The sequence below is a fragment of the Bombus affinis genome, chromosome 15 (genome assembly GCF_024516045.1).
Source record: "Bombus affinis isolate iyBomAffi1 chromosome 15, iyBomAffi1.2, whole genome shotgun sequence".
Lineage (NCBI taxonomy): Eukaryota > Metazoa > Arthropoda > Insecta > Hymenoptera > Apidae > Bombus > Bombus affinis.
In genome coordinates this window covers 6,357,016-6,474,403 of record NC_066358.1, presented here as the reverse complement: position 1 = coordinate 6,474,403, position 117,388 = coordinate 6,357,016, and the positions used below count along the sequence as shown (strand labels likewise).

The 117,388-nt window shown below is 37.7% G+C and overlaps 3 protein-coding genes and 2 long non-coding RNA genes across 10 annotated transcripts; 3 read left to right on the top strand and 2 right to left on the bottom strand.

Annotated features, from left to right (window-relative positions):
* Window positions 1-4,400: 4,400 nt before the first annotated feature.
* LOC126924731 (protein kinase C-binding protein NELL1-like) lies at window positions 4,401-89,976 on the bottom strand. Of its 4 annotated transcripts, none has more exons than XM_050739520.1 (14): window positions 87,510-89,976; window positions 29,709-29,927; window positions 23,509-23,659; window positions 21,509-21,791; window positions 21,070-21,225; window positions 20,547-20,769; window positions 20,121-20,312; window positions 19,294-19,413; window positions 18,203-18,463; window positions 17,587-17,964; window positions 17,145-17,404; window positions 16,677-16,919; window positions 13,782-13,831; window positions 4,401-11,058 (listed from the first exon to the last, which is right to left on the bottom strand). In XM_050739520.1, the coding sequence occupies exons 1-14, from the start codon at window positions 87,832-87,834 to the stop codon at window positions 10,206-10,208; spliced, it is 3,714 nt and encodes a 1,237-aa protein (XP_050595477.1). In that variant the 5' UTR covers window positions 87,835-89,976; the 3' UTR covers window positions 4,401-10,205. The 4 variants fall into 4 exon arrangements, with proteins under 4 accessions (XP_050595477.1, XP_050595478.1, XP_050595481.1 ...); XM_050739521.1 differs by having other exon boundaries at window positions 13,811-13,831; window positions 87,510-89,975; XM_050739524.1 differs by lacking the exon at window positions 19,294-19,413.
* LOC126924754 (uncharacterized) lies at window positions 10,920-82,885 on the top strand. Of its 3 annotated transcripts, XR_007713645.1 has the most exons (4): window positions 11,108-11,662; window positions 11,753-13,862; window positions 82,340-82,454; window positions 82,555-82,885. It is a non-coding gene; the product is annotated as an uncharacterized LOC126924754 (long non-coding RNA). The 3 variants fall into 3 exon arrangements; XR_007713646.1 differs by lacking the exons at window positions 11,108-11,662; window positions 82,340-82,454; window positions 82,555-82,885 and adding exons at window positions 10,920-11,068; window positions 50,453-50,764; XR_007713644.1 differs by lacking the exons at window positions 82,340-82,454; window positions 82,555-82,885 and adding an exon at window positions 50,453-50,764.
* LOC126924757 (uncharacterized) lies at window positions 59,690-61,902 on the top strand. The gene is made up of 2 exons (XR_007713649.1): window positions 59,690-60,288; window positions 60,584-61,902. It is a non-coding gene; the product is annotated as an uncharacterized LOC126924757 (long non-coding RNA).
* An 8,975-nt stretch (window positions 89,977-98,951) lies between the features above and the next one.
* Window positions 98,952-101,806, bottom strand: LOC126924744 (uncharacterized). The gene is made up of 6 exons (XM_050739553.1): window positions 101,525-101,806; window positions 101,277-101,442; window positions 100,981-101,198; window positions 100,744-100,908; window positions 100,479-100,657; window positions 98,952-100,186 (listed from the first exon to the last, which is right to left on the bottom strand). Exons 1-6 carry the CDS (start codon window positions 101,632-101,634, stop codon window positions 100,047-100,049), a joined length of 978 nt encoding a protein of 325 aa, XP_050595510.1. The 5' UTR covers window positions 101,635-101,806; the 3' UTR covers window positions 98,952-100,046.
* A 256-nt stretch (window positions 101,807-102,062) lies between these two features.
* LOC126924742 (WD repeat-containing protein 18) lies at window positions 102,063-103,789 on the top strand. Its single transcript, XM_050739551.1, has one exon. The coding sequence runs from the start codon at window positions 102,391-102,393 to the stop codon at window positions 103,675-103,677; it is 1,287 nt and encodes a 428-aa protein (XP_050595508.1). The 5' UTR covers window positions 102,063-102,390; the 3' UTR covers window positions 103,678-103,789.
* The last annotated feature ends 13,599 nt before the right edge of the window (window positions 103,790-117,388 follow it).

The window sequence follows — 117,388 nt, the reverse complement described above, 5'->3', positions numbered from 1 at the left end:
TAAAAGGTCTTCTATTGTTAATTTACTGTCATTTCTCAGTATTTTAAATGTATTTATTATTTATAATAATGATTATTAAAATATTAACTGTCGATTTAACTTTTATAACTTTATTTAAATACTATGACCTTTAAATACGGATTTATCTTGTTTTTCAATTGTTATTGATCCGAGTTATCGTCTAGTTTACGTTCTTGACCGTTGCTCAACAGTCAAAAGACGCGAATTCGCAAATTCAATATGACCATGACACATGTTACCTAATCATAGTCACAAAGGTACTAAGATTTATTAATATATTCCAGTTAGAGATAATGTGAAGCTCGATATTTATCTTAAAGCAATGAATTTTTTCGTGTTAAATTATTCACGTACTGACGTAAACAAAGTGCAGTGTCGTTCGTTGTAAAGGAGAAGATTCTTCCATCTTTAAATCTATGGTGATTTGGGTGATTTGAATTCGTCATGGTGCTTGGTCCAACTTCCAAAGTCTAAAGAAAATCTAGAGATTTTCCAATTCGCATTGTCAGTTTAAACGTGTGATAGAACAACGACATTAAATATTTAAACACAAAATTTTGTATGCTTATGTCAATACATGAATGGAACTAGGTGAACTTCTATAAGTACATTCCATAGTTTCATATGGCTTCTATATGTACGCATACTTTCTGGTTGTCATCATATATGTATTTTTTGCTTTGTTTGTATGAACTTTTATAAAACATTAATTATATATCCTTATTACTAATCTTTCAAGGTAATTGTATAAATGTTGCTAAATTAAAAAATTTATTTAGTCTTGGACAAATACTAGAAAATCTTTCGAGGGACAGAATTTAAGCATCTCGTTTTATTATCGCTAACTGTAAAGAAAACGAACGAAATTGAAAGGTAAGTAAATTTATGTACTTGAATAGAAGGAGAAACACCCACAAGAGGAGAATTGGAATAACAATGGAACACGTTTGGGTTAATAGAATTTCAATTTATTAAGTTTTTTTCCCTAGCCGTCGGTGTCTTGATTCTCATTTACAAAGGTATTATATGACTGTAGTGGTATTTTTACTAATAAATCGACGATGGTAGCAATCAATTCAATAACCGTAATCATAATAATAAGAAGAATAATCATAAGAATTACAATAATAATAATTAATATATTAATTCGAAATCGTATCTTATAATCGTCGTCTTTGTCATTGCTTGACATGTTGTTAATGATTAGATGTTTATCGCTCGATGACGAGCCGCGCTCGACTCGAAAAGCCAAAACTAAAGACAGGAAGAATGGATCGAAACAAAGGTAGAGATAGATACGATGCAGAGAAGAGAAAAAACATTTTACATATTCACAACGATGAAATATGATATCTGTCAACATAAAATTGTGTATAATCATAACCTGACTAGAAAACCAACTTCCTTGCGCTCTTAACACGGCGTTACCGTACAATAATTCGTAGGCGAGGGCGGATCCATTCGATGGTGGGGAGAAATGGCGGGAAACGCTGGCGTGTTCAAAATGATAATAAGATTTATTGGCTATAACTGATTAAATTTAATTACTCTGTATAATCGGGACTGTATCGCGTTATTAGCGATTCAGCGATGGTATAACGGTAGAAATTGAAAATTTAAGTTACCATTCCCTCCAGCCTTTGTCATCACGAAACTGGATCCGTCCCTATTTCGTAGGCTATCAAGTTAAAGTTGTACACGTACATAGAAACATTCGTCGCACAACAAGCATGGGAACACGTGATGGACGTCGCCATGGAATATTTCCAACGATTTTGATAAGCTAATGCAGGTTGTTTCGTATTTCTTCGCCCTCATATTTCTTCTTTTGATTAAACGTGGCTTGGATGACCCACTAATCAAATTTTTATTAAACGATCTTTTGGAAATGAAAATGTTCAACGTTTAGACTGATACATAATGATTTTCGAGAGGATAAATGAATTTGGTAAACCATCGATAAGATAAAAAGAAAACAAAGCTGTGGTTATAGTAACTGCTTTTTATTTGTCCGGGCGACGCTCGAAACACGTTTTTTCTTTTTTTTTTTTTTCTTTTTCTTTTTACCATATAGCTTTCTAGATTCCAAGAATCCGAGATTTACACATAATGTTCGTTTACACTTCCTTTCTGCACCAAGCCTCAGTCCACGACCGACGTAAAACGTTCGAGATAATCGTTACACGCTGTTACAAGCGATTTCACGACCAACAGGAAACGAATCGGGCCCAAGAATCGTTGTTCCGTTAACCCTTGATCGTATTTTCTGTAATCCTTTATAGGTTTAATTTACAGTCGTTAAATGTTAGATTAACGCTATAATAATCGGGACTAAAGCTAGGCCCTGTACTAGCACAGGACCGTTTAATACGTCACCGAGGTCAACACTTTCGTTTAATATTAAGGTTATGTTATATACCGAACTATAAGTGAAATTTCATCTGAACTCTATGGTGAATTAAGTTTCATTTCTCTCTTTTAGGCTATGTATATATCGCGATAGGATTAAGTTTAGGCCTGAGTTAAGTCTTCGTTTACCTTTTTCGTTTCAAGTCTGAATGACAAACTTAGACTAAGTGTGGTGTCTTTAAGTTTGGGATTAAGTTGAGCTAGGAACTATGGTCTATAGAGGGCCAACAAGAATTTTCAGTCAGTCGATCACCTTGGACGACACGATCGGTTTCGCATTGGTCACAGCAGTCTCATGATTATACGTGGGTTAATCGTGAGCAATGGGTAGAAACGAATGTTCTTCAGTTCGGCCAGAGAACGTTTCGTCGAGGAGACTCGATACTGGCGACTGAAGGAAGAATAGGGGGAAGGAGGAGGAACAAGACAAGGAGGACAAGATAGGTAGAGATGATGAGCCTAATGTTAGTGACATGACTTCGTGAAGTCGGTAGAATGTCAGACATCTTTGAGACTATCGTCTTAAGATAAACCTCTCTGATCCTTTATACTCGTCTATAAACTTACATCGATCTAATCTATATTTCACACAGATTTCATCCACAACGATTCCTATAATTATTCCACCAAATGAAATATACATATGTAGATCAATCAATGGAGTATAAAGGATCGTGCCATTGTGACGTACACATTCACAATTCCATATAGCCAAGTAAAGCCAAAGTAACGTCAAAGTAACGTTCAGAAAGTAACAGAAATTATGTCCACCCGTAACACGTTTGTCTAAGTCGACTCGATGAAAACAGCGGGCTCGAATGTACGGCAGTCGAAGGGTGATCGGTACACACTGGAAGAACGAGGTTCTACGTTTCCCATTCGTATAGTTCGACTTCGTTTACCGACGTCATATCACCAGGTAGCGTACACCTATATGCAAAGGGCGGCGTAGGCGCAAGCTCTCGATTTCGTTCCCTTTCGATGCCTTATCGGTTCGATGCCTGTCTCTCGATCCGCGATCCACGATCTCGATCGATGTGTACGATGAAAAGAAATGTCAACTAAAATAACCAGACCCCATTCGATATCGCATTGTGCCCGTCTAAACGACAGCAACAAGATTTTTTTGTAGTAAATAGACGAGTTACAATGTTAGTTAGTAGAGAGCTCGTAGTTAATAATTAGAAACTTGACGTCCACTCGACGTGTCGGTCGCCTGTTTCCTGATCGGATGATCGAATGAACGAAGATGACGATGATAGTCCCGGCAGTGACAATTGCGCCAGCCACTAGCATGTGTATCGAGAAAGGTAACACTAGCAGCCGTTCGCTTGGCTCATCTGATTCGGTGTCGCGTGTGGTTGCACTCGACTGGCGCTCGGCAGCGCTGCGATCGCTCCAATGGCCGCGAAACGCCGCAATTATAAATCTGTGCGATTATACGAAAGGCAAAAGTTACAAAAAAAAAAAGAAGATGTTTCATTCTATAGAGAGAATACTTTGAAAGATGTGAAGTTTAAAAAAATGCTGCCTCGACGTAATCAGCTTCTTGTTTGAAACTTTTTTTGGCAAGTATCCAGGTGGACACTTCTAGTAAGTCACGTTTCACTTACTTTTACATAGGTTTTATACAGGCCACGGGAGGCGATGCAGATGCTACCGATCGCACACGACGAAATCGAACGAAATAGTGACGATGACGGTAACAATTAGTGCCAGTAGGTAGTAACGGTAGAGTAACATTCTACGTGTTAGCACAGATTAAAACTGGGACTAGGCTGGCTGTAGTTTAGATCCTCGTTAATTCTCCTTTAATTTAAAAGCGCTTACTAGTTAGTCGTTGTGTAGTTAGTTACTTCGGTAATAAGTAATTAGGCGTTAACTAACGATAGTCAGGAGTAACATGGTAAACTGTTATTAATAATTAGGTAACACTATAAAAGAAGTCCACTGGCTGATTTCTCTCGCTGTTTTCTTTTTTTTTTTTTTTTTTTTTTTTTTAACTACTTTTTTCCTCTTCTTCTTTCCACGAGGATATCCGTAGTTCATTTTAGAGCTTCTTTTTTCTTCTTTATTTCCCTTTATATCTTGTCCATTGAAGGTAGGTCTAACTACATACCATCGTTACCGGTTGCCGATCTTTTGCTTCAATTCTTTTTTTTGTGTTTTTCTTTTTTTGTGTGGGGTGGGGGTCGAGTTCATCCAAAGTACGAAGAGCAACGATTGAACACTATACAATTAGATTCATAATGGCACGCGATATTAACGCTGCTTATCGCCGCCCTGCTTTCGGATATCTACCTACCTACCGACTTATATCTTCTACTTATCCTATCTACCTCATTACGAGACCTGACTTGTCTTTCTTGGCTATCTTGCCTATACGAACGAAGGACAACGCGCGGATAATGGTGTACGAATACCACGTTGCCAGATTTAATGTCAATTCCTCAGGAGATACTTATGATTACGTTATGGCGTTCAGTGATTTAAAAAATACTCTTTCTTAGAACTTGGATACCTCAGAAAACTTTTGTAAAATAGATACTATTTCGTGAATTAGGCCAAACTGACTGTTTTTGTTCTCCTCCATCATATGAAGGTGAGATATAAAAGACGAAGTGAGCTAACCTGTCACTTAACCCTGAAATACTATAGTGAAATACTGCATTCCCACTCGTTTTTATTTCAGCTATTCCTAAAGAGATTCTAACCGCTTTGTTACTTACGTCATGCGTATAATTTTTTAAAATAGGAGGACTAAAACTATTTTGTAATAGATTTGTTTGAAACGATTGCTGTAATCTCGTAAACCTAATCTCTATTCTTATTGAGTTCCATAATCTGAACTTAGTTTGAAACGTTGCCCGTAATATTTCAAGTCTAACCTCTAATTTTATTGATTCTCAAGATCGAGATATTGGTTTCTAGTCATGCCATATTTAACGTTAGAGCGGTTATGTAGCATTGCAGGGTTAAAGAAGAAATTCCCAAGACTCTGAAACTTAAAGTTTGCGATCTATCGGGCCAAGCAGACTTTCTCGAACGATCTTAAACTACGATACACCAGGATACGAAAATATTATTGGAACAAATACTGGCAACGAGGCATCCTACTCGTCTTCTCTTCTCCTCTTCTCCTCTTCCGGCCACGCGGGATTACATCTAACGAAGTTACACCTTTAATAACTAGTATCGCCTGTAATAATCGACGATCCCCTTCAGATATTTTTCATCATCTTTTGTGCCAAACGCATTTCCATCTTATATATAATATTTAGGCTCGTCCTTCCCCGTGTTCTCCCCGCTCCTCGATATTAACTTGTCGTTAAATGCTTAACACAATTATTTATCGATAATACAATAGGTAATACGATTCTATTTATTTATCAATTAATTGTATGCTAGTTTACGATACGACGCGGCGATCTCTTCGTCCCGTTCTCGCCTCGAAACTCTGAGGAACGTTGCAAAGCAAGCGGGAGAGAGAGAGAGAGAGAGAGAGAGAGAGAGAAAGAGAGAGAGAGTGTGTGTGTGTGTGTTTGTGTGTATATAATAATTTCTAGATCGATTCAGAGAGAAAGAAAGAGAGAGACTATTTTCTGAGACAGAAAATACAATTTTGGTATAGATTTTGGAAAAGTTGATAATAGTTATTAATTTCGACTGAAATAATTGGAGACCAATGCTTCGAATCTCTCTCTCTCGTCGTCGTTCATCATCCTTCATCATCCTTTCGTCGTCCATTAATAGATCCATGTCAAAAATGTTAGTACTGGTGTCGTTAAGATGTTAATTCATAGTAATCGAAATCGCACGGCGAATAGCCTCGGTTGTATAATACTTGTTTGTGTATATTGTGTATGCATGTATGTATAATACGTCTCACTAATAGGTTTGTCACTCTAACAATACACATCCTATATACAATGAGAGCAACGCAGTGTGTTCATCGATCAGTTGCTCGACAATGACGATTAATTTACGATTTGCTCGACCCAATGCACGCTTCTCCGTTCATTTATCGTTTATGCAAGTGTATAGTATTATGTACCCCTCTATATAACACGCGACGAAGCGCACGAAGCTCGTTGCCCAGTTCTTTTTATCTCGAGGAACTAATAGCGATCTTCTCATTTTCATTTCGGCACCACGATGGAAAAACTATACATTCTTGTGTACAAAATGTTGGAACGAATCGTCGCCACTTCGTACACGTGCTCGGAGCTTTGACGTCGCGTGGCTGGCCACCATGTTGTGTCGACGAATTCGTTGTGTCACGTGATCAATGAGATACAAAACGGCAACCTTAACCAATTAAATTTCACTGTTATGATTGAAAATATTCTTTCAAATTTTCGCTGAAGGTATCTACCCTAAAAGGAAAATCAGAGGAAATCTGTATTAATGAATGACGGATAAATAGAATGATAGAGGGCAGCAGCCACGCGACTCGTGTAAGTTTTACGTTAATGAGAATCCTCCTTCAAACGTGGAGCAGCACTGATACCGCACGACTAATAGGAGCCTTCTTCACAAATTAAGCCATATGTTATTGCACATTGAACAAACGATTACGAATGCATGTTATATGAGTCCCTCTCAGCACGCTTTATACTTCGCCAGGAGTTTATTTATTAATTGATTAATTTACCCGAGTGCTTCACTTTTTTTCTCTCGTTTCCATATGTATACGTACATGTGTATATATGTATATTCCTGCCTCCTCTTCATACTGTACCATACAGCAGTTTTAGACCATCTATGTTATTGACCTCAAGTAATTCCTATATATGTTGTTACATAAAAATGCATTTTTAGATATTTATTTCATGACATTGCTAGTTAATGATTCTGTCTTAATTTTAGGACATTACAGAACATACATTTTACACAATTTCGCACAATTTCGAAGCACCAAAGATGACATTATGTATATATAAAAGTGAGAATTAATTTTTTAAAAATAACTATTATTGTTATGGAAATAATCTGAAACTTAATTACCAATAATTACTATTACTAATTCTTAATTTACAAGATTTAAAAAAGAATTAAAATAATAGCAAATATTCTTGTATTCGTTCACAGAAACAAAACACTTCTAATTGATAGATGATCTAAGACTTTTGCACAATACTGTATATATATTTGTATGTATATATATATATATTCATTTATTTTAATTATTTACTTTTTCATCCGTTTCTTGCTTCTTTAATTAATTATTTATCCACATCTTTCTTTGTTCGTTTATTTATATATATTTATATATTTATATATATATTTGTGTTTCTCTCATTTTAGTGCCTACTTATTGTTAATCAAGGAGGAATGTAGTCGTAGTGGTCGCGTTGGATTGAGCGAGCTAAAGAATCGTTCGAGGGAGCCGGCACGTTCATCGTCCGGTGTAAAACTAATAATTGAACAAGAAACCCAACTGCATCAATGAAAAATTAGACATGTATTCTCCATTTTAATTCCAAAATATGTGCGAAAATGCCTACATATATTGGACTATTTGAAATAAATTTAAATCGACCTGATTTCGATTTGTCACTAGTAACCTAACCCCGAACGTTTCTAACCTGTTAACCGGATCATGCCTCAATCAGAGAGTCCTGTAGTCATGAAACTAGCAGTTGATATAGAGGAAGTATTCAATTTCTAATTTTAATTCTTCGAAACAGAAATGTGTTGTAATTTATTTTCAGTGCAAATGAAACGACATATTAAAATAATGAATCCGTAAAAAATTTAATAATGAAATATTGGAGCTGAAGATAATTTAATCCGCCTTTCGTTTCATTTAAGTAGTCTATGAACTTATCTAATTTGACTGAAAATTATTAAAAATTATTGAATAACACAGATGTAGCATGAAAAATGTTTCATACGAAATTTAATCATCAAGTATTAAGTGAGAGAATTTAAAACTGGAAGAAGCAGATAAACACGTCTAACCTTTCATCGCGTAAATAGAGCCAAAGTTGAATGGCTAGTGAATCCGCGGAGGCACAGGTTGCGCTCTGTATGAATCGACGCGTGTGGATCAGGCATAAACCAATCAGCGTTTTAGAACCAGAGAAACTGAACCGGCCTGTAATGCTTGTTTAGAAAAAAATGACATCGCTATCTCTCTCTCTCAAAGTCTCCGCGAGAATCGGAATCTCAGAATTACCCTAATACATAACGATGACTCTTAAATGATAACGTTTCAAGCGTAAAGACTATACGACGTTTCTTATGTCCATTTCTTTTACCTTTAATTAATCGTCTTCATCCACGCGAAGAAAACAGGAGCTCTATAATATCCATGCGATAGCTTTACAACAACCCACGGTTGTATATCGCGTCACGAGATATGATCCATAGAATATTCTTTTTTTCTTTATTACGTGTATACGTACGTGAATTTTTATAATCGACAAGATCGATCTCGATTCACATCACTTTATAAATAGAATCGTCAATATTTCACGCGTAATTCCGTATATCGAATATACATCACGTATATATATATATTTATATATTTGTATATATCATTAGTAATATATAGTATATATACATACATATACATATATATTCGTATATCTTAATAAGTATATTACGGAGCTCTTCTATATTTAGTTCAATTATTATTTCCTTGCTCTTCTCATTGGGATAATTCAATTCCTTACGATAAAGTACTAATTTCTATCATTTTACATTTTCCTTGTCTTTCGCTTCGCCGTGGAAGCAGAAACACGATATTTAAATTACATTAATTACGTAATTACAGATTAGATTTCCCGCTGGCGAAACGATGACAAGATCTCTCCGTTTTTCCCTTTTTTTCCTTTTTCCTGTTTATAACTTTTATAAGGCCCAAATATTGTGCGCTACCTGTTCAACATGGAAATTACACCAAAAAAAAGAAAAAGGAGAAAAGAAAAGGAATCGCGAAAGCGTGTGATTCGGTGCTGCTTTGTGTTGAGAGAACGCCCCGGAGGACACCGCGCGTCATGGGTTCAGTTTCTCGATTCTCTCTCACTTATGTGTTATGCTTGACCCATTTAGTCAGATGCGAGGAAAGACGCTTCGTCCGATCTACGATCAACGACAACGACGGACTCACCCTATGTTGTCGTTCGATCTCTTTCGAGGACAAACGAAAAGAAACCAAGCAGAGGGAGCGCGAGTCAGGTCCGCGTATGTCATTACTAACAGAAGATCTCTGGTGTTGGCAAGCTCATGATTTTGGCACACCTAATATTCCCCAAAAATGCAATCGGTCGATCGTTTTCCTCGCTGAACACCGTGTCCTCGAAGCGTCGAGCTTGGCAGACCTAACCTAGACCTATCGAAGCTCGAGTATAGCCTCTTTCTGTCGTGACTCAAGTCAGCCAACCACAGACCACGGATGATGGGAAATGTCCATTAATAGACGATCCAATGATACGCGGCGATCCCTGGAAGCTGGGCGAGGATCGATCTCGTCGAGGAAACTGGACGTTCTTCCCTAATATCGTCATCTTCGTTGTCTACGATCGTCGACAAATCAAACGGATTTAGAACTAGAATCCGTTTGTTATGCTTCTCTGTGTTGCTTCGTCTCGTAGTCGGTTTTCTCTTGTCCCGTTTAGTGCGCTCGTTTCCCTCGACGACACCCTCAATCAGGCGATCAGGTGACCATAGAGAACGCTTCTCCGAACTCGCTCCTACGTCGGGCCACAGCCCACAGTTGCCGTGCTACACCCCCTGGAATGCGTTGCCAGTGTTCATTTCTTTCTCTTCTAGCTGTCCACAGAAGCGTCAGCCTCAGGTGGCGTCACTGTCGCGTGCCACAGACTCCCTGGCCTCGCTGCGCCGGTGGCGACCTCCCGTCGGCGGGGGTTGACGGTAACCGCTATTCGCGACCACGCTCTCGCTGGTGGCGCTGCTGCTAGTCGAGACGTTGTCCGCTTGTGGGTCGAGGCTGGCGCTAGAAGGCGCCAGCATCGCGAGGGATGGCGAGGACGACGAAGGCGACGACAACGAGGGTGAGGAGGAGGAGGTGGAAGTGGAGGACGCATTGGTACGTTGACGCAAGCTCCCGAGACCTTTGGATGACTTGGTACGTTGACGTCGCGACGTAGACGTCTGTGGCTTGGCCTCGTGCTTGACCGAAGCCTTAATCGTCGTCGTCGACGACGTCGACGTGGGTGTAACGCGTTCAGATGTCGACGACGTCGTCGCTGCTCCAGAGGCCAGCTGGTACCTGGCTGTCGGTAGAACTTGTTGCTGTACTTGCGCTCTGGCGCGATGGTCGTCCCTGTGTTGTTGGGATGGACTTGGCAGGCTGTTCTGCAAAGTCCAGTGATCTTTTCTGACGGTAGACCCACCAGTGGCGACGTTGTTGACGGACGAGGAAGAAGACGAGGCCGACAGAAGGTAAGTGCTGGTGACTGATGTTGCACCAGCGGAGGTGGAAGCGGTAACCGCTGATAGAGCTGCTTCCGGTGTACCGTCAGCCATCGGTGACCCCGCAGGGCTCGGTAGACCGCGTATGACAGGCTCAGGAACAACGACTGGAGGACGTTGCTGCTGCCCGTTGCTGCCCAGATCGCCAGCGCAGCCGTAATCGTAGCTGCAGCATAGCTGCCCGTCCTACGGAGAGGTTCGTTGGATACTGGGTTAGCCAACGGCGGAACGAACCAAGCGACTCTATCATGTTCGCCTGACTTTCGCCCTCTTCCGTTTCTTTTTCATTTTTTTTTTTTTTTTTTTTTTTTTTTTAATTTATTTTTCCTTTTTTTCTCATTTTTACGCAGTATCCGTACGCGGGTATTCCCCCGTCCGCGTGAAAAGTCTTGGGACGCGCATGCGTGCTGCCATCTGTCAGGTGCGCGGTGCGGTATAAAGGATGACCAGAAGCGGGAAATTCGAATTGGGCAGGGGGATTCTGCTATCTGCGTTGTGGTTGCGTTTTCATCTGATTAGCAAGTGTCTTTTGCAGATTTTGAAAGACGGTGCACTGTTTTCGGCGTGAATCTGAGTTTGTGAACGTGTGCACAGCTACGTCATGATGTTAAAATGTTACACAACTAGAAGTAACTTTATAGATCGATAAGAAAATATTCGTCATCAATTTCTCATGAAAGAAGCGTGTAACGAATGAATCCGCGAGCTGAGAGGAGTCGTTACAGATGTCACCCTGGTCGAATTACGACGTTGATCCAAGACTTTTCGCGTCGCTTGGGGGGATACTCAGGTAATCCTCCACATAATATGTAATTCATTGTTTAATTGAAACCGCATACGTCGTTCTGTTGTGGTGATAATCCACGTCCTCCATTCGCAGATGACCCAGGTTCGACGGCCCTTTCCTCTCAACCGTGCACGATCGGTAAAAATGTTGGATTTTACGAGCACAAATTACAAGGACTCGACTCATGACAATCATGCTCTGACATTCGGGGGTCAAAACAATGAATTTCCATAGTATGTATCTGACACCTTGACGACATCGTGTCTAGGTTACCACTACTTCCATCTACGATTCTGACAGAAATCAATTTTATTGTCAAATTTTACGTTTTATCATTTTTCGTATACTGTAAAAAGTTTCAAGGCAAATCTGCAATTTGTTAAAATGTGCTTATCAAGAAAAATAGTTTCGAAGATGTCATTTGAAAATTATAGGTTCGGTCATATGAAACTTATAAATTTGGTTTGTCCCAAACCATCATGTATGATCTTTTTCATTCTTATATCATCTTTTTAATTTCATAATTTTTTATTTAATTTTCTTTTTTGTCAGAATCGTTACAGGACAACACTCGATAGACAGAGAGAAAGAGACTCTTGGTGCTTCTATCGAATTTCGAATGCAGATCAGAGAAGGGTGCAAAAGAGGCTCAAGTGTAACGAAACCATAATAATAATAATAAATAATAGTAGTAATAATAATAATAATAATAATATAATAATAATAATAATAACAGAAAGACAAAAATGAATCAAAATGCAATCTGTGTGTATATGTGTGTATGTGTGTGTCTGCATGTGTGTGCGTGCGTGTGTCTGTTGTGTGTGTGTGCGTGTCTGTCACCACGTGCGTCGTGCGCCCGACCGATACCAAATATGTAGGAAATTTTAATTTCTTTCTCTTCAATTTAACGACAATGCATCTTCAAATGTGCGCTCTTTGAATCTAGTGATTTTGACGTTAACTGAATTATAATTAGTTAGAAAATAACATGGGGTGAGTCGGTGCATGCGTATCCATTGTAAACGTGCATTTGACTACCTTAATTGACCTCAAGGATCGTACATTTCTTGATCGACCGATCGACGCAACAATAAATTTTTTAATTACGACAATTGTGACATAATAGCTTGAGTATTCTTCTTTCCTCGTAAAATATGCAGTTGAATAATACTAAAGTTAACTCAAAAGTAGCTAAAACTCTGTATATCTATTCTTGTATATTTTTATCATTCAGAGTAACTAATTTTTTTTATAATAAATAAATTTTACTTTGGTTGAGTTCGTAATCTTACAATATTTAGCATTGATGTTTGAAAACATTACGAGATAATAACATAGTATTTTTATTCATGTCAAAGGCAATTTCATATTTATAAAAAATTGTCCTCAGATCGATCAAGAGTAATTCTGATTACAATTTTTAATACAAAACATGCGTACGTGCTCGCGATTCACCCTGAGAATTAGATCTTCTTGCCACACGTCTATGCCACACGCTGTCATATAGATCATCCACATATACTCACTAATGCGTCATCTGCAAGTGCTTTGTCAGCTGTACCAACCTTGCCCAGAAAATTACTTACTAATGCAAAGTTATCGAATAACCAATAGAAACATCGTCACACAATTATTCCGATTTCAACTTGATTCACATCTAAAGACTTGCAAGTCTACACGTGGCATAGACGACCAGAGTAGATGTAACCGAAGGCAAGAAAAAGTTGAGAAATTTGAAGCCTGGTGACCAGCGTGCGGCGATCAACGAACGCAAGAGACCTCTATGAACGAATGAACCAGATTACTCTCTCTAGTGGATTCTAAACGAACGTTACAACACAGAGAAATGTAAAGTTTCAAACGAAGATACAAATAAGAAGCGAGTGGGGTTGGGGCAGCGATAGCTAGAGTGGAAGAGAAATAAAGTTACCAATGTGCTATTCGATGAAGCAGGCAGAAGGAAAACGAAAGCATTTGAGAGCTCGTGGGCGCTTAAATAAGTGACAAGTAAGAAATAGAAAAAAGAAGATAGAGAGAAAAAGACATTAATAATAAATAAAAAAGAAGAAGAAGAGGCGGGTAGAGAAGATTATAGGTGAGGTAGAAGTGACGTGATTACCGATGCACACAACACGCGCTATTGCTCACCAATTGGGCGCAGTACGGCACCTGCAAGGATACCCATCGTTAGGCTAGTCAGGTTAGTCATTCACGGCCGATGTGTGTATTTACGTATGTCATGAAATGGCATGGGTTATTAAGAATTTTCACAGCATGATTACACAGCATACGTTTTCGTTCTTTCTATGTTAATTAACAGATATCCGCTCAACACATCAGCTCATCTCTCCTCGCCGATTCATTTTAAACATATGATCAACTTAACCACTTTTTCTCTTTGAAAGGCTCCACATATCACTCTAATTACTTTTACTGATTCTTCTTCTTTCTTCTTTTTTTTTCGTAATTATAGGTTATCAAGCTATATTAAATATTACGTTGAATATATTTTATATTAAGGACTGTGGTATTATAATGTTGTTAGTTTTGTTTTTTTAATAAGATAGATTCTAATGAATCGACGAGGTCGAGGTCATGCTACACTCGGTCGCAATGAGATATAGGATCCACTCTCGATTAGTCGTTGTCAGGCGAATATGTATTGAATACGATCCATGCAGGGCCGACCCGAAGCAGTGAAAGTTTTCAGTTCGAATCTCACGAGAATCGGACGAAAGTTGGATCAGAGCTTAACATCTTGCGCGCGCGATTTGAATTATTTCTCGCGGCAGTGTTCAATTTGTGTGAGACCTAAAACACCATCGCTAAAGTTCAACGCAAGCTAACTGTTTATTTACCGAAAATTATTCCATAGATTTCTTAAACAATTTTTAAGCTATACATATTTGTATATATTTATAATAATTCAAGCTATTTAGCATCTGGTTTATACAGTGAGCGAGGGTTAAACGAAAAAAAAAGAATAATTATACAATTGATCAAATCAACTGTTACTACAAAAATAAATATATAGATATATATAGATATATATCAGTATATAACAACGATAACATTAACATTAATAATGATCCTCGTTTCTACGTTACGTACAGCACGTGATTACTCTGATCATTAAATAAACATGCATAGTAAATACATATATGTATATACGGTGCCGAATTAGGAATCTCGTCTTTCTTATTTAAAGTGAAGGACTAGTAATAATAATAATAATGAACACTGCCGCGTGCAAGGCAGCCAACGAAAAAACATTACACATAAGAATAGTCTAGGCTAACTTAGGGACGCCCCTGAACGTGTCTCGTACGCTGGTATTGCCAGAACAGACAGATCCAATTGAAGTAATTTACATATGGTGAACACAGCTTTAGACAATTAACATAATGGCAAGAACTATAGCACGACGCAATAGTTAGCTCACGCCGAGAGAACTTATATTTAAAGAATTAAAATTTTGTTTAAGAGACTTCGTTCAGCCTTTGAAGTCAGGGTGTCGATAATCCATACTTTTATCTACTCTAGATTAGGTTAGCCTTAGACCTAAGATACGTTACATTAAGATCGAATCTTTCTCCTTTTAAATTCTAGATTAGACTAATTGCTAGCTTCAAACAAATTTTAAACTCAGTTAAGTATTCTAAATCCAGCTTACATCTAGACTAATTCCAAGTTAGATCTAAATATAACAGTTAATTTACGTTTTAACTAAGCTGTAATTGAATATTAGTTGGATTTAGTCTAAGTGTGTGGCTAAGCTGGATTAATCTAAGTTCTGTGTAAGCTAGGACTGTACTATATCTATGACAAAGTGAGGTTATGGGACTCATGAACTCGTAGATTATACTTATACTTCAAAGACTTTAACGAAAATGAGTGAAATATTTTGATGAAATTTTTTTCTCTCAGCGTACGAAAGAGCAAGATTTTATTAGCGCAGATAGCCTTGCAAGAAGTTGATTCGCGTTATACACACCGCAAAAATAAATGGCATACTGGAAATAAATGACAGTCAGTATATAGGTACCTTGTATTATAGGGTTACCTACTGACACTGTAAATAAATGACAGCGAGACGAAAACAGAGAAACAAAAGTGTGAGAGAAAAATAAATATATTTATATGCTGACACGTGTGACTCTAAACACGTGGCGGATGTTACATTACGAAGCTCGAATCTCTGAATCAATTAAAATGATCAGCTACGATTATTCTTTTATATACTTTGCACACAAAGTTAATAAAATACTTTTTAGTTAATTAAAAAATATTAGTAAATATATTTACAATTATTTCATGGTTTACATGTATCTTAAATTAATCACATCAATACTGATGACCGTCCATGCAAAATGCAAGCGATGTTAGTTCAGCGTTTGAGTTTACTGCAACTGAAGCAGAAATAGACATAAGAAAAACAGAAGAATATTATATTAAAGAAAATGTTAATCCGCCACGTGTGTTATGTACATCAATGTTTTTGGAATGATCGCCTGCCGCACAGCAACTGGTCGCGCCTCGTCGGAACATAGTGAATGTAATTGATTAGACGCATGACAGAACCACGGCTAAATGAAGGCGACATTTAGTTTTTTGGTTATTTACTGACCTTGAGCTCTTGATTTCGCGGGAAAAGAGAGCGCGGTAAATAGAAACTTCTGGCCACGATGCTTATTTACGTTAATTAAAGCGCCATATTTAAAACGTCCTCTATATATTACCAGAAGAGAATTTACTGAACAGCATCTTATTATAAACTAACAATTTTTATTGAATATAGGAGACATTAGTGTATAAAAAAAGTAAAAGCAGAAAGAATATTCCTACGAAAATTTAATATAAATCAACAGTTTCATCGCTATATCATCTAGGCCATAGTTCCTCCACTATAATTCGCGAATCTCTTTCCTCACGGACCCCCCTATTCTATCCGTATCCTGCGATACTGATGATTCTTCGTTCCCCCGATGTGACCGAGGCCAAACGTCCTCCTTACCTTGCACTCGCACGTGGTGCACTTGTCATTGGGATCCTGCCAGGAGCTGCCACTGTCGTGGATAATCCCGGAGTAGCTACAGGGTCGTGGTCTGGTCAGTACAGAGAGGGAAGTGCCATTTCCAGGCAATTCTCTCGCGCAGGGATCATCTTCGCAACGAGGACAACAATCCCCATCCTCTGTCACAGGGTTCGAGCAGGTCACTGGTGGACACTCCATCTGCCAGCAGTCTATTTCGCCATACTGTAACGTATCAGATAGTGAATTTGTCAAAATCTATGTTCATTTGAGATGATCGTCAGCGAAAAAAATGACACTGAATTTAATGACACTACGAAAGATGGAATTTCGTGATCATTTGGGATACTTTTTTGTCTATTATTTGAGCAATATGTATTGTATTTGATAATAATTGTTCTATAAAGAATAAGGGGTCAGCTTAGCAATTTTTGAGGTTAGCGCTGTTACCAGGCATTCGCAAGTCTGACACTGGTATATCCATCGTTCGCCACTTCTGAAGACTAGGTGATGAAGCTCTTGATGTCTGCAAGAGGCTGCAGGATCACATTGCGGACAACATTTGTCCCTATGACTTCCAGGGGCGCTGCAGTCGCATATAGGGTCTTTGCATGTGATAACGCCATCTTTACAAGTGCATCTTCTGCAGGGATTCCCAGCTGGCGCTAGAGTCTCTCCGTTTCTCACCTCTCGATTCTCGAACCAGCAACCTGTTAAAGATACAAGCATTTTTATTCTATTTTAAATATTTCTCGAGCTCTTCTCATTGAAATTCAATGAACAACGAGTATTTTGTATACTTGACAAAAAGTAAACTATTCTTAAAAGAAGACGGTAAAATAAATTAAGATATAATATTATAAAATATTTCTGTACGAAAATATACACTTACTCAGCCTACATTCCTCCATAGTGCGATTGTCCTCCTGAAGTGGACATACACATTCATAACCTCCTTCGGTATTGACACATTTAGCACTAGGATGACAGGTGTGCCTCCTTTCGATCGTTTGATCGTTGCACTCGTCGATATCGACACACTGCGTACCCTGAGTACTATCGTGGAGGGCGCTTCTGTAACCTGGCTTGCAACGACAGTAGTACCAACCGGGCATATTGAAACAAGTCGACGACTGATGGCATCGATGCAAATCACTCGCACACTCGTCAAGATCTAGTTCACAACTGTTGCCGATATAACCTCGTCGACAGGAACACCTTCCTGGCGCCACGCACTCACCGCCATTTTGACAGGTCTGATTGCAGACAGCTGAAAAGAACAAAGAAGGTATTCTTATAATGACGTATAGGAATTATTTCGCCTTTCTGTAAGATTCTCTAGTTTTGAGCCATTCTAAAAGAGTATAATTCTTTTTTAAACTGAATATTTTATCTCCTTTTCTTTACTTAATCATATTTGACCAAAATCAGATGCAGTAAAAACTGGGAAAATCTTTATGATAACTTAACACAGGAAAATGAAAAGAAGGTTAAAGAAACAAACATACGTTTGCACGTGTAACCATCGCCAGTGTAGCCATCCTTGCAGATGCAATAGTAACTTCCCGCAGTGTTGACGCAGGTGGCGTGTTCGTCGCACGCATGATGACCAGTCGCACATTCATCTAACTCGGCACAGTTGAACTTGTCTACTCTGTGATAACCCGGAAGACACTCGCACGTATAAGAACCGATCACGTTCACGCATTTTGTGTTCGCGTTACAGTGATGCCCCTCAGAACCACCTTGCTGCTTGCATTCATCTATATCTGTGGTGCCAAAGTATTTATTTAATTATTCCAAATTAATTTCCTCTGTTAGGTGGACTTTCAGATGACCTTGAGCAAATATAGCTTATAAACGAATTTAGTGGTAACTTTGTAACTTAATGAACCATCTGAGTTATGAGCTCTTACAAACAACTCTAATTTAGTAATTTTGTGAACATTTTCTTCAAGATCACTTAAAGTTCAAAGCGATGGTGATAACCTTCCAAGGACTAAAAAAAATAGCTTTGAGAGATGAATATATTTATTTTCATTATAGAATTGCGAAGACGTTTGCGTGTATTTTATTTTAATGCGTACGTAAACTATGAATACACGTTATTGCATGATGCTCCTTTGAAACTCATTAAACCGCCTATCAATACGAATTTCGAGTAGTTATCTACAGATAATAAGGCGAAAGCCGATTCTAATTTGACTGTAACAGAGACATGAACGCAACCATGTTACCGCAATTCTGTAACCGCAATCGTCGACGACCTGGCTGTTCGACGTGACCATCGACAAAGCCACGAGTAAGCAAACATGTTGGGATTGGCCACGTGTGCACCAACATCGATCCTCTACATATTTTACGGCAGAGGATCGATCGACGCGAAGCATCGCGATCAACCTGCCATCTCGGTAAGTTCGATCGAACTGAAGGTTGTTAAGCACCATTCAGATTAATCAAGTTACTCGAATCAAGTAGCTTGAATTCGAGCAACTTAACTAATTTGAACAAAGCTTCAAACGTCGACATAAAGAAAAGGAGCATGACAAATAGAAACATGAAGAGGGAGAGAGAGAGAAGTTAGAGAAGCATTAGGTACCGTGACAGTTATGACCATCCCCTTGGAAACCGATATCGCAGTGGCAGGCGTACGTTGTCTGCAGGTTCAGGCAGGACGCGTTAGCGTGACACTTGTGGCCCTTCGCGCAGTAGTCCACCCCTGGTTAAATTGGGTTAGCCAGGCGGATGCAAAGACAGTTAGAACATTCGATTATTGGCATTGGATCAGGTTCTTTTCGACCTCAGGCTCAGTTTAGTTTGCTCGTCTTACATGACATTCGACATGCTTTTATATGATAGCAGAATATAGCGGAATTTTCTTCCAGGGACATTTTCGTATATAATGTGAATACCATGGAATGACATGCAGCGTTTTGTTTACTAGTAGTTATGGGGTTTTAATGTTGAATTATGGCTGAATTATAGCATTGAGTACAATCCTTGGCAAAATTTTAATTGATTTATGATTACGTAAAGAATTAAAATTAAGGAAACGTGAAAAGTAAGAAATTGGAAATTTCTGGCATTAATTAATTTATTATCTCTTTTAATTCCATTATGTTACTAGAACTAGTACCTTTCAATATTTTTAATACTATCAATGTTTTCTCCACGGATTGTACAATTAGTAGGTTAATCGAATACTGTATGGTACAAGCGAAATTTTATGAATGATTTTTATTAAAATGTTAAAATAAACGTCACTGAGTAATTAAGTATTATCATCGTCCGCTAAACATGTACGATCATGATTTACTGTCAGCTGGACGTTCATGAATTGTCATAAACATCGAAGAATATTGATCAATATAATAAGTATCATAAAATATTTAGTTATTCGAAATATGCTTGTTTGGATAACTGTACCTGGACAGAACTTGCAGCATTCTTCTGCCACACTAATCTGCTCGCTCGGTGGACAGGGCAGTGGCGGACATCTTGTTTCCGTATCGAACCTCTGACAGGTGAAGCTGCCATCGAAACAGTCACATTCTACGCACTGTTTCGGCGAAACTTTCTCACCGTGATCGTAAATAACTCCGTGCAAATAACATTGTTCTAAGGATAATAATTAATCAGAGAACATTAGTAAATAGTAGGCGAACAATGGATTTGCAAACTACTCTGAAGCTGCTTCCACAATTTAGATAATATGAAAATTAAGATTTGGCAATTACACGGAATTGAACTTTCGTAATTATGCAATTAAATTAATCTTTAAAAATTTGCTAATTAAGATTTAAAAATTATACAGAAATTAGAATTACAATTTGAGTTAAGTAGAATACATACTTAAGCAAGTGGGACAGCATTGTCCTTGAGAAATGACAGGATTCTTGCAGGTGACAGGTGCACAGGGTGTCGGTCTGCATTCGATCTCCCCATGGACGCAGGAACATTGTTGGCAGCCCTTCTCCCAGGTCGCACCATCCTCGTGGACGGTGCCGTTTGCCCTGCATGATTTTTGGCACTCGCACTCCTCCACTCTGCTTATCCTGCCCTCTGCAGCGGCTAGCTAAAAGGAAGGACGTGAATAAGCGAATACAACGATTGTCTAGGGACTTTTCAAGTAAACCCCTAAATTAGGCAGATATTTAAATATCTATCGAAAAGTTTTAAAAGCCAACCTACTAATTAAAGTTAAACCTGTAACTGACTCAACTTTCCCTACTGTCTCTGATGGAGATCCTTTAGATAGGAGGATTTCTTTGACCAGAAAGCTCCTCAATTATATTCAGAAATATTAATGCGTATAAAGATCCGCGGTCCAGTCATAATTCTAACAAATTTAACCAGACCACTGCTGACTACTCACCCTATGCGTCAGCTCGTTAAGGTTATGCATCAGCTGTTCCACCGTGTTTTGTAATATAGAAAATTGACCGCAAGTGGGACATGATGAATCGAGCTGAGGACACTGTGACAGGTAGCCATGGGGGCCTGGTATCAGCTGCACATCCTGCAAAGCACCCTGTGGCGCGACAATCGTACGAACTTATCTCAGTTGATTGAAATTTCAAATTCTTAAAAGATTATAATTACATTCCGTTTTTTATTTTTCGCCTCTAATCAATTAGAATAGTAATTAAAATTGTATCGAAGGAAAATGTAACCTCGCTGAAGGATCTTAGGAAAGTTATATTTGTATTTTATTAAGCCTTGCTAAAAATAAAAGATAAGACTTTTAAGTCTTGAGATTTTAGGACGGGAATGTGGGTAAGAGAAACAGAATTAAGAAGAAGAGGTGGTCGTACCTTAAAGAGAAAGTGCCTGGCGTTTCTCTGTCCAACCCAAAGTTGAAGCTGTGGCAGAGTGAAATTGGTGTCAGGTGGTCCAGGCCTAAGCAGCCGCCTGTACAAGGGATGACAGTCGACGAGCAGCTCGACCTGCGAGCCGCTTACACTGAGGGCGACCTTGTGCCAGGCGGCGTCGGCCAGACGGAAAGGAAACGCCTCCACGTGGACGCTACCGTCCCGGCGCGATACGTAGTGAAGTCGAAGCTCGTCCTTACGGCCGCTGCTCTGCAGCTCCAAATATCTGCGAATTCATAGAAAACAGTCTGATCGAATCCCAAGTCATTGAAGTTACTGGCCATTCTATTTTATTCTAATAACTAGTAAATATTTAAGTAGTTAGTCGTACATATCATCGAGCGATTATGAGAATAATTTCAAATGAATTTTCACTAGGGATATTATTTTAACAATCATTAAAGTGATACTTTATGTTCCATTATTTTTTCTGATTTAGGTTAGGATATGGTATAAATTGTGTGTGGCTATAGTATAATTGGATTTGACTCGGGTTATAAGATTAAATCTCTGTTACTAGAAATTTACTAGATACTGGTTACTTAATCGCATGAAATTGTTTAATAGCAGCCTAGCAGACCAAGCGGTTCAATAATGCAATTACAGAATGTGGTACACGAGCCGCGTCTGTAGGTCGATTAAAATCAGCTGCAGTCTCTTAATTGAAACGTGTACACGGAATTAAATAGATTACGTGATCGAATCAGAATAGAATTGATGGCGTGTGTGTACCGCAATTTCCGTTTCACGCTTATCGTCTATAACGGGCTGTAATGTGGAACACATCGACATTAGCACACTGTCCTTGATAATAAATGTAATCGACATTCCAGTTCCAGGAAATATCTAATACCATATAAAATATGTAAAAGATTACAGATTTAGGTTAAACTCCGATTCATGAAAATCTCTAGATCAGATTTACGAGTCGTAGGGACATCAGATCAACAATTAATTCCGCTTAAATTCTGACAGTGGTTTCTGCTTGACGAAGCGTGTTAATTACTGTCTAAATACGCAGATACGTAGGTGCACACATCCAATTTGTGTCAGCCAGGTCAAGACGACTAGACTGCGTTACTCGCGTTCCAACAAAGGGTGCAACTACTTTGAGGTTAAGTGCTCTCCTTCGTTCCCGACTCAACAATTGACACAGTAATTTCCTTAAGAATGTGTCTTCCTACCTTTTTCAGTTGGTCGATTCTATTAGACCCCGCTAACTCGTTTTCCGATCGTAACTACGTCTTCAATCGACTGGGATAAAATGGAGGGTTTAGCCATTTCTGACTAATATCCTTCGCTCATTCTATTTCGTTATTTTAAGAAAGTAAAAATATAGTAGGCAGGACGAAATGGTATTCAGATGACTCACTTCCAGTTTATTAAAAGATTCTATTAAAAGTAAGGCGAGTTATGTTATTAAAAATAAAGTTAGTTCTTTAACTACGATATTTTTAATCCCGGTGAAGAGTAACTGACTTTATTTCAAAATAGAGCTGTTCATTCCAAAAATAAACGAAAGAGAAGATTAGAAGAAATGTAAAATAATAAAAAAAAGATAGAAGGAATATGTATAGAATGCTGCAAAATATATAGGGGTTATTTATAAGGTCGATTCTATACATCGAAACAACGAAAACTATACACATATATGAAAATAAATAAATTTCTTTTAAATGATTTATCTGTATCTAACCTGATTCGCAAAAAGCAAAAAATATTGATCGTCGATGTAAACTAGGATCATCATTTAAATTCATAACATTTAATTTTTCCATAAAGAGAAACAGCAAAAGTGAAAAGAAGCGAAATAAAAGCGTCAATAAGCGAAATAAAGGGATTTAACGCCATACTCTGTTTATGCATCGCGTAAACGCCACCACGATGGGGTCGCTTTGAATCGGGAATGAAATGAGAGGAACGAAATTACGCGTGATCCCTACCTATTGTTCCCATGTGAAAAGGCGACGATCGTCCCGGAATTGGCCTCCTCTTGTCGCAGAGCGGCGGCTATAGTGAATTCCGGAACCTGCCGGAGTAGCGTGGCCGCTTGTTTGAAACTCGCCTCGTTCAGTCGGAGCTCCCTCTCCTCGCCTGAAGTAGTAAAACTCAATCATTCCTGCGACCCACTCTGCCATTCTGTGATGTCGCTACTAATAACTCCGACGATGTAATTTCATTTCAAGAAAACGATTATGCACGAATATAGACTAGTAAGAAAATTTCTAATTCGAATAGAATTAAATTCCAGAATTAAATATGGTAGATAAAGAAAAGTTTAAAGCAAGTGCTAGTAACTTTTGTAGTAGACATTTTCATAATTATAATTTCTGTATTTTGCTACAGGAAATAAAATACAACTTTTGATTTATTAAGTAAAATTATGTTGTCTCTTCGTATCATTTAATTTTTCTTTTGTCTGTAGTAGTGGGCTATCAGTATACAATATAATATATTGCAGCGCGAGTAACGTGCACACTTAAAGACAAAAAGCCTGTAATTTAATTAATATATAATGGTAAATATAGTGGTAAAATAAAAGAATAATAAATAAAGGAGACCGGAATGATTGATGTTGATTATAGTAAGGATTTGGCCAAGTTTGCCAGTGCTGCCGCCTAAGTAGAGTTTCGCAAGTTGGCAACAATGGATAAAACTACTTGTAAAGTCTGCTAGATGCGATCCATCATAGAATAGGACTGGTAGAAGTTCGGGAACATTGTTCGGCTCGACAAGGGAAGGATTCACAGACCTCGTATGTAGGTCAACCGAAATTTTTGGTGGGTCGCATCGATTAGTCTCATTCACGGTTCCTGCTCGCATAGTTACGTAATCTCGTGGACATGAGAATTCGATTGCTCACAATTGCTTCATCCGTTACGTCCAGGAAAATTCTAACAAACTTTAATGTCTCTATCTCAAAGATTTCTATACGATCCCTCTCATAGAAATTAGATAATATACGCAATATTATATGAATTATCTTATTTAATCCTACGTAATCCGAGATTTATCAAAATGTATCAAAAATTTTAACGATCGAAAACCAATAGAAAGTCGGTCTTTAACTTGCAAATTTCATTTTACTATTCTACATATCTAAAACATTTAAGAAACTTTGATCAAATTCTAACCTTACATTAAACTTCAAATTCTATAATACTTCTCATAAGTTCCTAATCATGATACAAATAGAAGAGAAAAAGGTCATATTGCGTATACATATTCGCCCATTAATTCCACTAGAGTTATACCCTAGTCACGCCATCTACACCGGCTGTAAGACGACACCTTTTGCACGGTACGATGGCTCATTAGCTGGAACAAAGCACGAGCGATAAAGTTTCGCTGGAAGCGGGATAAAGCGTGGTTCCTGTGCAAAGCTGATCCTTCGTTGTTCGATTAAGCGCACTAGCAGAATTAATTGTTCGCGTGGGCCTCGCCAGCGAACCGTGTAATCGGACGGGGCCCGCGGCGATTGCGCGTCTGCCCTAAGGATCGGTGTGTCGCCACGCATGAATGCAGCGCGCATGCGCCAGGCTTCTCGCATGGGCCTCGAGTTTCAGACGCGGCGCGCGAGCCTTAATAAAAAGTAACCAGACACCAAGGGCCTATATTGTACACCCGAGGGCCATCGAACGCTATACCACGTTCAATTATCCAAGTCCATGGTTTGTTAACGGGTAAGTGCACGTAACAGACCCTTTTAAGCCGTACGTAATCGTTTTGCACCAACTGGCACACGTATCGATGACTTCTGGTCGGTGACACTGAACGGGCGATGTAGAAGATAAAGGTAGATTAAGGCGAATTTACACTATTATACTCTGGATGTACATGGTAGGTGATTCATCTATGTTGAACGTAAAAAATGAAAGCTGCAATGTTTATACGAGTGTTCATGCAATGTTTCATCTCACTGGTCTTCAAAATGTTTGTGATTGGAACAGCGTGATTGTTTCAATTAAGCAACTCAAACCTATAGAAATTCTAACCTCTAATTAAATGCTACTTCACTTAAGTTTGCTCAAGACCAAACATCATCTATAAATGCAAAATTCGTGAAGAATTTGCGAAATGTTCCACATTATGATGCAAACACAATTCGCCAATACAAATCTAATTCAGCCAGATTCCCATATCCGAAATCGATAACACAGAAGAATGATCAAAGGGGAATCCTAAACCAGTAGCCAGCAATAATTTAGCATCTGCGGAGATAGTCGGCGAGAAAGTTATTCGTTTCGCAAATAAACAGCGTATAGATTAGATCGGGTATTCCCCACAGATGGGATAGACATGGGGTCGAGCAATTTTAGGACCAGAGTGGTACTGGTTCCCCATCGAACTACAAAAGGGGGATCATGAAATCTTGTTTTCCGTGTTCAGAGAAAACTCTGACACGTGTCAGTGTATATCGTTCGAATCCTTTGTTCAGTGATTACAATGGTCTCCCAATACGAACTGAATGAACTGAATTTCGGGGGTGCTTTCTCTTCCTCAATCCACTGTCCAAAAGGATATTTATCGAGGGTGAACACATGACAAGAAAAATAAGAACTAAGTGAACAAACACGTGTGTAATGGAAAAATAATAAAACATCGATGAAGTATCCATTTTACCCAAAGAACCTAACCTTAACTGCACAGAAAAATTAATTACTATGAACAAATACTTATGACCTAAAGTAAATAGTAAAATGACTAATTCACCTTGTATTTGAAACAGAAATGTATAACTGAAGTCAATAGTCAATAGCAAAGTAATGGGACGTATAGTACCTAACCTTAACTATACCATAAAATTGATTACTAACAGAAAGGTCATTTATCCTGTATGTCAATCATAACTGTATTGCTAAATTGAGTATCATAACCTCATTCTTTTAAATCAAGCTAAACGAAATAGTTGTTTCATACCTCATTCATAATTGCGTTATTCAATCCTAATTTCTCTGACTCAAACTAAGTAACTATAAAATTTCTTCATATCGTACCTCAACATCAGAAATATGTACTACAAATTATCTATTCCGATTCAAATTAGATAATAAAGTAGTTCATTGATTCCATATTGGTTCAACCAAAACACTAAGATGATTTATTCGTCCCATATATCAACTGTGATAACTGTACCTCAGATTCAGCTGTGCCAAGAACAACCATTATAACCAAACACTCCTGACTCAAGCAGAATAATCAAACGATTCATCATTCTTTAAGATTCTCCGTTACAACCACTCGCAATTCCATAAACCATCTTCTGGATCCCAATGCAAGCAAACTTTAAAAACAATCATGATCGTCTGCCAAGAACTCATACTAAGGCAAGGAACGTCTCAGTCGAATAACATCGACGATTTCGACTCGTAAAAACGCTCACGCGCGAAGACAGAGAAACGAGCGAAAATAGGGTTGTGCAAGGGGTTGCAGTGACGAAAGGAAAGCAAGAGAAAAAGAGGGTTCCCTTTGGTTCGACGTTGCAAACCGCAAAGAACGTTCGGTTACTTCCGCGAAACCATCTACTGAGGGCGCAGACCGGGTCGGTAATTGAAATTTCTTTCGGGGAAACCCCTGCTGTCGCCCTTGGGCCAACCACCCCCCATTCTATGCTCGCTTTTCGCGGACGTTGCACCGTCGCCCACGCTTTTAGCCACGGCTGTGTGCACGTTTCTCTGACGTTGGATGTTCGGGGGAAGGGGAGGTCGGGTATTTATTCGCTATACAGGGTGTCAGCATATTCTCGATTTCATGTGGAACGTAGAACTAAACTTCGTTTTAAGGGACTTTAAATTGACTCATTTTCTTTCCTCTTTCCTTTTGACTCATAGAACTCAAATATGTCAGTTTTAAATGAAGCGAATCATGGGATCAAATGTCGTATCAATATGTAAAATATTACAATAACGATAGCGTGAGATATGTTATATTAAAATTATGATAGATAGATTATATTATCTAATATCGCGAGCCTGCGGACCAAACGTATACATTAACTGATTAAAAACTGTTACATAACCTTAAAAAGGATTATCGCATGATGGAAAGAAGAGAATTGCTGTTGCACGTTCATAGAGTTAAAAGCCGGAAATGCCGCGAAAATGCCGGGTCAATTCGCTCGAAACTTGAAAGGACAATCGATACTCGCAGACCACAAGGGAATTCCCTCCGGAGGTCTGCCAATGGAGACGACGCGGCTATGAAACTGACCTTTCACAATATCGATTAATCAGTCGTTATGTAACCATCACGGTTCAACTGATCAGGGCCAATTGTTTTTCCAGTTGATCACTGTATCGCACGAATTCGTTCCGTTCCGAGAAATTAAAACGCTTTTTCGAGAGTAATTGGAAAAATTTCATACATGAAAGAACTTCATTGGCGAGATAAAACTTGAAAAGAATAGAAAATTCATGAGTTTTCCTTATCTAAATCTGATTCAATTAAATACCGTGTTATTTCGAATGTAGCATTTTTATTTTCGATATTAACTCATTACATAACCTCAAAGATCATACGGCTACACCCTTTACTCTGTTCCGACTTGTTTCTAAATCGTTTTAATTCTGGATTTTGACATTTTTTCTTTTTTTTTTTTTTAGAAACTTTTACTGAAAATAATCCCTTAATGAACACATAATTAAATTTAACGAAATTTCCTGTATAATCGCTATTTAATTCCATTCAAGTCTCCATGTACACAGTGATCGAAAAAAACGTAATTTACATTACCTAGGCACTAAAATTAATTTTTGTTATTAACGAAACATATTTTAATTTTGATCAAAGTCTAGTCAAAAATGTACCTTATGTGCTTGAACCTCGCTAATTTCTTGACATTAAAAGAATATGATCTTACATTTTTGTGACCTCTAATCATCGATCGTTCATCTTCGATCACAAAATAATGATAAAAGGACTGTAACTTTATTATACCTCAAAGTAACATATTGATAACTTTGACCCTGCACAAATTTAGTTCTAACCTTCAATGATATATACATAAAATCGCAAAGCACCTACATATATTTCCAATGGCGAATACAAAAAAGGAGGGCGAGGTAACACGCGATACGCAAGAAGTAATAATCAACTTTATGACTGACGATGATTGCCAGTCGCAAAACTCTATAGGAAGATAGCACGCGGACAAAACTGCTCTCCGATATGCAAACAGGGCTATATTCGGGTTAAGAGAACCTTCTACAGATACCCGTTTCGGTTCCTGCACCACTCGTGAAATTTACTGCGTCCCGTACAATCTGCACGCAATACCGTGAGCCAGTGTAAATTGCGCGATATGATTTATGCTCGTTTCACCCATATTTCGAGCTGCCACGTCCCAAATATTGACACAAGTCGTCAAATTCTTCGCTTAAGTTTAAGTCTTCGGAAGAAATAAAAATTGTCTTTAAAAAATGGACAAATGTCTTTTATTTGTCTAATGAAAGCATGTACGTTGTTTATATATGAGAAATATTGAGACAAGTGGAATATTTTGGACGAAATTAGATTATTGAAGGTTCGAAGTAAAATTGAGTTAAAAATAGTTGATGGTCTTTTTTATTTCTCTAATGGAGAGTAATGTACGTTGTTTGTATAGTATAGTATATTGCAGAAAATTAAGATAAATATGAAAATGATACTTGAAGTTCGAACATATTTAACCTTTGGACAATAAAAGATTTATCTGATACGTCATACGATTCTCAGTACAACGACGTGTTAAAAGTGTCATTTAACCTTAAAAATCATCTTTCTCCTAGAGATTTTCCGCTAGACCTTTAAACTGTGATTCTCAAATTGATCTCTTGACGTAAACGGAATAGACTGTTAACCCACTGGCATTAAATAACGTCTCTGGCTCGTCATATGTGTCTTATACTAAAGTATACAATGCTGCACGACATCAAGACGTTGACTATACACGTTCACATTGCAGTTTACGTAAAAGAATATTTTAATTTCAAATAATTATAAATTCTTTTCTTCAAACAATTTCGTTCAAAGATTACAGTTTACAGTGAATGATATATAAAGATCATAGTCAATACAAAACATGTTGGCAATCTTTGAAACCATAGAAACGATTCTATCCAAGAAACTGTCTCGAATGACAAAACAATTTGTAAACGACACTCACCCTGAAGATAATAGGCTGGCTTTAACCTAACCAGTCCTGGCACCTGTGTAACACCCTGCCGCGTTGTATTGTGCAGCTGTAACGCTTCCAAGAGGTCTATACCTCCACCAGATTCGCTTCGTGTCCTGGATCTGGTCCCCAGGACATCGGTGGTCTCCTCTGTGACACCAACAGTGGCCACCGCCGTCTCTTCCTCTTTCTTGTTTGTCGTGCCAGACACTGCAAAACAAACCGATCGTTAAACGTTTTCCAACACTCCACAAAGGCCAGTCATAACATGGGATTGATTTATGAACGAATTCATCGCTGTTCGCTGTACATACAGAACGAATTGATCGTTTGTATATAATCGTTTATAAAGCCACTGATGAATAGGCCTTTGGAAGTTAGGGATGGGGGGTTTTTGATAGGCATCGTATGTTCAGGTTTGTTTGCAAAAAGGGTTTATAAAGCGAGCGGCGATTGTGAGAAAGGAAGATAATTGTGGAATGTTTAAGATATCAATTCCTAAAGCGAATCATTAATAAGTGACTGCGAAAAGAAATATTGGATATAACATCAGAAACATTGAATAATCTGTCCTAAAATATAATAGCGATTAATTTTGAAAGTCTATAAAACGGAATATTGATAATTTCTAGAATACTAGGAAAGTGTTTCTGCGCAGGATTCCTCTACAAAGGAAAGATATCCTTTCAAAACTTGTTCTTAGAGAGAACCAATTCTAAGAAGAAGAGTGTTCGATATCTTCTAAAAAAAATACCGATAACTTAAAGAACCCTCAAAACCGCTTGCAAAGAAAGCAACGTTCGTCAATTGTAGAACCCCCAAAAAATCCTATCCCAGCAGCACGAAACTTTAAAATCCTCTTATAAAGCTTCAAAAAAAAAAAAAAAAAAAAACCAATCCCCCAAACGAAACCGATGCTCCATTCACATCGAAAACCGCAGATCTAAACGAAGCGATTGAAACACCCAGTACAGTACCACCACACGCACCGTGCAACAACCTTTCATGTGGCTCGTCAAACGAGGAAACCATCAGGGAGAAAAAGAAAGTAACCACCCGTCAGCCACCTGCCAGAACTTTCAATTCCCCAAACGAGCCGCTCCTCCTGCCCTCTGGCGGTCAGTCATGGAAAAAGGACACTTTTATTAGCCATTCCCCATGATCGAGGGAAAAAGATATTGACAGGTCTACCAAAAACGTCAACCAAAAGAGAAAGAGAAAGAGAGAGAGAGAGAGAGGAAAAGAATCAACTTGTGAAAGCCTTTTACACAGAGGATTCTGTCATAGTTCAGCGAAATGGATTTTTCATATAAAGCTCGAGCGAAACGATCCGCTGTTTACGAGTGGTAGAACGAGAACGAGGAGGAGATGAGTTTGGCGAGAGGAGATCGAGGATGGGGAGCCGAAGGGAACGAGAAAAAGCGTAGAAACACCGATAACGAGCGTCGACCGTGAAGAGTCGATCGATACCAGCACGCTACTTCGAGAGGTTACCTCGCCGCCTCTTTTCCCTATCCTTTCCTTATCTCTCAGCTTCTTCCGTTCGATCGGTTCTCGTCTGTCTCCTTTTCTCTTTCCACGTCTCTTTAGTATTCTCTCGCCTCGAGAATGGATGCTCGACGAACGGCTCTCAACATTATTCAGAGGACAGTGAGTGGAAATACACCATTGAACTTTATTGCTGTTCGAGTGGAGGAGTCCGCGGAAACGTGGCTCGTTTCTCCAGACGAAATGGCGAGGGAATATCGAACTGTTCTCTGTAGTTTTACAAAGCAACCGGGAAATGGAGCATTTAAGAGGCGGAGTTATTGAAATCTTGCATTCGGCTGTCGATTCGTCGTGTTCTGACTTTGATGGAATGTTGCTCGAGAGAAATCGGAAAAGTCTTTGTGTTTGACATGCAGGAAGTACAGGGTAACGTAGGTTTGATTTAAGGCTAGGTAAATTGTACGTTGAAAGAAGATAGGGTAGAGGTAAAGTAGGGTTGGGAGAATGGTAGTTCGGTAAAGATGGTCATAGAATGTTGCGAAAAATAGTAATTTAGAGTTGAAGAGTGGTATAACAAGCATAAGTAGAATGGAAAGTTAGGAGAATAGTAATTTAGTAGAGACAGTATAGAAAGTTGGGAAAAATAGTCATTTGCGACTGAGAGATTAAATAATTTAATAGACATGCCACGTCAAATTCAAAGAGATAATTTAGGAGTAAGAAGTATTAGGATACAAGGAAATAGAACAGAAATAAAATAAAAGTAAAAATATAATTTGAAGTAGGTATACATAGGAGAGTGGTGAATAAATATAATAAGGGGACTATTTAGCATAAAAGAATATTTCGGACATAGTACGGCAATTTTGATAAAAGAAAGTTCTTACTCGAAGTCGAGCAACACAGCGACTATTTTATAGATGCTCAATGTACGACCGGAAAGTTGGCGCCACATGGGTTATAGCACAGGCGCTTGCGATGCTAACCTATCAACGACGACAATCTACCCAACTAACTTGATGAAACTAAGAATATAATCGTTTAGAGTGCCGTGCTATGATTGCCACTTTTTTTGTTGTTTATAATCTTTTGTTTTCACATTATACTTCCTCAGAAGTTCTATGAAGTTTTCCAAGTTCTCCAGTTTCAGATTTGTATCGTTGGATCGTAAAAAAATCTGGGAAGTTCGCATTAAATTACCTTTCATCTTAGAGTCCAATTCGATTCCTGTATGTTAACATTTATATTTACGAAACAGAGGTTACGACTACAATTACATAACTTCTAAGTCAACCTTAATTGAAACAAAATTATGTGTGGTCCAACATAAAGACTAATTTCTCTGTTATTTTCTCCCTTTCTTGCTTTATTTATTTATTTATTTATTTATCTGCTGTAATAACAGACTTAGGTTTAGAGAGGAACTTGATATAAAAAACAGTTATTAAAATTTACAATATACGGAGATCTTTCTTTCATTTTCCGCTAATTCCACTGTTAAACAGAAAGATGAACTCCCCTTTGCATTCCAACCTCAAAAAACGTCAAATATTTTCAATCGACCTCTTCGATAACGAAAATCCGATAAAAAGTAAAAGAGCACGAAAGAGGAAGGGAAAAAGCATACAAAGAGACGAAGAAAACGAGCTACTTAAAAATTCCAACTCGAATTCTAAAGGCTCGTTCGCTAATTGACTGGGAAGGCTCAGTGACGAATCAACGGGACCATTGAAGAGTTGCGAGGAACGGGACCAACAAAACGTAAACAACACACGGCGAATGCTTCTAAAACGGTCCGTGAATCGGTTTGCTCAGTGGAGGAACACTTTTTTAATTGCGTAACGAGAGACAGTAAAAAGAGACACCGTGGAAAATCAGCATTTCCCTTTCATCCGCGTAGGAAACACAATCGGAGGATTTTGCGCGCGAGACACACTGCCGCAGACATTAATCGGGGCAAATCGTCCGCTAAATTAATGGCGCTGCTGGTACGGCAGCATTCGTGTCTAAAAGCGGCCCGATTCGCCAAACGCATGCCTCCTGCGTCTTTGATCCATTGGCGTATCTCTCTTTGTCACGCTTTACTTTGCGTTTCCAGACTAAAAGTCCCTTTGACTTGCGTGAATCCGTCATTAATCCTACAGAAATCCTTAACTTCAAAACTGAAAGTCTTTCCATTGTTGCTTTTTTCATTTTTGGTTAGAAATTTGGAAGCGTGCTGACTGAAGATCGTAGCAGTCAATCATTTTCTATTTTAGGGTTAGAATGTTTCGTATTCCTTCTCTAACGATTTTGCTTAGTAATTTCGTTTCTAAAAATCAAAATTCATGCTTATTTTTATTGTCAATAATTAAAACAAATTACTTTCTCAAAATCGGTAACAAAAAGGTAATTTTCTACAAGTCCTTAAACTACGAACGACCTAGAAGGTAATCTACACATTCGTTTCCAAAATTCGTCACCAGAGGGATACCACCTTTTCAAGATTATTCGACCCAACTTAATCATTCGAAAACCGACTTAACCACCAAAAAAAAAAAAAAAAGGAACTAAATATATCTTACGAATGCAATTAATTTTCATAACCTGTCTTCCACTCCATTTCTCAAATACCACGGCGAGAAATAAATGCGGAGAACGTTCTTGCCAACTATCGCTCGTAACAATCCCGACGCGAAAACTTCCAAAGCTCGCGAATTCCCCTACAACCCACTGGTAGGGCGCATAAAGTCGTGGCAAACAGAAAAGTGGTGCAAGCCCCATCGATTCGTCGCAAAGGGTTAACGAACCGAGCGAATTTCTGTGGGGTGACGCCAATGCTCATCTAAGAGCGACGACGCTTTCTTGCGTCCGAAAACACGCGCTATCGTGCGCCTGTGTACGTGTCTGTACGCCCTTATACACCTATATACATATATATACGTGTGTATGTGTGTGTGTGCCCGCGCGCGCGCGCGATAGCCCGACGCCGAACGAAACTGGATGGAATGGAACGACGGTGGCAGACTGCCGGGCGTCGCGACGCCCGCTATCGAACCGTACGCGGCATTATCGTTCTCTTCGAGCAACAGAGACGGGACGAGAGAGCAGGGTGGAGCACGAGGATGTGCACAGCTCGTAAACCGACTCCCACACGGTCAAATACACAGGCCAGATGCAAGTATGAATGTCTCGATGCTGGTGATGATGATTAACGAGCCTGGCCACACGGATTCCTTCGATATTTACGACTGTGCACCTTACACGGGACTTCCGTGTGAAGATCGACTCGGAGCTTAGGGAATGATTGGTGGTGCTGGTGTCAAGTTCAGTGTGCACTGATGAGTCTGAATGGGCATCCGTGGATCGTGTGTCGTTCCGTTCGGCCGCTACTCTCTCGGTACTATAGGTATCTGTCTTTTTACTAAAGGTTTTTTTGGACATTGGAAGAAAGATCGTTTAACGGTCCACGTCACCGATGTCGTCTGTCTAAGTAGATGTCGCTGCGGATGTTAACGGCCGTGTCAAAATCACGCGACTTTTTGTAGGCGTCAGTTAAGAGAGTTGGAGGATCCTCTCGCGGTTACAGATTGCTTGGTTAAGGATTGCTTGGTTAAGGACTTCCTTTCTTTTTTCTTTATTTTGTTAAGGAGTGTTGCTAGAACGAGTAACGGTAGTAGTTCAGATTGAATAGGTGTTGATGAAGTGGTACGAGGGTCGTATATTATTTTGGCCAAGTGGTACTTCTGTTTTGTAGGACTTTCGCGCGCGTCAAGTAGTTAGATGGAATTTTATCTTTGTATTTGATGAATATTGTTGTGAATTCTTTTATTTAGGTCGCTTAGACGTCGAGAAGTGAATGTAAAATGTCCCCGGTCAAATTAACGATGCAGCCAATTATGAGCTTCAATTTAGATACAATAGGTTTCTTCCTTTTTTTTAAAATCATCTTAAAATCATCTTTCGTCAAATTTAAAGTTAAGGTAATTTAGTTAGAATTATGTAAAATAAATGTTGACACAAAGCTCCGTAACGTAATCTTTAAATTATTTAGTGCGAAATGTCCCTAAATTAATTAACGATATATCGAAGCTGAAGTGTTTCACTTAATGCTACAGTCACGTATCAGCTTATCAAATTACTTCATCATCATCTTCGTTAATAATGTTATTATTCGAGAATATATATTATTAGGACTTGTAACAATACTGCAACACGTGAGCCGAATGAACCGCGCGAATGCCTTTTAATGAACATGTTCTACACGCGAGGATAATGACCTTACCACGTTCTCGCGCGCGTAACGCCCACATTTATCATTCATAACGTTCCCTTTACGATACAATCCGTACGCTTAATCGTTATTAACGTTACCGAATTTTCCAACTGGTACACGCCGCGAATTAATCCGTTTCGTTTTAATCGCGATTGCAGCGTCCAATATCGCAGCCATCGTGTAAACGAGATTTTAGTATCCAAATTAAAGCTTCGTTTTCAATCACGAGATAACCGTATAAATTTGGATATTGATTATTCGCTGTTGACAAATATAACAAATATAACTAGAAATAATTAACACTGAATTCAATATTGAATTACGTTCAATTGATCTGTAGAAGTAGCATTCGCGATTAACGAAACACAATTAAGAAACGACACCGAAACTGTCCGATTTTCATTATAGCTCGTTTCAATTACATTGGTACTGTGCCCAGGAACATAGAATTCCATTTATTTGAATCTGTCGAAAGGCAAACAGTAATTCTCTGCTGTCTGATACATCGTTACTACCTACTGATTCTCAGCGCTGCTATGTACTTATAATTAATTCCAAGCCTGTTAGTTCACATTCAGGTAAGTAGATTGGAACAGAGGTTCGTTAATTAAAATTCCATAGTTTAGATAAATGAAGTGGTAGCGCAACGATGATAGCTGGTATACGGGTTACGATATAGCAAGGTCGTAAATAAAATTATCGAATAGCGGCACTAACTGGTTACATGGGACTGAAGGCCCACTTATACAGGTATATATATATCTGTGTATATACGCTGCGTTCTATTTTATATCTTCTTGCAATAGAAAAGAAAATGATGAGTATAATATAGCTTATAAACCACGATATCTCATTTATAAGTAAAGCGTTAAACTCACAGTTAAGTATATTTCTTGAGATTTGTAGAAATTTTTAAGTGATTTTTGAACTATTTTCAATATCATGTTAATTAATATAGAGGGTGTATCTTTATCGAATTTAAAGTATAACTTAGACGACTCTTTGAAAACGAATAAGAGTCCTTTGACAGGATTGGCAGCATACAATCCTCATTTTACTCATTAAAGCTGCAGTCTTATACAACATTTTAAAGACACACTAAAAGACGATAAGAAAATTCTCCAAACTCCCAGCCAACATCACCTTCATATCAAACGTAATACACGCGATTCCCATATTATCGATACCATGTATGAAAAGTCTAATCCCCATAGAGGCTAATGGCAGGCTCAAATCATCAATCTCGCGGGGTGGTATTCTATTTTAAGCTGGCTGCGTGCAACGCGCGCCGCATTTTTCATTCACAGTAGACCGGTCATAAGGAAACGAAACGCGTCGACGAATGCCAGGGACTGGCGTCGTCGAATCGATATCACACGGCGGTCAAGCATCGTGTCCGGCGACGATACTGTTCCACGACCTGTTTCATCGATCCATCAGCCACGGGTCGAAAGCGGTTCCCGACTCTATGGGGGTCGCAGCCCCCGGAAACGTCGATGAATTTTGCTAGATACGAGCGTCACGCGGCTTGGACGCTCCTGAAACTCGTCGTTGGCAAGCTCACGGTTTCCTAGAACTTACGGCTCATACCCTCGATCACGCGACTGCCAGACGTCGGTGATTATCGTCATTAGCGCCAGTGTATCGACGGAGAATCGGGGAACTATGGATTTTTGGTGAAATAAGAAAAATAAACGACTGAACAGAGGAAAAGTGAACGGACGTTTTTAGGGATTTTGATGTCGTTTGGTGTCTTTGGGTGTTGGAAGGTGAAAAAGAAGTATAGTTTGTAGAAGAAGAGGATTAGAAATTTCTTTAGACTTCCTTTTAAGCGAGACACGTGTATAAGACGATTATTGCAATAATTGCAATGATTCTTCGATACAAAGTGCTGGTACATTCCATATGAAATCCAGTAAAATTTAAAATTCTGTAAAGGTTAATAAAATTCCAATATTCTAAATAAAAATATCTTAGATCGAAATACTCGATAAGAAAATGCTGTATTGGATACGTGTTCAATTTTTAAATCTGAAATACATTTTTAACTGACATGAAATTTTCCGAAGGTTTAATCGAGCTCTTGAATGTTTGACCGTGTCTTCGATAGTTTATTACACTACTACTACTAGATACGCGATATACATATTATGCGATTTTCTATTATCGTTTTACGTAGTCGATAGGAATAACAATTGAAAGCACAATTTGTTGGAACACGAAATTTCTTGGAAGAACCGATGAAACGTAACTCGTTCAATTGTACGAGTGCATCGATCCGTATATTCGGCACGCAAATTTGAAGAAGTCAATTATCGTTCTCAGACGTGATAATTGCATGAAAATTGTACGAGACCGAACGTACGAGTAAAGCTTACTAGGCAAATAGAAGCAACAACGATTTGTTAAAAGTTTGCACGATTATTTGAAACGATAAATTGTTAAATGGCTCGTGTTACGAGGAAATTCGTTCGATTCGAGTTTACTCCTATTCACGATGGCAATTCATTCAATAGTTTTCAATTATTCACAACTATGGCGTGTACAGTAGTACTCAGTTACAATGACGAGCCATTCAATGCATCGAGCAAACGCATAGGCGTTCGTCGTTTGATTGTTTCGATCAGTCATGTTTTAAACAGAATATTTTTTATTATATCAATTATTTAATTGATATTATATATTCGTTCATTCCAAGCTGCTAACTATTTTCTATTATTTCCAGTATATTAGTTATCTAATTAATTAGTTCCAATAGTAGTTTCACAGTTTTCAATTCTATACAACAAACATTCCCTCTGCCAATTCGATAAATTCATTTTTATAAATTTCCTGTAAATGTGTCAAAATTCGCGATATATCCATTTTAAATTATACGAAACCAGTGATAATAATTCTTCAAGTACTCACCTTTAACCGTCCAAAGAATGCCCTGCGTGCCCCCAAGCGTTAAACCGATTGGTAATAAGAATAACCAGCACGAGGAAGCACAAATTATCAAAGCAAACGAGATCGACATAACCAAAGCGCGATCGTTCTCGTGGTAAACGCGACACTGATCAAGCATCGAAATATGGGGAGTCCCCGGTTGCTAGCAGCACGCGCCACATTTTCGTTTCGCGCGGCGGCCAGGATCGGATTTCGAGACCACGCGTTGTTTTTTTTAACGTGGCGTGATTTTACGCATAGGATTACGCGAGATCATTGAAATTTCTCGTAACAGGCCGCAACGTGAGGAGGGTGGATATAAGATATTCTTGAACGTCGATGGAATTTAACCATAGAATACCATAATGCTGACAAAAATCGGCCTCCTCGTGAGAACTAGCGAAGTTCGATCATTGGTGACCAGGGTCAAGGTCGTTGTGGTTAACTTGCCGTGGTCGATAGTCTTGGAATATTACTCGCGTCGCGGCGCCACGCGACTTTCGTGCCCACATTATGGTTTTCCCCATGAATATCAACATCAACCCTTTTATAGTGTGGTAAGAAATGTGAATTTTAACTCTTTCATAATGGAAGAAAAGTAACACAAAAATAATGAAAATTTGCTCGGCAGGATATTTTGACGTTAATATATTTTTATAAAATTGGAATCTTATTCAAATTACTTTATGCATGTAAGTACATTTTGTCGATGGATATTTTACCATCTTAAGCGAGTTGGAACTCGAATACTCTCAGCTGAAGACTATTACCGGCGTTAATTTCGGAAGTTTTGGCAAGCTCGCGTGAAATTAACACAAAGGAAATCATGTTTCCGCGATGGCGACGATCGATCGCGCCACGCCGCACAAAAGCGCCGTGATTGAGGAAAGTATTAACGTTAAGGCGGCCTTTTTCAGGCTGCAAAGGCGATTAAACAGGGTTGTGCCAGTTGGTAGTGGCCTTGTCGACGCCGTTTCACCAATTGTCGAACGCAAAGACGTTTAAACAAAAGACGTCGTTGCATAATCGAAGACCGAACATTAAACTTTTCAATACAACTCCCTCTCTCTCTCTCTCTTTATTCCATCTTCCTTCCCAAACCAAAATTCCAATTACATTTTGAAAATCAAAAGATATTATCCTACGTTCAATGATATTCTCCGCTCTCCACTTTTCAATAATATTCAACGAAATCTCTAAAATAAATCCTAAATCCTAGAAAGAATTCCCACGGTTACACCTAATTCCAGTTTCCTCAAACAAGATGGTAGCCCGGTGGTCAATATCCTGAAAGACGAAAAGTCAAACAGTCAAATAATAAAGAAAAGGACCTTCTTGCTTTTACCTAGCGTTTACCTAGACGTTATCAACCTTCGAGGTTCGTTATCTAAGGAACGCCACATCAGACTACGATAAGGATCTTGATGCCAGATTTTTAAGACAGAGGTTAGAGATTAGAACGAAAGATAAGAGAGGTATGGGAACAGGTACATGTTATACAGGTCTCTTGTAGCGGTCGGACGAACGGTATTTAACTTGACGTGTCAATATTTGGCGATAATCGGCACCTGTGTACACGTTTGCCTAAAGAGATTAGGCTATTTTACCCCGTGGTCGAACGTGTGTTCGCGAGTTTCAGTCAGGTGCTGCGCCACGACGAAGGCCCCACGTATATTTAAATCCACCATGTGCTATTCTTAATGGAGGTGTTGCTCGATCGGCCAGTCGCGCGGGAATTCAGCCTTTGTCGTTCCTTTGGTGTTGGGCTTCATGGCATTTCGAGCCATTGCACGACCTAACCTCAACATTTTCTATGGTTACTTCCAACCGAACTATTTTGCTTGAATAAACGATACAAATCGTTACATACAAATGGCGTGTGAGTAAATATGTTTGACTGAACCGTTGACTAAGGTAATAAAAAACTAGATTTCGAAGTATTCGTGGATTTCTCGCGTGCTTCAGTTCGCTATCGTTAGTTCGTGGATAATTACGAAAGTTTAAACAAGGTTTAGTAATAGACTGTCGATCTTTACGCGATTATGGAATATTTGAAAGCGAAAACATGTAGAAATGCAAATAAATGAAACATAACAATGATATACAAATTATAATACTTGGTAGAATATATAGTACGTAAAATAATTATTATCCGTTTCAGTTCTATTCAAACGAGATTAATGAGTTGTAATTTAGAAAATTTTGTTACGAAAGAGTTTAAAATAGTACGTTATACAGGCTTTTCTTTTACATTAGTGTAATTTTACTTTACTTACTATGATGATATTAATTGGAGCCTTAATTAAATTTGTTCAAATATCGTTACTACCACGAATCATAGCTATGGCGTAGAACAGAATAAACAGTTAAACTACGTGTTTTAAAATTCGGCAAATTCGTCCCAAAATTATTGCAGCGGCCTGTAATCCAACGGTGGCAATTTGTGGTTAATAATACGGCAGAATACATAAACATCGTTGGAAAAATGTTCAAACTGGACTTGAATTCATGGCAAGGCTGCTCGAGAAACATCGTGTGTCAGAGTCGAATTTTTATCGTGCAATCCACTCTGCGGTCGCGTGCCACGTTTACGTTAAAGAGTAACACGAAAACTTTGTGTGTGAAAAATTTATGACACGTCGTTACGTAAATCAGCGGTGTATTTTCGTCTATACGATCGATGGAATACCCATACAGGAAAGAACTTGCCTCGAAACCCCCATTAAGATCGCATAGTAACAGTTTAGATTCTTATCTTCTACAAGAATCAAATCTACATTTATTTCCCACTATTCCACTATTTATAGATTAACAAAATGAGACTACAATTTGTTTGTTTTCATGATTTTTTACTATCTAGAATAAAAAATGATTTTTATTTAACACCTATTTCCACGTTATTAAATTTCACACGAGCCATAAATTTTGATAATCCGTTCGGAAGCCATATTGATCAACTATATAACCTCAAAAGTGGAAACAAGGAACGATATTATAAATATTATTTTGGGATCGATTATCGTCCGTGTAACTTTCTTACGATAGACAATTTTATGGACTATAGACTTTTTTATTTTGTCAATGTTAAACATTAATCGTGCATTCAGTCGATAAAATTGAGAAATTTATAAAAGTTAATAAGTTCGGCTATTCTAAGAGATTCATCGTCATCACGTAAATTCCTTATAATACTTCTTTTCTTCATTTTCTTATTTTTATTACATAAGCTGATATGTATATCGTACAAATATGTGTCAACTCGAATTAGGAGCACCCTAACCTATAAACTGCTACCATCGTATCGTACTGACACTACGAATCTAATCGATACTCCCCTGACATGGTATAATTTTGAAAATCACTATGCCACGAATAAAATCGCCAAAATCAAAACGACGAATAAAATTCTCTCGATAAAGGGGTTAGAGTCGCGAGTTCCTCGAAGGGGTTGAAAGGTCAAAGTCACCGTGGCGCCAATGGCAGAGACGCTGGCCGTCAGACAGAAAAGAAAGGCGACGAGACGCGACAGAGACGACGATGAGAATGCGTGTTTCACAGGCGCAACAAAAGACTTTACGAGCCGACTACTATTTTCGAGGAGCGTGCGCGACCGCGCCAGCGTCGAACAGCGTCGTTTGACGAGAGGACACAGAACACCGGCCGTGTCGCGATTCTTTCCTCTCTATTTCCCAAAATGAAACCATTTCGACACGAGAGAACGCACGCCCCTTTTCCATCCTGCTACTATTCGTGGTACAATCTGTCAGTTTGTGAATCCCTGCAACCTTTGATCTACATATTTCTAGAATGGATTCACATCTGGAGCAAATGCATTATCTTTTGGCATTTAGTAGCACCGATATAAACACGTACATGATTTATCGTACAGAAAGAACATTTCTAACCTTCTATAAATGAAACTCCTTCTCTTTATAAATGTTTTCAACCGTCTGAATTGAAGGATTAGAGCAATTTGCACTTCCAATGAATATTGATGGAGTTTGTATTGGAATTAATACGGTATCGAGAGATGCGCAATTCGATCATTGGATGTCGGATTTTTTCAAAATAAATCCGAGTAAATAAGACCGTGATCTTGATAACTGAATTGCGATTGAGTTAATACCGTACATCTTAACATATTCGATCAATTAACACTGAAGTTTTTCGTTCAGTTGGTCAAATCTTCTAACATCACATACGTTGATATACAGGATGTATCATAATCGCTTCAGCAGTAGACAGGGGGTACAGAAACAATGAAAATGATTCATAGGAACCTGTGTCCTTGTTTCAAAGTTATAGCCATTTTTGTGTTTCAATAATCCGAAACTGGTTACCTTCGTAAAAGGTACTCGGAATGGCCACCCACGATCTGTGTTATTCGACATACACTTGAAATTTTTGAAAAATTGCGAAAAATTGACACGACGACTACTGGATTGCATGCACGGACCAATGCCATTTCGCGCACCTTTTATGAAGAGTAGGCAGTTGCAGATTATTGAAACACGAACGTGGCTATAACTTTGAAACAAGGATATATGTTCTTATGAACTTTTTCATTACTTTTATGCCTCCCGTCCGCTTTTGACGTGGGTCCCCCATGTTATGATACACCCTGTATAGTGTTATTAGATGTATTTAGTTTTGCTGTCAGTGTGCATAACATTGAAAGATCGTCTTGTAATTGATGAAGATAGATTGGCATATCATAAGGCAACATGTGTTTCAAGTTTACAAAAATAGAAGTTACTTTATCATCAGTTAACTTTGAGGTTAAGTTCATTAGGTAGCTCTCCATGTTGGCGTCTCAATTGGTCCTGATTATCCAGAAACCACAATTTCTTCGATGAATTTTGCACGCTGAAGGGATTTAACTGTCGTTCGAATGTCTACACAATGTCAAAGCCACCATATCGCGTCGATTCTATCGGTACTCTTGTTCCGTCAAGATCAGAGGCGAGTCCCAACGATCCATACACACCAGCGATCCATAATTCGCGTCAGGCGCACGTGCCGTTGCAATTGGCTGGTCTGCGTTACCCTCAGGATCTCAACTCTGTCACGAGCACAGCAACGAGATATCGTAAATTCCAGCTTGTCACCGACAACGAATAAACCACCTCTGTATCCGTAATCCCTTCCTTATTCCCTCGTTTCTCATTTCCGTCAGTGTACGCGATTTTTCCAGTCGTTTTTTCCTGCCCTATATCAACGTTGACGTTTCGTTCAATTGGACAATGTAGAATGCATGTTATTGGTACGTGACGATGCAGCGTAGAACTCGTCTTCTTGAAGATCTTTCAGGGAATTTATTGGATTTGCAAATTTAGAAATGAACGAATTTTAATGAAATAACTTCTTTCTGTTAACACGCGGAATATGAGATTCTAGTTGGTAAGAATAATTTATAGCGCGTCGTGACTCCGGTTTCGTTTAGATCTGATTTAAGTGAAACTTTTCTTGCTGGAGATACGTAACAAAATTTGTTGAATTTATCGATTTAAAAATGAATAAAGTTCTATTAAATTTCTCAGATCATAACGCGAGGAATGTGTGTTTACGAGTATTAACGGTAAAGTAGTGATTTATGGTTTTATGATTTCCTTGATAGAGGTGTTCGGTAACGGCGTGCGTAGGATAAAATTAGGAGGAAAAATATGAGGCGATAGACATCGAGACGTGTGGTTTTATTAGGCGTTCGAAATAGGTCGTTCACTTTCAAACGATCGACATCGTGGGAATATTTTATAGGGATTTGTCACGAGGAACCATAACAAGACATTGACTTCCAATCGTACTGTCAATCAATAAAATCTTGTACGATAGGGAATGATTTTAAGCTGTCATAAAATCTATTAATAATAATCGAATTTTAGCAGGTAAAAATTGATCATAGCTTTTGTAGCTATACAATGATTTTCAGATGGTCGTATCTTTTATATCGGATTAATAACTACAATTTCATCATGAGATCGATAAATTACACAGACGACAAGTGGAATTTAATATTGGCGTCGATCTTAAAGAGGGATGGCTATTGACCAAAAATCGTTTCTTAGTCGAGAGCAATGAGAAGAAAAAAGATATAAAAAGTTTGGAAGACCTTTTAATGGGTCATAACGGGTTCATTGTATTTAAAGTGGCGAAGGTTATCGCATCTTATTAATAGCAACCCATAAGAGATTAAGCGAAACTCGTTGCCGGAACGTGAAAATAGCGACTTCTTTTCGTAAACGTTAGAATGGATCAATCGATAACGAACAAATTATTCTCGGTGTCTTTCAATAAATTACGTATGACTTGCTATTTCTCAACTTATTACCATTTTAGAAATATTAAAAATAAAATGTTCAATGGAAACAAAGATAAAGTACTTTTCGAAACATCAAAATTCAAAAAGAATTTCTTTGACTTCATTCGTGAAAGATAAAAAATCAATCTAAATATCTCGTATATTTCGAAAGACGCTTTGGAATTCTCTATAGATGGTGGAGTTTCAAATTCGCGGTTTCAGCCATTTAAATAGTCCTCTAGCCACGGAATCGAAGCGTTCGTCACAGTGATCGATTTCTATCGGTCAATTTTTAAACGTCTCTCAAATATTTAATCGCGTAGCATACGTAACGCGTATCGACGACCACGATGGAAGTCCGACAGTTGCGCCGATTTTATCCACGGCCTTGCACGAAATACGAGAGCCATTCTCGCGTTGAAACACTAGCTCGTAACTAGATTTCTGGTGACAGAACGGTCTCAGTAATCGTGAAACGTGAAAACATTCAGAATGGACGAAGATATTCATATGAAGATGAGGAATCAAATCTTCTCTGTTCTTTTTAATAATTTATATCAGAATTATTCAATCTAATTAAAAATCAAATTAATCAATTTCACTTTCCAAATATTTTTTATTTGTTGGTTGACTTCTTGTAAGTTTATGTAACTTGAGAGTCATACGAGTATATGACATATGAGTATATGTTTGAATTTTTTCAAATTTTATTTTATGACTGTATTATCGTTGGTATCAAATGATTTTTTTTCAATTTCCAGTTCCTATATTTCAGATTACATTAAAAAATTCTAACAAATTGTAACATTTTTTTAAATAAGAATCAGACTTCTATAAAGTTTACATTTGTTTCTATTAATGTATACTGATATATACTAATAATATACTATTTTATGTTATCCGCCTAATAAGATTATCTTTTATATTTCGCATTATTTTATTTCTAGGAAACAAAATGGCTAACTTCAAAGAAAACGATCAGTTTAGCTTGTACATAGCTCATCGTTATCCTCTGCAAACGCAATAGACACTGTGTTTGACATTACCAGAATGATAATCACAATCAAACACAGCTTTGATGTAGATAGGATGACAAATAGCGCAACCTTAATTCATGTACATATATTTCAAAGCGTGAAACACAACCTAAATTCGTTCGTAGGTAAATTCGTTTCGTTTTCGAGCATCAAGTTCGTTATTAAGTATACAAAGTTGATAAATGCGTTTTTCCCACTGGCAAAATTAGCTAGACGATGACAAATTACTTTCTTCCTCAGTGAGGGTACACTGAACGGGATATACTATCGCGATAGCAACACTCTCTGGGTAGAAGTATACTCGATACTCGTACGTGAAAAGATACGTGTGTTCGAAAGCAGTTCACTTGAAGCACGGCCATTTGGAACTTGTTCATGGCGTAAAAGGAAAGCACTTCCGGGGAAGGAGTCAATCCGGAAGCGCGCTAAAAGCCTGCTTGGAAATTGAAGTACGGCATTCCTTTAAAATCTTCTCTATGATTACGCTATTCCGGCGCGTTCAATAGCGACGCTACTCGTCGAATAAATTTGAGAAACTCAAAATTATTATTCCCTCTCTCCCGTCTCCCGTCTCTCTGTTTCCGATAAACAGCTGCGTTAAAATTAAATCAAAGAAATTCGAATTAATTTTTAATTACGTGTAAAGTCATACTTCTGTGACTAGATAGACATTTGTTCCGTCTATTACGCGCAAAACACTGTACGTTAAATAAATAAAATTTGTGATTCTACCAGCTAGAATTAATGTCGTGGTATATTAAAAAATGTTGAACTACTTCAAGAAAATCTCTACATCTTTATTTATGTATATTCGTGACCTGGAGACTGCTATTACGCAGAAATATTCTAAATAAGAAAAGGTACATATTATTGTACCCTTGAATATACATTATGTTTTGGGTTGTAAGGTCTAGGAATAAAAAAACTAATAAGCAGATTTCTATTTATGCTACCTGTAGCCTCTAGCCAAAGCTATAAGCTTAACTTTTTTGGTAATGTCCTTTTGCTATAAATATATGAACTAAGAGAGTAAGGATCTGAATCAGCATAAACTTATACTTATACTTTTAATTATTTCAATATGCTTTTCTATTACAAATTCATCCACTCGTTCTTCAATCAGTCAACCTCAACCTCAACAAAAAATGATAGAGCAATAATAATAATAATCTATCCAACACCGTGGTTTTCAAATATAACAATGATTATACTATGTACTGCAGGATGCATCATTCACGCGGCTTCTTTCCTAAATTCGTACGAATCACTTCCGCAGCCTTGCCACCCTCGTATTTACGGTATCGAAACGACATAGGGGAGTGAGACTTGCTCGAGGGGGTGGCTCGATTGATCCCGTAGGATGAACAAAGTGGAAGTCGTCGCTTAAAGGTACCCTTCAAGAAAATCCCCATGGAGGAAGCGACCGTACGCGAAAAAGGGAGCGATGGAGACAATTTTCGCGCGATTCATTCCTTCCCTTGACGAATCCACGGCTTCTCCAGCCCCTCTTGCCGCTTGTAAGAGAAAGAACACCAGCAGAGGCTCTCTTTATTCCTCCAACAGCAACGGTGAAATCTCGAGCGCCCCCTCGACGCGCCCTGACCACTCGATAATGAGCAATTCGCTCTCCATTTCCCAGCCTTTTGTGCCGCCCTTGGTTGACGCGTGCCGCGTGTCCACACCCCTCCTGTGACGCTCTGACGCTCCTCCTGGAACCGCCGTATGTTCGTTAGCCCGCTTCGTTTCGTTTCATTTGGGGCGGCGCTGCCTGAATTTCGGCGGATCAGCGGGAATCCCCGGTGGATGCATAGTGGCAGAGATTATTTTCTGGCAGATTTTTGGTAGAAACGAGGCTTCCTTAAGGTTAAAGAGAATTAGGTTTCTTTGTCTGTCTTCCATTTTATTCATAAGGTAGGAAGGAAGCGAAGGATTTGTAGAATTTTCTCTGAAACGAGGCTTTCTTAATTTTGCCAAATTGTTGGGAATCCCCGGTGAGCTCATAGCATTAGAGGTTATGTCCTGCAAGATTTTTGATAGAGGCAAGACTTTCTGGGAATTAGGGTGACTTACATCCATTTTCTCCTTTACATTTGTTTATGGTTGAAGGGAAGAATTTTTTTAAGTGTAGAATTTTGTTTAATCTGAATTTTTGTAGATTGATGGAAATCACCTTGTAAGATCGGAAACCATTTCTACAAAGCTTTTAGTAGAACTGGATATTACGCGTGTTCTGGTTTTGGAGATTACACAGAGTTAGGCATTTTTTGTATTTCAAGATCAAATTCGGAAAGAGTAGAGTTTCGTTACAGATGATACTATCTAAACCTCGATAAATCAACGAGACTCCCATTAGATGGATAGCATTAAAGTTTTATCCTGGTAAGATAAAAGCTTCTAGGGATTAATGATACTTTTTCTTAGTGACGGCAGCCACGTAAATATTTTCTTGCCCTCTAGGGTATAGCGAAAGAAGTTTATAAAATGAAGGTAAATATCGAAGCCTTAAAACGTGAAGCAAAATAAACTGTATGATTGAGTGACATATAGCCATCCAAGAGACTTATTTGAATATTCTGTTTCTTGTGACACATTCTACTTTCCCTTGATACACATTTCATAAATCTACTAAACAATTCAAGAGAAAACAGCGTGTTCAAGTATTAAGGCCCGTTTCCAAGTAAATTGCCCCGATAAAAATCAATGAAAGACTCATCACTGACAGACATAAAATAAAGCAAGTTCTGAAAAGAACGTCATTCCTCTACCTTCTGTTTAATCTACGTACATCAATCTAACTTTCAAAGATCACAAATCTTCTTTCAACATTCGTCATACGAATTTTACATTCGAGCAACGACAATTAAATAGTCTTTATTTTATTTGATCCTGCCGTTTCTATTAGCTGTCAATCATAGTCGATGTTACACACTTCAGAGTTGATTGAGGACAGTCGATGAGACACTCGAGGACGAAGCCACTGCGACTCGCCCTTTAAATAATCGACAAACCTGTCCCTTCAATAATCAATGCCGCCCCACGGTGGTTACGTTCACAGAAAATGTTCAACGAGACCGAATTAACCCTGATGTGCTAAAAGTGTCAGCGTGAAATCGTAATGGCTTGTTTTCAATTGGCGAACTTGAACTAAGGATACTCGACGAGTTGCATCGTGAATTACTAAAATGTCATAAATATTTCACGATTCTTACACATAACGAAGTAACGTTAATCGATTGACGATTATTAGTTGAATTGACTGTAATAAAATTGTCGTACATGTTGTACAGTAATGATTGCAATTTCTAATATTTATTTTAATTCGAACTTAAATTCTAATATAATCATAGTTGAAGAGTTGGAGTGATAACTTACGTAATCGTCAGAAGTAGAAATTTTCCACACGAACGAAAGACATATACAATTAATTGTGACGCGTGTTTATCGTGTCAACAGATTGAAATTGATAATGATTAAAAATATAGAAAATAAGGTGTTTATTATAACGTTTAGACGATCACAATTTCGATTCTATTTTTTCATTTGTGTTCATAAAAATTTGAGCTTACATAAATATCTGTCCAAGTGTAATTAGAAATGACAGAAAAGTTGAAAATTATACAGCGAACGATTGAACTGGTTTCAAGATAATTCGCTTCTGGTAAAAATCGAGTTTCTCGTTCGTTTCTTTTACACGCGCGCATATATCCATACCGACGAGATTTTTAACGAGAAAATTCGTTTGCTGCGAGGCTGAAAAGACCTGTGCGCGCAATTATCGAGAGCAGTTCGAATCCTTTTCATCGCGAACACCCGTGTTAACCAATTACCTCGACCTTGACCCAGGCTTAGGGTAGTGGCACTCGAATTGGACGCGGAGTGGCGTTCTTCAATTTTTCACGCTACTCCTCGCGAATTTTGTTCGCCACCTAACCTGAAATCCGTTTCGCGCTTAAACCTCGGAATGTAAGTCGCTGATTTTTTTCATAAGAGTTCTCATCCTCGTGGTTTTCAGATGTATTTGAGGTACTTGTACATATTTCCAGCCGAGGGACGATAATTATGTAGAACTTAAATGGCAAAAAGTTTTAAACAGAAATCATTTGTTTAATGGAAAATAATATAAATTTCACCAGACAGATTTTCTGCACCTATCTATGTGAATGATCGTTATGTATCTGCACCTTGTACATTCTTTTTGCATTTAAATTGCCCGTAAAATTCCTCAGCCTAATTGCAAGATGAGAATTGCAGAGAAACGAATAGTTTCCATCTTACTGCATGGAAACAGTTGTAACATTCCCATGTTATCAAAATCGTCCTTTTACTTCATTCTAGGGCCAAACGTGTATTTTTCCATCCTCTTTGTGGCTTAAAAAATATTATATACCGTGATATAGAAATATCCTTTGTTTTAATAATCTATCCGCCATCTAATAATATCTGTTCCTATAAAATGGCAACTACACTTTTAGACTTTAGGGTCTAGAGGGTTCCCTCTCTTTTTTTAGCTATTTTATAATTCGAGTAAACAAAACCTGTTCTTTTCCTGTCATAGTTTGAGAAAAATCTCTGTAACGCTAATAGAAATAATGATACACCAGACTACATAATACGAAATTGGAGTTTCGTATCACGTAGCAGTGTTGACTCGCCGTGAGCGGAGGAGAGGCCAATTAATACGCGTGAGTAACCCGTTTTACAGGGACTTAACACCTGTTCCGAATTACAGTGGCGCGTAAGGAAGAGGATTCGTGACAGGAAGGGAATGAAGGGTCCCATCAGGCACGTGCCAAGGAGAAAAAAGTACTCGAGAGGTAACGGTGCGTAAAGCTGGATCCCCTGGCACTCGTGATCACGGATTACATTAGATCGTCGATCATAATAATGATAGCTCCCGAGACTCTTGAGAAACCCTCCAAAAAGGAACTTTATTCTGCACCATTTCTCCTCAGACATTTTATAAGCACCTATTATATCAACTGTCTGCAAGAACTTGTAAAAGTATAATAAAATAATTTCCTTAGCAGTATAACATGTAAAAGTGTGATAAAAGAACTTTCTTTTAGTGTCTTTTTCTTCTCTCTTTTTCAGATAATTTAAACGATAGTTAGCTGTAATTAATTTGTCTGTATTAACATTTCTTTAAGAGGCAAAATCGGGACATAAAAATATGTTATACATAAAAGATTATAAGTCTACTTATAGTTATAAGTATAGAGATATGATAAAAAAAAATATATATATATGTATCGATAAAATTCAACGTTAACTTGGTAAAAGTTCCTTCATATTTTTAACAATTACAAGGGTTGATTCTGGCTGGATCACTTTGACTGGTTTGGTCGTTCCAAGTGCAGTATTTAAAGACGAAACGAAGGGGTAACGAAAGAATCGATATAGTTGATGTGAACGTAGTTATCCGTAAGTTTAGCCGTAAGCTTTTATGTTCATAGATATGCAAAACCAAGTCCAATTCCTGGGCCATTTGGCTGAAATAAATAGATACATATACATCATCATATCTCATGTACAGAGACTAAAATCGGCTTAACTACAATTGATTACAATTGATTAACTGCACGAACTATTAATTCTATAATTATAGAAATTTTTAGTTAATAAATGGCCCGTTGAGCGTATTCGAGAGTCTTACAACCGAAACTTCGCAAACGGGGCGACGCAAGGCGTCAACGCGTTTGACAATCGGTCGTTGCTCGAACAATCCAAAAACCAATCGACAATGTACGGTGACTGAAAACCAACTGGATGCTTATGTACATGTTTGTATGCGGCTGCGTACGTGTGATTCAACGCGCCGGGGAAGGGTGCGCCATGTTGTCTGGCCGCCCCGCATTGCGCCAGTGAACTCGGCAAAATCCGGACACAACCCGGCCGCCCGTATCTTTCACTCGCTGAAATACCCTTTCACAGATCTATTATCTCTTCTATACTTCATGCAAGAAATATAGCAAGCTGTTCTAGGCGCGTTCGAGTGGCATAGAAAACGATACCGTGCTAGCCATACGGTAAATGCATAGCCATTCTTCATGGGATGGATCTACACACTGAAAATAAGCAGAAAACGTCCAACGGACATACGTCCTACGTACCTTAATTTTCCTGTTACGGATGCGTAAAGAAAAAGCGTTTAAAGTTTCCGTCTCGTTTCCCTTTGGCAGTAAGAACATCCCTTAACAGGGAGAGATGGGACCATTGCATGGCTATCATGATCTAAATCTATTAGGTCTTTTTTTGGGTCATTCAAGATCCATCGTGTGTTCAACGTAAACGAACAGTGTACACGATTCATGAGAAGGGATACAAAATAGACATTAGGCTACTCGGAGAATACCTGGTACTTTCGAGCGAGTACGAAACTCAATGTTCAGACGTACAGTAAGCCGCGTTGAGACACGAGGCAGACACTTGGAACATTTTCTTCGATCATTCGTAATTCGAAAACTAATTTATGTAGGACATATGTCTATCAGATATATTTTACTTATTCAGATATCATGAAAAACTAAAATTCTCTGTTACAAGTAACTTTACGTTATATATTTTAACCTCTGCATCGTGAATATTGTTATTTTATCGAATATATGTGGTTCTATCCTGCTGACTGTTTTGCTGGCTATTGTAGAACGATGAATGCAGCAAAAATTTATCATATCCTGGGGATAGCAGGGAAAAACGAAAAATTCCCTATTACGAGCGATTTTACGTTACATCATCCATCAATGTCGCAATGTACCTCGTTCCTTTGCCGCAATTACAATTCTTCCGTTGCGGATGCAGCCTCCTCCAGGACTCGTCCTCGTTTCCGCACTATCAACCTACTTCCTCGAGCGATGCAGGTTGAACGCGACCGATCGTTGTCGGATTTTAGGGCACCTTCTCTTGAAAAACGGCGTCGAAAACAATTTTGCCGTATCAGTCGTTGTGCGATTGTTGCGGCTGCAGCGGTTCCAGCCAGACTGAAGCTGTTTCCGTGGTACCGGTCACGGTTACGCCAATGGAATTCTCTTTTTTGTCCTCGTTGTAACAGTCGATAGCGAGGATAATTGATCGAGGACAAATTTACACCCTTATACGTGTATTTATTTCTCTTTCATCTTGGCTTCTTACTCTTCTTCTCTTCGAAACATTAAATCAACGAATTTCGCAGTTTTATCGGTTTACTATCATCGTCAAGTTAACTTATCGTCTTCTTATTTAATTTGCGATCGCGTGTAACACAATGGATTAGAGAATCTATAAACGAAAAACGAGTGGATACTTGTGAATAAATATTTGCGAACAAAATTAGCAACTTGTGACGAAGAAGCCTGCAAAATATATAAAAAGCCTGGCCGTCGGAGAATACTTTCAAAGAATTCTAGAAGTAATATAATAAAGAGAAAATAATAAATCTTATATGAGCACGATGAATCTTGGCTCTAAAAAGGACCCAGACAAAATATATACGTAGGATACAAGTTACACACGTGGTATGTATTGTTGATGTTCTGCTGATTTAAATAGAAATGATTATTCTACCGACCTTGCAAAATAATATTTCACCTCTATCACCCGCTTTAAAAGCTTTTATTTATAGAAGTACTCGTACACCCTGATTTAAGGACTAACATGGCCAAATTATGGTAGCCGAAAATTTTATTTACCTTCCAGCAAGACATAAGAGTCTTCCTCGTAATTAGAGTTCTAACGAGGCAGAAATGTTAGTTCCTGTTATATTTAGCGGTAAACGGATGGGGAGAAGTTGTCATATGGGGAATGTATGGGGCGCCAGGTGTTGCTACGAGATCTCCTTTCGCAACACCTGCCTCGCGGGAGGTATTACCTACGGAATTCGAATAAATTAGACGTTTCCGCTAACCACCAAACAAACAAACCTAACCCTGTCGCAAATATTTTGTATCTCAATAATAATTTCCTAATTATTCCACAATCTTTTCGTATTTTCCTCGCACCGAAGGAATAATTTTCTAAAGAAGAAAATAAAACTCGAAATTGCCCGAAGCAACGCAGTAGGTTGGCATATTTTCCAAAGCCAACCTGGAACTTTCCTTTCCACGTAAAGAAAAACACGAAAACAAATTAGATTCGGATATTCGAACGAATGTCCCCGACATCTGTCAACAATTTACTCGAAACAAGATAAATTCGGCTATTTTAAGGAACCCCGCGGTACAACTTCCAGACACCCCATAAGAATCCCGAGAAAAACAGTTTAAAGTATGTAGACCGAAAACGCCGACAAGGACGAGGATTGAGTTCAATTTATCAAACGCATATATAGCAAGCCCTCAAGCCTAAAAGCAACAATCGGCGAAAAGAGAGTTTCAACTAAGCGAAGAGAAACTGGGAGCCAAAAATAATGTTCCCTCGAATTTATTCGATGCCATCGTCTCTTTTTTCTTCTTCTATCTCTTTCTGTTGAAAGTTTTCTCTTCTTTCGTGATGGCAAATGGCCGCGAGTGCCGCGGGGAAAGGAAGAAGGAAAGAACAGAGGAACAAGGCGAACGACAACCAACGACTACGACGAAAGTCAAGAACGTGGAGTGCCTACGAATGTGGAGAAGGCAAATTGAAGTAGGTCATAGCTTCTAGATTCTCTTTGCAGGCCGGAATAATCCTCACCTTCCCTCTTTCCTCGAATCGTACGGCCAACACGGTAATCCCCCGGGAGCACACGGTAGGAACGGGGCTTGAATTCATTATTTCCCGTTTCCACGGCCCCCGTAATTGCATTCGCTTTCGTTCGACCGTAATTTGCCTAGCGGCCATCTTCCTTCGTACCGGCCTCTCCCTCCTTTCGCCACACATCACCTGAGAGTCTGTGTGCTTCCGTTTCTTTTAGATTTGTGGATGATTCCAGCAAATGTTAGATGCAAATTGTTATGTTAAAGAAGCGACGAAATTGGCAGTATTCTTTAAATCTTCTTCTTCGAATCTATACTGTCAGTGAGTTCTTGAAATATTAGAAGAGGATAACGTTTTCTATTTATATAGAATTTAAGGAAATAATAAAAAGGTAAATTGAAGCGTAGAGAACAAGCCAAAGTAACAAAGTAATGAGAGTGGAATAATTATAACTGCTCACTAAGGACACTTCAAAATTCCTAGCAAAATTCTTCAAAGTGGTCTTTAATAATAAAGGGGAAACTTAAATAATTCTAAAACATCCAATCGTCTACATTGCATGCGAACCTAACCTACAATCTTTGTAAATGAGACTAGAGTAACTATAATTCGTCATTGAATACATTTCGAAGTACCAGTCAAATATTTTCAAACGAAATCATTCTTAATAATTAAAAACAAACTCGAATAATACTGTGACATCTATTCACCCGTTACATGCAAACCTAACCTTCAAACGTTATAATTCCATGAGAGAAACCTCATCTAATAAATGTATGATAATTCGAATAACAACCGCGACAATCTGGCGTCCCTTCGCGAAGATTTTCCCAGTAGTCGTCAGATCCCATCCACAATACCCGACAATCATCTGTCCTCGTTGAAACAAGCTACCTCGACCTTGACAGTAAGAAGAAGAACTCGATGGAAAATTGTGGTTGACGAGGATGCTCCCATTTTCTCGGTGGATCCTGTCGATTCATCTTGTATTTTGTTTTCTTCCAGGATGCGAAAATCTCGAAAAACCTTTGCGTCTATTACCACGATATGGATCGTCCTTGATGAGTCGAGGTCGCTGGTGAAACGAGATCGTCGATCCCCCAGGGTGATTGTTGTGTGTTTGACATCAATCATAACCATTTCTCCGAAGGGTTCCGCGTTAAAAAACTTCCAACGAGTTCCAACGATTCCTTTAGTCGGCCATAATAAGGTAAAACGATACGAATGTCAAGGCTACCGATATTATCGCGGCTTTGTCGACTTTGATTAAGGTTCTTGTATTACAGAATCTTGACGAGGCAAGGTAAATACTCGTAAACTAAACGTTTATCATTTGAAGGTATTATCTTTTGAATGTCGCATCTAGTAATTTCTGTCGTTTGTAAGTACATGTCATTTTCTGAATATCTAAATCTAGTGATTTCTGTCGTTCGTGATCTAGGGAATTATTAATTTTTAAGATGTACGTTGCGTCGATCTAATTATTTAAAGGAGTACACTACCCAGAGGGTTTAACAAATCGAATTTTTGAAAAATTCTCTCAATATCTTAGGCGTATAGAATATTATATCGAAGTGGATTATTAATATCCAATTCTTCGAGATAGCTACAGGTATGAATATTCAAACTGTTTGTATTTTATTGTTTAACATTTGTATGTTTAATTTTTGCACGTCTTGGAGAAATAACATAGTAAAAGCAGCGGACAGTGCTAAAGCAAAGATGGTTACTTAAAATGAAGACATTTCTGGTGCAAAAAAGAATGCAATTCCAAGAATAGGTATTTTAGTAGCAGTGAATGTGTTAAGACGAACATGTCGCGTTGGTAAGTGTCGATCGTTGGAAGTAGAAAAATTCTTGTTTTCGCGCGATTGTACCGAGACAACGTTCCAGAAATTCGTCTCACGAAGATACTTCGAACGAGACGAACCGTCCTTGATGCGACGCCACGAAGACATTCGCACGTTCGAAGGCAGCGGTCGTCGTGTTTCACCTCGGCGGACGTTGTTGGATGAAAATCGGTGGAAATATATATACATCGAAATAGCGTTCGACGAGACTATTTTAAGCTGCACCCCGTCACCAATTGAAATAATGATTTTGCGAAAATTTATAGAAATTGGTTTCGGCGTGGGCAATTTCTTTCGAAAATTTTATGCCCTCTAATGCTTTCATCGTCGATCTAGGTCGTACAACTTTTCGTTTATTTCCTTATACCATATTCAAGTGTTTGTTAAATATTAAATTTGTGAAATGCATTAGTATATTGAGTACAATGTGACCAATAAGAATAATAAGAACTTAATACGAAGAATAGAAGAGCAGACATTAGTGTCGATTTAGAAGCAAAGTGTATACAACTTAAAACGGATAAAATACTATATATTAAATAATCAAATAAGCAGAGATACTCTAATTATTTCAAATACAGCGTTTTTCACCACACTTTTCATCGATAAAATCCTTCAGTCGTCGAGGAACAATCCTTCTAGAAGAGTAAAACGAAAAAGAATAAGAGGAGAAGACCATAAAACAGTGAAAGAAAAAGAAAAAAGAAAGAGTCACGATGGATCTGTTTATTGCCAGCCGGAATAAAAATCACGGTGCTGGGTGGGTGGCGCGTGGTTTCGCGACGAGGAGCAACGTGGTAATGTCAACGGCTCTTGTATCAGCTAGAGAGCCACTCGCCCTCTTCCACTGTCTTCTTCCTTTCAGCCTCCTCTTCGGGCCTCACCTCTCTACTCGCAAAAGATGCAATCAATTATGACGACTTTACAATTCCCTTCTTGTCGTCCGCGTCGTCTGCCACTTCATTCGCTTCCCCGTCATCTCTTCAACCTTTTTTTATTTGTCTTCTTACCACGGAACGTCTGGCGGATTTAAATTTCGCGCGCGTGCGACCGCTATGGGCCACTCGATAATTATTATTGAACGATTAGGATATCGATGATTTTTTATAATTTCTGGCATTATACTCGACTCCATATATAATTTGTATTATTATCTAATTAATTGTCGGATTAATGTCGATGAATTATTTGTAACGAATTTTAATAATTCAATTACACGTACTCCTCGTAGTACGCAATGTAAGTAAAGTTTAAAATTAAAATTTGCAACTCCGTGTTCTTTCGTTGGTTAAAATGCTTTCTTGAACTGTTATTAATAGATAACGAAATAAAAATATTTGAATAGATTTGAATATTTATCGATAAAAATAGGAATATCAAAATTATTTTGATTAATTAAGAATATTACTTATAGCAATCCCATCTACATATATCTAATATATTCTATGACTGATAATAAATTCAGTAAATTCTATCTATATTTTATAAATTTTATTATTAATAATAAACTTGATGTATATTATAAACAATTAAAGTAACCACGAAGCAATTTAAAAGTTCCAAATATTCGGTTAAAGAATAGAAAGAAAGGCACGAAGAATAATCATAATGATCATAATGGGAAATTTTATATCGTAACACTGTTACATATATATTCCCATGAAAAATACTGGGTGGTCCATGTCACGAAATTGGTCAGTTGGTACGTCGTATTTTTAAATCAGGCAACGGTAGTCGACTACTAGTAGCAAATAATTTTTACTCGGTGCGACACCGGCGCCGTTTCAGCTCGCGTAGGCGAGGTTAGATTTACTCGCGCTGAACCATTCGCGTCTGGCCGGCGTCTGGAGTCGCGTCTCGCTCGTAAAATCATCAGTCGCTCACAGAATTGGCCGGTTGAAATGATTACGCGCTTTTTACGATACTCGACTTTCATGTTGTCTCATTTTCGTGAGCTTCATTGTAACGTTGTCGGATGTATGATGCTGTCATCGATGACACAGTTCTTCCCCCTTGGCAAACGAAATTTTCGTTTGTATGATAAAGCTAACAGATTAACGAGGCATTGACGGAATATTTTGCATCAACTGTTACAATATTTCTCAACGAAATTTTCGTTTTTCGTTTCTATTTAAATTTCGATTCGATATTATAATGTATATCTGTAGTATATATGATTAACATGAAATGAGCAGCATATCTTACATGAAGTATTAGAATTTTCTATCACACTGTTTTGTCGCAAATTTGGTTTCGATGTAATCGATCTAAAGATCACGTCATATCGTCTATTATAACATAAAAAACAAATTACCTTAAACCAGATGACAGCTACCACCATAATTCTTCTTACATGATTCACTTCTTTCTTGTTTGCACGATAAAATTGACGGATTAACAACAAATCTTAATCTCTTTTTAAATATCGTTCGAAATAAAAAAACAAACAACATCTACCCACCAGTAACACTTCCACAAGAACTTTTATTGCAACACGAAACGCTATTTCAGTCGCCATGTTTGTCACGAATCGAATTCGACCTATTCAAAAAATCGATTGTTCTATTGGTTATCGACCATGTATTCGAGATACATCCCTTTTTCGCTTGTATAGTAAAAACGCCAAGTTAAGGAGAAACTGTTAAAAAGTTTTATATGAAGCATCAGAATTTTGTAGCTTAAACTCTCTTTGAAAATAATTTAAAATTAGAAACAACAAATAACATGAACTATGCAACACGTCCGCAAGAACTTTTGCAATATGAAACGATATTTCACTAACAATAAAATGACAGATTAAGAGACCGATGGAAATGGCACATTAAGAAATCGATAGAAATGACAGATTAAGAAACTGATAAAACACATATCTCTTCAAATATCATGCGACGAATACATAAAATGAATATCTATTCATTTAACATCTCCACAGGAACTTTGCAACAGTCGCCATGTTTGTCGGGAGTTGGATTCGACCCATTAAAAAAGTCGATTGTCCTATTGATTATCGGTTCTCTAATCGAGATATACCTCTTTTTCGCTTGTATAGTAGGAACGATAAGTTAAGAAGAATCTGCTAAAATATTTTACATGGATCACCAGATTTTGTAACTTAAAATCTCTTTCGAGATTATTTGAAATGGGAAAATAAATAACTACTAATATTGAACTATGTAATACCTCCGTGAGAACTTTTGCAACACGAAACGCTATTTCAGTAATAATAAAATGATAGGTTAAGAAAGTGATATAATACATATTTCTTTAAATATCATTCGAAGAATGCATAAAATAAACATCTATCCATATAACATTTCCACAAGAACTTTTGTTGCAACGCGAAATGTCATTTCAGTCGCCATGTTTGTCACGAGTCGGATTCGATTCATTAAAAAAAATCGATTGTCCGATTGGTTATCGATCTTGTACTAAAGAAATCGAAAATTGCGGCGTGGCCAGTAGGAAGAAGACATCGAGCGTGCTGCCACGATGTGGCTATCGCGTGTGCAAGTGTGTACGTGCGTGTAACGTAGTGGTCTATCAATTTCGCGGGCCCGGACGTTTACGAGTAGGTCGTAAAAGCGGCGTAATAGGCGCACACGGTCGTATATGCCGTCGCCGGGTGGCCAGGAAATTCGATCGAGCGCGAAGGGTTTTACGTAAGTCACGAGGTCCTTCAATCGTCCTCTGCGTGTCGCAGCGTTCTTTGCAGAACGTTACAGTACGGTAGACATAACCTCGAAACACATCCTTCGAAACTGACATTCGCTCTAATAGCGAGATGTCGCGAATGTACGAAACATCGAGAAGTAAGTTGTTCGTCTTACTTTACGTTCTCGTCTACCAGTTATTGCACGCTGGATACGGCCGGATTCGCAGCAGGGAGGTTAGAAATGATGGTCATTCAATTTCTACGAATCAAGATCTCAGTTTTACTGTTGCACAATGTTCATTGGGATTATGCTACGTGATTTGACTCGTGATTATGTTTAATAGGTTATGAGGGATTTGAGTACAAGAATTTTGAAAGAAGAATTTGATCTGGCGTAATTGAAACAAACAATATCTGGTAATTAATAGTAATCAACCTAGCAACTAATTGCAAGGACAATGTAATGATCAAAATTTTATCTCATATTATTCATAGTTCAACAACATTCAAAGAAGATAATGAAGTCTTTTTAATCATTGAAATTTGCTTACCATTATGCTAGTCATTTCTTCTTGAAACGAAAGTTATTTTTACACCTATTCACTTCATGTTGGCTCTCCTCTTTCTTATAGATAATATTTTAAACGTACCAGCCCGATTTCGTTTCCACGCGTAGCTTTAATCTGCATTTATTCTTTTCCCCAAATTGCAGTGCAGCCGCTTAGGCAAACAAAGAAAAGAACAGAGGCATAATTTCCCCACATTTTCTCAGCTCTGCTGCTTTATATTCATTATCCGTGCTCTCCACCAACGCAACGATATCGAAATCCTCGTTACAGCCTCTCCAGCGTCAAATTGAAACACTCGACGAAAGTAAAAGTGAAATAAGAACAAAAGTAAATTGAAAAAGCTCCCTCCACTTTCCATGGGGTGTAAATTCAATACGCGGATATATTTATGAGCGAAACTCAACGATCTTGAAGTAAAACATAAAAATAATGTTTTGGTCATATTGATACGACAAATTGAGACACAAACGTAACCTAATCTAAATACGTATTTCCTTTTCCTATTTATCTTCGTAGTTATGTAATCAAATACATTATTTGTGACTTATTATTGTGTAACTCTATATCCCTTCGACTATGTCTTACTCTTTAACTTTGTAAGATGAACTTTTCACTCGTATAACAAACTAAATTATTTGTATATCGCTATTGATCTTTCCTTCTGTATATCGTAACTGATTGTTTCGTGTATATCATTATTTTTCCATTTTTATCGTGTCATCGCGTTCGTGTACGCGATGATTACCTTGACACGATAACAGCAAGCCAGAAAACAATGAGTTCTCAGAAATAGTATTTGAAAGAACGTAGCGGGGTGGCCAGCTCTATTACCGGTACTTTATTAGCCTAGCTGGAAACCACGTGGGCTGAAACAGCGCTAGATTTTTCTAACGTTCGATGCTAAACGACCGTGCCAGAAGTCGAATGTTATGGTGAAATGACATTTTCGCGCAAAACTTTACGTATTGTTGGTTACAACCAAGACTTCCGGTATAACAATGTTATTGTAATTCATACTTCAATCAATATGAAAAAAACTTCCTATAAAATCGAATACATATGATACTGCATACGATACTGTGACACTATCGTAAAATGATAATACGTATCATAAAGACTTCCATTCTTCATACTTTGCTATGATAAATATTACACTAACCTAGAAACGCAAATCGAAAGCTCGTACTCGATAATTCCTTAAGTTCTGTTACTCCATATTTATTTTAAGAAGGAGGAAGGATAAAAAGCGCAAAAAGAGAAATTCGACGCGTCTCTCAAATTGTCCTGCGGTTTTCAGGCTATTTTTAACGTGACTGTCGCTTAAAATAACTCCTCTCCCTTTACAAATATTCCCACCTTTTTCCTTCCGAGATTAGAGACACAATGAGATATTTGTAAACTCGAGTATTACGAAGGAGATTGTTGGATAAACTTTAAATAAACAAAGAATGATATAGATTAATTTCTACAATTTTATTTATTATATACATCCTGCTGATAAGTCAAATTTATTCACCTCGTAAATTGTTTGACAACGTTATTATTAAGTTGCAAAAATATTACTTGTTATCTGTATAATTCAAGAAGAAGACATTAAGTTATCGTTTATTACAAGATTCTAGAATACCAAATCATTTTGAGAACCAGTTCGTTGTCTTAATAAATTAATGTAATTATGAAAAATAAAACGCGTTATATTTCTACACCAAAATGTTCGAAGAAAGCAATTTATTTCAAGCAATCGGCCTCAACGGATCTTTGGCAACGATCTCCAAAACGATTCAGGAAATGTCAGTTGGAAGCAACAAGATTAAAGCGCGATTTCACGAAGACTCGAGTTTATCGAGGGTGAAGCGTTAGAATCGCGCCGTTTTCGAGGCATCCGGCCACCTGCGGAGCCTCATCGCGAGCGTGGGCTGCCTAGTGCAAGAGGAAGGGGCGTTGAGAGCGAAACTCTCGAGAACGAGCACACGTCGACGCATATGGTGCCACAGTAACGACGATGAGTACTACATATGCACACAGGACTTTTCTCGGGGAAACTAGTACAACAAAAAACTGTGAAGATGATTAAACAAAAGAAATGTTGGTCTGATTTGGTTATTTCTGACAGACCCAAAAGAATCAGGGAGACAAGCACGCACACTGACAGGAAGTGTCATATGTGCAAACAAGACCATATAGCAGTGATCCTCAACTTGTTTCATTTCGTGACACACATAAACCAATCACGGTAGAGAAACAAAGATTTCTTGGATCGGTGACTGAAATTTGGAGATTTCTCGGATCATTGAATCAGGAATTTCTATTATTACAAATTTCTCCAATCTTCGATTCCGAGAGACAAGGACTCCCTTAATTTACCATACGAAGTTCAAGGTTTCCCAAAATTCTAACAGAGAGAGTTAGAGATTTTTTGAAGATCTATCAAACTTCTTCCAACTTCTCAAATGAAGGATTAGAAATTTCTTGAATGGACGATTGGAAATTACAGATCTCTCGGACTTCGTGCGAAGGATCAGAGACTTCTCGAATGGTCGATCGAAAATTACAGATCTCTTAAACTTGGAAACGAAGATTACAGGTGTCTTGTATCCTGAATGGAAAATACAATTCTTTCGAATTTCTGATCGAGTAATTAGAAATCTTGGAAATTTGTAATCGGGATTTGGCGTATGGTGCAGCGCGCGGCATGCCGTTTAGCACTTCCGGTCGCGGTATTTGGCGGGACGCGGCCCTATATATGGCTCGCGTCCGTCACGCCGAGACGGATACGACGCACGCAATTTTCTAGGTCGACACGACGCAGCAGGGAAGGTCAGGATTGGTTCAAGTCCAAGCGAGTGGTCGTCGCGCGGCCGTCGACGGCTACGCGTTCGCCTCGTCGCTAGTCGATCTATAATTAGCGAATTTCCGCGGACCGTTCACTGGAAAGAGATCGAACAACGCTTCTCTTCTTCGTTCATCGTCTCTTCCGATCGACATATCGCTTCGAGTACCCTAATAACACGAGGAGAAGATGAATCTTTAACACTCTGCTTTTTAACGCAGGCTTCAATCGTCATTCATAAACGATCTGTAACTATTAGCGTGGATTATGGATAGTGCAACGCTTCTTAAACGTTCTTCATTCGCGAGCCCATCTTGCCTGTAAAAATTGTACGCTACTTCAGTTGTATATGTAAAAAGCTACGTATAATAAATGAAACATCAAACGATGATTAATGGAAGAAGTTTAATTTTAAACAATTCCTAGTTATGTTTATAATTCTTATCGCTTGTTACCGCTTATTACAACATTAAATTTGCATATTGATGAAATGAGTGTGCTGATGACGACACTAAATTTCCATATCGATGAGATAACAACGTGCTTGTTTATTTTTGTGTAAAGAAAATCTCGACTGAATATTCCATATGATATTTAACAGAGTATCTTCAACGTTAATTGGTGTTAATTGATATTTACAAAGACAAAGACGTGGTTCTGCAATAGATATGGGATGGACAATATCATAAATGTGCTTAAGACTATTATGCAAACTGTTGGAAGTTCTAAGCCCTGATTTCGTCCCATTTAAACAATTTTTTAGGAAATTGGTGTTTTCTATTTATGTCGATCCACAGCTCGGTGAATTCTTCCTGATTCTTGGAAAAATTCACGCTTTTCATTTCACTGGTCCGTGGAAATTTGGTCGTTCCAAAATTTTTCCAGCCATCATTGTGTACAGCTATATAAAGGAAGAACAGAAATGAAATCACTTGCATAGAAAATTCCCACCCACATAACTCCGTTACGCGACCAGCGGTTTAAGAAGAAGTCTCGGTCGAATGCAACGACTTGGATGTTTTTCGGCATACAGCTAACACGTGAACTAATCACTAAAATTCTACAATTGGCCAAAAAATATATTATATTTAGCTCAAAGTAGAACATTCATATCGGACGATTGTTGCTGTTTTAGCTGTCGTCATTTGACGATCTAACGGAAATGAGATCAGTGCCCCTGATTAAATATTATAGTCAAGTATTGCATATTTTCAAAATTCTCGCGGCACACTGCTTGAAAATCGCCGATCCAGTCTGATGATTAGTTGATAACTACGACACCATTAACACGAGACACGATATCGTGAAAATTATTACACAAACGATTCTATCAATAAATAATTCAATCTGAATCAAAACTGTATCTTACATCATTGTGTACAGCTAATATAAAGGAAGAACAAAAATGAAATCACTTGTATAGAAAAACAATGAAACTTCGGTTAGCGAAAATCGATAAAAGCTTCGACGAATTTTAATAAATAGTGTGGATGAATTTGAAGGTGAAAGAAATTTCAAAACGACAGAACCATGATCGTCGAAAGACCAGAACCAGCAACAACGGAAGGGACGTCGATAATGAAGTTCTGCAACTTGATAAGCGACAATAAAAACGTGTAATATATGTTGGAAAATCGTTTGCATATTGCATATCTAACAATACTGGGAGGGGGGAAAAATGTAGTACAGATACAGGATATTTACCGGTATGTAAATGTAGATTCACCACCCTCATCCGTGATATGACGGTACTCTGACAGCCCGTGCAAACATTCTACGTGTATTACGTACGTGTATACGCGAAGAGTTATCACGGTACCGTGGCGTTTCCGCTTCTCATCTTTCTCACGTTCGATTTTATGCGATCATGTTCCAGTTTCGATAGCCTTTTCGAATCGATCGTCTTATACGTCACGCTTGCATAATGTATAGCAAGCGTGTATACGATGGAAATTCATCGTGACATACGCCGAATTGATATAAATTCATATGCGCGTTTCCAGGAAGAACGCCGCAGGAAACTTGGAAAATCTAACTGTCGCGTAGCAGTGGCATCGAAGATGGAAAACTTTGATAACTTTGATGAAACTTTGTAAACGGCGCGGAATAATTGAGAAAGAAGAAAGAAATAAAATTAGTTTGAGAAAGGCAACGCTAATGGGAAATATATTAGGTTTTCCGAAAAGTGTCTTTCTTTCGCAAATGCGTTTTTTACAACAGTGCAGCTTAATACAAACGTGAAACCAAATGTGTGAAATGACACGGTGTTTATCTCAACAGAACAAAATCGATCGTACGTAATTCGAGAAAATAATATAAAAGAGAAAACTTCGTACGTCCATTATTTCCTCGTAAAACGAAAGAAACTTTTCCGACAACCTATTAAATACAACTGCGAAATAAATGAACGAGAAATCTATAAATTAAGAGAATAAGAAATCTCTAAAAGTGATTTTCAATTTTTCCATCCTGTTCTCCGTCGAAGGGAAACGATTTAATGGAAAATCCTCGGAAGCAATTATTTCTTCTATCGAAGAGACGAATATTGAAAATGTATAAAATCGTTATATATCTTCGTAGAGAAAAGTAAAAGAAAATGTAAACCTATGAGATTAATATTTCTTCCCATCTATCGGATAAAAACAGCCCGATAACGTTTCCATTTCCTTGTGCAGTCAGCGTTTCCGAATCCCCCATGAAAATTAATTTCCGGCTGGCCTGTTGGAAATCGTCCAGGACGGTCGCGAGCAGCTTATGAAAGAAAAGGAATTGGGTTGGAATGGAGCGGCAGCAGTTGCACAAGAGTGGTCGTAGATACTTTGCCGTTGAAATTTCTAAGGCTCTTGTCGCGACGACCGTGACCTTACCGAATGCGTGTGTGGGCCGAAGAACAGCGTGTTGAAAGCACGATGGCGGATGGTGGCAGCTGAAACGAGCCTCAATTGAGGAAGATGCGTGCCGCTAATTAGCAGCAATTGCCATCACCGACCAGCCGACGTTAATATTCGGCTCATCGATATCAGACCCGGTGACCCTTCGGGATCGCTCGCTCTCTCTACAAGCCCCATCGATCGTAATTTTGACGGCGCCCGCGAAACTAATGGCGGCCTGGCATTGCTAAATAGATGGATCTTCGTTCTGGGATGCTGAGAATGTCTCCTTGGGGAGGATTTTTTTTAAATAATTTATCAAAGCGTGTGCGAGGCTTTTGGAGGGCAAGTGGTGTTAGCGATGGAATATTTCATCTGGAAATACGGTATCACTCGTATAACGCGACTGCAAAATTGTTTAAGATGACTCTGTGTACAGTAAACGTGGATAGTAAATTTTAGACGCGCGACAGCATACTTTTGTATAAGTTGGAATAAATTATTGTTTACTAGTTAATTTTAAAAAGTCGATGAACAATAGAGTAGTGAAATTTAAGAATCGTGAGTAGGATGAAAATTCCATATAGAGATTGGTAGGCTTCTAAATCTTCATAGAGATTTGGAAATTCGTGGAAATGTTCTTTAGAGAAGGTACAGTGTGTGAAGAACATGTATGGAGACCAAATGTACAAATTCCATTGTCTATATAATTTTTAAATATAATTCTTCTATGTAGAATATCGGTATAAAATTCTTTAAGAAAAAGAGGATACTATTATACATAATTATTTTTTAGTACGGAAGAAAAGATTATAGAATTGTTAGAAGGAATTATATCTGAAAATTGGAACTGCAAGGATCTCGAGAAAAATTTTGTAAAATCGTAAGAGTAAATTAGGGTGGAATATTAGAAGCGTGAATAAGGACTCTTTAGAATTTTCGTAATTGCAACGAGTTTCACGGGTTTAAAGCGAAGAAGAGCGAAAGAAGGCAAACAAACATTTGTTTTTCTCACCCCGAGAGAGAATGAGCGTGAGCGATCTGGAAGAAAAACTAATTTCGATGGAAAGTAAGGTAGACTCACGCTCGGCCAGATACCGGAAATGGAATAAGGGATGAGGGGAGAACAAAGCCGTGAAATGAAACCTCGCTGTTTGCACGAGATAAAGGGCAAACCGAGGTTTTGGCTGTTCAAAGGACTGAAAGAATGCTGAGAATGAAGGCTTTTCGACAAAAGTCTGCACCGAATGTGAATTCAAACATTTCAGTAATAATTCCTACAACATTAAAAATAACGTAATATTAGGTATTAAATCACAGTGACAAATGAGATGCTTCTAATTTATTTTTACTCTAAAATTTCGGTTTCAAGCTTCCAATAAAAATATTTTTAAATATTAATAAATATCTTTCATTCAACACGATCGATATAACACAAGTTATGAAAAGAGGATGTTCCTATTGATATACTCATCAACGTGTATCTATTTATTCTCGTAAAGTACAAATCCATTTGTTAATATTCTTCGATCCGTATATTAATTTCTCGCAGCTTAAAATAATATTTTCCGACGTTATAGCGATACTCGCGTAAATCAACAATTGGTATTTTCTCCTATCGACGTTATTACTTTCTTTCTTAAAAGCAAATCTAAATCAACCTTAACACGTCGCTCACTCTAATTACAAACAGATTAAAGAAGAATTCAAATTACCACCATCGGCAGTCAACATTTTATCCTGTTCCTACTTTGCTTCGACTTTGTTCTCAATATATCCATTTCCAGTAATTAGAGAACTTATCTATGAAAAAAAATCACGGTAACGAGATACAGGAAAGAAGAAAAAGTGAAAAAGAGAGCTTCCGCGACGTGGCAAGAGCCCGATAAAGAAGAAAAACTTCGTTGGGTCGTAGCAAAGGAGAAAAGGGAAACGAAAAAGAGAAAGGAAGAAAAGTTATAAGAAGAAGATAGAAGAGTTAGTGTCGAGGTAAGAAAGCATTCGGGGTTTTAAGGGATGGAAAGAGGCAAGATGGTGTACGTATATGTGTGTGTGTGTGTGTATGTGTGTATGGCAGGTGTGGGTGATTGGGGGCGATCGATGAACCCCCGAGAAAAAGCTGGGCTTGCGGCGGGGGCATCGGGATGGAGGGGGCGTTGCCGCGGGGGGTGGAGAGGGGCGTGTGCCACGAGGGTGCCACGAGGAGAACGGTGGATGTAAGGGGTGATAGGCCGGGGGCAGCAGGTCACTCGACTCTAGCTACACCTCGCCTATGCGATTCCTTTCTACACGAATATTATTAACCTTCCTTTAGGAAATGAGATTCTTATCCGAATTAATTTTCTGATTTGGTAACAATATCTTTTCTACTCGAATATTGTTAACTCGTTTTTCGAGGGTGAGATTCCTATTTCAATTAATATTCCCATTTAGGAACTGGAATTTATTTTATACTCGAATATCCTTAACTCTTCTTTAAAGGATGAGATTTTTATACGAATTAATCTTTAACTTGAAAATCAGAATTTCTTTCTACTCGACTATTGTTAACTCTTCTTTAAATGATGAGATTCCTATTCCGATTAATATTTCCATTTGGGAACTGGAATTTATTTTGTACTCGAATACTATTAATCCTTTAAGGAGTGAGATCTTTCTTCGAATTAATCTCTGATTTGGGAACCACAACATCTTTCTGCTCGAGTATCGTTAACCTATCTTCAAAGGCTGGGATTCTTCTTCGAATTAATCTTTGCATTTGAGAACGAGACGTTTCTGCTCGAATATTATTAACCCTTGTTTAGGAGGTGAAATTCTTATTCGAATTAATCTTTGATTTAGAAACAAGAACTTTCTTTTCATTGTTAGTACATTGCTTTTCAGAGTTGTCGGATCACTAGTTGTCAGTGATCATTGGCCTACGAACATTTGCAAATTCATATTTTTGTTACATGTTTCAGATGCACATTAATTTCTTTATCAATCACCTGTTTGTAATAAATATCTTGTAACTTCTATATTCATTTCCAAATTGCTTTCAAATATTACCAGTACGATAATCCTCGCTCTAACTTCATCATCGTCTCATTATGGCGCCAATGAGAACGTTTTATACAACACAGACGATATCTACGTAAAAGATTTTTGATGACAAGCGTTCGAATACTTCGGTGAACGACTCTGTATGAAAGACGACGAAACAAAAGAAGAAGGCGAGATCTACGTGTGTGGCCAAGAGACGATAATTGCACTGCTTAACAGGAGGACCAAACTTCGGTGGTCATCGAAAAATCGCCGGCAGACGCGCACAATCGACCTTTGTGTCGGACCTGTGACCCATGGCGTATATATACGTCCTCGCCTGGATGTCATATTACTTATTGATATCGAAGGAATCCGATGAACGTGGAACGGCCATGACGGTGCCCGCTTAAATGGAAGTAATATTGGCCGGTTGATTTGGCAGCAGATCAAACGCGGCCTGGCGGTGAATCAAGCCCCCCTTCTGTGCGTGTGTCGCCGCCCGATTCGAATTCGAATTCCCCGCTGATGATGTCACATCGTCATCTCGCGTTTCTATATTGGCAATTTCGCCAGCCCGTGAGAACAACCGACAACACCACGTTCCGTGCCCCCTCAAAAGGTTCGCGGACCTGGCCCCGGTATATTGGATTGATCATCGACTCGATTTCGGACGCTTTCGGACCACTGCACTGTCTCGATCATTTCGTCAGTTATTAGTTGCTTGTAATTAGACTACGATTCCTATGCATTTATAGGACATTTTGGAGTACCAAATTAATATGGAATGTATGTATATGGAATGCATGTAATATGGAAAAATATACGTGTTCGATAGTTGGACAGTTTAATTTAATTTAGAACATTTGGTATTGGAATGGGACATCGAGGGAAAGAATTTTATTCCTCGACTAAATGTTCAGAAGATAATTTCTTCGTCTTTTTGCATCATTTTCTGTTTCTCTATGCTACGATCGAAGCTAACAATTGTAAGACATTAGGCATAATTTAAACGAAACTAGAAAAGTAATTTAGATCGGAATAAAATTATCCGAAGGCAGAGTTGTACCTTTCCACAAATTTCGATGATGAAAATACTTTTCCTTTTGAAAAGATGAGTCACCACGAGGGAAGATCTTACTTTCTTATCGTAGAGGGGAAGAGAATCGTTCGACCAATAAATTTCTTCTCCCTAGTTTTGCTACCATCGATGACTTTCGTCTTTTACCGTCCGTATCGTTTCTCACTATGGCCAAACAACCATCCGCTCTATCTTGACTTTTCCAGCTCGTTGAACCAAAATTACTGGATGACATATAGCTAAGATGTAGGTTCTTGGATAAGTATTGGGTAATTAAACCTCCTTTCGATAATTCATATTCAATATGTTTTCGAGCACACCCTCCAGTCACGGGGTGTGGTCAAAAATTATAGAACCTGCGAGAACCTAGAAGAATTCTTCCCTGAAAGACAAAAAAGTACAATTGCAAGCCATTTTTTAAATCCAATTGAATTGAAAAATGAAGTTGTTCGTCCAAATATTCTATTTACCAAATTGTTAAATTCTTCTTTGTTGAAGTAACTATTTCAAGAAAAACTCCACATCTTTATTTATGTATATCCGTGACCTGGAGGCTGCTATTACGTAGAAATATTCTAAATAAGGAAAGGTGCATATACCCTTGAATATACATTATGCTTTGGGTTGCAAGGTATAGGAACCTAGAACTAATCAACAGATTTCTATTTATGTTCCCTGTAACCTCTGGCCAAAGCTATAAGCTTAACTTTTTTGGTAATGGAAATTGAAATAAGCCATTCCTTTAAAATCTTCTCTGTGATTATGCTATTCCCGCGCATTCAATAGCGACGCTACTCGTCGAATAAATTTGAGAAACTCAAAATTATTATTCCCTCGTATCCCGTCTCTCTGTTTCCGATAAACAGCTGCGTTAAAATTAAATCAAAGAAATTCGAATTAATTTTTAATTACGTGTAAAGTCATACTTCTGTGACTAGATAGACATTTGTTCCGTCTATTACGTGCAAAACAATGTGCGTTAAATGAATAAAATTTGTGATTCTACTAGCTAGAATAAATGTCGTGGTATATTAAAAAATGTTGAACTACTTCAAGAAAATCTCTACATCTTTATTTATGTATATTCGTGACCTGGAGACTGCTATTACGCAGAAATATTCTAAATAAGGAAAGGTACATATTATTGTACCCTTGAATATACATTATGTTTTGGGTTGTAAGGTCTAGGAATGAAGAAACTAATAAGCAGATTTCTATTTATGTTCCCTGTAGCCTCTAGCCAAAGCTATAAGCTTAACTTTTTTGGTAATGTCCTTTTGCTATAAATATATGAACTAAGACAGTAAGGATCTGAATCAGCATAAACTTATACTTATACTTTTAATTATTTCAATATACTCTTCTATTACAAATTCATCCATTCGTTCTTCGATTAATCAACCTCAACCTCAACATTCTTAAACCCTGAAATTGTTAGCACTGTACAAAAAATAATAGATTGAAAAATACAAAGGATAAAGAAGATGTTTCTCGACAGTTCGTAGAGGTTAAGAAAACAGAGGATAGTGCCGGTAAGGATTAAGGATCGTCTACTATAGATGACGCCCTAGTTACGTAACATCCTTTCCAAGAAACGCGATTGTATAACGTAATCGGAAGGGCATTGACTTCGTCGAGCTTGCAAATCGCCTCTGAGCCTGTAAATCGACCGTGTGATATCACGTTTCGCAACCCGTGACTCGGCTACGCAAACCAGCTTGCCCTCAAAGGGATGAAACGAACGTATTCAATCGATTAGTTCCTGTTAACTGGCGATGCAGCTTCGATTGCATCGGTTCAACCTATTACCCATGGAATTATACTATTCTTACTTTTATTCTAGACATTTCTGCTCTAAATATTTAAATAACACATTTCGTATACTCTGTAATATGTACAAATTTGTTTCTTAAAGATTGCTATATTCTGCACAATATTCACGTACAGTCAGCATTTTATTTTATTTTGTTTTTTACCTTTTTTTATTTATTACCGTCAGTATATTAATACAATACAAACACAGAATAAAATAGACAAATATAAAAATATAAGACAAAAATAGTAGTAATAGTATAATATGACTGTATAATAATAATGTCATCTCCCTTTCATTGTTTGATTTACTATTATACTCTACTTTCACCCAATTGCAATTGGAAAGGGATGAAATAAGCGTTTTCGGTTCCATCGATACGGTGTTCAGGTCGGGGAAAAGAGACAGGTCACGCGAGCTCAATGGACATGCCGATTTCCTGGCCCAGGGAAATTTAGTTCTATCGTGCTATAAAAGCAACTACAGCGTCATCGTCGATCGATACGCCTGGGCTCAGAATTCCACGACTGTTGCCCATGGCAGATCGAAGTATTCGAAGTTTCTTAGCGATAGTGTAAATTACCGATATCGATTATTACCTGCAATTAATTTGAAACGAATAAAGTTGGAACTGGTTAAAGAAGGAGGCGGCTGTAATCGTAAATGAAGGGTGAATTTCCTTTCTTTACCTTCGTGGCTATTCAAATGGCACTGTATAAAAGAAAAATTGTAAATAATAAATCTACTTTATATCTAAGAATTTTCTCACAAATTTAGTCTAATTACAATATCATACTCTTTTACTATTTTACGATACTCTTTAGGCTAAAAAATGGTTTAGTCCAGCTAGCGTTGCCTGTCAGGAAAAACCGTTTGAAGGTGAAACAGGTGAAAGAAGCAGACGATCCTAATGGTAAATGCCCAATGAATTTCGTTCCTTTCTTCCTGACCATTCAAATGGTTCCGTGTAGAAGAGTTATAAATGTACGTGTCTTGGCGTTCGCTAAGTGCATTAAGGGTGTGCAAACAGAAGAAACGACGACGGGGAGAATAGAGGAAACAAACGGATAGCTGAAAGCTCATTGCTCGTTATACAACCCTTATTCGACAAACAGCCACGTTATCGCCACCCTCTGCTGATGTAACTTCGTTGCAATTCAAATACGCTCGGTTATTGTCTGTGTATTTTATTCTTCGCGACGAATAAAAATGGCATCGGACTCATTAAGAGTAAAAGACCGGAACAGCGAAACTGTTTACCTGCGTTTGATATGAAATTAAGTATCTGTGATCAGTAGACTGCAACGTTTATGCATTTATGCGAAATTGCTAAAGCGTACAGATACACAGAATACACGTAACAGGTAAAAAAGGTTCTGAAGCGTGCAAAATATCTCGTTATAACGTTCAGAGACTATAACCAATTTCTATTTATGTTCTGTGTTTCTTGAAAAATTCCTGAAAGTATGAGATCACATTGACATTTACTGGTCTAGAGATTAGATCGAGATTGTCATTAGAAATAAATGTGATCGATGACAGGATTGATATCTACTGTTCTTTTACCACTAAGTTAATAAACGAGTTGAAATCGAAGAGTCTTTACTTAAACTTGATCTGAAGCTAAAAAAGTATTATAGATCGTTAGTTGATAGTTGATAGTAGAAACTGAAAAAGTAGTAGATTGACGTTATCATTAGGAATAATGCCAAAGGTCGTTAGAGTAATACTAACAAGCAACTGACCTCGATTCAGTGAACAGAAATTTTTCTACAGATAAAAGTGTGCGATTGGATTAAGGTTATTTATGATTAAGTTTATACAAACCCATTTTTTGCAGTATAAATATATCAATATCACGATATAGTATCTAATAGTCGAAAAAGATGCGCTAATAATTTGTCCAAATTAGAACAATAACTCTGAGATATCTACGCACGTTTTATTAAAATTATCCAACAGTTCCTCGTGTAGAAAACACTATGAAAGAAAAGAAGGAAATAAACAGAAAGCAACGTCCACTTTTTACCATGAAAGAATCAAACGCACGAGAAATAGACCTAAAGAAACCACATTTCCAGTCTCTCGACTCCTTGAACACCCTCAAGTCACGAAAAGCTTCAATTTACCAAAAGCAGACAATATCGCTTCCATTAATTTCTCCAGCATCCCTCGATAAATAACAATAACCCAAGAGGCCGCAAATTCAGGCGCACGAACTACCCTCGACCATCTCACATTCCTCGCAATTTCCCTTGAATTTCTAGGTTTTCTCTGTGAGCAATTTTCCATTCTAGCGCGTACACTGCCGCTCAAAAGTATCCGGAACACTTCCTTATCTTTGACAGGATGGATTTTAATTAGAAAACTGCGGATATACGAATCGAACTACAACAACGTTGTTCTTTATGATCGACCTCGATGACTGCGGATTTTTATGCAAATTTATATCTTCACGGGCACGACTAAAGAAATTCGCTATGGTTATATTTTCAGTAGATACCTTCGATTCACAGACTGGTGGTTTTAATTACTGGTCCTAATTACTATTTTGCCATTGATTTGTACATTTTCCTAAAATTAACGTTATTTCTGCAGATCAACTAAAGTGTACAGATACCTGTGAATAGACTACGAATATTATTTTTCCCGACAAATTCATATCGTCGAGAATAAAATTAAAGAAGCAGAATCTCGGTGGAAAATTATTTTACGTAGCAAGTATTATAGAAACCGTCATACTTTGGATATTTATGTTTTTCATGTTGCAATGAAAATATATTAGATTATGATGCAGCAGAAAGAATAGATTTAAGATATGTACACGTTCATATTTCATATGTCCAAGTTAAATTGAATTCAAATTACAGTTTATGTGAAATTTACTTTTGGTTTGAATTCTAATCTGATGAGACCATAAGGGTAGTAAGGTAGGTTTTACGACTAGAATGGTACGTAAGACAAGAGAAGATATTGTATATGAAGATCTAATCAGAAGCTATCGAAAACCAGAAGGCATGGGCCACAGAAAAATAATATTACCTGCATTTTGTGCAATTGTACATTTGCAAATTTTCTGCGAATACATAAAAGTCGGTAGTCTACTTATGAACGATAGTGTACGAGCACGAGAAAGGAGTGGTACTTCAATCGCACCACGCGATAATCGGGGAAGAGTAACGAGATGCACGGTCGGACGAGTTCCTTGAGTAATCCCGAGGGTTTAAGCGAAGAGACGAGCAACGGGCGCGATATTAGCAATGGGGGAGGAAGCATAGCGTAAGAAACGTAATGCCTCGCAAAGTCAACGCCCTGATAGCTCGATGCTCGCTGTGTATTATGCAACCCTCCCGGAGCAGCCACCGAGAACCGCCCTTCACCGCCGCCACCGCCTCCTCCGGAAACATCACCACCATCAGCCGCAACTTTAGCTACGACGCGATCGCGTGGCCAACCTAGTAATCCTCGAAATTCATGGAAATACGTTCATCTCGAACCGCTGATCCATTTACAAGGGTTGCTTGTAGCTTCTCTTCCTTTTGCTTTGAATATCAGGACGTTTGTGATTGTGATATTTGTGAAAATTGACGCTAGGGAGCTGTTTCAGTGGAGAGGTAGATTTTGAAGAGTACAAGGGTTGTAGAAGGAGTACTTGCTTTGCTTCTTCTCGATTGCAACGTTGCAATCTGTGACATTTGTGAGAATTCGTTCTGGAGCATCGTTTTGCTTCGACTGATCGTGAGAGATGCTTTGGAAAAGTTGCTGTGATTTAGTTTAGAGTTTGGAAAGTTATTGCAGCTCCGTGTTTTGGTATTTGGAAAAGCTTGTGCAGGGGAGAATTTGCTATTTACAATAAAAGTAGCACGAGACCTAGGAATTGGAAAAGACTTACGAATTCTTTGTCCAGATCCGATTTAAACCTGCGTATATGTAGTTAGATCGAGGTTATTGTTAAAAATAAGAAAGAAAAAGGCAACTTTCTATGATGACTTTAGCAAGATCACTTTACATGTATCAAAGAATCCAGAATTTCTTAGGTTCGAATTGAAAAGCCTATAGGATGAGCGAATTTACTTACACAATTCCACATTTTCCATATAAACGACCCATACAGAATATCACTGTAAGAAACTAAGCCGAAGACCCTCGTAGGTTGTCAAAAAATTTTTCATAAATTTCCAACATCCCTTTGGATTTTTCCAACCCAAAACTCTATCTCCGGAGACAAACAGTAATTTATAACCTGGCAATATTTACCCGCCCCCATGAATACTTCCAAAATCCACTAACCCTCTGTCCAAACAACAAATCTTTCCATCTCTAATCCAACTCAAACACGCAGTCTGTGCGCAAACATCCACCTTCATTGCAGCGTCACCTTCATCGCCCTTTCATACCCTTCCAAAGCAACCAGCGCACGCTATTCGAAAAAAAACCCTCCCCTAACTTTTCACCGGTGGCACCATAAATCTCCGGGATCATGTACGCGCTTCCATTTAATTACCCGCGGTGTTGCCCCCAAAGAATAATCTTCCACCCCAATTGTCGCAGCGCGTTTATCGACCCAGGGGCCATCGTATCTCTCGCTTCCAATTAACCAGTGATTCACGCGCGACGGCCTTGAACCTAAGCGTACACTACCATACGTAAACACGTATGTGATCACTCATTCGTTACATTTTGTTTGTAAACTATAACAAACACAGTTGGTTTATTTAAGAGGGAAGAGGATGAGAATATGGGGCACCAAGGTTTCGATATGTACAACATCTTTTCGTCTATGTAAATGAAATGTCACGTAGATTACGTGACGTCCTCCTACAGCGGTTCTTCGTTCTTGTTCTTTTATTTGATCAATACTTTTTGAATTTCATAAAAAATCATAGGATGTAGATATTTGGTGACTTGAAATTTTCTGAAGACTCTAACAAAGTCATATCAATTATAATATTCGATTCAGGATGATGGTGCAGGTGCAGAAAATGGAATTGTAAAACTAAACTGACCTTGACAACGCTGTTATATTTAACACCTGTACGTCGTCAGAACTTTTGCATTGTATACACTCTTCAGTCTTACAACTTATTTTTCTCAAAAGTAACATTCTTTCGCATCGTTACTAGAATCTGACCCATTTTCCAATAGCAAAAGATTCAAACGTTCCACCAGTGTCAGGATATTTACGTTTATTCGTTTACTTTTGTTTATTAATGCAAAAATTTATGATAAAATGATTAAAAAACAAAATTGCTGAAAAGTGAATGAACTTGTGATCAGCATCAGCAAGCGTCGTTGTACGTATGAACTATTGGATTGGCAACTAAGTGATTGCGGATTTTGTCAATATCACCTAATGACAAAATCCGCAATCATTTAGTTGCCAATCCAATATTAAGGTGTATCCACACTGTCGTTAATTAATGACCTTCGATTAAAGAACAGCACAGGCGATATAGAGTGGAAAGAAAGGCAGCGCATATCAAAGGGGGCGGATATGCAAGGGGACCAACACCTGCGAACAACGAGAAGCGTTTTGCGAGAGGAAAAGGCGATCGTGGGTTTCGTATGGTGTGTGAGAGCGTTTATGGCGGTGGCACGACCGGTACATGACAGCTGCTGTCACGGCTGGTGCTTCGACCATGTGCTCGCCGCTCTACGCACCCCCGTTTATTCTGATGATACAGCGAACCGCATCTACGCTGAAATTCTCGACGATTCGAGAGTGTAATGGTCATCGATTTTTCAAGTGGATTGTTTTTATGGGGAGTGGCCCGTTTATGGAGAGATGGTGAATTTTCATGGGAGTGAATCGTTGCTTCGAATTATTTAGTGTCATCATTGTACGGTGTGGACGGAAAGTTTTGGAATAAGACGATTTGGAAGATTTTGTGCACTGATAGAAAATGTCAATGTACATAGACAGAATATTCAATGTGAAATATTGGTTATGATTTTTAGAGCAATCTGATGAGTAGAGCAGGATATTTACTAGAGCAGGAAATTTATTTTAGATTTATTTTAAATTAATTTTGCAACGAGGAAATCGTATGTTCGAAATATCAAGCCGTAATTTGAAAACTTACGAGAGATTAAAAAATCTACTTTTAAACATTGCCGATTATTTGTTCAAGAAGTTAGTAAATTAAGAAAAAATTCCACAGTCGATGAAGAATTCTTAGAATATGAGCTGAACTCGAGGTCCCGCCAACGATGCACGCAGCGTTTCCATTTCGAGGCCACGTAAACCTACGATTCGGCTGGTGAATTTGGGTCACTGTCTTTTGTATAGGCGAAAAGGGTTGCCCCTTATTATTTTGAAACCAGTTCAGAGGAGACCTGAGCGGCGCGACAATGGAAGAAGAATCGTATCCCTTTCGAATAGAGTGAAAACCGCGATGACAGGTACGATAATGCCTCTTTTAGAGAAAGTGGTAGTCCTTTCTTGTACCGCAAAAGTTATACGCTTTTACTCCACCCACAAAGATCCCAAGGCACAGATATTTTCATTTTTAGGATAGTCTCAAAGGAAAATTTTCATTCGTTACGTTCATTCAATTTTTGTGCTCAATATATTCGAAATTAACATTACTTTCAGTTATTAGAAAATTATCTTTTTAAAAGGCATGCTAATGCTAATAAAATGAAATTATACTTTCAACCAGTCGTTAATTATCCTCCTCGTACTATAATTATGTAATATGTTAATAGGTCTGTGATTATTTTTCAAGATTATTTTTTTTAACAAAAATTATTTTCCCACGTTGTACTAACGTTACTAAAATAAAATCGATAAAGTGAAAAATTAATAAAAATTATCTTCAACCAGAGAAGGCAGAATCGCAACATCTCGAATATTTTTCTTTGAAAGACGTTACACTGATATTTTAATCATCAATGGAAAAGCTATTTTAATCATGTCGAACATTTCTGGCAGTGCTGACAAATCGCTGAAAGTTAAGCTCCAGCCGACCTGACGTAATTTGAAGTGACGCCTGCTGACACAGTAACTGAACGAGAAACGCGTGCCGTCCAGATCAGCTTGATTATACAACAAAAATTCGCTCATCCGCAGTAACTGAAACACGTGAAACCCTCGCGTTCGCTGATATTAATTCGCCTTCGTATCAAACGTAACGAGTGAAAAAATTTTATTAGCGAATTTACTTTTACGATTCCTTTTATCCTCTCTTAATTCTCTTTCAATTTTCACAGGTTTTCCACTTTTTAAGGAAACAAATTTCTGTAGATCCGTAGCGTATTTTCGTATTACGAAATTTTCATTAGTTTCGTGAACATAGAAAAGCGAGGTTCGCTTTTAATTTAAACGTAGCTAATATTACAAATCTAAAATTAAAACCTCTAAAACAATCTACTGGCCATTTTTGCCAGAAAATTCTTCACTCCTGATCTTCGATTTTTCGTATAATATTCGCTACATAAATTGATTATATCTATTTAACAAATCAAACTGATTTATAAATAGAGAAGTCTATATTTAGAAACATTAATGTATTATTATATTTTTATTAATGTATAAATAAAACACATAGGGAAGTTACGTTAAAGGCAAAAAGAAATGAGAAAATATAATTATGAAGAGCTGAAAGGAACACCGCGATTATGAAATCCTGGCGTGGGAAGCGTGCGTGCTTCGTTGCTTCTGATACGAGATTGTGTGAGTACGATGGGGTGGAAAGAGGATGAGGAAGCACAGCAACCCCGGAAACGTTCAAAGCGAAACAGTATTTCACCACCATCTTGATATCCAATACCACTATCACGCTGTTCCATTTTACAAGCAAAAATTCGCGATACCTAGCCAAGATTTTTATCATCAAACGAAACAATTCTCAACTCGACGATCTCGCAAACGTTCTACTCTTTAAGTTTATATGCGCACGTATAACATATGTTTCTTTATTACCATTCTTTGGCATTCATTTACCTAGAACTACACGCCAGATTTTCCGAGACAGTGGAAACAATCGTAGCGAAGAATATTTTAAACAGCACCTTTGTCTTTGAAACTTCGACAGAAAGCGAGCGCATTGGCACGTTTGATGCGCTGTGAAGCAATTAGCGATGGAATCTGAAACACTTGGAATCGTTTCGAATTTGTATATATGGCAGAAAATTCGAAGCATTTGCAACATGATTCAAAGTATTAAAACTCTCGAAAGTCTCGATAAGCCTTGATTCTTTATCTTACCTTAATCTTTAAAAGTCCCGAAAAGTCTTCTCTCGATCGAGATGTCTTCGCGGCTACTCGGTCGTTCCAAACTTTCTTTGATATTTTACGTCGATGATAGCTTTCGAACAAGATCGATCGAGAAGTTTGTAAGATACGTAAATACTCAGCAAACATTCAAAAGCTATCGAAACTGTTGAGATTTTCAAGACTCAGGACCTACCAACACTCGTCAAGAGTTTCAAGAATTTTAAGCCTCGGATCACATTCCAAGTGATTCCGAATTTCTCGCCATCTATACAATTGAGATTCAAAGCGATTCCAAGTATTTCAGATCCCATCACTAGAAACAATATTACGATAAAGCGTATCTCTATATTGCATTGTACCAACCTAACATTTCGTCTCTGTGTAAAAGTTGTCTCTATGCGAAATTAAGGTGTATTCACACTTGGAGCTCGTATCTAATCGCGCCTATTATTGCCGACTGAATTATGCTCGTTCACCGATTTTACTGTTCTCGCGAGACGGAATAGTACAATGATCATACTGTGAATGTACGAAACCATTACAATAAACCGGTCCCATTGGCTGGTGTCTGGCGCCTGGCCTCACAAAGCCCGCCCTTAAGCTTGTCGGGAAAAGTTCAAGAACAAGGAACATTTGTCCACTGTCGCAGATACTTAACGACTGCTAGTAATCGTGGTCCAATTACTTGTACGATATACACCCTAATAATTTACGAAAAACATGGATTTGTTTACTCGTTTTATGGTTATGTTTACGACACTAATGGCGTGTATTTCGTTATGAAGACGTGTCATAATTGTTCCAAGTTCGTTTCACAGTTTTATGACTGTGATAAATCGAAGACGTACTTTTCAATATTTTTTACTCCTTTTATTCGCATTAAAATCCTTTCTTCTATTGGATAGTAGATTTTTATCTGCTTCGTTCATATTAGATAGCCAATTTTTAATTAACCCAGAAACTTTCATGACTCTAGCGGAATACTAATTTTGGTTACAGCATCGCAAAATAATTGCAAATAGAAATATCCCATAGCTGTTCTTAAATTGCTTGAAGGTATTTTAGTGAATTTATTCAGTGTTCTTCGGGTATTCAGAGTGAGCGAAAATTACGCCAAACCTGAATATAAATTTGTATGGTAGCTCGAAAAACAATTCCAGGATTAATTCACATCGGATAGGAATTTTTTGATAAAATTTCGTAAGATACTATATCAGCAGGTAAACAATTTGTAAAAATACTGTGCGCTCCTTTTACGTACATTTTTGAAATGATATCGAGCCAGTCGGTGGAAAAACAGAATTTCCGTGAACACGTCGAATTTTGGCCGAGAACGAGGCCACGCTGAACTTTTCGGGATGATGGATGCAAAACAACTGCGGTAAAGCACCTCGAGAGAGAGAGAGAGAGAGAGAGAGAGAGAGAGAATTGAGAACGTCGGAACGTTGAAACTTTGTATGCAATTTTATTCGAGTATCCTGTAGAAATATACGAAATGTATATTATTATACTTTAATTAAAAACGATTAAAAACAAGTGATGAACGAATAATCTATTTCAACCGAGTTTATTCATGCAGTTAGTCGACCTTGACAATCGAGAACTTTGCTGACTCCGTTGCTCTGATCTAGAAATTAAGTCATCGTCAGCTGTTTGTTGCATCGTTTCATCTAGATTTCCTAATTTCGTGTTAATAATTCGTAACGTCGTACTTCTCGGAAATCATTACATAAAATACATAGGAATTCATAGTGAAATATAGCGAAGTGTAAGTGTGTAAATCTGTGCAGTTGGCAACATATTCATCCTCCAAGTAATGTATCTTCTTCTTTATCATACGAAGACTATGTATTTATTTATTTATTTATTTATTCACTCACTGTGTATTTTATTTATGTGCCCGCAAGTTGACATAGTACGAAATTAAAAATTACGCGTTGATTAGAGGGACAAAGACGTAATTGGCGTAGTTGTAAGCTTCGAATTAGAAACTCTTCTCTGCAAATACATAATATCTTTGTCTTTATTTCATCTAAACTATGAAATTAATATTTATGTATTTACAGGTTGACATAGTAAGAAATTCAGAATTACGCGTTGATTAAAGAGACACGTATAGGGACAAAGACGTAATTGGCGTAGCTGTAAGCTTCGAATTAGAAACTCTTCTCTACAAATATAGTAAGTATCTTTGTTTTCATTATAGCTAGAGTAGGAAATTAATACGTATGTTGTTATAAGTTGACACAGTACGAAATTAAGAATTATGCTTTAATTACAGTGATAGATATAGGGACATAGAACGGAAAGGTATCGATCTGAAAAGGGACCGGATCTAATTTACGATAAAGTAAAATCGGGAAACCGGCTCGTGTCTCATAAGATAGGGGAGCGGTGATGGTCTCTGACTCACCCTCTGTGAGAAAGAATTACGAGCATGGAATGTTCTTCTCATAGAAGTTCTAGGTTTTTCTTAGAAGTCTACATTTACCCATGTCGCGTTTGTCTCATGGGAGCTCATGAGACGGAAGGAACTCTGCTTATACTCTCTTCGATTGTGCAATGCTAATAGGAATCATGGCAGATTTGAGGGAACGATCACCTATTTATACTTTGCGCTGCATTTCATAAATTCGAAAGATTCTTTAAACTTTTTCTGTTTATTCCATATTGATAAAGATTAGATACCGAAGACCTCTTTCGTTGATTTGTCTTAGACTATTAGATGAAGATACTGTACCAAATTAAATGAAACAAAGAATATTGAGAAGAATCACAGTTGTCGATATATCTTCCTTGAAAGTATAATAATTTTATCAAACGCTTCTACACATTTTTAATACATTGTAAACAAACGAAAAGTTAGCAACTCCTAACTCTGTTCTATTATTAAAAAAGAACATTTAATCGATACTTAGTAGCTCATAGACAAATAGAAGAAAGAAAAAAGCCTGTAAATATCTCATCTCGTTAATTCCACCCTGCAAGAAGCTCGGACAATAAAGACGTCTTAAAAACGAATATTTAACTGATCTTTAATATCTATCTTAATATTCGGTACCTTATAAGCAAACACAACGAATTAAAAACTCGTTTCATTAATTCCGCCCTGAGGTCAAGCTCGCCCAATAGAAATGCAGAAAAGAGAACACGGTCAAGAAACATTAGTTTCTCCTCCATATAGACGTATCCCCTCTCCACAGCAGAGCTTTGCAAACTTTGCACGCCACAGTGTGGCTATCGATCAGACGCCGTCCAGAAAATGATGCATTACGTAAAACTTCTCTCAACTTCTCCGCCTCGTATCCCGCAATAAGGCTTTTAATTTGCAGCCCACAACCGTGTCAGTGATCCAACGTATCCCTCGACTATTCCCAACAACGAGCAGACTCGGCTCGGTTCGCCTTAAGGCGGTAATCACCAAGAAACGAGCAAAAATTTATCGCAGCCAGGTGTCGGCGGGGGACGACGCGAGAAACGACGCAGAATATCTATTATATCCGTCTTCACGAGGATCGTGCGGAAGAGAGAGACAGCGATAGATCGTTCCTCTCTACGATATCTAAATTTAAGAAGTGGCACCACCACCGTTTCCTTCGATACGATTCGTGCACCACGACCGTTTGCTTCCTTCTAGATCGTGGAAAACACGACAACAGCTCGAAAGAAGAAGGTGACGAAGTGGAGAACGAAAGGTGGGCGGTGGCGATTAACGCTAAAGGTAGCAACAATGACCAGAATGATCGATTCGTGATTTTGTCGCAATAATTTGGCTACGCTTCGGAAATTTCGAACGATTCTTTACAAAATATACGGAACGAAAGTTTGCCTTTTACCTTCAACTATGTATCTTCTTGCTATTTCTTTCGTCTTTCTTTTTCTTGGATATCGTCCGTTTTGATTTCTTCGATACGAGTCTCGCATTTTAATCGTCGGCGGTTGTAGCGTTAAGATAGAAATAGACGGATAGACGAACAGAAGGAAGATGGATGGCGGGGCAACGAGATGAAGAGGAGGGCAAAGAGATGCGACGAAGAGGTAACGGTATGCGAAAAAATATACTCTTGGCACTTGGCTTCGGCAGACGACGAGATAAATAGCGCGCGTGGGTGCGGCTCGTCGATGTCTACGGGCCACACGCCACGTTTCCACCGGAACGCGTCAGCCACGAAGACCGAGAGAATGAGAGGGAGCCGAGGAAAACACAGCCGGAGGTGGCCGTCGAACGGCCTGCACGTTTTCCACGGAAAATATCGCTTTTTCATCGTCTTTTGTCGCATTCACCAGTCTCGCACAATGCATCCAAACGTGTGTATCTAAACGGTTCCGTTGCTTGTGCAGTGCTTTAGAACGTGGTTTTTGTGAACACGGTTTGCAGTTACTTACGTGGATCATACGTTAAAACAACTAGCACACGTTAGTGCGGATTTTTATCACGTTTGTGAGAAATTTCAAGATATAAAAATCGACGGAATATACAAGAATATATAAAATATACAAAATAGATCATACCGCTCATAATATTTAACAATTTAAAACAAATCTCTATGGAAATGGTATCTCCTCAGTTGCATTCGTAAAAACATTAACAGTCGATGAAAAGAAGTTTCTTCTAGTCGAAAAAGAATTCGTCGTTGGGAAGATTAATGTTAAAGTTCGCTTAGACCGGACTAAAATCAACGACCGAGCTTCCTGCACATTTAAATCCCACCCTGTGTTAAGACGAACGCTGAATAAGCAGATGGTCGAGTGATTCGATCGACGAAAATCGCGGAAACTAAGGTGCAGAGGGCGAGTCTCGTGCAACAGTTTCCTCGACACTGGATTTTGACGCAATGCGTCACATGCTTACTGTCACCACTTGCCACTTGACTATTCGTCGAAGAAAAAGTCGACCTAAAAAGCGCTGAATGCACACCTAGCTTTCTGGCCCATCCGCGCCTCTTTTTCCACTTCCCTTCGCTCTTTCAATTAATCTTCCTTAATTTCCTCCGATTTTTTTCACCGATTTTTTCCACGACGAATGAATGAAACGAGAGACGAAAAAATAAAAGGGAAGAAGAGAAACCGGATAAAAAAAGAACGAAAAAAAAAACGAGAAGAGAGGGAGGCGCGTAACGAATCACGAAACGGAGCAGCAGCATTTTAATAATACACGTATCTGCATGCTCGAGTGGAGACGTTGCAGGCGCCAACATGCCTGTGAATATTTCTCTTATTTTCCCGGCGGACAGGCCGTGCTGTTTACTTTTCGTATTTCGACCAGCCGGTCAGCGTGCTTCGAGCTTTTTGACAATAACTATGAAGGTATGTAGGAGTTCGTTGATTTAATAGGTTACCCTTAGATAATCCGCAATAATGCGCCAAGTCTCGCGACACTTTCAAAACGTTGTCACGTAGATTATATAGAGTGAACAGCAGAAGTATTTTTACACCATTGCATTTACTATTGCATTTATATAATATTAATATTAAATGAAGCCCAAGTATAAGTATAAGTCCTTCATATTACCTGACAGTTCTTTCATATGATTACGAGAATTTAATGCTATGAAAATTAGATGCGCATGATAAGAAAGAGCCTGATTGAAAAATAAAGCTGTATACAAATGTGTATTTGGTATTTGTATAGCCATTGTAGTCGGAACAAATGCGAATGTAATTTTCGAGTTGAAACAATCGGTATGTTCCCATGTCAATGTTCATTCGAAATGAGAAATATAGATTAAATGATAAATGATTAGAAGATGGTTAGTAAGAAAGAAAGAAGAAAAACGAAACGGTCTTATAGGTGTTATCGTGATAAATAGACTGAGGATTTTGGTGCATTTAGAGGAAATTCGAAGGTGCGAAAAATATTTAATGCGATAAATATTTAGTGGTAATATCGAATTAAGTTGCACTTTTTTTAATTACATTCGTAAAGCGATGGATCTGCATAAATATCCGCATTCAAATGATAAAGATTAACTGAACGATAATTGATAATACCTTCGGTACTTTACGTCGTTTAGAAATAGAAATAAATTATTCGCGAAGATTAAAGTAATTGATTTTGACGAGACAAACTCAAGCGTCTCGAAGTAATTGATATTTAAGATGATAAACAGTCAAACGTGGTAAAGTGATAATGAATGATACCTTTCATCGGTCTTTGAAAAAGTCTTATTTCAAAGACAGAAACTTCTGTTATCTTAATATGCTTATTGCTGATTGAATTTTCGTTAGCCACAGTGTTATATTCTAACAAGTAATTTTCTCAAATGAATTCCATAAACACGGTGATTAATTATATAAAATAGCATATTTGAAGTTTCTTTACTTTCGTGTCGAGGAGCAAATATGATGACAAGATGAATAAAGTTATACAAGATTATAAAATCGTTTAATCTTGTGAAACATTATCAAATATAATTCGTAAGATCTTACAAACTAGATATTACCATTCATTGCATGTGCGTGGTATGATAAATTATTAGATTTACAAAATTTATTCATCTGTAAGTTATCCTGCAAGTCTCATTCTAATCGATTATGCTATTATCAATTGTCAGGAAGAAGAAAGTTTCTTTCTTGAAATTTCACGAGCTCTTATCCACCTTCCTAGTCTAAGTCACATCAAATCGATGCCAAATGTACTTCGTAAAAAGTACGTGCCAACTCCGGTGCAAGACTTTCGCAGAAAACATGTTAAACTTATTGGAGGTGGGTCGCGACCCCCTAGAGGGAGAAACGGCCTTGAGCACCGATTGATTCCGCAGAGACTATAGTCTCACCGATTCTCCAAACGTTCTACTCTACTCCACACCTTTTAACCCATTCGTGTAACATTCAGCGTTTTATCTTAATTAATTTACAATAATCTACTTTTAAGAATTGTCCATAATTTGACTATATTATCACGTTATAGATACTCCGTGTTTCGTATCTAGCAAGCTACTTCGTCTGCTCTATTTAATGCTACACATTCGTTGGTTGCAATACTCGAATACCAGAATTTTTCAGATTCTCCATTAAATTCTAACAACGAGATACTAAATTATACAGTATAAACGTCTAATCACAAACTATACAAAATACAAATCCGGTCTCTTCTCTGTTCCTTCTTTCGGAAGCAAATTATCATAGAACAAGGAACCACAAATTTTCCCAGGACTTACTAAGAATCAATCTGAAGAAACAATCGAATCTCCACGGAATCAGAGAGACAGTGATTGAAATAATCTTAAAACTTACCAGGAGAGACGGCGAGTGCGAAGAAGGCAGCGGCAGTGGCGAGTAGCAGTATCCTAATCGCGTTTCCGCCGGTTCGTCTTCTGCCAGGCCTCGGAGCGGCGTGACAACCAATCCGATGACCATTTTTCTCGTTCGATTGCACATCGAGGACAACGTACGCCGGCTCGTGATACTGAAGTTCGTCCTCGTTGTCGGCGTCGTCCGCGACGCCGGGCGCCGCGGCAACGCGTCTACGTCGTCGTGGCCGTGGTGATCGCGGCTGCTGAAGGTCGCTGGCACTGCAGCTGCTGCCGATTGTACGGTCGATTACCGGACCGTAATACATGGCCTGCAGGAGCGACCACTGCCGTGCCACCGGGGGCTGCACTCGTCAGCGTGTCCTCGTCGCAACGACGCCGTACGAAACCGGGACTGCGGCTCCACCAGCGGTGTCCTTACCTACGACACCCAGCGATCTCAAGGATCCGCGGCCGCGAGGCATCACCACGACCTGGCGTAAGCCGAATCACCACCAGCACACCCGGCACCAACCACCAACTCGTGATCCTTTTCTCTTCTTCTTCCTCTTCTTTCCCTTCAGAATTTTTACAGAAAGCTTGTCTCTCCCTCCTTCGTTGTGTGTTTCGTTCTTACAGTTTAGGATCTAATCGATGAACTTGTGTTTCAATCGTTTTTTCAAGTTATTCGATGCTTCTTTGATGTAGGTTATTTATATACGTTTTTTAATCAGAATACATACATATACATATATATATATATAGGTTGAGTTTTAGTATTCTTATGGGTGTTCGAGATAGATCACTGGTGCTTTCATTTTTGTAATTGTTTCGCGTATTAGTGTACGTATACGTTGGTTTCACTTGGAGAATCGGTGGAAACACGAATGGAGAAGGAAGTAAGGTGTAGACACCCCGACGGGACTCGACGTCGATGAAGAGGAGGCACCGCGTGCGACCCGGCACTCCTACGCGCGTCGACGTCGGAGGGAAGAAACCCTCTAAACGAAAGCGTACACGCTATATTACCGGCGACACGTCGCGGCTCTCGCGGTATACGTGCACGAGTGTGCGGCCCCGTGCGTGTAAGGGAGTAGCGAAAGGGTTCGTCGCACTCGCTAGTCAAACCCTTTTTCCTCTTTTTTCCTTCCTCTCCTTTTTTCTTTTCTTTTCGTTGCCCACGCGAATTCTTTTTCTCTCCCTCCTTCTTCCTCTGTTACACTAACAAAAAAAAAAAACGTTCTTCTCGTACAGTTGAGAGCCGTAGTTCACAGAGCACCGTGTGTGTCACGCATCACCTTCTGTCACACACTTCTACCTTCTTCCCTTATCAATTCCCTTCTTTCTTTCTCTCTTTCTTCCTTCGTCTCCTGTTCCACGGCCGGCTCTTCCACGTCTTAATCCTCACAACGTTCGAACAACGGCAGCAGCGACCGGCTGCGGCTCGTCGTGTGTCCAGCGCGCCTGGACACTACCACCGTCCGGCAGGAAGTGTCGACTGCCACGAGGTGGACACCTCTGCGAGCCTCTGCCAGCGGCAGCAGCACCAGCGAGACAGCGGCGACGACGACGGCGGCAGCGCTAGGCAGCACCGCCGGTGCTGGTAGCAGTGGCGGTAGTAGCGGCACTGGCAGCTGCAGCTGGTGGTGCACCGGCGCATCCGGATACACCACGCATTCGTATACGAAACTCAAGTCACGTCTACCCGTGTCTATCTCGTGTCTAACGTCTTCACTTTGTTAATTGATCAAAACCGCTTCACTTTGCCATTTCATTCCCTATTATCGTTCGATTATTCTAAATATCTCTATATATAGTATCTTCCTTTTTAGCTCGTGTGCCTCCGAAATACCAATTGTTTCATACGTTTATAGCTATATTTATGTATACACGTGTATATTTTTATTGAAAGAAATTCGACGAACTTGAAAATCGTGACTCGAAAGAGAAACACGAATGCCTGATCCGTTCTGGCGGAGTCTTCCAAGAGTACTGAGCCGGTGTGGACACACTGGCCGCGTGTCGTGTCGTGTGCGGCAACGTCAGTACCAGCCAGTAGTAGAGGCCAAGTCTGTCGCTGTCTAAGCCAGGCAAGGCACTCGAGGCTGGCAGCACCACGACGCGGTGGTCTCTGGTCGCGCGACTGCTAAGCGGTTCGGCTACGTCCGTGGCGAGCTCGTGCGAGGCCCGCAACGCTCTCTTCGGCCACACGTTCGACTCGCGCGCAGGCGGCAAACACGAGCGCGCGCGCGCGGCTCAGCTTTCGTTCTTTCTTCCTCCAACTTGGTAAGATGAAACAGGATAGGCAGTTTCGAGGTTGGAGTGTGTATGTATCGTTGGTGGTAGTTGGAGATGGCTCGAGAACGGAGAGAAGCGCGGCTCTGTCGGTCGACTCGTACTTTCGGGTATACAGCAGCGCCGCGACGCGCTCCAACAGCACGTCGGGACGCCCCTCGATACCCCGCCGATGCCATCGGCCTGGCCCGAAATCGATGCCCCGCAACGCGACGTCTCGAAACCACCCCCTCGTTGCCGACCTGTGTGCCATCAAGCGCTGCTATACTCGCACTCTCTTTCTTTCTCTCGTGTTATCTCTTTACGTTTCTTCTTTACATTATACGTATCTTTACAAGCCGCTTGCTTTTGTTCTTTCCTTTGCTTTTTTGCTTTCCTTGTACGTAGTGTTGTATTTTTTCTTTTTTTTTTGTCTAAGATGTTCTTCTTTACAGTGGTACGTAGCCTTATCTTCCAGTGCAACATTTTTCCATCATACCTCTATACGTTTCATTCTGTAGTATTAAATTTTTTGAAGGCAGGATACTTACGAATAATAGGAAATTTAATATACTTGGATCTAATTAATTAGTAACGCTATAATAAATACATCGGTGTAACAGTACTTTCTGTAGCCATTGTATTCGGACTGAGATAGTTTCTTAGATACATTCTATCATGTTTCGCTCGTTTCTTACATTCAGCTCTTTCTCTTTCTCTCTCCTTTACATTGTAACTTCTATCTTTGCCCTTCTAGATCCTATTACATGTTAATATTATTTTACACGTTTCTTACCATTAATTCGTCGACTAGTGCTGCCTTGTTCATCTCTATTTTTTTCCTTAGAATTTAAACCATTTTCATTTTCTTACCTGCTTCTTAATATCCTCTCTGCAATTTCTTAGTTCTCTTGATTGATTAGACTCTTTCCCTTTATCGCACTATAACTACTACCTTTCTTCCCCTAAATCCTTCCGTGGTACTGACATACATCTTGATGTAGCCTTTCTTATGTTTCTTTCATTTTCTTTCTTCCAATTTTCTTTCCTCCCACTATTGTCTAACTTCCTTCCTTCGATAATACTGTCTTTGTCTTAGTCGAGGTTCAGAGGGTGTGTAGATGTGGTGGTTCTGACCGTTTCATAGTACCTAGACAGGGTCGTGCCTTTTCTTCGTGGACGAACGGATACGTATTCTCTTTTTACAGCAGGATACATGAATGGTGTACCATGAACGGCGGTGTCGTGTGACACGGATCGATCGCGAAAACTAATAGCCTGCATCGATGAGAGAATTGCGTTGCAATTGGCGTTTTGTAAAATTCGCTTGTTCCGGGGGATGATGTTGAATAATCATCCATTATTACGTCGCAGTATCCACATACAATTTTATGTAATCCCTTGCTTTATAATCTTTTTTGATAGCTATTTAAAGCAACGTCAATTGTTAACTCGGATGAAAAATTATACATAATTTATAGTTAGAAATTCTTGGCCTGAAAAATTGCAACTGAAGTTCACATTCTAATCAAACACTGTTGCAAACTCAATTTGCGTTTGTTTTCCACGTTCCTCGAAACAATAACATAATTTCTTTGTTCGAGTATACATTGAATGGATTAATTACATTTTTTGCATCAATTAATAAATAGCCAAACGAGATTATTTTTCCTGTGAAAAATCTAATCGAAATTTGTAGCGTGCGATAAGGTTCTTTCAACTTATGGAACAGTACATCTCAAGGTAACTTTTAAAAAGACTATAGTGTCCTGGGGACTATTGTAAGATTCCACTGTAAACGACTGCATATCTCATTGTAAAATGTTTTATTCAATTTATTTCGTTATTAAAAGAAAGATCTATCACATAATCGTATATATTGGAACATTTTAATTAATTGGTATAATGAACTTATTACTACGTGCACTGTTAAACTTGGTACTTTAGATGCGATAAAGTTATTACTGCGGTAAATAACATAATTCGTACTTAGGTCAAAGTTGACCGCGACCCATAAAAATCTGTCGCAACTTTTTGCCCATTTTTCCCGGAGTTGGCACACGGTAACCGGCACAAGTGAAACGCCCTTTTGTCGGATTGCCTATTACGAACGATGTATCCAAGTCTCCAGAAAATGGCTCACCAGCGAAATAAAATGATGCAATCAGTCGAACTCAAACTCCAGAAGCGACCAATTATAAAACTCTCGTAACTCGTTATCAAGCATCTCCATAACAAGCCATACCATAAATCACGGTATTCACAAAAATGAGCAGTTCCATTCGTCATAAACCACGTTTTGTACCTGCAAGACGTGCAATCAGTCACAAAAGTCTACACACTGTACAGCCCGTTTTCGAAATATTATAACTGGTCTGTGGATCTTTGTATCATGTTGCAAATTTATGTTTTTACAATCACACCCCTTTAAATATTACAACGATCATTTTATCTTTCCATAAATGCATCAACATCCGCATAAAATTTTTCTCAACGGAGTTTGGATCCAAAGATTGCGAATCTTATTGTAAAATAATTAATTATTTTTCTCCTGACTCTTGTAGATGACTTTACAAAACTTTTACTATGTATTCTGGGCTTCTTTCACTTGCATAAAAAAATAATTCTAGTCGAGTAATCAGTCCCTTGATAATCCCTAATAGTTATGAACGTGTAAAGCGTGTAAAATTTTGTAATCTGACGTAATCGTGACGAATGTTTTCTGCAATCTGACGTAATCCAAGAAAGGACGTACCGTTCCAATCTGAAGCTAGGGCAGTCCAAATATTTTCCGCTCACATCCTCCATCCTCGTTCCAGAAACCACTTCCGTCTTCTATAAAAAAAATTTATTGAATTATACTACGTACTTTTTCTCTAAACAAGAAAATATATTGCAGAAACGTTCTCAGACTCTGCGGAACGTGGCAATTAAATAGGAACTGTACGTATAGGACATCTAAAACGTAAGTAATACGCAAAACTAGGCAAAATACTTTTTTCCTTAGAATCAAATTGACACGAAGCTGAAAAGGTTTCAAGGTGTTCTCCAAGAAATTCTCCAACTACTGAGCTGCAAATACGTATGCAGATTTATATTTTTATAAATATAAAAAAATTATTAAACAGTAAAAAATTATTTTGCCTGTTAAGCATCATAAAGAAATGCTATATTTTAGATAATTTATACAGTTTCCTATATTCTCTGCATTTGTACACATTTAAAATTCTTATAAATGCATAGGGATCTGCAGTAATTAGTAATGTAGCAATTACACGTTCCAGCACTGGAACGTTTAAACCTTAACTGCCCGTCTAAATTCATTTTATAGCCACGCTATATCGTTTCCTCCTACAATGCCAATAAACCAAAGAGTCGCCAGCGTCAGGAGAACCGTCTGTTCTCCCGCGAGATTTCCGTGGAAAGCGGGACACGCCGCGCGTTCCATCCTGAGTCGCCTTGGAGATGCTCCGAGCAGCCAGAGGAGTCAATAGACTCTACGTTGCGGCAGATGTACGTATCGATTTTGGAACGTTGATTCGCGCGTGTTCCAGAACGATACCGTTGCCCCCCAGTGCCATAGACAGGGACGTACAAGAGAGATACACGGTGTCTCGTGATCATTTTTCGAACGACGATCCTTTTTTCCCAATGAACGACAAAGTTCGCAGTTTGGCAGCAGGCATGCGGGACGAGACAGGGGGTTTCGAGAGCACCTGGAGGCCACTGGGTGGCCGGCATCGCCCTCGCCAGGTGGTTGCAACTTGTTGTTGCGGCTGCCAGAGTCTATTGTCACAAGGACTCTATGGTGTCGCAATATTCGCGTGCTTGACTCATTGACTGGCGATTCTGGTAGTTTGCTTGTTGGTGAATTAATAACTGTGATTTGTCGATTTTCAGGCAAACAGGGAGATTTGAAATTGCTAAAATATATATAAATATAAAATGTCGAAATACCTGGATATATGTATGTGTATATTGAAAATATGTAGATATTTTGGTATTTATGAGACGTTTAAAGGTACAGAAATACATAGAACACATGCAATGGCTAAAGATAAGGAATATCAAAATTATTCAAATATATTCAAATAATAAAGAAACAACAAACGGATAATACATAGAAGCAGAGAAAGTATAGTATCTATTCTAATTATAATACTTCATTGGTAGAACAAATTCCTATTTAGATCCCGTTTCTTTAGTCGTGTTCATAAAAATATGAATTTGCATAAACATTCACAGTCTAGTGATCAGAGTTTAGATTTGGTTTGGTGATATTTGGGTTAGCGACGGGGTTAGTGTCCTTAGCAATTGAAGTATGGATTTTCTTGATGCGTGCTGACGACTGGAAAGCCGTTTCGACGATAGATGGTCCTGATTAAGAACGAGAGACTTGTTTATGGCGTTCCGTTCCTTCGCCTTGCTTCACTTGCAGATCGGAATTTCTGTACGTGATTTCTCTCTTGGAATTAGCTTGCTGGCTACTTTAGTTGCATACAGCAGTCTCTTAATTCTCTCTCCATCCTCTTCTTTCTTACTCAATTTTTAAATCTCTTCCTTCCAATCGTATTACGAACAAATGCAAGATGGTCAGCGACGTATGTTGAAAATCACGCATTTAAGGAAGAAATTTCGTGGAAATGGAAAGACACGCGCAGCTGTGTTCTATGGATCATTTACGATGCTCGTTGCCTTCGGCTGTGAGTTGATACGTCCTTCGGGCACGATCCCATTGTCCATGGTGAAAGGAATACGTGGACTCGATCTTCCGCAAAATAAAAAGCAGCCACGGTGTGGTCACCCTTCGTGTGGCACGCGCCACGATCCACCTTTCTTCTTTTCTTTCCGTCGTGCGGCCAGCCGTCGCCTTTCAGATCCCCAGGATAAGGAATCCTCCCTACTGTGACCGAGGGAACTCTTTAGAACGTACGGTTACTTGGTCTGTGTAAGGACGAGAGATAGACAGAGAGGTCGTACGGCGTCTTTGATGTTTTCGTCACTGCCAATGGCTACTGAACGTTGCAGAACTCATTCAACTTCCTATTTTCTTCACTGGTATTGCCAGAATATCGTCACGGAGGCGTCGATTTATGTAGAAAATTGGCCCTGGCATTTGGCGTTCATACACTGTGACTCACAAAAGTATTCGAATGCTCTTAGAAACTTTGTATCTACATGTATATATATATTATATGAAACATATTATTGCTAGAAAATGATATCACCGCTTAGAATATAATTTGGTGTATAACGTAGAAAATTGTTCTTGGCATTCGGCTTTTATGTAAATTGGAATTTAGCTCCTATAAAGTAAGTGCAGTTCTACTGGAATATTTTTCAAATCGATGATTATATAGCGGATTCATTCACATATTTCAACATTTGATATTTAAAAGTACCAGCAATCTGGAATATGCAATCTCTTTAAAAAACATGATCAATGTTTTACAATAATAAGCATAGAACATACCATTTTATGAAAATTAGAAGTGATATAGAGTACTATGATCTTAGCGCTCATATATAATGTGTGTTATACAGAAATTTGGTTTAATCTTGGTTGCTATTGTTCAGATGTTTATTGTAGTTTCACATGTTATTATTTTATAATTAAATTGCAACATTTTGCCTGTATTTAAAAACAAGAATACAGGTATTTACTTTGTTTGAAAAAGAAACAAAATCTTCTTGTAATTAAATAGATAAAGGGAACGAACAAGCCGGAAGGAAGAAAAAACAATGTATGTATTATTCCTTAGTGCACCCTATTGGTTAAACATTGCGTCATATTTCGATATCGCTATTTCACCAGGGGGTGTTTTCCTCGCTGCTGCCCTTGAGGATTTAAAGAAACTGGAATGAGCGGCATCCCGCTTTACGCCTATTCCACAGGCCGGGTCGCGACTCGCCCAAGCGTCTATGATTGAACACACAAAGAAAGACAAACAACGAGACTCTCGAGGGAGCAGGTGAAAAAACCGCTGTTGCTTTTAAACCCGCGTTCGAATGTCATAATTGGTAGCAGGCTTCCTGTGTGCTCATTAAATTCACCGAAAGAATAGTAGAAAAACAGAAGATACATAACAGCCCTATTATATTGCCAATATTTGTTACAATGTATCTCAAAAAATATTGTGAGATTGGATTTCAATCTTTTCCAATATATCTAACGCTATAAGCATCTTAAATTGTCAATCTTTGAACATTCAGGAACATACAGATTTTAACCTAGAACCATTTAAACTTGGAGACATTTCATCCTGGAGAAATTCTAGAAATTAACAAGTTCCGATCTTTGGCAATTTAAAATTTTACAAATTCCAAACTCTGACAAGCGTAAAAATTGAAAGATTGCTGCTTTCAAGAATGAAAGATTCTACAAACCCCAGCCTATAAAAATATCAAATTCCAATGTTCTAAACACTTACCAACGTTAACATTTAACGATTGCTAATTTCCCACGAACTCATACATTCTGCTAACATCTCGTATTATTAAAACAAATCGAACAAGGTGTTCACATAACTTATGACCAATCTCCATGCATCTCGAAGGAAAGAAATTTGTTTCGCTTTGAGAAGAAAGAAGAAGGGTGTAGGAAGGGGCTCTGCGTTGGGGGGTGACCGATACAAGTGGGACATTGAAGAAAGGGGTTAGGTCCCATACAGTGACAACGGCAAAACTCGAAACGACGTCGTCGGACTTGGCTTCCGGCCATTTCCCAGCTATCGATCCACGAAGCGTTACGACGAAGCTGCCCTACGCGCAATTATAGGTGTATCGTGTGTATAATACGACCCTGGTACATGCATAGCCGGGGGATAGATCGCCGTCGGCGTACAAGGACGATCCCCGAAATTCGGCCGCGACACCGGAATCGCGAATTCTTCGATGGCCGTGCGAGGAACGCTCTATCGAGGACAGTTATACTGTTGCTTAAAACTGTTCCACCCAGGAGAGTTCCATAAACGGGTCCAATACCACCCATCTAAACATATTACTAAACATATAACACCTATTTAAAGAAATATAAATTACTATTAATTATGCAAATACCTATTTCTTTGTACCCAATTAGGCAAATGGAATCTATAAAATTTATTTCTCCCACTAAATATTACAATGAGTACTACACTTTTGGTATTTTATATGTTTCTGCATATCACGTGCATTTTATGGATTTTTACAATTTTAAATTTTATCAATTTTGTGAGCTTATAGCCCCTCCCACCCAAATATTCAAAAGGACAAAATTGTTCAATTTATTCTGTAGATAAAAGACGATTAGTTAAGTGTAATGAATGATCGCCGTCTTACACAATGGAACTAATATGATTAATGAAATTTTGTAAATTGTAAGTTACAAATTATTTATGTTGATTAATTTTTCTATACAACATTAAGAAGTTTAGTCATAGAACAAATTAAATGTTAGAAGTAAAATTGAATATGAATGAAGAAAACTTGTAGCTTCTGATTTTATGCGTAGTATCATGAAATTACCTTTATCATTGTATCATGAAGTTATTAAGTATCATTATAACTCTAGACTTGATTGTCAGGAAACAATATTCATTTCGCAAATTTGAAATTTAATCGATATTTGTAGTTAATATAGATAAGAAGATTAAAAGTTTTAGGAGACCTTTATAATAATTTTCTTGTTAAATTTTGTTAATTTTACAACTTTCAAAATAATTTATCTTACTGAATATAAAAATATAAAGATTGGCACGAAAGAGAAATTTATAACGTACAAACTGTACCTTGTTAATTTACTAATATTATTAAACGAAATTATATCATTAAATTATTATGCAAAAGAACCTGGGAGTCATACTACAACCGTGTTAAAATATTATAATTTAAGATTGTTTATTCAATTATTTGTATGAATAAAACGGAATAATCAACAATGTTTATACTGAGAAATTTTTATAATAAAAGTTGGTAGAATGCAGAATTCTGACTGTAGTGATTATTTCTCGTAACATATTTTGGGTGACGCGGCGTGTAAGAAAGACACAGTTCACCCACCCTACGAATGCAACACAACGGTGCGTTTCCACGTATGCGTGGAATCGATAACTGGGAATTAGTCTGACAGGCTGTCTGCCAGAACCAAGTACGTGCATCTACGTGAAAAACCTTGCCAATCATGTTAAAGTAATTACATCGTATAGGTAACCAAGTTAAATATAATTGGCAAGTACACTTGCTGAATGGAAAATTATTAGATTAATATTGTTTTCCGATTTATTTCACTGCCTGAAATGATTTTCAATAAGAGAATGTTCCTAGGTGAAGAAATATTTTTATTCAAAACAGTCGATAATGTCGTTACTTAGTTATCGAATCGAGATTAAAATCTAGTTCATTGAATATATACCACGTTTATAAATTCTGATGTATAGGCCATTTAAAATTAAGTACTGTACATTAAAATTAATTTATCATTTCATTATTAAATAAGATATTGAAACGATAAATACATTAAATAACTCAGATAAAAATGAATGTTTTTCATTGTACGTACTTAAAATTACATAAGAAAAACGGAGTTCCAACTGAAATTCAACGAACTTCGATCAATAATTCCACAATGAAAAATGAAGATATAAGGCTCCACTCAGAACAAATAAACGATTTTGAAATTAGGTTATCATAACCAGTTAACTCGTAAAAGTTTACCTTTCTGTATTTTCGTGGCTCCACCTAAACACACTATCATCCGTGTCGTACCAGACTGAAATGTACATGAAAAAAATGCCAGTCCACAGAAAGACAAACTACGGAACAAATAAAAATATGTCCGCACAAACTACGCCGTGAAAGCCAGTACGAGAACGAGATAAATAGAGGATCATCGTAGTCGGTACCGAGGATCAATATAATATGTCACAACCACGGTCACAAATACACAAAGGTATAAAAGTATATATAGCTAGTCGATACATACGATAAATACTTTGTATGTTTCGTTCCGCCATGGTTCCGCTATAAACCGTATCGACCATTTTTCGATTATCGATTATAAGAAAAATTTACATTTAGAACTACATTGAGGTCATGAACATTATTCGTTATTAATACATGTGAGTTTCTCATGTCTTTTAAGTTAAATAAATAATATATATTTTTCGTTTGGAATAAAATTGACGTAGTAAAATACATTCTTCCACAAGTATTTATTATTACAATCAAAAATAAAAATGTATAAGTCATTCCACGTAAAAAACAATTTTGTTAAGAAAGAATATACTTCGTTTTTGTTTCATACATTAATTATTAGTTACTAGTAAAAATTGATTGTTTTATTTGTTTTGTTATACAATAGGTGTCCAGCCTTGAGAGTTTTTGAAAAATTGCAATTAGACGTTTTGATAACATCGATTAATTCTGCACTCCGCGAGTGGCGCTGAAATCAGTACATTAAATATCGCGCCCTTTTTCGCACGGGGAATATTCCATCTGCGACACTGAAGGTTTTTAACGGTTGAATATTGTTGTCAGTTATTAACAAATTATATTATATCTTTCTGTGATAGTTAATTAATAATACGATTCAATTCAATTCAACATCAAGATATTAAAAACTATATGAAGACGCACTTCACAACACGCACAAGTAACATTCAGTACTATCCCCGTCATAATAGTGAAACATGGAAAGGCACTTCGTAACCGAACTGGTGAGTACTTTAACGCACGATAAGTAGTATATCAACACCATTTTCCAATTGATTTTTCTTCTTTCAAATATTTTAATTAAAACGTCTTTTCAATATCAGTGTAATATGAAATAAGTTCTTTAGTTATTCCAAAGTACAAATTCAAATATTCAATATAAAAATGACTAAAGATCTAAATTTATACAAAATCATTGAATGATTCTTTCTTCAATCATACAAAAATTTTACGATGTTAGAATTGTAAAAAAAAAACAATTGAATAATGCGAAATATTAGCACCGTATCAAGCAAATTGTTATTATAAAGCATATATATAAACCGTTTAATATATATCATAATAAACTTCATCGTACTAAAAATACCTTCTTTTAACACTGACCTATATACATTTGTTCGCGAACATAGATACACGTGAAATCATAAATGTTATTTTGAAAATTTTCCTATACTTGTCATCCCATCCTCACCACTCATTTTTCCCTAGTTGTCCATAGCAATATTTTGTTCGTGATATTGCATTCTTTCGTGGAAATATAGTCACTTAGAGATATGATTTAAATGAAATGTAGATTTCAGTTGAAAAAATCTTCTACCTCTGCTAGTTCCCTAGCTCGGGCTTGTTGATGAGCCCAACGTTCTTCTGCAAGCTTATCGCTTACACCCCATTTTTCATGATAGATACGTTGTTCACATGTAGGACATTTTTTACCCCCTACAATAGAATAAACAATATTATTTGAAACTAAAATGTGTGCCTTCTTTTGGAAATATAAGTGTGTAAAAATCTACAAAATACATATAATACATAAATATATGTAAAATATAGGAAACAAAGTACTTATTACAATATTTAGTAGATGAAACTAAGTGCTGTCTAGGTTATACTTCTTAATTATATTCATAAAAATATAAAATTGCATAAATATTCGCGTTAAATAGTCTATCCATTAGTATTACATCACATTAATGTGACAATTGAGATTCGATGCAATAATAGAAATTACCATGGAATGGAGGAGTCTTCATGTATGTCACAAGACAGCGTAGGTGAAACAAATGTCCACAGTAAAGTCTCTCTACATGCATATCTGCAGTTTCGTTGGTTTCTGCATTTTCTGGATTCTCTGGCAGACATTTTTGTTTGCATGACTGACAATGCTCTTGTGGCAAACTCTTTACACATCTAGGTGATATAATTTACAAAAAGAAAATATTAAAAAAGAATAAGAATGATATCAATATAACATGAACATTGTTAAATAGACATACTGTATAAGAAAAGATGTAACAACTTTCAAGGATGGTGAGGGAATAAAAGGAGTGTGTGATTTCTTCCTAAGCGGTGGTTCCACACACTGTCTGGCTAATTCCTTTCCTTGACCTGTGAAATGGCGTGTAAATAGTGGAGGAAAATTTGTATCTATGTCTCCCAATCTACAAACAAAACAATTATTAAAAAGAGATACAAATTTCTTGTTTATGTCTTTAGTCATCATTGGTACGTACTTTATACAGGCAACTGGATAATTATCTGGTACATCGATTTTAGCTTTGAAATAATATAACTCTTTCTTAATCTTCAAACCAATACAAGAATATTTTTGTTTCAATTTTATTTCATCGTCGTCCCCTAAGAGTTTTTTTATGGTTGAGATTTCATCATAGCAACAAATCAAGGGATTTTCATCAATAAAATTACGGATAAATTTCAATATTGGTAACACCTACAGTATTAATTAAAATTCATATAGTAAATTCATATAAATAAGAAACTGTTCGATTTGGTAGATTCAAATATTTACCTGTGCCTTTCCCAACAATTTCTTGCATTCCTTTTCACAGACTTCTGTTAGACCATTAAGTAACTTCACAGATAAAGTTTTGCTCTTCAATTCAAGTAACAATGGGCAATTAGGATAGTTCTTCGCGAACTGCATGCACACGACGATGGTCTTGAACTTGGTTTTCCTATGACGTTTGTAAATAATAGAATTAATTAGGAAGTTATCTGGTAATAGTCAGTCATCATAAACGCTAGAAGTAAACTTACGTTATTTCCACTCGCACCATGGTACAAACACAAGAAACGAGACGGCTACCATCAACGACATTTTGACAAAGTTTTGATACCTCTTGTAATTCATCATCGAGAAAGCCCATGAGAAAATTGAAACAAATATTACTTCACGATCTAGTAACCTCTTATCGGTTTTGTTATCAGGTGGAACCGATCATCTAAATCTAAAATAGACTGATATAGCAAAACCAAATTTTTAAAAAAGGTTTTACTAATGATTCTCCAAGATTAGGATTACGTCATATAAATACTATTATCTCAAGGTCAGTCAAGGAAGCTCTGCTTGATACACTCATCTGTTTTGAAACATGAATCATCAACATTGATACTTCCTACTATGATGTAACATATCTTAAGTAATTGAATGGAAAATAAGTATCGACAAATAAGATTTTGGTAAAGGAAAATTTCATCGTTAGTTTATTATTTATAATAAAATATCAAATATATACAATCATAAAATTATTATGGTATTATTGTATATATAAGTTATTCGTTTCATAAAAAATACGCTAAACTAAAAAAATTTGTTAAGAAAGATCATTTATTCAGTCATTATAATTATTTAAGCAAAAGATTTTATGGGAATGAATGATACTTGAGAAGTTATACTGTCCAATAGAATCGTTTTTGTACTACCTAAAATAAGTCTCAACTAGTGACTCTAAAAGCGCCATGGTTTATGGTGGAAATCTAACCTAGTGTGACGCACGTGTTTACAGGAAAGTTGGAACTCGACTAGAGAGGATACTAGATCGAAGGAAAAAATTTATACCAAAATATGTTAAGACTTAAAATAACCATAATCAGTTTTTAAATTTAATAAAACTATAATAAAAATGTCGCGAATTGCCGACACGAGAGAAGTGATTTTAACTAGTGACAGTAGCGGTGAACATTGGAGTGCAGCTGTGTGGGATCACCGAACTGGTTCAATTTTATCGACTTATAAAAATGCTGGTGCTCTCAGTCATAGAACTCTTCAACTTTTAAGCGACAGTTATATAGTGGGTGCGGATTTAACGAAACCACGTATACATGTTTGGCCATTGAACAGTCATTCTCCCGTATCTAACCTGAGACTGACAACACCGGGAAAGGTTACTGCTCTGAATTGCACGCCCAATGGCGCGTACATGGTCGCGGCCATTTCCGAAAAACTATTCGTCTGGCAATTGTGCAACGGGCGTTTGTTAAAGAATTTATCGCAACATTACCAAACAGTGACCTGTTTGACGTTCAGCAAAGACGGTTCCATTTTCGCCAGTGGCGCCGAGGACGGATTAATTTTCGTGTGGTCGTTGTATCGTGTATTGAACGAGGAGCATCCTACGCCATTGCACGCATTCTCTCATCACTCTTTGCCAGTGAAGGACCTACAATTTGGACATGCTGGCGCGCGAGGAAGACTGTGCTCCGTATCTCTCGATCGAACATGCAACATTTACGACCCAGGCTCCGGATCGCTATTGCTCACCCTTGTGTTCGACGTGCCACTTACTTCCGTTTCCATGAACGCACGCGAAAGTGATTTATTCGTGGGCTGCACAAACGGTGACATATATGGATTCAATTTGCACGAGCCGCCACGTGGAATAGAGCATCATGTGCAGGTACGGAATGACGGAAATTCGGATGGAGTGATAGTTTTCCAGGGGCACAAATCGAGCGTAGTATCATTGTCGATATCGATCGATTGTCGATACCTGGTGTCGGGCTCGACCAGCGGCGAAGTTCACGTCTGGGACATAGCGAGTCATCAGATTCTTCGTACGATCGATCACAAGGGACCAATCACCGCTGCATTCTTCGCGAAAAACTACGACAATTTCCGGGTCACCGACCTTAAGCCGCGTTTACAACTATGTAATTTACATAGGATATCGGACGATAGCGGAAAGGAAAGCTTCATCGAAGTGATTTCAAGGGATCGAAATACAACAGACATTTTAGATTTTGATTTGTATACAGAAAAAAATATCGATATGGCCGGATCAAAGGACGTAACCTCGAAAAAGTTTTCCGAGATGAGGGATGAGATCGATAAATTGAAGAAAATCAATGCTGCTATGTATCAGTACAGTGTAAAACATATTTTGAATAAGTCGAATATAGATTTAACTTAACTTAAGTTTTGTATAGATATATAATTTTTATGTCAATTGTTAAGTTATTTGGTAAAAGTTCTCTCATGAAAACTGATCATAATAAAGAGTACTTGTTGCACGCTGTAAATAACGTAACTTATCTTACCTATCTTTCACAATCCTTCTTATTCTGTTTGAAAATAGGTTATGTGGCAAAAAATGAAATTGCAGTAATATCCAATCAGTTGTAAAGATGAGTAAAATGCATTGGTTACAGAGGGAGTTAAATATTCTATACATTTTTATTTTGTATTTCTAATTCGTTTGCTTTTTGATTGTATTAGAAGCGAGAACGAAAAACATTTAACATGAATAGAATAAAATGAAAAATAAAATTTATTATAAATTTTGAGATTCACACAAGGTTTATATAGAGGAATTTTCACTAATTGCCGAGAATAATTTCGCGACAGTTAAATGAATACTAGAGCATATTCCTCTTATGCCAATATTATGAACTCGTGGTTCGATAAATTCACAATTAATTCGGTATTTCATGATTGAAGGTAAAATGAACCTTGATGATAAATGGTAAAATGATAATTCTACAGATCATAAATGAAGCTCAGACCATAATATACTCATAAAATTAGTAACAGTTTTGGTATAAAGTAAGCAGACAAAGAAAGGCAATTTGTTTAACTTTTTAAAAAAGTGAAAAACAGAGGATAAATTTGCACATTCATGGGTTTGACATAAGGAGGACGATATTATCCGTGAAATTTATATTCTCATAATATTAGAGAGATAAATCATCGTACTATACAGAAGAGAAAATTTAAAAATTGCTCATGAAAAAAACATGGAAATAATAATGAAAAACTGTTTCGCTGTTTCACTCTCTGTCACTGTGGAAAAACATTCTATAAAGGGTATAACTTGTTCATGTCGCACGACGATAAAATGATTAACTCGCTGTGATACAAACACGTTAAATGAAACAAAACGTGGCTGTTTTTCGGTTTAATGGCAAGCAATATTTCAGCTATGATCGTCCCCGAAGAGCTAATATTCGGATCGAAAATTCGGCTTCGAAAAACGATTCATGCTCTTTATTCTAGTTTTTGAACTTGCTGCATGGTAATTTATTTCCACGACCCTAGAAAAAATATTTAATTTCACGATGAACAAAATTAAAAAACTGATATACTGATGAAAATAATGGATGTAGTCATAATTCAATCCGCACACTACACAATTTTATTTTTGCGAATAAATACAAATTTTTTTTATAGATAGATGCTTCTTTTTCCATAGATTCTCTAAATCGGTGTGCAAATAGGTCGCGTTACACGTGGGATTCGCGTTACATGGAATAAAAAACGAAGTAAATCGAAGCATTTTTTAATACGGAGATCTTCTTTCTTGCGTCTCTTTATTTCAAATTATTTTCGTTTCGATAAAAAGTTCGTTTTAATAAAATATTGGTCGGTACTCCTATATTAATTATTCTCGCATCGATGAAAGAATTTGAATTTATATGAAAAATTCGACGCGCGTCCGATTAAATCAGACCTTCATTTTCATACGTTTAAAATTGTACTGTTCCTGCAATTTTTTTTTTTTTAAGTGGGATGGATACGTCGGTTTATTACGAAATAATTATTCGAATCTGAAATTACGTTTTACGTGACTTTTACATGATACTTTCATTCCGTTATATTTTCGTACGAATCTCTGATAATATTTTGCTTTCTGTTCTTCAGAAAAAGCTTTAAAACCTTTCGCTATGGCAAATGAGAAAATTTTTTGGTATATAAATTGTAACTGTTCTTTTCTTTTTAATAAGAGAATTATACGTCACTAGGTATTTGAATACTTTATACAATTAAATATAAATTTAGTTGACGCGTCAACACTCCTGTTATCTCTAAAATACATTTTTGATTTAATAAAACGTTAGTATACGTGTATCGAGCAGATTTTTAGAGTCGTTTTCTTCGAAATCGATTCGTCTCGTATGTAAAAATATTATTCTACATTTTTAACTTATTTTTTCACGAGGAATTACCTTTGGCACGGTTGCTTCTACCACCAGTTATCATACATCTTGCCCACATTATATACTCGTAGTGGAAGGAGAAGGATTATTTGCAGTGACTACAAAAGATATTGGCACATTATTGTATTTATTACAACATTTACGTACTAATTAATTAGTATGTCCAAGTATATCACATTTCGTATTTTATGTGTATGGCTACAAAAATTTGATACTCTAGAAATGAAATTTATAGAACTTGATAAAAAAAATGCTTTATTAGAAAATAAAGGTATGTGATTACTTCTTTTTTTTTGCTACTATACATATGTTCCCCCTACAAGCTTCTTTATCTCAAATTAAAACCGGAGGACCTTTCTATGGTGAACTTTTCAGTTAAATCGCCAAGGAAGCTACCCTCTTATCCTCCTCATCCAAGCTGTAGTATCATAAAACGTATCGTGATATCGCTCAACGTCGTTGAAGAATGGGATTAATTATTCGCCCAGCATTAGTCACCATCATAATATCCACGGTGCGTAATTTTCCATCGGCGGATCGCGGGATTCCCCCGCATTTTTCACCCCATACTGACTACTAGCGCTCTTGCAAGCCGCTCATCTCGTTTCAAAAGCATCGGTTGATTTTTACCACCACTGTAAATTCCGCTTATAATCTCGCATTGTTAATTACTCATCCTTCACGACGTAATCTCGTGTTTTAAAAGAGAATCCTCGGTATAATTATCGCAACTTTGGGCGATTTTAAGATGGAAGATCGCTTCTGATTTTCGCTCTTGCTTCAATCAATTTCTTTATCATTTCTTACAGTGATATTCAACTTCTCTGACGTTGTACGAGATGATTATTTGAGAAAGTTATACAGAATATCTTCAAATGAAAGGAAAGTGCTATCTGTTACTCAACAGTTGGTTTTCATCAACGTAGAACTTACTTTCTGTTAAAATGTGTATTATAATATACATACTTTTTAGATCAAAGTTTAATGCCGTATCAACAGCGTGGTTTTATATTAAATGGTATTCTATTGACTAACCAGGTTTTCTTGATGAATTTTACCAATTCGTGGATTTCTTCATCCGCTAGATTTTCCTTGAAGAAAGGCTTCACTGAATGTTTTTCACGGAGTATGTTTTACTTCCCATAACTCGGAAGATTGAGTGATCTATCGTGCTTCGAGTGTTGCACTCTTCGCATTGTGGAGTTGATTCCTTTCGTAGAAGATACGAGTGCGTGATTGTAATATAACATATCATTTGGTCATACGAAGATACGGAATATTTCGAAAATAATATTATGTTAATTATATGATGACATACTTAGCGATAAAGTCCTTGTACGAAAATCTGCTGAATTTAGTTTGTAATTTTCTCTTAAAAAACAATCTTGAAAGTTCATATGTATAGTACTTGAAATTTTATGTCACTTAATTTTTCGGAAACAACTAACACGTTGACTGCCACGAGAATTTTATGTATTTTACTCTGAGACCCGCAATAAATTAAAATATATTACACCGTAGCATTTAATTTTGACAAAGTATCATATTCTGTATTCGCGCTCTTTTTCTCTGACAATGTTATCTAAAGCACTCATATTGTTCAACATTTCTCAGTCCACGAAATTTATCTTACTCTAATCATTTCAAAAAAAATCTAGTAATCGTGAACAGTCATAAGAAGACCAGATTTAGTGACCAATGTCTTAAAAAATTGTTTAAAACTTTTTAAAAATTCCTCATTTATACACTCGTATAAGTATGTTAAGTGTTGTACACTTGCTTTATCTGTATATTTATTTCAGAATATCGCATTTAGATAACATTTGTCCGTCTATTTCATCGTTTGATGCTTAATATGTTAAGAAAGAATCCATCAGTGCCAAGCTGTCTGATCACTAGTGTCGCGAATCCGGCAGAGATATTGGTTATTTAAAATATTTACATGTTTACCAAAGTGTGATGATATGCTCCATCTTCTTGAAAAATGAAATTCCTCTTAGTTCAGAGGCGGCACATTTTCTAATAATTCCAGCAATTTATTCTCAAGTATACGCGTGCTCGATGAGCGTTCGATATCGATTTACTCGAGATACAAAGTTTCTCATGAGAGAATGTTAGCTTACATTTTCCAAATATTTGTGCATTTAGCGCGCGTCATTAGATTAAATGCATATTCGAATTCTTTACGCAAATGGAATAAATAAAATTGAATCCGTCAACACGTATTTCCAGTTAGCAAACAACGTGAATAATAATAAATTTACGCGGTCCATGTCCGCGCACAGTTTCGTGGAATAAATCAATTGAAACGTACATCAGCGAAACGAACCTATAATTATACATTAGACTTACTCAGCATCAGGATTAAAGCCCCGTTCGCACCTGATAAATCGTTTTCTTCGCGCCAGTGATTTTGAATTTCATTTTATACCAAAGTTCGTTTATTTGGAATATTCACAAATTTTTCGAATTTAACGATACGGAAATTATTATCTTTCGAGTTATTCGTCTTGGGTTCTAAATGCTGAAGGTTTACATATTCTGTATGTAATACGAGAAATTCAGAACGAAATCTTGACGATATTTTAAGGAATAATTATTTTATTCCATTTATTCAGAATTCTACACCTTTTTCTGCCTTTTATATTTCCCCTGTAAACCAGATTAACATTAATTCAAACACAAAGACAGAAATTCTCATAACAGGCAACTGAATTCTGAAAGCTGAAATTATTTTTCTACTTCATTGTAGTTTGCGCATTTTTCGTACCTAACATTAAAAATGGAATAATAATTTTTGATAATAGAGAAATTTTTCATGTCATAGAATCACACGGTGAAAGGTTAATATACCATGTATTTCTCCACATTCCACAGCACTCGTTTCAAACATTTTTCGACATCTCCCACGCTCTTTTCATTCAACTAAATTAATGTCTTAAAATTTTAAATGTTCACGTTCGTGGTACTTCGGTTTTCCATCGTGTTTTTCATAAGTACATCGCGCTACCGCAAATACGATAAATTAGTATTGTTCCTTAACGTAAAAAGAAGCTGGTAATAGAGTCTTACAGTTTTGCTGTAAAAAATCATGCACGATACCATGCAAGAAATAATTCAGAATATTCAGTAAAATTGACGATGCACGCGAATGAGCGGAATTTTCTTACGGTGTTGCTCGAGGGTAAGGGAGGAAAAGAGAACAGAGAATTTACTATTCGCCGTAAATTTGTTTCGTTGCACGCTTATAAGCCCCGGTTACGGGATCCTTTGCTAACAATAATGGAACTTTTCATTGTGCCTAACACAATGACCGGCTTGTTTCTCGTCGAAGAGAAAGGGGAGGGAAGTTTAAGCGGCACACGGGAACCGTGCCTGGAAAAATAGACGAGACAGCTCACGGAACGACTAGCCGAGAGAAACGTTTCAATTTTCAATCGTTTCTCACGAACGCGCTATATTTACCGATCTTCATTGAATCGAAGAAAATTTTCTCTAGTGAGACCAATATGATCGTGTACAGGCTATTACTACAACGTTGATAGCTCAATAAATCCTGCGTAGGTGATTTTAATATTTGGACGCTATACATGATACAGAAAGTAGATGGGAAAGATAAATAGGAAAGAATAGATGTCTTCTTTATGGAGCTATTTCTATTATATTTTTTCCTGACCCATAAATTTTCTAGAAATTTAAATTAAATTAAATATTACAGTACATATTCTAATTTAACTTGAACGATATGAATATCATACGTTGCACTGTAGTTTCCCCTGATTCATAAATTCTTTAGAAATATAGACGAAATTAAACATGACAAGATATATTCTAATTTAATTTCAATGATATAAATATCGTACATTATATCATTTAGCCTAACCCGTAAATTCTTCAGAAATGCAGGTCAAATTAAATATTAGAAGATGTATCCTAATTGAAATTAAACGATACAAACGTAAACCAATCTCAATGTTACAAACATAAATTACTCTAAAGTAAATTATATTTTCTAATTGATCTAACAAAATAGATCCTTACTCGAGGTTTCCATTAGATTCGTGAATTAAACATCTCTCAAGGAATGAGAACAAATTTAAGACATCAAGCATCTTCATATTCATTCGTAAAAATGGAAAATTTCCATTTAGTGGATAGCTTATGACTTTTTCAGACAATATATAGCAACCGATGATATTTGCATGAGAAGTAGCAAAAAACAATGGAACGAAAGAAAGAGAAAAGAAGAAGAATTCGGTAGAATCCGCCGAGATCATCCTCTGGCATCGATTCTCTTTCTACCCATTCCCATGCAAATTCTCTTTCTAACACGAAAGAAACTCCCTACTTCTTAATGTCCTGTTCGGCCATCTTAGTCCTAATTTAATCTCGCACGCATCGGAAACGCGTTTCGTAAAACGTACCTCGTTTGCATTCATTCGCGATTCATTTGAATATAAACTGCGGGCTGATACCAGCGATGTGTTCAAGATCGAACACGAGTATGTTTTTACGTTTTAATTAAACGAACTGTACCACCGGTAGAAGATAGTCGAGGATTTAAAGCTTCGTATATCACACACATCTCACGCATTTCTTGCTGAGAAAAAAGAATTATTATAAAGTATGTCCTGTTTAACTGGAAACGTTGAAATATTTGGGAAAGCAAGAATGATACGAAGAAATGTTTCAAAGAAAAGTTATACGGTATCGAGGCAGACATGCTGTGCTTTTATCTGTTTTATCTTACGACGGCCTTGAAACGTTCTGTAAAGATGACATACAAATTCTTCAATGGATATCTTTATTTTTGTTAGCACACGCTCCGATAACTGTTATTCGGACGTTCTCAGAACACTGCAAACTCGTGTTTTCCGCATCATTCGCCAACTTTCAAATTCCACAGAGCAGATACAGACAACTCCCTGAAGCGACTGATTGTTTTGAAAACATTGGGGAATTCCAATTCTGTGTTCAGGTAGTATCATACCAATGGTAGGATTATGAGAAATATCTTTATGTATCCCGCGGTCATGCGTTGTGTATGTACAGTAACGCTAATGTCGGTAGCATGACACGTCGGATTTGAATTTCATATTTCGATAGCGGATGAAAGGCACGAGTTGGTGATGTTACGGAAATGTCTCAATTTCAGCGACGAAAATATGTAGATTTAGAAATTTTGATCTAACCTTCACAGGACCTTTTAAGGTCATCGGAAGGTCAAATAGATGAGAATATGATATGTCCTTCGTCGATATCATACAACTTTTGCCTGAAACATTTTTTCATGTTATTTTTCCATATATATCAGCGTTTTCCAATTGAACAGGACATGTATATGTATACTAATTTACAGGCTGTAACGGAGAACACGTGGGGTTTGTACAACTACAAAAAATATAGAGTTCGTATGAATATATATTCTATCCATTTTTGTTTAGGAGATATAACGAATTTTCTATTGAATTCTCTTTCCATTTTATATTATGTAATTACCCTTACAGAAAATGTTTAAACTGACCAACTTGCATCTCAAAGCAAACCTGTAGACGTCTTGTCACGGATCCACTTACATCCGAATGTTTCCTGGTATTTCCCGAATTTGTTGCGAAGCTTGTTCTATTCTGAACGTTAGTGTTTCAACATTTTCAATAGATGTTGCGTACACAATAGATTCATTGTGTTTCATAAACGAAGACCAATAGACAGTGTGCAATCAGTTTCTGAAGTGGGTCTCACGTGTCCTATTACAAACTGTACATTATCTCTACTAAATATTGATATACGATAAATGTTGATATTATGCTACTGTCAGTATACATTACATATATGCAAAATATATATCATATAACGTAAAGTTTGGTACACTATGGATGCGTATATTTGTTATTGAGGAAAATATATGTATACCTAAACATACACAATACATCTGAAAATATTTCGTAAAAATATGATTAATTGCTCTTACGAGAAAACCAGTCAAAATGACTGGTCTTTAAAAAATACGTAATAATAGAATATTTTTATATTTATTGATTTATTACTTTCTTGCAAAAGAATTCCATGTTGTGTAGTACATTTTTGGAATTATTAATCCATGATCGGAGCCTATTTCTAGTGTTACCATCTAGCGATCTAGCGATCGATCCGGAATTTTTCTGATAACTGATATCATCATATTGAATGATACGAGGTAAAAATTAAAAAAAAAATAATGCTAATGGAGGGGGATGATTTGAATTTAAAGAATTGTTAATCGAGAAGCGTTTAACGGTTGAAGTGAGAGTGAGTCGAGAGATCAGAGTTAATCGAGGAGTCGAAGAGTAGAGTTGTTAGCGTTGTCGTGTTGCGAAAGGTGTTAGCGTTGTCGAGTTGCGTGAGTTGCTAGCGTTGTTGAGAGATTGAGTTGTTAGCGTTGTACAGTTGCGAGAGTGGTCGAATTAGAGTAAGATTGTTACATTTAGTTCCAAATTAAACAATCATCGTTTTCTGTCTAATTAATATCTGTATAACTAATTTATTGTAAATAAATTACAAATCATAAATAGTATCAGGAAAAATGTATACCTAAATTTCCACGATACTACATTATATTATTCTTTTAGTTATCGTTGCGAATGTCATTACATCATTGCGGAAAAAACATAACATGAAGTAGAAATTTTAAAATAAAATTGTAAAACCAGTCAATTTGACTGGTGTGGTAGTTCTAGTGTTAAGACTTTTGCAGAGTGCTGTATTGATCGTACGGTTTTGACGTTTTTATTATGCGCCTCTCTCTCGAGAAAGCCACGGATATCGGCCGAGGGGGTGATGGCGAATCAGTGAAGTATTATTTTGTATCGAATAAGTTGAAACGCGACGTTATCCGAGCTGAATCGATGCCACTCTACGGCAGAGAGTATCGACGTGTATCTGTTGCATGCGAAATGAGTATTCTATACTCGCCGTCGAGTAGATATTGTTCGCGTGTAATGTTTCGAGTAATGTCGAGGGTCGTTTATTGAGGGGCGATGAATTTGTTGGCGCATAAGGTCTTTTTGATTGCGCTGACGACGGAAAATATCGGGGGAATCCAGAGTTGCAGATCCTACCAATTAATCGAACCAGTTTCAATTACAAAGAATGTGTTTCAACAAGACAACTATTTTTCATCTACTCTATATTTTATTCTATATGAAGTACGTTCTAATATAAATTTAGATAGCATATTTTTAATTAGAGTAAGTTTCGCGTGATTTTATGATTTTTTTATTCTTCTCAATGATTACATAATTGTGTTATCCTTTCTATTATGAAAAAAGTTGCAATATTCCAAATATGTTATTTGGTATCGCGTTGCAGATTGAAAAGAGAAACGTTGATGCCAAAGGCATACAATGAAATTGTTCTCGAATTTCAGCCATTCGAATTAATGTAAATCGATTGGTTTTAATGAAATTTTAGCTGAACCGTTTGAATTTCATCGGACAAGATAAAACATACTTTTTAGTCGCGATACGTTTTGCCGATATAAAAAGCAGAAGTTTCTACCTATCATTCACAAGAAATATTCAATCTGTCTCTCTTCCACTTTAATAGGAAACACGCATAAATCTTTTGAATCATACATTATCAGATATATCTCTTCCCGTGTCTGGTAATGGGACATGAATTTACAATCTGTAGTTGTAGGTCACCAGTTACAACTGGATAGAATGATAATGGAATTATGGAACATGTTATCGACGTGAAATAAAAAATTGACATTAATTATCGGTATTATCCGCGTAGTCTATTTAAAGGTGAACGATTGTAACGATTATCCAGGATAATCCAAATACACAATGGTGCGTGTTACCCGATCATAGGATCGCGCGAAGATTTATAAACACGTGAGATGTTCATGATGAGGCAGATTAGACTGAATCAATATCATCCTACGAGTTCCTACGACGTACAATACAGGATGCTTCGGCTCCTTTGATTTTTCATCCACGAGATCTATCACGTTCGTTTGGTATCCCTTTCTCGAATCCGGGTTAATTCCTCTTCGATATTCGATCAAACTTTCTTCGGTTATATCAAGTTGGCGCACGTGAAATGTCCTTTAGACGAAGTTCTAAATCGGCATACGGACACTTTTGGATATTTATGGAAATTCAAATTTTTATGATGACGAATGCAGCAACATAATCTAAGCAGAAATTTATTTCATCCGAATATGAAATTTTAAAATATAAAATGTATTATAAAGAACATAAAATGTAGTTAAATATTATAATGGACGTTGAACTTTGCATATTTCATATACACAGGCACCGTTGTACATTATTTGCATTCTGTGCATTCTTCTACATTTAAATTAACCGTAAATGCGATCTATTCGTAATTTATATAAAATAATGAATTACAAGAGGCGAAAGCCGTGTGTTGATTATTAAGAGGGTGCATAATAAAGCTGTTGGAACTTAGAACTCGATTCTCTCGCGTCGTGTATCATCGCGAGATTTGCGTAACTTTTTCATGAGTTCCAGCTTGGAAAATGCAATATGAAAACTGTTGGAAGTATGAATCTTCCATTCGAGGAAGTTTCTGTAGATGTAAGGGTAGTTCTGCGTTGATTTGTAGAATTCGAGATCGAGATGGTCTTTTGTTGCTGGATGAGTCAAGGAAAAGGATGAGGAGTGATTATGGACTACAATATTTTTATAGAAATTAGTAAAAATAATTCACGATAAACGTAATAAAAGAGATACTATTCTAAACGAAATAAAGTCAGTGTAATTAGAAAAAATACAAAGAATAGACTAATGGATGCCGTGTTAGTGAAGCGATACGTGGAATGAAGATAGTCACTTCGTTATTTGAATGGAATAATTAGGATCAGAGTATGAAATTTTGTTATAGCCTGTCCTATTCCTCTGATCTCGCGGATTATTGTCGTTTCAAACGTTCAACGAGAGCAATTTGTCAATTTATATCCTGTTTTAATCCAAGAATCTGTTTTAATCCTCTATTAATAAGAACTAAGAGCATCGAACAATGTAGCTCTATATAAATTATTTTAAATAAATATGTTTGAAGTGCCAGATAAAGAAAAACATTTTATATGCAGTAATAAAGATGAAGTTTCACTATATTAGAGTAGTTTCTCTATGTAACGAAAAGAGACAAAAATATACTTTTACATTTTAAAATATCGAGTAAAATATTGAATATTATTTGTTTCTTTCTATTCGGGACATTGTACGGCTTAATGAATTTTGAAGTTGGAAAATTTTGAACATAATGGAAGCAATAGCAAGGTATGGAATACGCTTCATTCGTTCCTCTTATATTCCTCGATATTTTTATATTTTCCCTCAATTATTTCTATTTGGAGTTTGTAGAAAATGATCCCGATCAAGTGGTACTAAAAAATAAACGTTCTTCCTTCTATCAGAAAACGAACATTCATCTCGAGTTTCCTGGTATTGTTTCGAAAACGTAGTTTGATTTACTTTTTCATCATTAAAATATCTGTAGCGGCACTCGACAGCAAACTTTCCAACGGTTTCTACCCCGCACGACGGCAGCACTGTGGTTAGCGTAATTGGTTACGAACGCCCCAGACCCAGGCTCCAATCCCGGCACTCATACTCCTGTTTTTCACGATTCCTAGATGAGAAAAAGGGAGTGGTCCGGATGGTTGGAAGAAAATCCACCCCAACCTGGATGAAGACAAGAATCTTATACACCAACAGTACCTATCACGACCTATTTACACCTGTCTACCACAAACCCCTTACTTACGCGTTCAAACAAAACATTATCGAAACATTACTACCACATGAAACATCAAACTAACATACAATATTTCTACATAGGAATAAGATATACACAGTGGCTCATGAAAGTATACGAACACTTATCACTGAATTCTTTCTATGAATATATTATGTATATTAGACGAAAGTTTTGGAAATTTCGTTAGCATCGTAATGACTACTGTGATTATAATAGTGGGAACATTCTGGGAAGCCGCGAGGTAGTGTCGGATTGCCAACTAAAACCCCACGGTGGATCGCCTGACGCTCAGCTGGGATGCCTCGGGACCTCTTTCGAATTACTGCCGGGGCACTCCTGCATCTTTTACTGTCTGAGGGAGTCATTCCTTAGTTCGGGTCTTGGGAGGGACCACCCCTCTCAACGCTATCCCCTGGGCCGTCGGGCAAGTCTGAGGAGATCCAGATCCTCCTCGGCATGTCGGCCCCTATAACCACCTAGGGCGGCGCAGGAACCCTGCAAGGGTAGAATGTTCTCACGCTCTCCCACTTTATTCGTTGCTTTACGAGCATTACGCCTTCGCAATATGGACGAACTGCGAGAAACTCTTGTTTTCCCATTAGTATCACAACTGACGAGGGGTCTAATCTCTCGCTAATGGCTAGCCATAGGAATACGACGTGGGACCTCCCACGCAGGACAAAATTCCAACGTGTGCTGGGCCGTGTCCTCGCCCTCACCGCAGTGGTGACAGATATTCGTCACCTCTCTTCCGATTCTCTGCAGGTATTCCACGAATATTCCATGTCCTGCGAGCATCTGCATCATCCAGAAGAACAGCGGAAGTCTTCCACGGTCCCTCCAATTTGGCAGGACCGATCTAACGGCCCGGTGGTCACGGACCTGGTCTTCGCCAAAGTCTGGAGCTCGAACGGAGGAGACACCGCCAGGACAGTCGTTGACGCATATGATATCGTCCAGTATCCCCTTATGATCCTGATGGCGGTAGTCGTATGAAGCCTTCTCAGCAAGAGTAGGCTGCGATGACTTGTCATCAGATCCCCTGCCTACATGCAAACATACGCCTAGTCAGAAATTATTATCCAGCAGAAATAGTAATCCTAAACCTGCAATTAGTGTCAAAGATGATCTCATTAAATATTGTAACTTATTAATATCGCGAATAATTGACTGTTCAAGTATTCTGATTATCCAATAAATATCTTGCAATTTCTGCATACATTTTCAGACGTATTTCAAATGTTATCAATATAATCACGAGATAATCGTATCTCGTTTTGTACAGAAGAAACAAAAGATAGAAAGATAATTAATGCAAGAAATAAATCCAGTCTTTCTACGATCAAATATACTAAGTATGCTTTTCACGATATCCGCTCATATATCTCCATCTTTGTGTAATAAAACACCAAACGTAAATCTGATCTTTGCGCGATCGTCTTTCCAACATTCGTCGTTACGTTTCGACGAACATGTTCGCCTTACGTCGAGCTAACTTATTTCTCACAATTAACAGATTTCTGACTAAATAAATTCGAATGAAGGATCAGAGCCAAGTTAAGGAAAGAAACGCAAAGCATTTCGAAATGAAACGATTCGGACGGCACAGCCGTTAGTTCCTACGGGGAATTTTCCATCGTCGTGGCGAGTGAAGATTTTTCCACGAGTAATTAACCGACGCAATTCGCCGCCGACTCGTAAACGCCTAACCCTTTGCTACGTGAAGAATAAACTTTTTGTTTACGGCCGTGAAATAATTGCATCGTGGAAACTTTGAACATTTTGGCGACTGCCGACGAAACAGCTAACAATAAAGTATCGTTCCGACAATTTTTACGGCCACTGGCCTCGAGTTGCTGGAAATTAAGAATCGCGTTTCATTTGAAACAACGAGGATTCCGTTCTTTTTTTTACGCT

What these genes read in the sequence shown, in the direction of transcription:
- LOC126924731 (XM_050739520.1), bottom strand. Translation starts at nt 87,834, where the DNA reads ATGTATTACGGTCCGGTAATCGACCGTACAATCGGCAGCAGCTGCAGT. An exon ending in CGCACTCGCCGTCTCTCCTG is followed by an intron (nt 29,928 to 87,509) that starts GTAAGTTTTAAG and finishes TTTGTTTTGCAG; the next exon opens with TGTCTGGCACGACAAACAAG. An exon ending in TATGGAGGAATGTAGGCTGA is followed by an intron (nt 17,405 to 17,586) that starts GTAAGTGTATAT and finishes TATCTTTAACAG; the next exon opens with GTTGCTGGTTCGAGAATCGA.
- LOC126924744 (XM_050739553.1), bottom strand. Translation starts at nt 101,634, where the DNA reads ATGGGCTTTCTCGATGATGAATTACAAGAGGTATCAAAACTTTGTCAA. An exon ending in ATGGTGCGAGTGGAAATAAC is followed by an intron (nt 101,443 to 101,524) that starts GTAAGTTTACTT and finishes CAAACGTCATAG; the next exon opens with GAAAACCAAGTTCAAGACCA. An exon ending in GAAGACTCCTCCATTCCATG is followed by an intron (nt 100,187 to 100,478) that starts GTAATTTCTATT and finishes ATTCTATTGTAG; the next exon opens with GGGGTAAAAAATGTCCTACA.
- LOC126924742 (XM_050739551.1), top strand. Translation starts at nt 102,391, where the DNA reads ATGTCGCGAATTGCCGACACGAGAGAAGTGATTTTAACTAGTGACAGT.